This window comes from Tasmannia lanceolata, unplaced genomic scaffold (genome assembly GCF_043159265.1).
Source record: "Tasmannia lanceolata isolate RefF3 unplaced genomic scaffold, GAP_Taslan_0.1 ptg000015l, whole genome shotgun sequence".
Taxonomy (NCBI): domain Eukaryota; kingdom Viridiplantae; phylum Streptophyta; class Magnoliopsida; order Canellales; family Winteraceae; genus Tasmannia; species Tasmannia lanceolata.
In genome coordinates this window covers 33,876,061-34,018,328 of record NW_027518692.1, presented here as the reverse complement: position 1 = coordinate 34,018,328, position 142,268 = coordinate 33,876,061, and the positions used below count along the sequence as shown (strand labels likewise).

The following is a 142,268-nucleotide window of genomic DNA, read 5'->3' as shown; positions in this document are numbered from 1 at the left end:
TAATCTCAAACTAACACAATTGAAAGGATTTGCATTTTAAAAGAGACAACAACGCGAGACTCAAAATCTCGTGCTTAAGAGCATGGAGGTTCGAGTCCTCTTCAAGGCATAATATTGAAAATGCTCATTCAATGAATGAGCATTCTCAATAACAGATCTCGAATCTAATCGATACTGATATACCGAGTCTCTGTGACTAATGACTAATCCACCTTTGAATTTTTATTTTTTTTGAAGTTGTTTAGGAAGGAAAGAGAAAGAAGAAAGAAAAGTGGATTAAACCTCAGCGAAACTCGGGTGTCGGATTCGTCCACATTCTCACACAACGTTCCAAGCGGGGTTGGTATGGAAAATTTTCAGCTTTGGAGGAACAAATGAACAATCCATTTATGCTCAGAGAGAACCTCCCTAATTTGCAGATTGATAATGACCTCCATGCTAAAGGCATGATCTATAAGGGGCAAATGAACAATCCATTTATCAGTCCGGAAAATGGTTAATCCAATACCAATGATCCATCTGCTATGATCTATCCATTTGTCTCTGACCTTGATAGTATTCCTCATTTTTGGACTCAATCTTATGCTCCTAAACCAGATTGTGATCATTATCTTTACCATTGATAGATCTCAAGAACTAACTCTATAGAGAGTAGTTTTCATGAAGTTTGTGGACAGACTTTAACCTGAAAGCAGGCCTCACTCAATTTTGGGGTTGCAGATGCCGCTCCACGCGACCAAGTTTGCTTAGTTCGAAATTCTGACTGCCCTCATAAAAAATTGGCCAAGAGGCTATTGATTCTTTTGATAACAGTTTTGGGTGGGTTCAAGAGGGAAAGAGTGTATATAGGCATACTTGGTAGCAATGGTTTATGAGGTTGAGCTTATGATGCAGTCGAAAAACCCAGAGGTTCCTCTTGCCTGGCAACGGAGGCAAAAGGATGAAATAAAGAACAATATGTGCTCTTTGATCACGGTCGTAGGGAATACAATAGTTCGATCACTGTCGAACGGATGATATTTCAATCCTATTGAAGTCGAGTTTCTTAGGAAAATACACTTGGAAAGGCTAATCCTAGCAACCCAAAAGTTCTCAAAGAACACCAAAAGCTCCAAGGCAAATTTTCATTCAATAATTCAAAGAAGTCCATTACAATGCTTTGATAATATCTATTTATAAGAAAAATGAAACCCTAAAAGCTAACTTAAGACTTACGCAATTAATCTCAGCAGTCCATCTCCAAGAACTTAAATAAATAGCTAAAATGACTAAAGTAACCCTAAAATAGAAATCTTGTAAACAAACATGTAACACTTTCGGCAATTATCTGTAACTTCCTCAAATCATGCCAAATCGTGTGATCTTGGACGCATTATATGCATGATAGAAAAACCTTTCTAATAATACCAAAATCATGCCAGACGAACAATATTTAACGCCTAAAAAGTAGGTTACAAATAAGATAACAAAAATAACACTTGAAGAACAAATGACTTATTCCATTCTTTGTAATTAACAACAATCTGCACGCTTTTTTTCTTTTCTCCTGCATTAGCTTGCCCTCACTAGATAGGAGTTAATCTTTCCAACTCTCCTCCACCTTGCTCCGAATTTTACAGATCAAATTTTCAAAATAGATAATCTTCATTCTTCCTCCGAATATTGGAGCTCCCAGATAATAGATAGGGCCTAACTTAGGTGACAAACTGGTGACTGCGCAAATAATTCTTTGATCTTTGTCTAGCTGATTAGGCATTATGTGAGTATAGAAAACAGCCTTGCTAATTTTTTGGCCAGAATCTTTTTCATATCTGCCCAGAAACTTCTTGATCGTGCTAAGAGAAAACTTATATCCATTAGCCAAAGTTATAGTATCATTAGCATATAGGCAGTGAATTACTCAAGGTTGCTGGTACCCCATCTTGATAAGTTGCTTCCAATAATGTGCAATCTCTGCAGGCCCATTGCACTCACAGATATACACCAAGTTGAGAATGTTCTTTTCGTAAGCAAGATCCACTAAACCCAAAACTTAGATTAAGCCATTGGGAAACTTAGGCCTAATCCTTGAGCCATTCCCAATGGACTGAAAATTAAGAAACAACACAAATTGAGACGGGCATACGGTAACACATACTGCAATATGTTCGAATTTGACAATTTGTCAAGCTCCAAAGCTACCCATTGAGAAGAGAATCACAAGTTTCTAGGACTCGGATCCTAGTCAACTTGAAACTCATTCAAGCACTCGATATAGTTCCAAGTTTATATCTTATGGCATAATTTGATCCAAGCTTCCAAGTACTCAAATGATTTCTTTCAAAATTTTCAGTCCCGCCATCAATGAAAAGGATCTAGCGACCAAAACGTCTGACTATGTATAAAGTATAAACATTAAAGATTCAATAAAAAGGAATCCTACCATCCAACTCAGGTAATTGACAGACCCTATAAAACTCAAAACTGAATTTAATACCATAGAAAAAGAAAATCAAATGATTCAAGTGGAGTGAAAGGGGATCAATAAAAAAAATCAAGGCGAAATCTCAAATCAACAGAATACACCAATCATTTGTAACTGCAGTGAAGAAGAATCTAACAATCCACTTTGATGGAGAGAAGTTATTTATATATTTATTTTATTTGTGGTAGGTTATACAGACAATTTGCATAAAATGATAACTCATTCTTTAGAAATAAGACACGGTAGGATGGAAACATTCATACTACACATGAAAAATAGCATTTTTTTTTGGATATCAGAGAAATAGCACAACATGAAAATGAAAGTAATATGGAACATCGAAGGTGCATTTGGATGTACACCCAAATTGCCATTTGGGGCTTTTCAGATTGCTGTTTATTCATAATCCTGTAATCTACAGAAGGTCCACATCGCAATTCGGGTGTATATCCAAACACACATATGGAATATATCATAAGTATGCTAACAAACAGCTCCTCCATTTGGAAATAAAGCTTGTCAAGTCTACTACAAAAACTATGTGCATCGACTTTTCACCAATACCAGCTCAATGCTTCAAATTGATGATATTAGTAGACTCTGACACCAGTAAGTAGAATGATAATGTCAAACCCAAAGGATCATTAAAGTAAAGGTCAATTCAAAACAGAAACCTTCACAATTGATTTAGATGATAGGTAGTGGGTTGATTTCGACTAAACTTGACCTTTAACTCTTAATAAGAGTGCTTTCAAAACCTATAAAACTATTGGTTGTTGGGAAGTTATGCCAAATATAAAGAGGATCCTATGATATGGTAGATAAGGAGTTGGTAAAGTGATACAATGTTGCTAGCATTAGTAGCAAAGCTTCTTCTACAACAATCTACTTCATCATATTATGAACGAAATTGAAACACTTTTGCATATATTTACTTCTTATGTGGAATAAGATGACACCTGCAAGATTAGAAGATTGTAGTCGTGTGGTCTAGTATTTGCCTTGTACTAACGCAAAAAGGTGATTGCAAGATAAACCCTCTGCGACGTTGGGGTACTCGAAAGTATAGTAGTTGAAGGAGATTTTAGTATCCAAAATGCCTAACTATACTTGGATGAGTGTGGTCTAAATCCCTCATTATTTGATGATGAAATTAAGAGAGTTTGAGGCATGGCCTGTTCTTTTGCTTTTGTAATAAAAAGGGTCTACATATATATATATATATATATATATTAGTAAATGACTACAACCATCTAATCCAATCCGAATTTTCATGATTCACGATTTACATTGAATTCAACTAGGGTGAGTCAGCTCACCTTGTTAATCATGTACACTCAAGGAGATTGAATCCGTCCATCCAATAAGCCACCACAAGACAGGTCTGTTGTTGCTAATCCCACCTTGATCAGGAGACTTTAACCTCTTAATCATCCTATGACTTAAAAATATAGCTTCTTATCACCCAATCACAGTGGGATGAAAAAATCATCTTCCTTTTCTCAAAATAGCTCTTACAGTCTTACTTTATCTTAATCTCAAATTACTTGCATTTGTGGAGAGAGAGGGAGAGAGAGAGAGAGAGAGAGAGAGAGAGAGAGAGAGAGAGAGAGAGAGAGAGAGAGAGAGAGAGAGAGAGAGAGGAAAACATGGTTTGTCCCAACTTCTCCCCAAAAATGCAACTAAACCAATACACATTTGAGAATTGAATATCATGCCAGAAATTTCACAAGAACAACAGACAAGGAAGAAAAGTGTGTTGGTTTATAGTTGCATTTCACAGGAACAACAGAAATTTCACAAGAACAACACATTTGAGAATATAGCTTCTTATCATGCCAGATATTCAATTCTCAAATGTGTGTTGGTTTAGTTGCATTTTTGGGGAGAAGTTGGGACAAACCATGTTTTCCTCTCTCTCTCTCTCTCTCTCTCTCTCTCTCTCTCTCTCTCTCTCTCTCTCTCTCTCTCTCTCTCTCTCTCTCTCTCCCTCTCTCCTTCTCTATGCCATGGTAGACATGTCTGTCAACCATGGGTCCAGAGGCTTTCCTATCGAGTAGACTTTGAATCCAATCTTCCTTAACTTCTCCGCATTGACGATGTTGCGCCCATCAAACACGAATGCTGGCTTCTGCATACTCTCGTAGATTTTCTGATAATCAAGAGATCTGAACTCTTCCCATTCAGTCAAAATGCAAATCCCATGAGCATCCTTTGTAGCTTCATATGCATCCCAAACCACTCTCACTTGCTTTACCGCAGTAGGACTCATGGGCTGGAGGTGAATTGGGTGATCCCAATCAAACTTGTTCATGGACAGATCCCTTTGGATCTGATCTTCGGTCACTTGTGGATCGTAGATGCTGACATTGGCCTTGTCTCCTAATAACCCCTTGCACACATCAATTGCCGGTGTGTCTCTCGTGTCTCCTGTGTCCTTCTTGAATGCAAATCCAAGAACAGCAATTTTCTTGCCCGAGACCGTGTTAAACATCGAAGAAACCACACGGTTCACAAACCGGTTCTTTTGATAGTCGTTGATCTTAATGACTTGCTTCCAGTAGTGTGCAACCTCTGGAAGCCCATTGCACTCGCAGATATAGACCAAATTGAGAATGTCTTTTTGGAAGCAAGACCCACCAAAGCCAACACTGGCATTGAGAAACTTAGGCCCAATTCTCAAGTCCTTACCAACAACATAGGCAACTTCTGTCACATCAGCACCTGTTGCCTCACAAAGTGCTGACATGGCATTGACAGATGAGATCCTTTGAGCTAAGATCGCATTGGCAGCGAGCTTCGAGAGCTCTGCAGACCAGAGATTGGTCGATAAGATCCGATCCTCTGATACCCAATGAGCATAAACATCCCTCAACGCTTTAATGGCCTTCTGACCTTCAGGTGTCTCCCGGCCTCCAATTAAAACCCGATCAGGCTTGAAAAGATCTTGAATTGCAGTACCCTCAGCAAGGAATTCTGGGTTTGAGAGGATTTGAAATTTTACACCTTTGCTATTATGGGTAAGGATCTTTTCTATTGCCTCAGCTGTCTTCACTGGGACAGTAGATTTCTCAACCACAATCTTATCAGATTTGGAAACATCAGCAATCATTCGTGCGGCACTCTCCCAGTAAGTCAAATCAGCAGCTTTACCAGCTCCAAGGCCCCGGGTTTTAGTTGGTGTGTTAACTGAAACAAAGATTATATCTGCTTCGGATATGTGTTTCTCTAAGTTGGTACTAAAGAAGAGATTCCTCCCTCTGCATTCCTTCACCACATCATCAAGGCCTGGCTCATAGATTGGAAGCTGATCACTGTTCCAAGCTGAAATTCGAGCTGTGGATATATCAACAACAACCACTTCAATGGATGGGCATTTGAGTGCAATTACGGCCATGGTTGGGCCTCCAACATATCCAGCACCGAGGCAGCATATCTTCACCATTGTTTTCCAATTCTTTTTTACGTATACCTGAAAGAAGAAAGAAATGGCATAAAGTGAGAAGAGAAAATGGTAGTACATTTGCAATAAAATTAGTCATGTTCCAAAGTCACCCATTAGACATTCTAGAATCTCTTGTCTATTTAGTTCAATTTGATGAGTTCGCGGTTGCAGAAAATCTCAGAAGATTGTATAACTATATGCAACATTTAGAATCTAGAATGACATGATCTGATTCTGAGCTTCCAAGTACTCAAAAACTTTTTAAGTAATGTTTTTGAGATTTTTTAGTACTCAATCCAGTTTTGTGTTTTTAGAATACTTGATCAAATCTTTTCAGGTTAATCCATTTGAAAATATGATCCTGGTAAAGGTGGCAAATAAATTGAAGAAACTCCAACGGGATTTCTTGGGAGAAGGAGAAGAATCTAATAAGAGAATAAAGCAACTCATGAAATGGAAGAAGGTTTGCAGATGAAAGAACAAGGTGGCATTGAATTAAGAAAGTTAAGGTTGGGAAATAAAGCTCCAAATGGAAAATGGTTGCGGAGAACTGGAGCTATGGAGAGGAAAAGAAGCATTTTGGCATAAAAACATTGGGGATAAGTATTAGTAGGGATGGCGGGATTTGGAGTGTAGGAACCAACCAGTAGGTAAATGTTCGAATGCATGACGGTCAATTTGTGGTACTAGAAGTAGTTCAGTTTGCTCTTTCTTTGTTGTAATTTTATTATTGCAATGAGGTTTCTGTTATCTTCAAAAAAAAAAAAAAACAAATTGACTTGACTGGGGGTGTTTTCCAAGCACTCTACTGAGGTTTTCGATACTGAATATATCATATACTAAAATAAAAAGTGATACAAATGAGAGAAGAGAACCACATTTTTAGATCTATAATGCGCCAGAACATCAAGGATCAAAGAATAGAAGGGCAGAATCTAGCAGATTAAGGATATAAGATCATAAATCTAAATCACTGAAAAAACATTTCCGAGAGAAAGGAAAAAAAATACCACGTTGAAATTACTACCATAGGAAAATAAATTCAAATGAATCAAGTGGATCAAAAGGGATTCAAGGAAAAAAACCAATGCAAAGATCTGAAATGAACACAATATGCTAGTCTTATTAACTACAAGGGAAATGATATACCAATTCATGCTGATTCAGAGAAGTTGCAAAAAATATGGCAACTTGGTCTTCGAAGAAAAGATGCTATTATCAGAACCATCATCTTACACATGAACAAAAGCATTTTGTGTAGATGGGAATCAGAAAACCAGCAAAATAATTGAAACACTATAAGTGCATTTTTTATGCACACCCAAATTGAAATTGGGCCTATTTCAGATTTCAGTTTATGCGTAAACCTGAAATCTATAGAAGGACCAAGTTGCAATTTGGCCATATTTCTAGAATTTAAATGTATTATAAGCCTGTTAATATCCCGGACTTATGAAAAATGAAGTCAAGCATCTAACAAACAGCCTCATTTGGAAATGAACCATAAAAACTTCAATCTTTTGTTCATGTTGATTGACAAGACAATTTGGGCTGAGATATTAGAACTCATGAATCATTAAATTAAGTAGAATGATATTACTGGACCCTGAATGAAGTAATGGTCATATGCATCAGATACAAAAATTTTAAAAAAAAATCAAAAACTACAACAGATCTAGCTGTTTGTAAACAGATCCCATCAATACATGACAGTCACAATTCAGATGATAAAAAAATCAATGGACACAATTTGGAGTCAATCACATAAAAAGAATACCCAAATTCTTCAAAAATCAATTCATAACAGGAGAGAGCCAAAAAACAAAAAAAATGAATAGACAAGAACCCAATTGTACTCTTGCCAATATGAACAATTCACATTACAGAATAGAAAAGGCAAAAACATAAAGTGACCACAAATGCACACAGATCATGATAATTAATGTATCAGAACTTGAGCATTACCTTCTGGATTCCTTCCTTTCTCTCTTCTCTACCAAATGATAAGGAGAAAAAATAAGTACAAAAAAGAGAGAGAAAAATGGCGGGTCTACATATTAACTACTACGTGACCTCACCCTCCTTAAATGCCGAACTAACTAATTAGCAAAGTCAGATTTTCTCATGCAGCAAAACTAGGAATATTTTGGACGTTTTCAAGCAAGCCTTTCCCCACTAACAGGCGGGGAAAAAACGACTATTCCAATGATACCCCGTCATAAAAGGTGATAAATAGGGAAATGATATATTCGACCCCTTTTCTTCCCTGGGCAACCCCCACTAGTGTATTTATGATTTTATGACAGCTCTTTTTACACTACGACTACCAGGGGTCCAACTTGGGTCGGGCTCAAACCGAATCCGATGGGTTTAACCCGATTTTGGCTCGGGTTGGGTTGGGTTAGGGTTCGGAAAAGCCAAGCCAACCCGATTTAATTTCGGGTTGAGCTAGGGTTGAAGCCTTCGTAACCCAACCCGAACCCAACCTCCATCCTCTAATTTTAACTTGGTGTAAATATTTTTTTTGAAACTACACTGAATCCTACCTTGTACGAAGATCCAAATCATTCAATTGTTGGGCCCTATGTAAATAAACCGTGTCCCAAATTTGTTTCCGTAGTATGATCCTAACCCTCTTATATGTTGATAAACTACACCATATAGAAATCTCTACAGATTGAGGATGGTTTTTTTGAAGCTATAAAGATGATTTTGGAGGTACGACTTAATTATGTTGGGGGCCCAATAGCTGAATGGTTTTGATCTTTGATCGAGGTGGGTCCCACTCGTGCACTACATATGCACACCATACAACTGAATGGTTTTGATCTTTGATCAAGGTGGGTCCCACTCGCGGGACACCATATATATGTATATAACACGCATTTATTAGAAAATTCATTGGGGCCCACTTTGTTCAAAGATCCAACGTGTTCATTTGTTGCAGAAAGGCCCTTCCATCAACATAAAAGAAAATTCAAAGTGGTCTGAGTGTTTCTTTGCATGTATATTAGGGTTTTATAACACGAGATTTTTAATATTTTGATATGGGTAGCCCTCCATTTATTTACATTTTTCTCATTTGCTGATAGGACAGCCAATCAGATTCGCAGGCGTCCCAATTGCTTCTTATTCTTCAATTTAATGTAAACCCAGACATAACACTCTTCTTCTACTGCTAGTGCTAGATGAATATGGGGAATGATATTTCCACCCCCTTTTGTTTGTCCATCCATTTTCACCTGCATTTTAAACTCTTCATAAATGTAAACTTTGTTCTCTACAAGTACCAAGTAAGTCAAATACTGGAAACTGAACAAATTTCTTTTTCTACAAAGACTTGCATTGTCATTTTTTGGATTGCAGGATTTTCTGAAAAAGTCTGGAGAAAAACTTTTCCAAAATCTCTCGCTTTTCCATTGTTTAATTACATATAAAAATGTCAATTAAGCAAAAGCAGTTCAATTTTTATATAGAGAGAGCTTCAATTTATAATAATATTCCTCTAAAAAGGAATAAGTATTATCATTTCTTTCTAAAATGTAGAAATGAAAAATAATCCTGAGAATTTTTTTGAAAGAAATGCTTTTCTTGCAATGCAAACAGAGCCCAAAGTAAAAACATTGGCAGCAAAAGTACATGTGGAGTCCACATGTTTAAGCCTCCTGAGCGACTGTTTACCTAGGCACGTAGAACCCTCTGCAACTCCATTTTGAATAAGAAAATCAGACCGTTGCTTCCTATGCAGACACCCACATTCAAAAAGCTCCATTGAATGCAAGAAAGAAAAACCCACATCTAAATCCCCTTCTATTTCAACAAATGAAGAAAACTGTAGACAAAAGACCATCCCCAACCTCAGGAAATCTCAATGGAGAAACACATATCCATGACCCCCACCACAACCCATGTCCAACGCCAATCACTGACCCCTTTCTGGAGGTTCAGCCACTGGCGCGGAGGTAGAACGCTCTATGATTCGATTCATAAGAGCGCAAGGCCCTCAACCAACAGTTCAATCAGACTAGAAGCTACACAATGAGTCAAATGTCCTTACCCAAGCTACCTGCCATCCCCCTTATAATCTTATCAAAGCGAGTTATGTGCCCGTGTGTGACTCCCAAGCTCCTCAATACCAAGATGACAAATAAGTAACAACAGAGGATTCGTACAGAGGCTAGGGAAGAAGCTCAAGCGAAACCAAATTCCTATGGGTCTATTTGGTTGCACAATTTCTGGGGTTTACTAGGTCTTTTGGTTGGTTTTGAGGCGCTACCCCATCTACTAGTGGTGTTTGGTTGCATGTTTTGATTCAAATGACTTGGAGATTACTTGCCTTGTCTCTCCCCTGTCAACCCATTTCGCATCAACCCATTTCGCATTACTTTTGTCCCCCACCAAACTACTTCAAAAAAAAAAAGGGATTTTTGCTAGAGAGTACTAGGATTTAGTACTCTTCTCTCATTCTCTCTCTTCTCTCTATATATATTGGAAATGATACCCCTACAGCCCTCTTATTTTCATAATGACACTCTGTACCAGCTACTTACTACTACTCTACGAAGAGACTACTTCACTGCTATTACACTTGTTGACTACTACAGTAATAATTCACCACTCTGTACAAGGCATAAAGGAGTAACCAGGCATGAAGCTAAATGATTGCAGAGACTTGATGTAACAATCACTCTAGTGCAGGTTTTCCTGGGTTCATTCAAATGGTACATGTGATAAGTTGTCAAAACACATGTGTGTATGCATGTGTGTATGCATGCATGGAGCATGAATATGTGTTTCAAACCCCTTTTTTTTTAATGGTAAAATATCATTAATAAGGGGAAGACCGAGATAGTCCACCCAAGAAGATTACAAACAAGAAAAAAATACAAGAGAAGCAACAGAGAAAAAACACAAATAAAACACCGTCACGGGGGCAAAGAGTCTAACATCTCAAGATCCAATCTTGCTTGACACCCCGACCCTCGCTAATATGTGTTTCAAACCTTGAACCATCTTTAACTACCAATGAAACTTAACACAGATGCTAGGAACCATGAATCAAAAGGTGAGACATTATGAAATGGTATTGACAAAGAACTCTCTTAAAGATAATATGCACCTGAACAAAATTTACTGTGGTGATGATTACAAATGCCAACCAAACAGGCAGACCAGAAGGGGAAAGGGGGCGTCTAGGATAGCTTGAGGGCCATTTCCTGAAGGAGAGCCCGCTTTTGAGAGGCAGTGATGATGTGGTTGGTTTCCGCATTCTCAAGAACATCAGTGATAATGGCAGCTGCATGGCCAAGAGGCTCTTCTACTGCCCTTTTCAACATGAATGCCTTTGGAATCAAAAATAAATAAATTCAATTACCAAACTTACTTCAGAATCCTCGAGTGATGATCATGATGTGGTTGCAAGCATAAAAAACTTCATGCATACATCATGCGTTGGTCTATAATAATATTTTACCAAGTAATTGACAAGAAGTAATTAGTATAAAAGAGAACAAGCATTATGAAGAAGATGATGAGATGATAGAGCACAAATAGAACCAGCTATGGAGCAGTTTTTGCCAAATTCCACTTACCCAAATGAGATATAGCAAATTAAATTGCTAAATTGATCACCTAAGGGACGTTGGTGATCTGTTGGCAATGAGAGTCCTGGTTCTATATGTGGAAAGTGAAAAGGAAACTGTGGAGAGCATTTGGTTTGCCAAATAGTTTCCTTCTTTTTCAGTGCTTGAAAATCTAGTGAAAATGATGCTTATTTTCAGCAGTTGAAAAACAAAAAACAAGTTTAAGAAATCAAAGCATGGAAAAAGGAAAGGGGGTGTATTAAGAGAATAGCCTATAGTAAAAGTGATAGCCACATGATGATGTGTAATGGTCCATCTAATCATCCATATAAATAAATATCCTCTAGCCCTGTTTTGATAACGACACCCCTCACTTATTGAACACCTTTGGTTGGCTGTTACTTTTTGGGAATTGCAAAAGGATAGCATCCTTTAACAGCAAATTAAAAAAGTGTAAAACAAAGAGAGGAGCGCTGTTATTAAGAGAAGGCACACATTCACTAAAGTGTGTGGAGAGAGAGAGAGAGAGAGAGAGAGAGAGAGAGAGAGAGAGAGAGAGAGAGAGAGAGAGAGAACCTGGCCATGATGCGATATTCCTAAAGTGCATGGTTCTTGAAACCAAGGTTCTCCATCTACCTGAACTGGCAAACTAACAAAAAGATGGATCTTGATGGATTGCCCTTGTGCCAGCCTCCTAGCTCGAGACAATCCCACCTGTCCCCACACATATTGCAATTGTCAGTAAACATTTTCAGACAGCACTCAATTCTACTACAAACTGGCAAATTGTTAAAGAGGCTATAGTCGTCTGTGTCCAACAATCCCTTGTTTTTAAAACTATTCCCAATGATGCATCTAATTCACTAATTAATGGAGGATGCTTAAGCATTTAAGGCACGTAGTCGACAGCCCATGTACTGACAATAACTTCAATAACAGTGTCATGTACCAAAAGTTTATTACAGATCAAGGCTTTAAATCTAATTACTAGGTCGTTCCCCATTTCTAAATTTTGGGGGAAGATTCCGGTTCGAACTACTAAAATCTCAACTACAATTCACACTTTACATAAGCTTTCTAAATTCTACTATTATGTAAAATAAAACAATGAAAGAACAGGAATTACAATATTTAGGACCTTAAAAAAAGGGAATGATCAATAATAAAGGAGAAGATTGAAGACATAACTGGATGAGTCCTGTCGACTATAACTCTGTGTTTTCAGAATCTTACAATGATTTAAATAACTGGAAGACACCTAACCTCCTTGAAGTGGATTCCAACAAAAAAAAATGAAACCAAATGCAAAATCCCCATTTTATGTATTTTTTCAAACCAGATTGAAGAAGAAGATTATGACGAAGAAGTGACTACCTTAATATTTATGTGAAATGGCCTGTTCTGTTTTTGTATGTCTTAGAGTAGAACTAATCAGATGATTCATATCAGTGTTTCAAAACTCATAATTTAATGACAACTCGGCCAAACATAAAAGGGAGTCGATTCAGGCGAGTCAATGGTTAATGCAATCAATTTTTAATTAACTTGGGCAATCCACAGAAGATTGAGGGTCAAAATTGTCATAATGTTCACATACACTGACAACCTACATATCAATGACAACTACCACAAATTACCTGAAGCTTTCCAAGGTGCCACGTTCCAGATATACTAACAACCTCCAATATCTTATCGTGCATAGATTGAGGGTCAAAATTGTCATAATTTTCATCCTCATTTTGCCACAGATCTACTCCTCCCATGTAGCTTCCAACGTTAGCAACAAGCACACCTTCAGCATCCTGCAACAATTTGAGACACTTCATTAGAGAAATGATAATTTCCAGTACATGATTCTAAACCCTTGCAAACGCACCTCGGGAACCTCTATTTCCACCCCATCCACCTCTAGTCTTATTTGCCATGGAAAGTCTGCAAATGTTCTATCCATGATGCACTTTGCACCTTCCCTCGCATAGAGCATTTTATTCAGAAACTGCAGAAAAATTGCAAACTTTTCAGCTAGACGAAACTGGATAACTGCAGCCAAAAGTCAAAACACTATCTTGGCTTGGACAGAGACATATAAACAATATTTGCAGAATGAGAAATGCTAAAGACGGTGACCCCATTAGTCTACTTCCTAAAGATCATTTTTTTTGGACCGGATGTACCAAGTGGATGTGATTCGGTCCATTGATCCCAGCAAACACAAGTTTGTCCCATAGCCATTGGCCCCACCTTGATCGAATGACTCTAGCCTTCGATTTATTAGGCTTTGTTTAGGGCTCCCCCAAGAAAATCTGAAGGGCTGGTTTTTGTAGCACTAAATCTTATAGATAGGGTGTCCGTTTGGCATGGGACGAAGACCATGTGGGTTGCCTTATGATTGCCCACTAGATCAACAGTCTCAATCACCCCTGCATGTCCGTGTGGGACCCAATGTTGATCGCTAGGATTGATCCTATTGGTGATTGTCCACATAGTCGGACTCTTGCAGCATGACTAAAGAGGTTTACTTATAATGTAATCAAGTTACCCTATGAAACAAGCTAGAAAAATGAGGGTTGATTCAGGAGTCGCCAAGTCAAATTAGTGTTTTGGAAGCCATAAAAAGTAGACATGTTCTCTGAAAGAGAAAAACTCGGCCTCATATCACCAGGTTCAAAAGATACTCTAAATGAATACTTTGATGACAATTTTCCCAAATCATGGTTGGGTCATTCATTTCTAAGGAGAAAACATTTACAAAATAGAGAATAATCCACATCCACTATATTAGCGGAGTTTGGGAAATAATCATATCTCCCATAATTTTATGGTATCTTTTCTTAATTTCCCTGTCGTTTTTTTTATATTGTTATTAATTCTAGACCAGCAAGTCAAACGAATCAGTGCTGCATCCCGAACAAGAATCGAAGTTACATTATCTAAGCCTCAGTGGTTATTTGGTCTCAGGATGCGAAGGGAATTTTAGAAACTTAGTGGGCAATGGATAGACATCTTTTGCCTTCTTATAATGCAAACAAAACAAGATCCAGGGGGGGCTGAGATGTCTATTTCTGACTTGCAATTTCTTGTACAAGGGAAACTTTAGCAAAAGCACCTTAATACCTTACTTGTTTTGGAGGGAATTAGTATTTGTTAAAGTATAAAAGATTAAATAACACCATCTCCAACAGCTTAAGCTTTTGGAGTAACTGTTTGTTTCACATGGCATCAGAGCAAAGGTCCTGAGTTCAAACCTCCTGGATAGTAAAAATCCACATGCGATGGCCAAACCCAAAAAAGGGGCCACATGTGCCACGTGTAGGCCAACCCAAAGAAAGAGGGGCTACACGTGAGGGGGAATGTTAAAGTATAAAAGAATAAATAACGCCATCTCCAACAGCTTAAGCTTTTGGAGTAACTGGTTGTTTCGCAGTATTGTTCCCCCTCCCCATTATTGCTAGTTCTTAAGTGAAATCTGTGAAACGACCAGTTACTCCAAAAGCTTAAGCTGTTGGAGAAGGCGTTATTTATTCTTTTATACTTTAACACTCCCCCTCACGTGTGGCCCCTCTTTCTTTGGGTTGGCCTACACGTGTCACATGTGTCCCCACTTTTGGGTTGACCATTGCATGTGGATTTTTGACATCAAGGAGGCTTGAACTCAAGACCTTTGCTTTGATACCATGTGAAACGACCCGTTACTCCAAAAGCTGAGAAGGCGTTATTTATTCTTTTATACCTTAACAAAATCTCCACATTGCAGATGCTTTTACATTTTTCCTTCTCCCTTTTTCCTAATCTTGCATGTATCATCTAGTATCAGAGTGGATTTCTAGCAAGACAAGCTCTCGGAAATTGTAAGTTGAGAACGACAAAGGCCGGTAGAGATGCTAGTGTTGCTGCTCAAGGAGCCAGTAGAGAGGCAATATGAGAATTGAAAGAAGAATAAATCAACTGATATGCTGCAGGAAGCACAGGATCTAGTAAGGGGTGGTAGAAGCATTGCAAAATCTCACAAAAATGAATATGAGGTGCATGCCATGAAATTGAGGTGGAAGCCTCAAATTGGTGGGAAATAAAGGGAGAACAAAGCTTAAAACCGGGTTATTCCCAATAACTTCGGAACCTATCAAAGAGAACAAACTATGCAAGAATACATTGGAAGAGTTCTATCAACTCTATCAATGATGAATTGATGATATATAAGAGAACAATGAACAGTAACTGGATATGTCAACGGCCTAGGGGTTCAAATACAAGATGAAATCTATATGAATAAGATGCAAAAGGATAGTTACCAACTCACATTAAACGACGAAGAGAACAAAAATACAGGGAAGAGTACAATTGGGCTAGTTTTAGCATGAAAAGCAAGTTGGATAAGAAGACGAACGTATTGACTAATTGGGTAATAGTAGGTTAGCACCTAAGCTTCAAGTTCAAGAATGCCAGATGCCAACAATGTGGTTTAATTGTTTTAAATATTGAGAACAGGACCGTATTCCTTTCAGATACCCAAATGCAAATTTGACGCTCAAAACTCACAACATTGAGCATAATGAAGATGAAATTAGTGAAGATAGTATAAGGGAGAGATAGAGGATCAGTTTATGACACAACAGTGGAGATGGAGCCCATAACTGTTTTGGGAAATTTGAAAAGATGGTGTCTAGAAAGATGGTGGATAAACTCAATTTGAAGATAAAAAACCAGCGAAGCTCATAACTGTTTTGGGAAATGAACAAAGTAACCGTCGATTCGTGCTGTCTTGTTCCACTATTGGCAGAAAATATAAGGATTCTATTAGGTGACATTGTGACACATAATGATTATGTACACTTCCCATCTATTACTTGGGCGTTCATGGGAATACAACCAACAAATTGTTCATAGTGACGAGAAAAATACTTTTTGGAAGGGTATTATTAAGATGAATCTGCTATATTAACATAAGAATCCATTCCAATGTTTAAGAAAGGGTGTAAATCTCTTGCTGATGTCAAAGGCCATAGAAAAAAGTACCTGGTTATAGAACTTCTCTGGGTTTTCTTCCCGTAGATTATGAATGTCCAGAGCAACCTTTGCATCACATCCTATACCTGTTGAAATAATTAACGAAGTCATTTTAAATTTCTCATATACAATTAAGTAACTCAAGAAATTTTTACATAACACACCAAGATAATTGTTCATAAACTTAGGCCGTTGATCATGCTTAGCCTGTAGATTTCCTATAGTTATTTTCCATCGATCAAGAATGGTAACTGCTGCATGCTCTATATGGTGCAAGACTGTGCACAAGCCTCCTTGTCTCTCCACGGCACCAAGACCACCTCCCCAAGACAAAACCCGAGCCAGATCATTACCAGTCCCAGCTGGAAGGATTGCAACTGGGGGAGGAGATTCAAAATTTTGCTTGTCGATCACATCTAGAACCCAACCAACTGTGCCATCTCCACCACATACAAGAATTCTAAAGTGCGGCACGGTTCTAAATAAAAAGAGACCGGCCTCTGGTCCCTGCGCAGAGCTCAACTCGAAGACCTAAAAGGAGCACCTAGTAGATTAAACTTTAAGATAATTAAGTACAAATGATACAATTACCTGCAAATTAGAAAAGAAAGCAATATAAAGTTAACTTCAAGCCAGATCTGCATATTCTGATAAGGTTTATGCAGCGATCAATACCCAAAGCCAGTTAACTTCAAGCCGGATCTTGAACTGCATATTAGAAAATTTCGGCGAAATGGTCTGATCAGCCAGTTAAATTCAAGCCAGATCTTGCACTGCATATTTTGGTTTCAGTTTGGAACATTGAATCAGAAAAGTACAGAATTTCGCAGAAAATTGCGAAATTCTGAAATTTCGCCAAAATTTCAACTGAAATTTTGCCCTTATTTACAAAATTTCCACCAAAATAGCAACGATTGCCAACAAAATTTAAAGATTTCTGCCAAAAATTTTCGGTTTCAGTGGTGGCCGAAACTGACATTTAAATCCTTGGATCTGAAACCTTATCAGAATATGCAGTGCAAGAAAGATGATGAATATCCATCATCAGTGAGAATCACGTACTAGCTCGTGCAGTGTTTTCTAAAACTCAGAGAAATGCAAAATTGTGATACAGTGAAAGATGGTAATTAAAAAAAAATTGGAAACGCAAGCTAAGATATTCAATACACAGAAATTGGCTCTATGACTTCCCACCAACAATCCCTCAGCAGTTAGGAGCTTCCACACCATTTTTTAATAATGAAATACTGAGATAAGTTCATGGTCATCAATACAGACCTGCACGGGATTCAGAAGAATGTTTAGACGATGCCTAAGTGAGTCCCCACGCTGGGCGCCACTTTTCTTGTTGATGAAAACTAGGAGTGGCCTTGCATCAGGAGGTAAATCCATCAATTCATATTTTTGCTTCATTTCTAAAATTCGATACTCATTACTACGGGGGATTGACACACTCCTTTTTGGGGTTGACTTCTCTTCCGCCTTTATATCCATTTCACCATTACTATGCAAATTCCCCACATTGGTCCCAGCATTACAATTTTCATCATTTCTATGAGAACCAATCAATGACTGGGAAGTCTCAGTAGTGCTCTCCGTAGATGAGACCGCAGTACTAAAGCTATTAGCTGAGTCAGCAGACATTTCAGTGCCATTCTTGTGCTTTTTACTAGGAATCCTAATACACTCACGTACAGACGATGCCAGCTCATTTGCACCGTGCGTGATTGAGCTCAAAAATCCACTCGAGCCCGTCCTGTTCAATTCCTTAACAAAGAGAGGAGATAAAATTAGCCTCCCATATGGCCCCAAATCACAAACATCACCAGTTTCATTATTCATATTTGCGTGGCACTCAACGTGAACTAGTCTCTGACACCACAAACAACGCCAAATGGGAGACCCACCAAGAAAAGACCCACTGCATGGCTCTTCACAATAAGTACAACAAGGGGTTTCTTCAGGTCTATCCGCAACCTCCGTCCATCTCACAGCCCATTGGTGGATCACATGCTTAGACCCAATCATAGATACACATTTGCAATCCTTTTGTGCGCTTGAAGAGCAGCTCAAATGTGCGGCAGCACCGCAAACATTACAACGGTGAATGAAATAATCTGAAGCCATCATTTGTCCTAATGGTTGAGGTGGTGAAATAGACTCCATGCATACACAACAATTTAAACTTTTCCCGCGGGACCCGGATTCTAAGTTCCATGTATGAGATGCACCATGAACCTTATGCTTTGCCTTTGGGTTCTTCTTTGATCTTGCCACAGCTTTCATCCAACTTAGACTAATATTTCGCCTCCATTGAAAAACGGTGTATGATATAGTCAATATTCCAACGAAGACAGCCGTAAGACAACCGAAGAAGAACATATGGGATTCCTCCATATCATATGGCTTGTTACTCCACCCAGGGAGCAGCATTCAAATTTTTTCTCTATGATTATCCATTCTTCAGTGTGAATTTCTCAGTATTGTGCTCCTCATTTGAAACAGATTTAGAAAACCATTCAAATCCTAGAAATTATCAAGGAGTTTAGGCGCCAACCAATCACAATACTGAAACATGGAAATATAAGGATAGAATTGAAAATTAAGGCAACTAGCATAAAATGCATCTTAAATCTGCTTTAACCATAAATGACATGCCAATATTACATATGAACCATGAAAGAGACTTGCAATATGGTTATAGTTAAGAGACTTGTAAACAGTCCTCGATCTTATTGAGGAATTTATTAGCCGACCACATTCCTCTTTGGGTGCGTTTGGATCGCCGGAATCAGGAAATGGTAACGGTATATGATACTGACTTACGCGATTCTAGCGTTTGGTTGCAATTTGCAAATGGAATTCATCAAGGATGGCTTTTACTATGAAATCAACATAACCACTTTGATGGAGTCTCATCAGAAACCGGTATGCATTATAAATTCCACATTCAGCGACATGGCAAAGCAAATAGCATTTGTTTCGGCAATGATGTTAATAAATGACAGAAATGTTTACCAGTTATCTAATCCAGATATTTTCTATTTTACGTCAACAGGGGAAACCAAATCTCAATGCACAAGATCATAAATGCCTGTAGATCAATCCTGGGTGTTACTGGAAAATCCAACAGACATATTTATATACGAAAAGTTAATCCTCTAGATATTCATAAGGATTGGAGACAGAAAACATAATAGGAATTCAACCCATTTTGCAGTCAATGATTGAAAATAAGAAGTGGGAACAGATTGTGGAAGTCAATTCCTTCGATCACCGAAGAGTCCATCTGTCTGAAAAATACAATGATAAAAAATTTAGTGAAATTTTTTCAGATACAAGAGATTCAAGAAACATCAACCTTTAATTTCCAGAATAGACAACCACATTATGGACTTTCATGCTTCAACAAGAATCAAACTGAAAATCAAGGTTTTAAATTTCGGTTTTGGTCGCCGCGGAAATGAAAACGCTTTGATTTTAGATGGAAATTTCGGTGGAAATCCTGTAAAATCACAGAAACACGTGGAAACATATGCAAATGACAGAATTTAAAAGTGAAACTTCAAGAAATGCTAGAATAAGCAGAAATACACACTTAGAAACCATCACATAAACAAGACAACCATCCATAGCGTAAGTTTGGTTGCACAAACGCTCGGCATTCATTGGAATTTCAAACGTCAATGCATGCAGATTCCTTGTTTGGTTGCCAATATTGCATTGAAGTTCTATTTGACTCCCCAACATGTTCTAGAGATCAGCATTGCTTTTTTGCACATGTGACGCCTATGTGGCACTAATGTCCCCTCTATTCATCTTCCAAGCAAATTCTACCAAAATGTTAAATTATTGGTAGAAGAATAGTGGAAAAGGTCTTGTCTTTTCTTTCTCTCTTTCTCCCTCTTCACTATCTCTCTCTCTCTCTTCACTCTCATTTTTTGCTAATGACACCCCTACTTTTTCCACTACTCTCCGAGAGAACTGCCGCGCAACCAAACTCTACTTACCACTATTCCACTATTCTTCTAGAGAGACTAAATGCTTGTCTCTTCCCTTTTGACTTCTTATTCTACTACTCTCCCACCACCCCGGTGCAACCAAACATACCCTAATAGTTTAAAAACATCGAACACCTAGTGACATCCACTGTCACGATCACGTAGTGACATGCATCAAAGTCACGCATGCCAGATAATTTAGTACGTACCAAATTTCACATGTAATTCATATAAATATTTATACATAATACATGCACCATGTTTTGCATGCAATTCATATAATTAATAATAATGTGATACATACAATCATAAATATAGTGTGCCACTATTACATTTACGATTTTGTTTTATGCATTACGGTCATTTTGATAGGGATGGAATAGAAACATTTCGGCCATTTCATGTCAATTTCGGTGGAAATTTAAAACCATGCTGAAAACGACATATAAAAAATCAAAAATTTAAGTGCTACAAAAATTCAATGAAATTTGCAAGAAGAAATGGCCAGGTGAACTTCAGGGGCAGAATTTTTAGGCTGAAAGTAGGCCAAAATTTCAAATAGCAATATGGTGATGATGATAACAGAAAAGAAACAACAAAAACAATAGAAGAGTAATAAAACTGTAAGAACATTCATATAATAACCTAAAGATCCTTCTAAGATTCCAATCTTTAATCACCCAAATAAAGGATAGAAAAAATAAAAAATTACTTAAGCAGAGCATTTTTTTTCCACAAGTGACATTACATTCATGATTATATCAACTTAAGGCAATACATATAAAAGAAGAAACCATGATACAAAAGAACACAACAAACTAAAACACAAAAGGCAAATTTAATGGGAAAAAAAAAACCCAGAAAAACCCATCAAAAATTCAACAAGGTGCATCGATTATATTGCAAAAAAATCGATGGAAATCAACAAAATCAAAGATGATTCCCGCAAAAGTACCACGAGAGAAGAACAGGGTAAAGATCGTAAAACTTACAACAACTTTTTGTGATGAATGTGGTCGATTTGGAGAGAGATCTCATTCGAATTTGAGAATCAAAAAGGTTATTTTGGTTAGTGTTCTTATGAGAAAAAACCAGCTGATTCGAAAATGAGAACTTTAGAAAGGAGAAAAGGACCTGCCTCGAAGGGGTTTATGTATCACTGTTTTGGGCGAAAGATATATTCGACCCCTTTTCTTACCTGGGCCACCCTCATGACTCCCTCGAGTGTAAAAAGAGTATTCATAATCATATGCAAAGGAAGTAGTCCGGGGAAGAAAAGAAGGGGAAGATATTATTTACCTTTGTTTATTCTATGAAGCGAGGTGCGTGTACACGTGGAAGAGAGAAGCTTCGATGAAATTACTGAGGGTCCCACCTCTCTCCTGTCGGTAAAGTTATCTGACCGTTCATCTTATGGGCCACCACATGACACGTGGAATCTGTTCTCACCTAAATTAGACCTGGCAAACGGGTAACCCGAGCGGGTACGGGTAAGAAATACCGGTGCGGGTACGGATAGCCTTTCATGAACCCGGAACTCACCCGGGCGGGTACAGGTATACCCGCGGGTAACCCGGCAAATTTAAAGAAGAAATTATATGATGAATGGGTGTATGAACACATAAAGGTGGTACGATGAATGTACAAGCCTTGATATTTAATACAACAGCAGTTTCTTAACAAGTCAACTGCTGTTGGATCAAATATCAAATGATGAGTACATGTTTATATGCCCATTCATCATACAATTTTTCATCTACATTAACAAATGTTTGTTTTGGTACAACCAAGATACCAGTTACAGGGTCTGGTTGCTTTGACTTGTTTTGTTGGCCCACCCACATAGTCTATTTTTTAGTATTTAGAGTTTAGGCCTTAAGAATAAAAACTTGAAAACCGAATGGCGGGTAACCCGCAGGCACCCGCGGGCACCAACGCCCGACCCAGACCCACCCGCGGGTCACGGGTACGGGTTGGGTGCCGGTATTTTTTTTCACGGGTATTGAAATTGTTACCCATACCCCTGCGGACCGCGTGTACCCGCGGGTACAGGTCCCATTTTGCCAGGTCTAACCTAAATGGATGAGCCTAACATTTCAACTACTATCATAGGCGCAAATGATACTAGGATTCCTCATAATTTATTGCTTAAACTATCAGAATGCTAGCAAACCGATACCCTCAAAGATCAATGCTAATAATCAATTTTGGGTCTCATATGAGGTATGTATATGTAATCGAGACCGTTGATCTCATAGTTCATCATGAGAAGACCGTTTCAATGGTTTAGATTTTCTTGGAAAAACCTTGGACATGGCGAGAGGATAAGATCGTTCGATCAAGTACCCCGCAAAATCGGAGATCTAAACAATTGGGTATTTTTGGGTTGCTTTTTGGCATAATCTTTTCGAAGCCAAAAGAAATTGGCAAAAACCAAATTTCCAGTCTTTTAAATAAAGCTACTGATACTGGCACTACCATGTTTTAACCCTTGCAAAAAACTGAGTTTGTCTTTTCTTTTTCTTTTTTAAAGGGAAGTGATGTTTCTTGTGATCAAAAGGGGCGGATATATCATTTCCCTCTTTTAATTGGTTTTGGGGAACTCTAATACTTTAGTTTTGACAGCTGTTTAAATACTAAAAAAACAAGATGAGATAGTTCAGATATCAAAACATAGTGGTGCAAATATCAGTAGCCTTCAATAACCCTAAAAATTTCGTATGTTTGGGTTGATCTGGACTGTCCATCTAATAGCCCATATGTTGTATCTATAATAGCCCAATAACTAATCAAAAAATATAATAGCCCAATAACAACAGCAATTAGACAAGAAAATTTTCAAAAAGAAGACTACCACTATTAAGTCCAACAATCACTCCACGTGTACGAGATGGATGCGATCGGATCCGTTGATTCAAACAGAGATTATTAGTCTAATCCAATTGCCACCGTCCCTGCCTGATTGGATGACCCCATCCCCTTAGTCTATGCGGAAATGTTCCACTAAGAGAAGCTTATGCGGAAATGTTCATTTGGCATGGGATCGGGGCCTTGTTGGATGCCTCATTATCACCCACCAGATCGAGGGTTGTGATTATATGCACATTTGGCTGTGTGGGACCCAAAATTTGGTGGTTAGGACGATTGATCATCCACGTGTTCATAGTGTCATACCATAAGACAATCTTCTCAACTAGTCTTGCGTAAGTGCCGCATGTCAAATGGACGGTATGGATCAATCTAAAGTGTCCCCTTAATGTAGCAGTGGACCTCCTAAAACATTTACATTTACCAATAGCACCATGGAGAATGGTTGTAAGGCTCCGTCTGGTTGCACCACTTCACCTGGAAAGTTGGTGGAAATCGGTTTGCTTCTCCCTGGTCAACTTGGACTTCTTTGTTAGGTTGGTGTTTCAACTCTCTTTTCAACTCTCTCTCTCTCTCTCTCTCTCTCTCTCTCTCTCTCTCTGGTAGTGGGCACTTGATTTAAGGATGTGGCTCATTTCAAGATCTATGAAAGGTTGTAATGTTGCAGTACTAGGTGGTGGCCTGCCTAGTGTCACGGGGTCATTTCATCCAGCATTGTTCGCATGGCCTATGGCCCGTGACTTGTCTATCAATGTAATATGTAGTAATAGTGTTAATGTATATATTGTGGTGGGATGTAGTCGGTATTAAATCCCGATCCCAATCTCGTTGTACGTTTGAGCCTTCAACCTTTGCTTGGCTGACTTATTTTGCCTAGGGGCAACGCAAGTGTCGCACGGACCTAGTCGCTAGATTGAAGACCCGTGACACTGGGTATGGGACTAGGTGTCTGGTATGGAATACGATTAACCAGCAACTCTGCTTCTTTGCATAGTGGTGGCCTGCCTAGGTATGGGACTAAGTGGGAACCAGCCTGGTATGGAATAGGTTTAAAGAGATTAATCTAATGTGTTCAATGTTCTTTGGACAGTGGTCTGCCTAGTTATGAGACTAACCCTAGGTATAAGACTAACCCAACCTAGTATGGAATAGGTTTGAAGGCCTTAATCTAACACGTTCTATCAACGTTGGTTTTTGCGCGGTGGTTGTGCACCTAACATGTAACAATACAAACACCTACAAATTTGCGAGGGAGAACGAGAAGACAGACTTATGGTATAGGCATTTTGCTTCGAAGAAATTCCTCAACGAAACATTGTCACCTTCCATCCCCATGTCCACAACTCCTCTTGGCTTGATCCTCTTCCTCTGCAAAGTAATGGATTTTCGGATGCTCGAAATTTTCTCTCTTATTAGTGGTATTTATTGTTGCTATCTCTTGCAGAGACCCAGTCTTCATTTATCTTTTCACATTTTTTTCGGGATTTAAGTTGGGATTGAACCTCCACCTCTAGGTTGAAGGACAGTCTTTACTAACTGAGCTAGAGGGGTTGGAGAACATATTCTTTCTAATCTTTCCGCTCATTCAAACACGCCTTCATTTAAACCCACCCCCCCCCCGCAAAAAAAAAAAAAAAACATCCACACACACACACACACACACACAGTTTCCTTTCCTTAAATATTTTTGTAACCAAACACGCCTATATTTACTAGTTTTAAGTTTCAATCTACTTTCACTCCACAAGGATGCCATTTTACTTCACTTTCCAATGCGGAGAATGGTCAGTCTGAGGGTATTTTAGTCATTTGGATGACTTGGGCCTTCCAAATAAAGGATCCGTAAATATCGTAAAATTAATCTGAAATTAGGGGTATTTGGTTAATATTATAAGATATAAGCGAATCAAAATAGACCGTTAGCATTAATTAAATAAGCACCCCTTGCCTCATACCTCAAGATTAAGACAATCCAACGGCTATAAACAATCAGAATTCAAAAACAAAATCCAATTCTCCTAAAAAACTAGCCGTTACAGAGCGTCCCACGCCCAACGTCTACTTTCCCCCTCCTCCTCCTCTTCTTTCTCATTCATTCATTCATTTTCAACACAAAGAGAAAAAAAAAAAGCATACTTCATTTGCTCCCCCTTTATTGCCACCAAGATCACTCCATCGCCATTGAAACAAAACCCATTTCTTTAGATTTCTCGTCGTGAAATCCTTCAACCATGACCCCCATGAAAGACCCAAATCCATCTCGTTCTCAAGTTTCAGAAACCCTAAAAGTTTCAGAGAACTTAAACCCTAATTTTTCTACTGTCAGCCCTTCTTTGAAAAAATTTGCTAATTCCCCTGCAATTGGTTCTGCAAAATCCAAAAAATCGGCCTCTAAAAACCCAGATAAAATCCCTTATTTTCGAAATACCATTCAAGAGAGAAAGTTCGTTGTAGCCAAGAAGAATTCGAAAAGACCAAAATGCCCCCAGATCGCATACGAGAACCTCCGTGCTTCGCAAGAGGAGTTCTTTCAAAAAAGAACAGAATCTGATGAATCAAAGAATGAAGAAAGATCTGAAAATAAAAAAGAAGAGAAAGATCTAAAGATTGAAAATGAGGGATTTGGGTTTTTGACAAATGAATTGAAAATCCCAAAGAACGAAGAAAGAGGTGAAATCAAAGAAGAAGATAAAGATCAGGAGGCCAAAACGATTGGCGGGTTAGAAGAAAAATCCGAGGAGGGAATTGGGTTTTTGAGAAATGAATTAAAAATCCCAGAGCAAGAGGAGTTTGAATTATCAGATGAAGGGGGTGGTGATTCTAAGGTGAGGAAAATGAGGCATAGATTGCTCGAAGAAGCGCGGAATAGCATTCCAGAATCTGGGTCTGGAAGGGTCATGTTTTTGGTTAAGACTTTCGAGCGTGTTCTTTCGATTCCAAATTCGAAGGAAAAAGAAGATGAAGAAACCCAACAAAGGAATAAGGCTATGAAATGGGCATTGCCTGGCTTGCAATCAAAGGTATCAGAGACTGACGGCTCGTCTTGTTCTTTATCATCGGCGGATCTTTTCTTTGGATCGAAGAATTTCGATATGGATTCGAGGGTTGACTCTTCAATGGATAGTAGCAATGGAAGGTTAGTAAGCATCAGCCATGTTGATGAGATGATTAAAATAAACATCATAGGCAAATCTACAAAAATAAAATAACCAGTCATTTCTTTGTTTTTAGTTTCAATTTATTGATTTTTTTTCCATTCTTGATTGGTTTTACGTTTCCTTTATTTGTTGGAGATACAGCATCAGTAGCAGAACTTCGGGTGGAGGGCGTAGAAGCCGACGAAATGTGAGGAATTTCATCAAATTTTCTGTTTGGTATTTGTGGAGATGAATAATGAGTTTGTAGAATTGGTAGTTATTTTAGTTATTTCCTTTCTAAAAATTGAATTTTTGGGATTTTCAGAGCTCTGAGTCCTCAGGAAGACATGGAGGAAAAAAATGGGAGAAGAAATTGAAGGTGACGACCAGCCAACAGCCGTTCAAGCTAAGAACAGAGGTATCTCATTGTCTAGAAATGGCTTAAACTTCATCCTGTTATATATGACTTCATTTCATTTAACTGGATTTTTTTGGAAAGTAAGCTGAGGTTAGGCAGACCCTTATTAGATTCATTAATAAAATTAAAGGGATTTGCAATCTTTCATAGGATAATACTGAAAAGTCCAAAGAAACAATGTCCTACCAGATTCATTAATAAAATTTGAAGCATCAGTGTTCAATTTGAACTGGTCTTCTTTTGGTTTGGCCCAATTTCAAAATTTTGGAATCCTTTGCTTTAGCCTGATGTGGCCGCCAAAATGGAGAGTGATCTGTCTAGTTCTATGATTAATTTCATCTTCTAAGCAAAGGTATCTAACCCGGTCCCGATGTTTTCTGGGATAATGTTTAGCACTGTAGCCTTATATCTTTCTTTCTTCTCGTGGTTCCTCATGTTCTGCTTGTTCCAAATGTGATAGACAGCCACCCTAAAGGCCAGTGTTTCCATACATGTGGCTTGTCCCTTACCTTTGAAACCAATTCTAAGACACCCCTCTTCATCTATGAGTCACTTTCTTGACTTGCGTCTGTGCGTAAGCCTCTACAGGATAGAAGGCCGGATCCAAGAGGAAAAGGCACAGGCGAAGAAGAGATGATCAATATCATCCTTCTTCTGTTTTGCATAGGGGACAGGTAGGATCCACTAAATTTCCCAAAAAGGTCAGCCGATCTGCTGTACTTAGCTTCCCGTGAAGGGCTATCCTAGTTGTGACTTGTGAGAGATTGCTTGGGAACATGGCCTTTGAACCAAAGGGATTTTGTCCACTGGATGGACTGGCTTTTCTTTCTTAGCTTCCCGTGAAGGGCTATCCCATGCACTTTTGGTGGTGAAGCAAGCCATCTGGGTTAGGCTTCCCAAAGTTGGTTATTATTTGTTTTTCAAGAGAAGGTATGTTGGTCTTGTTTCCTTGGAACACTGAAGGATGTTTTTCTTTTAGTCCTTGGTAATTATATGGCTTACAAGTTTTTCTCATATAAGGGTATTATAGATTCAACTCAAATCAGTAGGTAATCTTCTTTAGTTATCGTGGATCTGAATTCTAAGAATATATACAAAGAATAGTAATATTTTCAACTCAATTCAGTTGGCATCTTCAGAATAGTAATATTTCAAATCATTTTTCCTGGAATAAGGGAAATTTGGGAATTTAACTAGAACATATGTGTTGAATGGAATCTATGAGAACTTACAGTTCTCTTTTTCTTTCTCGGTCTTCCAATTAATGTGCAGTAAAATTAAATCCCTCATTTGCAAATTTTCAGGTTTTTTCTTGTGTTTTCTTAGTGGGACAATAACAAAATTCAATTAATTTATTTTCTTTTCAGCAAAGAGGGAGATTTAAGAAAGAAGAGTTTCATAAGAAAGTGGAGGAGATGGTCATGGAAGAGAAGAAACAACGGATACCAATTGCGCAAGGCCTCCCATGGACAACAGATGAACCAGAGGTGAAGGCTTAATTCTTTATAAAGATTTCACTCATATCAATTTAACATGTATCCTATGTTATTTCAAGATAAATAATATCAATGATAAAATGTTGTGGAAGTTCTTAGGTATCATTTAAATCACTTTATGTCTACAAATTTCCAAAGGCAAGAAATCAAATTCAGGAAAGTGTTAAATTCCTTCTCTCAAACTTAATGGGTATTTGATATGAGGAAGCAAATGATTCTAATAAGTCAATTTTTAGTTTCTTTTTCGTACTTCTCTGCCAAAAAAACAATTATGGGATTTGCTAGGGACAAAGATGGCATTTCACAGACCAGCTGTTGCATGAAAAAGCAGCCACATCAGATGAATTAAATGAATAAGACAAAATCTGTTGAAAAGTGAGACTGATGTGGCTGCTCTATCATGCAACAGCCGGTCCGCGAAATGAATTAAATGAATAAGACAAAATCTGTTGAAAATTGAGACTAATGTGGCTGCTCTCTCATGCAACAGCTGGTCCGCGAAATGCCTTCTGTGATGGTCCCTAGCATATCCCAAAGGTTAATTTACTAATATAACTGTCATTAAATTGGTAATTGCGAAAGGTATTTTGTGCACCATTCTCTCAAATAGTTTTCCCAATTACATTTATTAAACCCCATTTTGAATTGAGTTTTAAACATGGGATTTTACTTTTTTTTCTATCTTTTTATATCAACAAGCTTGCACCAATGCAGGTATTTAGTGTGTGGAAGACCAAAAATGAAAAAACTTGTCCAATTTGGGTACTGGTAGGAATTCACATAATTATTCAGGGTATTTTCTGTAACTCATTAATGGGCATTTTGTCCCATCTTGGACTTCGACTCACTTAAACTAATTTGAAGTTTGCTTATGCATTAATCGTAAACATGTGTACTCTCTCTCTCTCTCTCTCTCTCTCTCTCTCTCTCTCTCTCTCTCTCTCTCTCTCTCTCTCTCTCTCTCTCTCTCTCTCTCTCTCTCTCTCTCTCTCTACATTCCCATGTTTTTATAATGGAACTCTTCTCTTTTTACTAATTTGAAGTTTGCTTATATAGCTACATATAACATTGTATGTTTGCTAAGTAATTACTCGTTCCTAATCTTCTAATTTGTTCTGATTTTGTACAATCTAACAGTGCTTGGTGAAGCCTCCTGTTAAAGAAAGCACAAGGCCAGTTGATCTGATACTTCACAGCGATATGCGTGCAGTTGAACGAGCTGAATTTGATCATCATGTAAGATTCTAATAATTTCGTAAATTAAACCAATAAAATATAACTGTTTACATGTTGCTATTTTCAGGAGCTTTATATTTTCACCCCCTTGTTTTTTTTTATATCTTCCACCGCTCTCAGCAGTTCATATGGCGTGTGGGTAGTTATAACAAGCGATGAAAATTTCTAAAATAAATACAGGGAAAGAGGTGGAAGACATCGAAACGAATGGCTGGAAATATCAGCTCTTGTTTTGAAATGGTGAGGACAGAATACCATTCAAAAATAAAAAGGAATAAAGTATTTTTTTATATATATTTTTTCAGGTTGCTGAGAAGTTATCATTAATGGAGCAGTACAGATTGGAGAGGGGAAGGCAGCAAAGGGTATGTTAAATTTACTGTGGTGAATTTATTTCATACTTGATCTTTGAAAACTAAAATATGTTCGTTTTTCTCTCCAGCAAGAAGAAGAGGAAGAGATAAGAAGACTTAGAAGAGAGCTTGTACCAAAAGCACAACCAATGCCTTATTTTGATAGGCCTTTCATCCCAAAAAGGTAAATTTATATTTGACTTACATATGTAAGTATATGCATACTTACATATGGGCTACTGATGTTGTCACTATCATGTTTGATAATTGCACTAACTCGTTTTGTTATTATTTAAACAGCTGTCAAAGGTTATTACAGTTTCGGAAAAAGTCTCAGAAGGCAATTAAAAAAGAAAAGACAAGCTGATCTTATGCGATTATTAAAATATGGTAGTGCCAAAATCAGTAGTCGTATACAGTATATGTTTACTTGAATGTATCTTTTATGTCTATGGGAAATGATATCAGCACAACCATGTTTTAATAACTGCACAAACCCGGCTTGTCTTTTTTTAATTGCCTTGTGAGAGCTTTTTGGGAACTGCAATAACCTTTGACATCTCTTAAAATACTAAAAGACAAGACGAGTTAGTGAAAAGTATCAAAACACGGTTGTGCTGATCTCATTTCCCATGCCAGGAGCAAATCCTAACTAATATATAGTGCATTATAAGGTGGAGTTTGTTGATTTGTGCACCCTTTAATTTTTAGGCTAGCAACTCCTCTATACTTCAAAGGCTTGCTCCACTATACTTTAGTAATAGATTTTTTCCCTCATTTTCTATTAAATTCACGTCTTTATAATTGGATTTTTTTTAAAAACAGAGTACATAAATAAGTCCAATATTTAGGAACTTCTTTTTGTTACTGTTGTACTTTGTATTTGGATTTTTAGTTTTTTTTTTAAAAAGAGAAGATACATAAATCTAATATTTGAGATCTTATTTTTGTTACTGTTGTATTTTTATTGAAGGTCATATAAACATCCTACCATCCCAAAAGAGCCCAAATTCCACATTCCTCCGCATCCCAAGAAGATGAAATGCTTGTCTTTGAGTGACTTTAGCTTCTACCAGCAGCAGCAGTGACAGAGAAGATATACATTGTAAAAGAGCAGTGTTAGAGAAGATCAAATGCTAAAAGGGAGAGAAAAGAGGGAGAAAGGAGTATTGTTGTGGGTTGAGGATTGCAACAATAAAGAAAAATAAAAACAACAATATGTTTCTTTCTTCATTGGATCATGAAGATTTTCTTTCCTTTTCTTTTTGTTTCATTTTTTCTGTTGTAGACTCTTTTTCTTTCATTTTTTATGTGAAGCAATCAATTTAGTTGCTTTTGGTGGGGAATAAGCAATGCAAATTAGTACAATATTTCTGATTTCTGGTAGTATCAATAGCCTTACATCTTATGCAAAGTAAAAAGAAAATGAAATAGGGGAAATGGAAGAAGCATAAGAGGTGAAAACCCCCCAAAAAAAGGTCATTCTCATCTTTTCACGTGGACATTTGGTCTTTTTTAAGAGTAAAAAAAACTACCATTTTGGGTATTTTGGTCACAAATTTATGGCATGACCCAATTTGCAAAATTCCTTCACTCTATTTGCAAATTGTCAAACTAGAAGACTTTTTTTTTCAAATAAAGCAAAGTAGAAGACTTCTTTTGCAAAAACCCCTTAGTAAATAGCTCAATTGGCCAAGGCTTTGTTCTTTTCAACCTAGGGTCAGAGGTTCAATCCCAGCTTAGCCCTACGAAAAACAAAGGTTGTGGATGCAAAGAAACTGAATGATGTTTGTAGACTTATTTTCTATCATAGATGTTTGGATGCAACACAGAAATGTATAATAGGGGAGAGAGAGAGAGAGACAGAGAGAGAGAGAGAGTTTTGAAGCATTTTATTGGGAGAGGGGAAATGGGGTGGATTTATCTGTGGATCATCTACACACATAGATGCTATTATCCTCTTGTCATTAATCAAACAGATAGGGCTTACAAAAATGAATAATCAAACCCTCATACTTTTTTATCTACATCTTCTCCCCTCAACAGAATCTTACAACCAGAGTAAGAGGGTCATGGATAAAGACAGTTCTTCATCAACTAGCTTTTAAACTTAATGAAAGCGATGATGGGCTTACCAAAAAGAGGGAGTGATGAGAAAGAACTGAGTTTTCTTCATCAAGAATGTACGAAGTAAAAACACCATTAAAAAGGGTAATGTTGGTGTTGATAAAATCAGGCTAAGGAACATCTCAAATCCCTTTTTCATTTGTTCGAAGTCAAAATTTCAAGGAACCAAGGACAGGGTAGGTTAGGGATGAATCAAGAATTGTCAAGAAACATTGATTCATCTATTCTCCGGAACATCAAACAACCTTCTTTTAAATGCAAACAATAAGAGACAATGGATTCACAATCCTTGCGGAAATTTATTTATTTTATGCTAAAGATAATATTGTCATCCCCAAATATGGATGATATGTTTGTAGCTTGAGGGTGATCACAACTCAAAGCTTACGAAAACATAAACATTCAACAGTATCATATCAAGTTGTTCTATGCTATCATAGTATCATCTATATGCAACTTCAACAGCTCAACAACCGCTTCACGATATGATCACTGAGTTGCTTCTTTGTGGGGGCATGGCTAAATCCATGTGATTCATTCTCTATTTTCCAAAAGAGAGAGTTGATTTGTTTCACTCAATTTTACCTGGCTGAATTTTTTTATAGTAGATCTCATGGTGCCACACAGTCACCTTAAGACTTAGATTATTGTTATGCTCTCCAACAATGAGATTTCAGAGTTGGACGGGATTGTAGCTCTTGTGGAAAAAACTTTCCTTGAAATTTTAGGCTCTGTTTCTTTCAACTCAGAACAGATCTCACTAATGGAATCATTGCAATGATTTTTTTTTTCGCCCTTGGGGGCATATTTCCATTGTACAGATTTTACTATATATGTACCTATTAGAGACGGTCTGAACATTTTAGGCCTCACCCCTTTTGTTCCTTTGCCTCCGATCGTGAGAGATGATAAATCACCATCACAAAAATATAGTATCTACTTGCTAACTTCCTATGAATACAGGTGCTATGAAAGAGTTTCAAAAACAAACTTCATCATGTGTTGTGCTCAGCACTATGCTATGAAAGGGTCTCAAAACTCAATTTTGATGGTAATACAAGAGGAAAACGGGGGCCAGCAGGAGTTGGAGGGCTAATAAGCAACTCCAATTGCATGGTTTTATAGGGAAATTTACGTCGGGCTCTGTTTCTTATGATCAACTTAAAATGAGCATAAAACAAATTTCAAAACCATTTTTGTGTGGGACATAAAATTTGTTTTACACCCTTGTTACGTCATAGCCTTTGTAAATTTTACTGTCCATTTTACGTAGAACAAATGTACAGACAGTAATCAGGCCATCCTTTTTCCTTTTTCCTTTCTAAACATTAGTATCGTTTCTCACTGAACAATAAGAATCAACTAAGAAAAATCTATTCAACTTTATAAAAGCGTGCCCTTATATACTTGAATAATAAGCTGAGATAAATCTATTCAAATTTGTTTAACAACTCATTGATCTATTGCTCAACTCACAAGCAAGGGTGTTGACCATTATAAGTTTCAATAATAACTAAAATCTCAATTCAAAAAGTCATGCTTTAAGTAACAGGCAGAAAATAAAAACTTGATAGTATTTTCGATAAACATCCAAACTAAAAAGAACCTACAAAAATCGCAAAACAAATAACAGTAGCAGACACCCACAACTCATTCATGGAGCAACAACAATGCGGCCTGCAACTTGATCAAGATCTCGCTGTCCACTGGATGTAATTTTTCTCCCACTACAATAACACCCACAAAAAAAATTAGTAATTGCTACAGTTATTTCTTCAGACTTGCTATGAAGAATGGAAGAGCCAACATAAATATTTTCAGAAATCTTTCATTTTACTAAAAAAAATGCAAGATAGGTCAAATAGACATTCAAATTTGAGATAGATGGTATAATTTATGAAATAAAACCATGGGATTTGCTAGCGTCCATAGCAGAAGGCATTTCATGTATGGTCTGTTGCGTCTGACAGCAGCCACCTCGTGAATGAAGACAAAATCTGCCGTTCTTCCATAATGAACTGTTGGCACCGACTTGTCTTTGTGGACCTCATCTTTCTTTTCTGTTTCGTTTGTTTCGAGAAAAAGATCAATTCCAACCAAGGTTTTAAATTTCGGTTTCGGATGAAATTTTGGGGGTAATCGAAACCAGAATTTTAGTAGCAAGAAAGAAAGAGAAACCAAATGAGAGGAGGGGGAGGGGGGGACAGTAATAATAATAGGAAGGTAAAATTGGTCTTGCTTCAACAAATCATGAGTAGGGTTGTGAGTTGGAAAAGAAATAAAGAGCAGGGTTCAATTTCCCTACGGAAATAGAGGACCTGCCATTAGAGACTAATTTAACGGCAGGAATAGTTGAACGACCAATTTAAGAAAAAAATATAAGTAAAAAGCACAGACTTCACTTTGAAAATCATAAAGATGAAAGTATCTTCCGAAGGGAAGAAACAAGGGTTGTGGCTGTTTGTTGAAAACAAAATTGAGAAGTTCACTTGAATAGGAGAGCAAATGCATAGGATTGAAAAGCAGTAGGGGAAAAGATGACCTAGATTGAAAAAAGATTCATATGAGAGATTGCAAATTCTTCTTTTTCTTTTCTTGAAATTTTAAGCATGATTTATTTAGTGGGAGAGATAGCAAAATTTTAAGCATGATTTATTTAGACTTTAGACAGAATTCATTGTAACTGGTAAGTCAGAAACCAATTACATAAGATCAGTAGAATATGAACTATTTGTGCAGAACTGCAGTTATATCTTGTTCTTTCCAAGGCATAGCAAAGATACAACACTGCACCAATTAGGAGAAAAGGAATAGAGTCTAAAGCCCTCCAGTTATTGGTCATTTAAAAATTCCTGGGTCCATTTTTATTTTCCAAAGTTAATGGTTATAATGGTCATTTGGTATCACAGTATTTCTTGAAGCATCTAAGGTTTTAGTAATATTCAAGTGTGTGTTGTTGAATGAGGAAGAGAACTAGATAACCACATACAACCATGAAGAATTAAATGCTTTTAATGACGAGGAAGATAACTAGATAAACATCTATAACCATGAAGAATTAAATGCTTTCAATGACTCTCAATCAAGTAGAAGTAAAATCATAATGCCAAACTTACCCCTTCGCGTCAATGTCAATTATGTTAATCTTCTGCAGTTGTTGGAGGATGTGACGAGCTATGGAACCACTGCTCTTGCAGAAATGTGGTGGGCGACTACCATTTCTCTTACGCCCACCATAGATCTTCTGAAAGCCACCTACTCCAATACCTTGTCTCAGGTAGATTTTTCTTGCCATAGAAGCTGGAAAGAAAAATAAAGAAATAGATAAATACATGTTACATGGACATTTTTAATGGACTGAATCAATAAACAGATAATAGCAATGAAAAGTTATGCATAAAGAAAAATCATCAAAGGGAGGAGTCAGTACCAGCTCTGACATAGTACCAATCCGGGTCATAGGGAGCAAGCTCCTTGAATTTGCCAGTCTTCACTATATCGGTCCAGTGAGGTAGCTCAACCTATTCACCAGACCAAAGTCAAGAAGAACTCACCACAGCACCCAAAAAAAGACTAAACAAAATATAAAAAAAGAAGATGTACCCCTATGTAATGATTTATCATTGGTAATAAAATTCTGTTACTTTAAAAAAAAACTAAAACATGTCATCAAACCCAATTCATGATAGCTTCATTTCTGACTTGTCTCAAGTTGTTGAAAGATTGGCAAAATAAAATATATGATAGTTCTTCAGTCTTTATCAGCAATTGGATACTTTCCATTGGCAAAGTCACGGGATTTAGTTCTCAGGTAGACATACAACATTGATCCTATGTCCTACGTGTTAAAGCTCTTCCAATTGTTCGCGCATGAGATTCAAGAGATAATTTACAAACAATTATCATTAAGAATTGAATGAAATATAAGAACTTTTTCCATGATCCCCCCCCCCCCCCTAACGTTGTTTGTTAAGCTTAAAGAATGTCATCTCCCATGAAAAATCATCTAATGGCCACACAAAAAATGTCATACGCAAAATTTCTTACTTCTATGGCATAATTTGTATTATCCTTAATATGCACGTCTTGTTAATATAACTATAAATTTTCTTCCAACATCAACATATATAACTGGGCGGGCAGCTAGTCGGCTTTATTGAGAAGTGAGGTTGCCACGTTGAACACATCATTCTCCGTGCCTGACTAAGGCATGCTAGTCTCCAAGTGGCCATGTGCCAATGAGTTTTTAAAAACCCTTACTTGAACAATAACTTAGCCAAGGTAAAACCAAGTCACCTTGGCGAGTCAACGTTTAACACGGCCAGTTTTCAAACTCAGGTGAGTGGGAATTTTTAAGGACCCATAGAGACAAAAGCAAGTTAACTAAAGCAAGTCAAGAGTTTCTAAACAGTGCTGCCTATTCACTTGTTTGAGTGTCTCTCATTTCCTTTGCCGACAGGATGCCTATTCCTTTCATCTGTTGATCTTGGCCCACAAGGGCCACAACCACGTCGAGATGGAGATCATTTGACAAATAGTCTGGCTACTAACAATTTGACCCTTTTGGTGTTAGCTGGAATAGGTATCCACTATGGAAAGGTACCACATATGTTGGTTGGTTTGATGATATTTTGGGGTCCTTACTGTATATAATTAGGTGGATTACTGTTCTGTACTTTCAAGGAGTTATTCCTATGTTCACTTTCATTGAAAGGCATATCACATGGAGCTTAATAAGTTAACTTGAAGCTTTTTAAAACCAATTTCTATTACTCTGCTTCATTTTCTGCATTGAATCTACCATATAAATTTAAACTCCCGACCCTCTTCTCCATTTTTCTGCAGGAAAATGATACTAGGTTTTGAGGTTTCTGATTATTACCTACAATCTAGAAAATCCTATACTTTTCACGATCAACTAACTATGTTTTCTTTTAGGAATTTTGGGTTTAATTCATAGTGCAAGAAGAAAGTGTTTTCTTTCCCAAGCGAGACTGAATTTTGAGTTTTGCTACACACAATGCCTCCAAATCCTCAATTGTTTGCCAATGGGTGTGTAGGTGGGTTTCTCTCTCTTTGGAAGATGGTGTACGCATGTAGCTTTATAATTTTATCTTCCTTTTTACATTTAATGATTTTTAATAAAAAATTATTGGAATTTGTGGGTTAGATTTAATCATCAACGGGATGTGTGTTCCTTTCATATGTTGGACTCGGCCCACAACGGTGTTGAGTTGGAAATCGTCAAGTCGCCTTGGCAAGTCAATGTTTGACACAGCCAGTTTTCAAACTCAGGTGAGTGACGAGAATTTTTATTGACCCATTTCCTAGGAGAATTTTGAGTCTCTCATTTTTCCTAGGAGAGTCCCTTTATGTACAAAGGTGCCTATTCACTTGTTTGTCATTCCTGAAAAAAATTGAGCAGGCTCTAGTGATGATAAATCTTGTGGCCCCACCGTTGATGAGATTAACTTATTTTATTTTTTTAATGGTCAAATTACCTTCTTTTATCAAATCAATTTTCAAAGATAATTACTTACAATCTTAGCCACGCAGTGTTATTAAAATGCAGATATAGATCAAACGAAACCAAAGCAACGATGTGTCAGAAGAAAGATTGATACAAACAAGCCCTAATTGGCAGAGCTTAAACCCTAATAAACCTGTAACATAACCTAGAAAAAACAGTACGTATTCAAGATCATGCAACTAACCCAGATCATAAAATCACTGCCACAAAACTTAGCCCTGAGAGACAAATAACAAAACCCAGAAAAATGAAGAGCTACATTCGTTCAAGAAAAGTATCAGCGGACATACAACTCAAACTGAGATCAAAATAACCTTAATCAAATCAATTTTCAAAGAGACTTACCTAAAATCTTAGCCATCCAATGTTATTAAAATGCAGATATAGAAAAAACGAAATCAACACAGTGACACGAGAAGAACAATCTATATAAACATATCCTAACTCACCGAGCTTAAACGCTAAGAAACCTATAATGTGACCTAGAAAAAAGTCACAATTTAAAGATCATGAAAATCAACCAGATCATAAAATCACAGCCACAAAACCCAACCCTAAAAGACAAATAAAAAAACCCACAAAAAATGAAGAGCTACATTTATTCAAGAAGAACATCATCATAGGACATAAACTCAAATTGAGATCAAAATAACCACTAAGTATCAATGACACAAGAAGAACAATCAATAGAAACAAACCCTAATTCGCATAACTTAAACCCTAATAAATCTGTAACATAACCTAGAAATACATCACTTATTCATGAACATCCAAATCAACCAGATCATAACATCACAGCCAAAAACCCTAACCCTAAAAGAAAAATGAAAAAATCTACAAAAATAAATAGCTCCATTCATTTAAGAAGAGTATCAGAGGACATTCAACTCGAATGGATATCAAACTAAGTAAACTCTAATTACAGTGCAAGATATTTGGATAAGCTTAATAAAATCAAATAATGAAGAGCTAGAGATGAAGAAATAGATAAATCAATCGAGAGAATGGTAGGGCATGTGCTTTCTTTTTTTTACCTTTCCGGATCTCTTGAGATGAGCTGAGTAGGCCTTCACGAACTCATGTGGCGAAACATCCTTCACAGTTCTTGCCGCTTCCATGGCAGCAAGAGCTCAAATGGAGAAACTAGGGTTAGGGTTTCTTCTCGGAAGGGAGAACTAGGGTTAGGGTTTCTTTTAAGAACGGAAGCGATTGAATATATATTGTGTTGGAAGAGCAGAATTACGATAATGCCCTGTGCTTCTTATTGTTTGACAAAAGTTATCACTGATACGGGTGTTTTTATATGGTGTGAGCCCGTATGGACAATTATTTTTCAAAAAGTACTGTACGACTTTCGCTATAGGATGATCCAAACCGTTCATTTAATGGGCCACGATGCAAAATAGGTTGTGCCCACAAAATCATTTTCACAGGGTGATCCTAGCCCTCCGGTCTAGAGGGTGTAAGTCGTACAAGCTATTTACATAGAGTGATGCTAGCCCTCTTCGTCCATCGATTGGCGTTGCGGCCCATTAAATGAACGGTTTGGATCATCTCATTCATGCTGTAAGTTGTACAGTACCTTTTGAAAAATAACGGTTCATTAAGGCCTACGCCGGGGATTTGAACGGGCATAAATGGAGAGCTTACCCATGACTTCAAGCCAAAGAGCCACACCCGTCAGGGTCTCAAAACTTTACCCTTATTTATTTATGTTTAATTGAATCCTACTGGCGTAAAGTACATCAGCCCCTCTTCAGTCATTGATACACTGATGCTAAGTGTCCCAAGTAATAAAAAGGGGCGGATATATCACTTCCCTTTTACGCCGTTGCCTTGTTTTTATATGATGTGAGACGTGAAGACCAGTATTTTTTCTAAAAGTACTGTCGGCCCACTTCACAGTATGATAGAAACCGTTCATGTGTGTGGGCCGGAATGTAAATAAGGTGTACTCCTATATCATCTCCACGGGATGATCTTAACCCTTCGATCAATGGAGGTTTCTATAATGTGACATCCCTCTGTTGATCGGAGGGTTGGAATCATCCTGCGGTAATAAGTTTTAGGATGCAAGCTATTCAAATTATGACCCAGTAAAGGAAATATTTGGATTTGGACTAGTGGAGTTGATATGTATGGAATAAACTAGTGTATAATGAACAGAACTAGTGTAGAATGTAAAGTTGCAACTTGGGTCGGGCGGGTCGGGTTTTCCAGAACCCTACCCTACCGGAGAAATTATATTGGTAGGTAGGGTCGAGCAGATTCATAAACCCGACCCCACCCGGGATAATTTCCCTGGTCAAGCGGGGTTTTTAATGTTTAGCTTAAGACAATCACTAATTTTCATAATCATAGAACACAACAAATCGTCAGAGACAATAGATAACTTAATTTTAAGTCGTTGAGTGCATAAATTTTAGAAGGAAACTAGTTTTTTCACATAACAGACTTTACCACCTGTTTTAGAAGGTTCACAAATTTTATGCAATGTAGAGAGTTTTCAGTGTTTAGATCAATGTTTTCGGGTGTCATCATCCCACCCTCCAACCCGCGATCCGGGGTCACATGATCCCAAACGTGTGTCATTTGGCACCCATATCACAAAAAATGGCAACCCAAAGCTTTGGTCGTTATTACATAAAAATATGATGAACACCATCCTCACATGCTTCAATGTCGGCTTCGTGGTCTAGGGAAAGAGAGCCGCACAATAATTTATTAGTTCGATCATTTATCATGTTTTTATATTTGATTTCAGATCCGGGTAGTTATTCTTTGCTTGCTTTCATTTAAGACTTTGAGTGTGAGGGCTCAAGCCTCTTGCTCAATGGTCAAGACATTGCTCTTCAACCTAGAGGTTGGGGGTTCAATCCTAGCTTACTGATTAAAAAAAGACCGAAAATACAATTAACGTCGGTACTTAATTTAGTGATATTCGTAGATGTTCAAATTTTGAAATATTTTAGATTGGATTGTAATTGGAATTTTTTATTTGAATAGATACGAATGGCATACCTAAGGTTTTTTTATTTTATTTATCAAATGTATTTAGTATATACTGTGGAATGATATTCTTGAAATATATATATATATATATATATATATATATATATATATATATATATGAGAAAACGGTTCCTACACATATGTGTAGAGAGTTCTCTACACACTAGCTTAAAATACAGTGGAGGCTCACATTGTTTGGGTGATCTAAGCCATCCATTTTGAAGGCCCTCACATAGATAGGGTGTCTACAAAAAATCAGATCCATAGGATCATCCCAACCCTACGATTTGTGGAGGTAAAATGGATGTCTTTAAACCTTCACAAATTAGTCCATTTTTTGCCTCCACTTTTCGAATGGTTAGGATGATCCTATGGATCTGATTTTTTGTGGACACCCTATCTATGTGAGAGCCTTAAAAATGAATGGTTTGGATCACCCAAATAATGTGGCCCCCACTGTATTTTAAGCTAGTGTGTAGAGAACTTATCTACACATATGTGTAGGAACCGTTTTCTCTATATATATATATATATATATATATATATATATATATATAGAGAGAGAGAGAGAGAGAGAGAGAGAGAGAGAGAGAGAGAGAGAGAGAGAGAGAGAGAGAGAGCACTAGAGCAACCCTAATTAGCGCTCCAAACTGATGCGTGACTCCAAATAGCAAACCGACTTAGCCCAACCTCATCCTACCACACACAAGGCTACCATCGTATCCTGTACCCATTCCCGTACCACATATCGGAACGAACCATGCTCCAAGTAACATCGGTTTAGATTCATACATTTCTAGTGATAGGATAGCGGGTTGCAACCAGCCCCGACCCCTACAAATAAAAATCTATGAATGATAGAATGACGGGCACCCTTGAAAAAATCAGCTACAAGGTTGCTCCTATTGGTTGGTTTCACCAAAGGGCATTCATGGAAAAGCTGATTCCGTAGTTTTCCGCGCCATCATAAATGTTGTTTGCCGAAACCTACCAATAGGAGCGCCCTTGTAGCTGATTTTTGCGAGGGCGCCCTTGATTCTATCATTCCTAAAGAATCAGTTCATTGGACAGGCTTACCATTTTATACATCCGTGAAAATGATATATCCAGGCCTTTATTTTACCGGGTGGTCCGGGAGAGCCCCCTCTGGTGGTAAAGAGTAGTGAAAACTGAAAAGACTCAGAACTCATAAATAATATTAGAGTACTGTCCCAAGTAAAGTCTCAAGCAAAGAAACGGGATGTATGACAGGGTGGGTCCTACCAACTCAGTTGTAAATTAGGAAAGTGATATATTGGCAGCCTTCCTTACTTAGGACAACCCCTTCTAATGTATTCACGAGTCACGAGTCACGAGTCACGAGTCACGAGTTACGAGTCACGACTCAGTTGTAAATTAGGAAAGTGATATACTGGCAGCCTTCCTTAGTTTGGACAACCCCTTCTAATGTATTCACGAGTCACGACTACGTTTTCTACACTAGAAGGGGCGGTCCCAAGCTAAAAATGGCAAAGGTATTTGCTAGGGACCATCGCAAAAGGCAAAAAACATTGGATGAATTAAATGAGTAAGAACAAAAGTTAGTCTTTGTGGCTGCTCTTTCATGAATTAAATTAAAATGAGTATGTTAAGTAAAATGCCTTTCCAGATGGTCCAGATTCTAACTTACGCCGCGACATGAAGTACGCCCGCTCCCCTTAATTAGAAAATTTCGCCCCCTTCCTCTATTCATTTTTCTCAGTTCCTCATCTTCTCAGCCCTCACCACTCTATAAACTCTCTCTCTCTCTCTCTCTCTCTCTCTCTCCAACTCCCCAAACCCTAACCCTAAAAATGACAATCAAACACCTCCTAACCCTAGCTCGTAGATCTCACAAACCCTCCACCTCCCTCCTCCGATCATTCTCCACCTCCTCCGCCATCTCCACACCCGATCCATCCCTCCCCTCCTCTCCTCCCGTCATGATCTACGACAAACTCGCCGAATCAGTAAAATTCAAGCTCAAAAAACTCCAAAACCCTAACCCCCTTTTCCTCCAACACGCCTCTCCTCACCCAACCCTAACAGACCACACAAAAATCCTCTCCGCCCCACAAACTCGAATCACAACTCTCCCGAACGGCCTCCGAGTCGCCACCGAGTCAACTCTCTCCTCTCGCACGGCCACCGTCGGGGTCTGGATCGATGCCGGGAGCCGATTCGAGACCGATGAGACTAATGGCACTGCGCATTTTCTGGAACATATGTTTTTTAAGGGGACTGAGAAAAGGTCTGTTAGGGTTTTGGAAGAGGAGATTGAGAACATGGGAGGGCATTTGAATGCGTATACTTCGAGGGAGCAGACTACGTATTATGCTAAGGTTATGGAGAAGGATGTTAATAAGGCGCTTGATATTCTTGCTGATATATTGCAGAATTCGTGCTTTAGTGAGGAGAAGATCGAGCGTGAGCGCCAGGTCATTCTCCGCGAGATGGAAGAAGTATGTGATTTGTTTTTTCTTCTTCTTTTGGGTATTGTTTAATTGGTATTTTTTGCTATGCAGAGAGAAAAATGGGATTTTTTGGTTATTTATGTGAATCATGGCATGATAATATGATCTGTATTCTGTAATTAGGTTTTGCTCTATTTTTTGGAAGATGTAATTTGTTCTTTTGTTCTTTTGGGTATTTTTTAAATTGGCATATGCGGGAGGAGAATGGAATTTTGTGGATATCTATTTGATTCAAATCATGATAGTATGTTTTGTATTCTGCAATTAGGTTTTACTCTATTTTTGGAAGAAGTATGTAATTTGTTTTTTTCTTTTGCGAATTTTTAGATTGGCATTTTTTTTATATGCGGCGAGAAAAATGAGTTTTTTTTTTTTTGGTTATTTATGTGAATCACGGCATGATAGTACGTTTTGTACTCTGTAAAAAAACATTTGTTTGGTAGGTAAGTTGGGGTTAGGAAGGGACCCATTCCGTTGTATTAAGATAAAAAGATATTACAATCAAGAGTACAAAGCACCAACACTATCCAGACACTAAATTATCCAAATTCTTCTAACTATCCATAGAAAACAATAGCTAATAGATATGGGGTGAAACGATGGATTCCTAATGATCCAAATCCTTCAATTCGTGATCTGGAAGAATTCAGCCTTGCTGTAGATGTAACTCAATACTCATCCAATGAGTGTTGAGTTACATAATGGGCTTGCTTGTCTACAGCTTGGGATATTCAGGAGCGTCTTCGGCAGGGAGTACATGGATGTTTGTTCTTTGGAACCTTCTCCCATGACTCACATCCGGAGTCATTGTGATTCGCCAACAATTCGTTTTCTGGGGCATTCTTTTCCCTCCTTTGTGTGGTTTGTGCCTTCACATAGTCTGTCCCTTTTTTCCCTTTTTTTTTTTTTTTTGAATAATCCCTTTCTTCCAGCTCTTGACCTTCTCTTTCATTGTCTTCAAGAATTGTGAAACTATAAAAAACATCTCTTGCAAAACACAATTAATCGATTTCAATCCAAAATGTTCCTTGCTTTCCTATCTCGTTACCTATCGATTTAGAGCAGTCAACACTCAATGAAAGGTTCGAGTATCCTCTTTTTTCTGTACTTGCATATTTTTAAAATTGGAAAATTTTATTGCTTCACGTTGAGTATCCCCTTCTTCTTTTTTTCTATTGCATATCACCGTTTTTTAGTTGTATTACTCTATAATGACAATCATGAGTATCCTCTTCTTTTTTATGTACATGCATATTTTTTAAATTGGAAAATTCTATTGCTTTACGTTGAGTATCCCCTTCTTTTTTTCTCTGTTGCGTATCACCGTTTTATAGTTTTTTTAGTCTATAATGATACTCATTTCAAGTAAAATCTCTAATTAAATGCTCAACTGATGAAGTTATCTAAAAATTGAACCAGTTTTACTTGTGAGAAATAGAATCCTTCATTATGAAACTATATATGTTTATCAAATCTTTGTCGAGGAAAAATTTCAAATAATTTATGAAAAATTTCAAATAATTTATTGTGAGGTTGTTTCTACATTTGCTTTCTGCAGAGGTAATGCCTTGAGCTAGAGATATGCCATTACCCTGGTTGCCTTGTTCTTTATTGCTTTTACTAGAACTTCTACTGAATACACAATTCAATGTGACACGAATGGTTGTTTATTTATTTTCATATTTTTAAAATTTTTGAATCTTCCAAATTTGTGATATGTATACTTTCTGTCCATCTTGTTTAATTTGTAATAAATTTGCAACTGGGCCTCTTTTTTTGTGGTCCTATTTATAGTAGCTAAAGTGGAATTTTTTTCTTGGGTATTTTAAGATTTATTTGTTTTGCTATGGTTTCCAGTGGCTGAGCTGTTCTCCTTGTTTCAGAATTATGGTTGAGTTCGATGTATAAAAAATCACAAGACAATGCTATGTTCTGTATCTTGTAGGTGGAGGGACAGACTGAAGAAGTTATTTTCGATCATTTGCATGCAACTGCATTCCAGTACACTCCCTTGGGGAGAACCATTCTTGGACCGGCTCAGAATATTAAGACGATATCTAAGGCGCATCTGAAGAATTACATTTCAACTCATTACACAGCTCCTAGAATGGTGTGGCCCTTTACTTGACTAACGTTGATGAGGTCCTTCTGTCTAGTCTTCTGTCAGCCTGAATTTTTTATATGATGTTTGCTATTTTATGTTGTATTTCACTAGGATAATTAAATGTGGGTTATGGAGTCATATTGACAGGTGTTTCCTTGGGACCCACATTATTTTCTTCAGGTAATTTCTGCTGCTGGTGCAGTTAAGCATGAGGATATAGTTGAGCAAGTGAAAAAGCTGTTTACAAAGCTGTCAACCGAACCCACCACTGCCTCTCAGTTGGTTGCGAAAGAGCCAGCCGTTTTTACTGGTTCCGAGGTATGGATACTCTATATCGATGCTGTATGTCATCTATGTCACAAATATCGTTCTTGGGAATTTCTTGGGAAGGGAAAATCTTGGGATATTTGAAATTTTATAAAAAAATTTGGGTTTATATAAAAAAAATGGTAAAAATAAAATAATTCAAAAATGTAAAATATCAAATATATACACTTTTTAACCCAAAAATTAGGGTTAGATTGAAGGTTTTAGGATGTTTGGGAGATTTTAGAGTAAATGAGAAGATTAAGATATTTTTTTAAAGTCAAGCCCCCAATTTGCAATAAATTTAATTTCTTCTGAGTTTCTTGTATATTTATCGTTTAGTCAAAATCTCATGAATTTTCCGCAAGAAATTCAATTTCTCGTCGCTATTTTGTTGTTGTATGTCATGACCTTTTAAATTTTTTCTGCCACAGATACTGCTTCTGTCTTTCTTTATCTGTTTTTTTCTATCACGACAATTCAGGTTCGAATAATTGATGATGATATCCCACTTGCACAATTTGCGGTTGCATTCAATGGAGCATCTTGGACAGATCCGGATTCGATTGCTTTAATGGTCATGCAGGCCATGTTAGGTTCTTGGAACAAGAATGTTGGAGGGGGCCAGCACATGGGGTTAGTTTTCATGGCATCTATTTTGGGTGTATTTACTCATGCACTCATCCGTACATATCTTTATTTTCTGTCAATATGCTTTACCTTTTGGGATCATTGATTCTATTTTGCTTGCTTTTGATTGTTTTTGTTAATTTCCAAATAGGTCTGAACTTGCGCAGAGGGTTGGGATTAATGGAATAGCTGAGAGCATGATGGCTTTTAATACCAACTACAAAGATACTGGCCTCTTTGGTGTCTATGCTGTTGCGAAGGTTAGTTCGATTTCAGATTTTTCTACTCAATTCAACGTTGAAAGGATTTTCTGCCTGTTACATACATACCTACAGTTAATTTGGATATAGTTTGGATACAACCCCAGTTACATACATACCTACAGTTAATTTGGATATAATTTGGATACAACCCCAGTTACATACATACCTAAAGGATTTTCTGCCTGTTACATACATACCTACAGTTAATTTGGATATAATTTGGATACAACCCCAGTTACATACATACCTACATACGGACACACAAACAAACACATATATATGTTTGAATGACATGGTTTCTATCCCAGAACTAGTCTGCCCTCAATTTGGTTGATGTTTCAATTATACACGCGCATGCACAGACACAATGCGCGCGTACACACATACACACACATGCATATATACATATGCGTGTATGTATTTGTTTGAGCTTGCACATTTATCCTAAAAAGTCGAGGAGCACATTCAAAATTTTTGTTGGGTTAAACTTATCCTCAAAAGTCAAGAATATTTCCATCCCTGGGACAGACCAACTTTGTGCGTAAAAGTTGTGACAAACACTGGGTAAGAGTTATCTTGGAAAAATTCTGTCCTGGGCAGACCTATCCTCCATCCAAATAGGCCTCTTGTACCTTTCCTTTTTGTTATAATACTAATACTTTCATCTTTTAATACAGGCATGCAGCTAAAGTATATTGGGCTCATCTGCTTTGAGACTTACTTAACAATCATTTACACTTTACAAGGCTATTTCTATCGATTCTTCCAAATGAAGCTTCAAACTTCAGTTATAATTTTCTGTAGGACATTATAACAGCTTTCAATCAATCTCTACGCACAGCTTGCACTCCCTATTTCTATGCAACACTTAGTTTATTCTTAATTTCTGTTTGTGTCCTCCATGAATGTATTTACCCAGTGAGGATTTTAATTGCTCCTTTTATTTGTTTACCTATTCCGTGATCAGCCGGACTGCTTGGATGATTTGTCATATGCGATTATGTACGAGATTAGCAAGTTATCCTACCGGGTTTCGGAAGCTGATGTTACTCGTGCTCGCAATCAGGTACTTTGTTTGCACTTGTTACTTGCTGTTGACATTATTAGTTTTCTTCTTGTTAGGTCTCATCTTCTCATAACTTGGATTGGTGTATGAACATAATCACAGTTTCTTACCCATTGTGAGCAGTACATATGATATTTGATTTTTACGCTTTGGTGTTATATTAACAACAAAATCATTTCAATTATGATATAGACACAAATATTCAATGTTAAACGACCAGGACTAATTTAATTTGAAACTTTGTGTAGAATATTGCCAACTTTTCAGTTTGCTGACTGTAGATTGAATCATTTGTATTATACTCTTCTGGTAGTTCTTTATGCACTCTTATACATGCTTGCCCTTGTTATTGTGCTATGAGTAAAATAGCTGTATGTGCTGGCTTTTGTGGTAATATGTATGTTTTTATTGGTAGTTGATTCTTGAACCTGTATTTGTGTTTCAGTCCTCGTGAATCTTACTTTTCTAGTAATTGTGACCCTAACAGTTTAATTATAACTAATTCTTTCACCATTCAAAAAGAAAAAAATATAACTAATTCGTTCCGACTTGGATAGCATAGTGCTGCCACTATGCTATGTGAATCACATGATCATTAGTCTTGCCTTTTCTTTCTTTCTTTTTTAAAATTTAAATCATGATCATTAGTCTTGAATTCAAGGATTATTTGAAATAACCCTAAGATAATCTAATAAAGCTGATTTTTGGTACACACCCTATCTATGACAAGGTCCATCAAATGAATGCTTTGGATTCCCCCAAAAATGTGGGCCCACCCTTGTTTTCTGCACTCGAGTGCAGAAACAGATTTCCGTATATATATATATATATATATATGAGGAAAGTGAAGCTACACCGCCGGTGTAGCTAACTTAGCTACACCGCCGGTGTAGCTAACTTAGCTACACCGCCGGCTTAAAATACAATGGGCCCACATTGTTTTGGTGATCCAAACCATTCATTTGATTGGCCCTCACATAGATAGGGTGTCCACCAAAAATCACCTCCATAGGATCATCCCAACCCTTCAAACTGTGGAGGCAAAAATGGACAAATTTGTGAAGGTTTTTACACGTTCATTTTTGCCTCCACAAATCGTAGGGTTGGGATGATCCTATGGAGCTGATTTTTGATGGACACCCTATCTATGTGAGGGCCAATCAAATGAATGGTTTGGATCACCAAAACAATGTGGGCCCATTGTATTTTAAGCCGGCGGTGTAGCTTCACTTTCCTATATATATATATATATATATATATATATAGAGAGAGAGAGAGAGAGAGAGAGCATTTCCTACACACTTGTGTAGGTAAGTTACCTACACACTACCTTAAAATACAGTGGGGGCCCACATTATTTGGGTGATCCAAACAATTCATTTGAATGGTCCTCACATAGATAGGGTGTCCACAAAAAATCAGATCCATAGGATCATACTAACCATTCAAACTATGGAGGCAAAAAATGGACTAATTTGTGAAGGTTTATACACGTCCATTTTACCTCCACAAATCGTAGGGTTGGGATGATCCTATGGATCTGATTTTTTGTGGACACCCTATCTATGTGAGGACCATTCAAATGAATTGTTTGGATCACCCAAACAATGTGGGCCCCCACTGTATATATATATATATATATATATATATATATATATATATATATATATATATATATATATGAGAAAACGGTTCCTACACATATGTGTAGATAAGTTATCTACACACTAGCTTAAAATACAGTGGGGGCCACATTATTTGGGTGATCCAAACCATTCATATTTAAGGCCCTCACATAGATAGGGTGTCCACAAAAAATCAGATCCATAGGATCATCCTAACCATTCGAATTGTGGAGGCAAAAAATGGCCTAATTTGTGAAGGTTTAAAGACATCCATTTTACCTCCACAAATCGTAGGGTTGGGATGATCCTATGGATCTGATTTTTTGTAGACACCCTATCTATGTGAGGGCCTTTAAAATGGATGGCTTGGATCACCCAAACAATGTGGGCCCCCACTGTATTTTAAGCTAGTGTGTAGAGAACTCTCTACACATATGTGTAGGAACCGTTTTCTCTCTCTCTCTCTCTCTCTATATATATATATATATATATATATATATATATATATATAGAGGAAAATGATTGTGAGCTTGAAGCTCATATAGCTTATATGAGCTTGAGGGCCCAAACACATGTGGGCCCACATTGTTAGGATGATCCAAAGCATTCATTTGAAAGGCCCTTACATAGATAGGGTGTGTACAAAAAATCAGTTCCATAGAATCATCCTAACCCATGCAAAAGTGGAGGGCAAAATGGATAGACACCGTTTGCCACAAATCTGCCCATTTTTGCCCTCCTCTTTTGGAGGGGTTAGGATGATCCAATGGAGCTGATTTTTGGTACACACCCTTTCTATGATGGGGCCTTGCAAATGAATGGTTTGGATCACCACAAAAAATGTGGGACCCATGTGTTTGGGTCCTCAAGCTCATATAAGCTATATGAGCTTCAAGCTCACAATCATTTTCCTCATATATATATATATATATATATATATATATATATATATATATATATATATATATATGAGAAAAGGGTTCCTGCGCTCGAGCGCGGATAGCTTATCTGCTCTCGAGTGCTGGAAACAGGGAAGGGGGGGGGGTGATCCAAACCATTCATTTGGAAGGCCCATCATGGATGGGGGGCCAACCCAAAATCAGCTCCATCGGATCACCATAGGGTCTCCATTTGTGGGGCAAAAAATGGACAGATACTGTTTGTCCACAAATCTGTCCATTTTTGGCCCCACAAGTGGACACCCTAAGGTGATCCAATGGAGCTGATTTTTGGTGGACACCCTATGCATGAAAGGGCCCATCAAATGAATGCTTTGGATCCCATAAAAAATGTGGCCCCACCCTGTTTCTGTGCTCGAGCGCAGAAACCATTTCCTCTCTCTCTCTCTCTCTCTCTCTCTCTATATATATATATATATATATATATATATATATATATATAGAGAGAGAGAGAGAGAGAGAGAGAGAGAGAGAGAGAGAGAGAGAGAGAAAACGGTTCCTACACATATGTGTAGATAAGTTATCTACACACTAGCTTAAAATACAGTGGGGGCCACATTATTTGGGTGATCCAAACCATTCATTTTTAAGGCCCTCACTTGGATAGGGTGTCCACAAAAAATCAGATCCATAGGATCATCCTAACCATTCGAACTGTGGAGGCAAAAACTGGACTAATTTGTGAAGGTTTAAAGACATCCATTTTACCTCCACAAATCGTAGGGTTGGGATGATCCTATGGATCTGATTTTTTGTAGACACCCTATCTATGCGAGGGCCTTTAAAATGGATGGCTTGGATCACCCAAACAATGTGGGCCCCTACTGTATTTTAAGCTAGTGTGTAGAGAACTCTCTACACATATGTGTAGGAACCTTTTTCTCATATATATATATATATATATATATATATATATATATATATATATGGGGGAGACCTTGGATAGCTTATCTGAGCTATATATGCATACACACTACACTCATGTGCACATGATTGTATGTATGCATTATGCATGTATAAATGAATGTTAGAACTTTTTTTTTGAATGGCAGAAGATTTAATAAGAGATGAAAAGAGATGGTCGATAGAAGAGGAAATATCACGGGAGAAACGATACAATTAAATGAAAACTCAAGGGGGAAGTATATAAAAATCTCTAATGATGCCCTATTAACTCCAATTTGAGTGAGTCTATTCGCTTCACTATTGGCCAACCTCCTAACATGCTGGTAGGCTATGGAGTTTTCCCGCTGCCCTGGCATGAATCTCATCCAGCCACTTATCAAACCTTCACGGATGAGGATGACTGCCATTCAACCATCTGATGACGTTGAGGGAGTTGTCTTCAACGATTAATCTATCAATGTCTGTAACCTCTAGTATCTTGATGCAGTGGATCAGGGCTCTCATCTCCACTTTGTTGGCATCCGTTATCCTAATAGGTTCTGAGAAAACCCACTTTTTTAATTGCTTTTTAAGGTTGTAGCTGACCTCTTGTCTCCCACGGTCACTATTGATTTTGGGCCTTTTATGAGCTGGGCACCCTACGCTTCATGATCTTTTCATATTCCCAATCTCTTCATAGTCCTGCATGATTTCCATGCCTTTGTCCTTGGCTGTTGGTGTGGTGATATATGTTGGGAACTTGGATATGAATGGAAGATGGTTCAGAATTAGTTTGGATAGGATTGGGCATGAGTGGTGGAATGATGGCAGTGACTTGGATCGAAACAAATTGGTCTATTAGGGGTTGGATCGGATTCACAATGATTGTTGGAGTGGCAACTAGCTTTGGCTCCTTTCTCTTGGACGGCAGTTATGGAATGAATATGGAATTGCTTTAAGGTTGGCTGGTGGTTACGCAAAGGAGGTTTGCTTAGATGATGGAAGGGTGAAAGGGTTGTCTGCCATGTGAAGTGGTTGTGGGAGTGGAACCTGATTAGATGGCAATTGTAGACATGCCCCCCATTTTGCAGATTGTGTCCATGCCCATTTTATTTTACAGAATATAAGTAACCCTAATAAATGATGGGCCCCATCATAATTTTTCTCCGAAGAGCGTATACATGTCATTCGTGTGGAAGACTCACAGAAGGATAGGTAAAGACAATGGAGTGTATGTGGAATGACTATTGATGAAATTGTGCCTCCATGAGCCCAAATATGTGTTTTTGGAGGATCAAAACTCAAAAGCACAATAAAGTCAAATTGCACTTAGCAAACCACCCCTTTGCTTTCTCCCTCAGAAAATCATTTCCCAGATGAATTCATCTGTGATAGAAGAAGAGATGATTCATCACAGCCGCTCCCCCTGAAATCACTTGGATTGGGTCCAATGGACCCATAACACTCCGATCAGGCATTTAAAGCATCGAACGTGCCACCCACCCTTTGCCTTCTCCCTTAGAAACTCATTTCCCAGATGAACTTGTTTGCGGTAGAAGAGGAGATTCATCTCAATCGCTCCCCCTGAAATCACTTGGATTGGGTCAAATGAGCCCCATAACACTCTGATCAGGCATTTAAAGCTTCGAACACGCCAATATCATTGATGAATCGACTAAGCACACACATATCCGTTAGTCAATTGGGTCTATTTGGGTCCCAAATCAATAAACCAACCACAAGATTGGTGCAGATCATTGGGATGTACTCTGATGCGCTAGATGAGCCTCACTGGCCATCCGACCAAACAAGCGACAGCCGAGAATATGTCCAACACATGCTTATGCAAGTCTCCACCGCACTCAAAATACTTGGAGAACCTTTATTCCCCCCTAATTTATAAAATTGTCATGGAACCTCTCTTTATCCTGCTCTTAATCTTCTATTTGAATCTTAAGTTGACTACCTCATTATTGCTAGCCCCATGCGACCTCTCCTTTAGCCCATGCAGTTCTTCATTGTCTTGTGGATGTGCATGGAGTGCCTTGGCACTCAAGCCGTATGCAAAGATTTCTTTTAAGAAGATAAGATTGCATGCAAGCATGCTAAAAGTGACTTTATGTCAAAAGCACATGAGGGTGTAAAGCCTACACCCTATGGATCGACGGTATTTAGAATGAACTCAGCCATTTTAGAAGCTAATCCAGTGGCTAAGAGAAGTTCTAGCCAAAGAACACACTTTGCCCTCTCATGCTTGCACTATGTATTGTGACATCACCATTTCCATTTTTATCCCTAAAATTAACCTCATCTATTTAAAGCCTTAAACTTTCATATTTTACCATTTATTCTCTATCCCAATCATGCTACTTCCCTCTAGGTCTCTAGACGCTTCTTTCTCACAATCCCTTAGATTTTAGCCTTAGCACCTCTCTTTAGCCTATAGTTAGTACCCCTGTCGTTAGCCTATGGTTAGTACCCCACCCTCCCTTCTTTAACCTTTAAGGTATATTACTTTTTTTCCAACCTATCCTTTCCTCCTCTAATGGGTGGGTCCATGGGGCTACTACTTAAAGAAGATCAACGGAAAAGGATGAATGGGAAATGCTCAATAGGAAAGGATTCTGACTTGGTTAGTACCCCACCCTCCCTTCTTTAACCTTTAAGGTATATTACTTTTTTTCCAACCTATCCTTTCCTCCTCTAATGGGTGGGTCCATGGGGCTACTACTTAAAGAAGATCAACGGAAAAGGATGAATGGGAAATGCTCAATAGGAAAGGATTCTGACTTGCATTTTGCAAGTAGGTGTGTTTTATGTATCAAGGGGACAATGGATCAATCTCTTTATTGCTAATCGACTTACCTGATTTGCCTGAACATATTAAAGGTTTTCAGCATTGTGTGTGCGGTCCTAGATTCAGTGATGTGGTCAAGACTCAAAAGGTGCATTTAATTATAATGTAAGATACCTTGCATTTGTCCCAATATTCTGTCTTATGAGGTCCCAATATATGAAAGGGTTCCTCAACCAGTCAGATTGTTAACTTATATCAAGTTATCCATTATTCACCGGCCTGTGTTGAGGACAACTTTTGTGGTCCATTGGTTGGAGTTATGTTCATGAATGGAGATTGATCACTTGGAGAACTAGTGGAACAGATAGATATTAAGGTGATGCTCAACAACCATTCTCCATCCTCATTCTTCCATGTGGTGAATCAGAACTCTTGAAAATCTCTGAAGATAAAAGTTCGGCAACTGGGCCTGTTCGGCACGTTTCTATTGTTTCCACTTTTTTTGCGGCTAAATGATGTGGATTAATGAGATTTTCCGAAGCGACTCCGAACCACTTCGGAAGATTCTCCTTATCCCGTTTCCGCCCGATTATTCAGGCGAGAATGAGAAACCTTGCCGAACACGCCTGAAGTTACCTAATTCGCTATTGTGGTGGCAAATTATGAACTGTTACTTGACAAACCACTTCACAATGGGGCTGTTTGGCACGGGGATGCGATCAGCGATTGCCAGTTTCTGTGCTGCGCAAAGAGGGCAGAGAGGAAAACGAATGGGGAGGAGGTAGGCATGGATGCAGACTCTCGTCGATTTCCTAAAGCCAGTTCCCCTTTTGTTCTGATTTTCTGACAATCAAAGTTGAAACCATGTAGCTGCTGAGGCCGAGTTAGGGCGGCATTCCAAGGAATTAAACTATTGGAGGGTGTGGACCTTAATAAGGTAGTGGTGGAGGTAGACTCTAGTAATGTTGTTATTCGATAGTTAAGTGGTTATAAAAACTATCCTTGGTGCTTTGCTCAGTTCTTTGAGGAAATCCAGGACATAGTTGGCTCCTCTTCTATTAGTTTTCATCACGTTAGAAGATCGACAAACGGAGAGGCAGATCGTTTAGCTAGAAGGGGAGTTCAGCTGGAAGCTCTTGAGCAATATGATTTTCTTCCTCCTTGATTTTATTTTGTATTGGTCGGATAAGTATCCGGCAGTTTCTTTTTGTATCTTTTGTATTTGACCATTTTGGTCTACATTCTTTAATGAAATTTTCACCATTAAAAAAAAGGTTGAAACCATGTAGAAATTGAACAAACTGACCAGGAGAAATGGGCGACCGTGGCTCCACGGATAAATTTCCTGTGCCGAACAGCCCCAATGTGATTGAGGATAATTTGGAAAAATGTTTGAATTTTGAATCCATCAGAGAATTTCATTTCAAATAATTTTCACTCGCTTTCGAGTTAAGAGACTAAGAGATCTTTTTGGGATAATTTTCACTTGCCATTTAAAAGAAAAGAAAAGAAAGAGACTAAGAGATCTTATAGGGAGAGTTGATTCCATCATTTTGGACACATTCTTAGGGGTGCAAACAACATAGTAAACAATTTGGCTAGAGAAGGAAGCGACTAAGTTGGAGCTGCGGATTGGAGATGCCTTTCTCTTGCATGGAGGGTATTTCTTTTTTACCGTTTCACTGTGTGTATGTGATGCAGATAATAGGCCAATAAGTGGCATACTTTTGCCCATTAGGATTTATATTTCCATGTTATTTAGTTTAGGAATTTATTTCCCGTATTGTTTAGTTTCTAGTATTTTTATTTCCATGTTTTAGTTTTAGGGATTTTATTTCCCATGGAATTTTATTTCCATCCCATTGCCTATATATAGGCCTCTCTTGTATTAGGGATTTTAACTTTGATGATTAATTGAATTGATTGAGAGCTTCTTCCCCTGATTTCTACTCTTCCCTCTCTTCATCTACTTCTCTTCTCCTATTCTTCCCTCTCTTCTCCTATTATTCTTCTACTTCTCCATAATTCCATCTCTTCTTCTCTACTTATTCTTCTCCTCTCTTCTTCTTCTTTTTCCCTTATTCATCTTCTATTCTTCTCTTGTTTTCTCATCTATTCTCTTCTTCTCCTCTTTTATCCCCTTTCTTCTATTTCTCTTCCCTATCCTACATCAGTATGTTTGTTTGTAGGTTCTGTTTGTTCTGCAATATTTGAGGTAGGGTCATCTCGGCCATGGGCCTTCTCATTAATCATCAATAAAATCTTCTTTATCATCTTTTTAAACTAGAATAAATCATGATGGGACTTGGGAGTCATAATTATTTCTGCTTTTAAAGAAAATCTTTGTTATTGATAATAAATGAAAAAATGATAGTCAAGGTGCTTCAATACTGTATGTTGATCAGTCCTTTGATCTGGTGGGTGATTAACATGGGTTTGCTCCATTGCCTCTGGTCCCTTTGGATCGAATAAAACAAGCCCCCTGATTGAGGAGGGTGATAAAAGTGTCATCTGTTTGGGGAAAAGTTCAACCGTTGATTGTCTGCTGCCTTGATCCAATGGACCTGATCTACATTTGGCATGGTACTAGGACCATCGCATTGCCAAATTTACAGTGGGAAGAGGTTGGGTTATACATCCATATAAAAAATGCGAGGCTGATGCATATATGCTTCATGGCCAACATTTTTAACAAAAGTCCCTTAAAAACTCAGTAAATCTGCCTAAACGTCATACCTGGCTAGAAATATCGATCCATGTGCATATTGATTGGATGAAGGAGAATATGAGCATGTTGTGGATAGTTTTTTGTATCATTGTTAGTAAAACGTATGATGACAGACATGCACTTGGACAGAGGGGCCTTAACTTCGGCTTTTCACTACCTCAGACTGACATGAACCGTATTTTTGTACTTCTTATGGTGCAATTGGAGCTTATCGGCATATAATCGAGTTAAATTATTTATAAGCAGACATGCTTTTAAAAGACATTTCTTTTGCGTGGTGGGCCATGTTGCAACACACACGCAATGTAGGGGCAGTGGGTTATAGGGCACTAAAGGCGCATAATGGTACTTTTCTGCACAGAAGCTTTACTTCACAGGATCGCAAACAGACACATTGGGATCAATTCAAATATTTTTATCCTCAATTTTAGAGGAGCATTAAAGAAAATCATCAATTAGTAAAAATAAGAAGACTACCATCCAAGAAATAAATAAAAAGACACTAGTTTGGATATTGTGACAATACATTTTTATGCATTAACACTAGCTTTCTGTTCAACTCATCGTAGATTTCACCAAAGACTTAATGCTGAGTTTGAAAAGCCCTTATTTCACTCTATCTTAATGAATTTTATCAACGGGAAGAGCTCAATTGAAGGAAAACGAGAAATTAAAAGGGAAAGAACAAATAGGGAATGAGAAAACAAATCTTGAAGGGAGAGATACCCATCCACTCCGAAGTTTTTTTTAATTTCTTCCTTGTGAAGTTTTATTTAAGAAATCGTCAATAATACATTTCTAACAAAACGAGTTTAAATTGTATACTTGAAAAAATGCGAAATTTTGCTAACATAAGTTGGTATCATTCCCGATAGTTTACACACGTCTGTTTGGTGGATTTTCTGATTCTTCTGATGTTGTCTTTTGGTTGCCTTAGCCAATCCCAATTGATGGTGCTCTGACCACATGAAAGTAAAATTTTGTCTTTTTAGGATAATCATGTGATCAGTTTCTTTTATCTAATATCTTTCAAAAAAAAAAGTTTCTTTTATCTAACAGCTTAGTTGAAATCTTGCTCTCAGAGCCAAAAAATAAAGTACTTTTTTCAGACATCTTGCTGTAAATGCATATCGTTATGACTGACGTGCTGTTTCACAGCTGAAATCTTCTCTGCTACTCCACATTGATGGAACCAGTCCTATTGCTGAAGATATAGGTCGCCAGGTAAATGTTTATTGGGAACATCTTGTCTACGTTCAGAACGGTTCTTTCTCTTTATATTTCAAAAAAAAAAACAAAAAAACTGAAATCTCTCTCTCTCTCTCTCTCTCTCTCTCTCTCACACACACACACACACACACACACACCTATATTAAACCTGCTTTCCTTGTTCTTGCAGCTACTTACATATGGCCGTAGGATCCCTTTTGCCGAACTTTTTGCAAGGATTGATGCTGTGGATGCAAGCACCATCAAGCGTGTTGCAAATCGGTTTATATTTGACAGGGTAAGGACTAATCTATTGCAAATATCTGCATAATAGTATGAATTTTGAACCATGTGCGCGCGCGCATGTAATAAATATAATATGTGCCTTTTAATTTCAATCAATAGGGTTAATGCATCTAATGGTTAATGTAAACTTCTAGACAAAAATGGCCCCGATAAGCCAAGGACCCAAAAATACTATCTTCCAGAGGAATGCTAGGAGCCCTCACACCTTTCTAGACCTGTGCCTTTTAATTTCAATCAACTGGGTTAATGGGTCTAATGGTTAATGCAAACTTTTTTTTTTATGACATAGCGTATCCCCACCTAATTTTAGGGTGGGACTAATCCCTATGGATGCGCGCAATCACCCGAATGGTTAATGTAAACTTGTAGACAAAAATGCCCCTGGCTTACAAGGCAGTCCATGGTTAGGTTTTGTGCAGACTGGCTTTTGAAAATAGTCTTTTTGTCCAAGTTTCTCAAATCCTCTCTCCCGTTCTTCTTTTCACCCGAATGGTTAATGTAAACTTGTAGACAAAAATGCCTCTGGCTTACAAGGTAGTTCATGGTTAGGTTTTATGCATACTGGCTTTTGAAAATAGTCTTTTTGTCTAAGTTTCTCATCTCCCCTCAAATCCTCTCGCCCTTTCTGCTTTTGAAAATAGTCTTTCTGCTCAATCAAACTTGCATAACAAAGCATTGGGGCTTTCTTGACATACTGAAATTTCATGAAGTAGCTTGTTAGCAAACCTGGTTATCACTAAAGTAACCCTCATATGAACTATTCAATGACAACACAGGCAAGTTCATTTTAGTATTTATCATTTTGGGGTACTTTTGCATAGGTCTATCAACTATTTGTGCCGTCCGGAGGGGTCTCAGCACATTGATTTTCCCATGCATTTTTGTTATTGTTTTCCATGAGTCTCCTGCTTGAAACTTACTGATCTTGAGAACTAGATACTTGTCCTTGCAACTTTGAGGACTCAGTTCTTCAAGGAGGAATTCGATAATGATTCCAGACATGCCTTTCTTGAGATTTTTTTGTTTTTGCAGGATGTTGCAATCGCTGCAATGGGACCAATCCAGGGCCTCCCCGATTACAACTGGTTCAGGCGCCGGACCTACTGGCTCCGCTATTAGGTTAATTATTCTATTATTTATTTGCCACCATCACAAGCTCTCATAAACAAGGGTTCAATGGTGTTATGTACTCATTTTCTTCTTGAGAATTCTTTTATGGCTGCTGTTTTTGTTTTGATGTTTGTTCAGTAACATCCAAATTCCAGTCAAATAATTAAAGCTTTCAATAACAGGCAATGGCTATGTTTAGCCAACCAAAAGTCTCTCTCTCTCTCTCTCTCTCTCTCTCTCTCTCTCTATCTATCTATCTATATATATATATATATATATAGAGGAAAGCGAAGCTACACCGCCGGCTTAAAATACAATGGGCCCACATTGTTTTGGTGATCCAAAGAATTCATTTGATTGGCCCTCACATAGATAGGGTGTCCACAAAAAATCAGCTCCATAGGATCATCCTAACCCTACGATTTGTGAAGGCAAAAATGAACGTGTAAAAACCTTCACAAATTTGTCCATTTTTGCCTCCATAGTTTGAAGGGTTGGGATGATTCTATGGAGCTGATTTTTGGTGGACACCCTATCTATGTGAGGGCCAATTAAATGAATGGTTTGGATCACCAAAACAATGTGGGCCCATTGTATTTTAAGCCGGCGGTGTAGCTAAGTTAGCTACACCGGCGGTGTAGCTTCACTTTCCTCGTATATATAGAGGAATAAGATTGTGCTGTCGACCGCACCGCACCTAAGCTTGGTGCGGTCGAGGGCCCCAAACTCATGTGGGCACACTTTGTTAGGATGATCCAAAGCATTCATTTGAAAGGCCCTTACATAGATGGGGTATGTACAAAAAATTAGCTCCATAGGATCATCCTAACCCATCCATTTGTGGAGGTCAAAATGGATAGACACCGTTTGCTACAAATCTGTCCATTTTTACCCTCCACTTTTGGAGGGGTTAGGATGATCCAATGGACCTGATTTTTTGTACACACCCTATCTATGATGGGGCCTTGCAAATGAATGGTTTTGATCAGCACAAAAAATGTGGGACCCATGTGTTTGGGCCCTTGACCGCTCGACTGCACACTCTTTTTCCTTATATATATATATATATATATTCTTGGTTTTGTTCTCTTGGATTAGATTGGGCAATAATTGAAGGGCAGTGATAAATCGACTCCCCATGTGTCTATCTCTCTCTAACCTAGAGGAGAGAGAAAGACACATGGGGAGTCGATTTATCAGTCCCCTAATTGAATGGTCTATATTAAAGAATGTGGGGAAGGAGCTAAAGTTTCATGGAGGTGGAAATCTCGTTATGAAAGATTTTTTCTCTAGAAATGATATCTAGACACCATTGTTTTGTTATTAGAACTCCTCACTCTGTTACACACCTTTTGGATTGGCTGTGAATAGATTTATGAGTCTTTAGCAATTAATTGGGTAAGTGTACAATGAAGAGATGTGTGTCATGACATCTTTTCAAATACAATCTTTAGGCCATGAGAGGGGGAAGTGGATGGTTACGATTAAGAGTACAAATAACAAAAAAGGAACAACGGTCTTGATTCATTGTTGAAAAGATCATTTCAGCTCTTTCAAGTGGTGGCCCACTAAAAGCAATGGCTCTGATCATCCCTACAACAATACAAAGTATGACAATATCTGAATGTATTGTCATGGGCCAACCACCCAGAGAAGAAAAGGAGGGTGCAAAAAAAGTTTTTTATAAATAGCCGAATAGGCAGTTGAACATGTCTGCCAATGGTGGTCTTTGAAGTGTAGCTACCACCACGGTGGGTCCCATATTAAAACTCCTCTTCATCTGTATCTCCTTTAAGATGTATTTTAAGCCGTTGATATTTCCCATGAGATAGTTCATCAAAATCAGATCGATCTCCAAAAATATTGATCGGACGGTTTAAATTGGTTCGATGGATGCAAATTCTCAACGAGGGGCCCACTGAGTGGGCTGCATGAATGATGCCTGTGCCGAGACTTTGGTATCTCACGATAAATTTGTTGTAGTGCTAGTGTATGTATGCTATAAATACCGGGCGATAATTTTTGCGTTTGGCTTCTCTCGTTTCTATCGAAGCCAAATCGGAGTTTCTTCTTCCCGCTTTGATTTCTTCGTCACCTCCGCCTATAACTTCTTCTTCGCCCCTTTCATTTCGGGAACTTTAGATCCCACCTTTCTCATTTCACTTCTCTCTCTCTCTCTCTCTCTCTCTCTCTCTCTCTCATCAAAACTTTCTGATTTTATCATTTTTTGATCTGTCTTTTTCCTGTTCTGATTAGATTTTTCTTCTCTGATTTATTCGGTTTGTTGCTCTAATTCCAAAAATTTCTTCTATTTGCCTTCGTCTTCGATCCGCTTTGTTTCTCAACAATCCTTTGCATTTATTTCGTTTCGTACAATTTTGCAAAAATCGAAGTTTTTAATGAAGCTGTTTTCGCCTTGAATCCAATGCATCTTGTTTTAATCTGATTTTCGTGCAAATTGAAGCTTTTAATTGTGATCTCTCTCTTTTCCCCTTATATCCTATGCATTTGTTCCGGAATTTGCCCTTTTTTATGTGTTGCATCTAATCTTCGTGCAAAATAAAGTTCCTACATTTACCTCTCTTTTGCTGTTGTAATTCCTCTGCTTCTGCTTTGTTTCATTTTAAAATCGACATTTTTTTTTTGCTTATTATCCGTGATCTGTGCATTTTTTGTTTCTTTGATCATCCATGGCTTCCTTCTCTGTCCCGTGCCCCAAATCCTCTGCATTGGCTTCATACGCCTTGCAAAAGCAGAATCCACAGAAACAACAGCGAGCAAAGATCTCGTTATTTTCATCTCCGAAGCCTAGGTCTTCACTGCTAGCCAGATCATTGCTAGATCAACCTTTGTTTCCAAGGTTCCAGGTAAGCTTCTTTTCCCTTATTAAATTTGACTTTGATGGATTTGGAGTTGCTTCTGTCGTTTTTTCTTTTGTTATTTGTGGTAGAAAACAAAGCCATGGATGATAACAGAAACAGTGAGGAAAGACTTGAGGGCTAGGAACATAACAGAGAACATGATCTTGGATAGGATAGAATGGAAGAAAATGATACATGCAGACGAACCCAACTAGTGTTAGGATTAGACTTAGGTAGATCCTTTCACCTTCTTCATAAATTTTTTCTAAAGGATTCATTAGCGACCCCAACTAGTTTGGGTCAAAGGCTTAGTTGAGTTGAGTTGAGTTTATGTGTAAGAGAGGGTTTAAGGAATAAGAAGGGAAATGTAGAGATGAGAGGAGAAAAGGCTAGGGCAAGGCCAGAGGGTTTTCTCTTGGGGCCCTAGGATGGCTTTTGTGGTGGAGCAAAAGCAAGGTTCTTCTTGAGGAGCAAGTTAGGGCAAGGCAAGAGAGGTTTTCTCTTGGGGGCTCTAAGAGGGCTTTTGTGGTGAAGCAAAAGCAAGGTTTTCTACTTAAGGTTGAGGAGAAATTAAGAGCAGGAAGAGGGTTTTCTCTTGGGCTCTTGGAAGGTTTTTTGTGGTGAAACAAAAAGGGTTTCTCCTCCTCTTCTTGTTTATCAAGGTGCATTCTTCTTCCATTGGATTTTGTCTATTGTAGCACAAGCATTGTGTTGGATGTTTTTCCAGCTACTTCTCAAAGGAGGGTTTTTCCATGTGCACGGTGTAGAGACTTGGAAGTTATTTTGTGGCTACATAGAAGGTTGGGAAGAAGGGTTATCAGTGGATTTTACTGGTAGAGGTAACATTGTACTATTGGTTCTAAATAGTGGATTTTTGTGTTGCCTTGTCCATGGAGTAGCCCATTGTGGTGAACCATGTATATTCTTGTCTTCTTGTGGTTGCTTATGATTTGCTCCCTTTTGTTGTTGTGGTTTGTTGGCATGATTTTCTCCATCTTGTAGTGCAAGATCTTGGGTATTTTCCGCGTGTTTGCCGGTGGTCGATCGGCGGATGTTATTGACAGTGGTATTTTGCCCCCCAACAAATACCTTCTCGAACAAAGATCAAACACAAACATGATTTGCAGAAAGCATCAAGAAACGATGGAAAGAAACACATCCACACTAGAAAACACATGATTTACGTGGTTCAACAATTTACGGGATAAGATTTTTCACCATTTCGGTCTTAGGGTCACAAACTCTTCTTATTCGCCTTGAAAACACAAAGGAAATCTCTTATCCCTTAACCCTAACATGTCGCTTATATATCAATTCCACTATATGAAGAAATTTACTAGAATGCCCCTTTAGTGAAACAAGAAAACTAAAATTTCCTTCCGGGACGCGCTGTCCCCTGCACCCGATCGAGCGTTGCACACATTAGTCCATTAGGGTCCTGTATATTGTCAAAATACAAGACATCTGCATAACATTTTGTCCATTGAATTTTAGTTTGCAGAGGAGCATATTACAATTAATATCACGAATATATTGTCCTCTTTAGTTGTTAGTTTTTTTTTTATTTTTTTAATTTAAGTTGTTGGTTTGTACACGCCATGTTCTTGGAGAAGCCAAATTTTGGATGGAACCAATTCATGCATGTGACATGGCCTTGGCTAACTATGTTGATCTGCTCTAGCACTTCACTCTATACGTGTTAGATTTTTGGCCATCTAGGTGTAGTAGTAGTTTCTTAAATTACATGATTTCTCCTTGTAAGTAGTTCACTTGGGAATTTTTAGCTGTCTGTGGTTGATCAACACATTTCTACATAAGTGCTCTAGTTAATGATTTGCTAGCTATGATGGTGAAATGAGCTGTTGAGAAAAAAGAAGCTGTTCCATATTTGATACTTCTATTCCTTCACAAAGGTACATAATGATTTCTTCTTGTTCTTTCTATCTGTTCTTTATGTTTTAAATTCATTGAAGCTCTTTCAATTATCACATTGTAGTTTAGAACATTAGGATGCTGGTAGCTGGATTTTGTTATATGAACTTGGTGCAACAACTAAAGATAGATAAGAGGCGCTATCCTTTAGCCGTACGAGTAAGTGGCACTAATAGGGTAGTTGAATCCGGTAGAAAAATGTTAGGAGCATTTCTTATGAGTATCCACAATTGCAGATGACAAACACAGAGCTGAACACAACATATGATGAAGAGTGGTTTGAGGCTCTTTCATAGCACCTGTATCCATTTTGATACGGAAGTTAGCAAGTAAATACTATTTATCTTTTTCGAGATGATGATTTATCAGGGCAAGTCGGAGGCAAAGGAACAAAGGGGGTGCAGGCAGCCTAAAATATGATGACTGTCTCTAATAGCGACATACATAGTAAAATCTGTACAATGGAAATATTAGTAAGATTTTGACTGTCTCCAAGGCCAAAAAATACACATTCCAATGATTCCATTAGTAAGATGTGTTGCACAGATTCACCCAAATATCTTGAGGAATATGCATGGAAAAGACTAGATGATGCAAGAGTAGAAGTAGCCTAAGTAGGTGGCTCTAGAGTAGACTTAGAAGGGGATTTAAAGTAAGAAAGTAGGTCATCGTGGGCGAGGGCGGGGGTTACAACAAGAATGGTACGGCGAGGGGCATTCTCATATGCTATTAACCAAAGACTTGACCGCACAATGAGAAACTGTCCAAAATACTATCATAATACCATTCATGGCAATTTTCATAGCATGGTAAATGACATTGTTCATAATGCTTAATGGTAAATGGGTTGGGGTATGACATTGATAAGTTTAGGGTTCACTAGAAGCGATAGATGGACTGAGTAATCCATGAGAATAGAAGTGGTGGATATTCTATAGAGGTTTTTAGGTGAATCACTATGACCGATTCCGTATAGATTTAAGGTCAATCATGATGATGGATTCCACGAAATTTCTTGATGGAGTGGAGGGAAGAGCAACCATAGGGATTGACATTGCTTTGATACCATTTTAGGTAGAGACAATGATGTAAAACTTATGACCGAATTAAGCAAATGAGAGGCTAATCTCCTTTATTTTTGCCAAAAATTATGAAATCCTTCGAGTGCAATTATTTGGGAAAAATAAAGATAGAAAAAACATACTCGAGGGTTTATAGTAATACGAGTTTTTATATGGGGAACTTCACATACATTCCTGTAGAAAAAAAAAAAACTAATGAGGCCCACATTATTGGGTAATCTAACTCACTCACATGTGAGTGTAGAAAAAAAAAAAACTAGTGAGGCCCACATCATTGGATGATCTAACCCATTCAAAAGCTACATAGATAGATTGTGCCCTAAAATTTTATCCATTGGTGATTCTTAGTGTCCAACCCTCTGGATCTGAGGAACTTTAAAATGGATGGCACGGTATACAAACCTCCACAGATCGGGGGGTTAGGATCATATTATGGAGAAGATTTTTGGGGCACGACCTATTTAACTTTTGATTTGTTTAGATCACCTAATAATACGGGCCCCACCTTTTTTTTTGACATTTGCATGTATACGAGTTTACCATCTAGTAATACATACAACATTTTCTAGACTAGGTGATTTATCTCTAGTTAGTGGCAATTTGATGGGAATGTGGGCTTTATAAATTTGGGAGGGAGATAGGGAGACACTTAACAACCGTCCCTATTTTCCTTTGACTAAATAGGAAGCTTGATAGAGGCAAGTATGTAAAACCTTTTCTAAACTTTAATAATTCTAAGCCTTAAAGTAAATAGCAAGTATGCACTGTGAGTTCATACGTATGTTTTTATGTGCTCAGGCATAACTTTAGCCTATGTGACTCAAAGTCTCAAACACATGCAAGGTTTTAAATTTCGGTTTAGATGTCGGTTTTGGCTACCACCGAAATCAAAATATTTTGGTTTTGGTGGAAACTTTGGCCGAAATCTTGTAAAATTAAGTGAAAAAATTCAATGGGAAATCCAAAATTTTTGGTGGAAGCCCATAAAATTTTGTTGGAAATCTTGAAAAAAGGCGAGAAAATGAAATTTAGAGATTTTGCTGAAATCTGGTAAAAAACGATTCTACGTGAATTTCGTTTCGGCCTTGGTCGAAACCGAAAGATCCGAAATGACGCGTTTCGGCTGAAATTTAAAACCTTGAACAAATGTCAAATGGTTTACTATGTTCCTGTTGTAAGGCAAAAACACGAGGTGCCAAATATTAGCTCTTTCACTGGGGTGATGCTAAACTACTTTTTGAGTTGGAACTGTGTTCAAATCCGTTGCCTTTGGCAAGTATTGAGCTATAAAATTTAGAAAAGGAGATCCATATTTAATTGAAATACAATAAAAAGAACAAATAATATATATACGATATGTTTAACTTAAGAAAGGAAAGGTAATTAAAGTTTTATTAAAATGAAAAATAAAGTTTTATTTGAATAGCTGTGCACCTTATTTCTTCTTTTTTTTCTATTTTTTTGTTAAGAAAAAAAATGCCTGACACAGCAATCTTTTAATGACGGTATGCTTGTTAGATGGTTTATAACATGTAAGGGATCGAGTTTCTTGTTGTTAATAATTGTTGATTGGGTTGCACAAGTTGTGCCTTTCTTTAAATATTAAAATGCTCGCTAATCCTGGCTCCTATATATTAAGAAAAAGCCTATTTATTTCTAATGAGTGCTTGAGCTGAGGAGTGTAGGGTTGTCTCCTATAGTTTTTATTTTTTATTTCATTTATCTTTTTAAAAGAGTTTTGTAGTTTTAGCTTCTCTTAGAGACATGCTGTTACTTCATATACTGGGGAGAGTTAAAATGAAACCTTGTTTTTGTTACTCTTCAAAAACCGTGCTTTCTTATTCGCTGCATTTTGGTGTGGAGAACACTAATTTAACTTTATTCAGCATCCAATTTACAACTGTTCTGCCTTGTGTAGGGACCCAGTCGGAACCGATCTACTGTTTTGAAGGCCCAGGTTAATGAGGTAAGATTCCCATCACTATTTCATAATTTCTTATATAACTGTTGCTTTGATCTGGGATTGAGCCTCAGTTGAAGGTGCTGTATGCCACAATCCTTAGGTCACGAGTTTCACTCCCGGGGATTACATATTAAAGAAAATATGTTACTTTTGGCTTCTATTGAACTCATTTTGTACGTCTAAGGTTGCTGTCGAGAAACCTCCAACCAAGTTGGAAGTGCCATCATCTGATGGTAAGGATGTTCATCCAGCAAATGAACCAGATCTCCAAGCTGCTGTTTCAGATGGCTCTATCTCTGCTTTCATGGCTGAAGTTGCAGATCTTGTTAAGTAAGTTTTATTAATTGTATTGATTTAAGGAAAATCACAGAAAAAATAGTGATTTACCGAACTTAAATTTTTTTTTGAAAAGTTAAATGTTTTATTGATTACACAAAAGAAAACAGCCCAAGAGAAAACATTATAAAGAAAAAAATGATAGTTCATGACTCACAATTGCAAGAGTTGCTCAGTTGCAATCTAGTCCATTCCAACTCCATCCTCTTCGCAAGGGAGTTGGTAACATTGTTAGCCTTCCTTAATACATCGAAAAAAGGAGATTTCAATCTCATTGCATATTTCAAATATCTCTTTGAGAATGTGAGCAAATGTCCACAGCCCAAGTCCCTGTCTCACTGCCCGGCCAATCTTATTTAGAGATTCACCTTTGTTCAAAAAGGACCGCCCAGCTTTCTTTCAAATGCACAGAGCCCACCCAATAGTGTTGAAATCTCTACCTTGGACGAGTAAACATTCTCTAGATGCTCAGAAAAGCTAGGATGGTCTCCTCACTCATTATGAAACATTCCTCCAATTCAAACCAGACCTTGCTTTCTGATGGAGCAACCATCAAAGTTAAGCTTAGTGACGCTGGTAGGAGGGGCCAACCACTTCTCGATTTTATTCTTTTTTTTTTGGTCTTCAGTTTTACAATCTTTTTCCATTTTCTCATGAGATCAAGAGTGATATCCCCCATAATTTCTTCCTAATCAATTTGCTAACGAGGTGCATTGGAAATGATATTTTACACATGTTTTGATAAAAAAATCTCAGAACATGTGTAAAATGATTGTAAAATATCATTTCCAATGCACCTTAATGAGTGCCCTAAAGTCTATTCCACTATTCTCCGAGAGGTAATTCTAGATAAATCCAATGCTTGTATCCTCCCTTTTAACTTCTTATTCCACTACTCTCCGAGCCTATGCCGCACATCCAAACATACCGTTAAGGCACTCGTTAGCAAAACCCTTGGGACTTCGTCCTTGGATAATTTAATAACCTCCTATCCAAGGAGCCATACCGATGCTTACATCATTTTTGGAAAACACTTCCAAAACAGGATTTCGTTTGGAAGATAAAGATCAAATCGCATGTTGTGACACATGCGCAAAAGACAAGGAAGTGAGGTCGTATCCCCACGAAATTAAAAAAAAGAAGCTGTGGAATTGACCAAATCGACCAAATCGTCTGCAATTCTACTCTCGCCTTTATTTCCAAATGAAATCCCATTTTGCTAGCATCCCTCCATTATTTATAAGAAGACATCTCTCAATTGAAACCTTACCTTACATAAGTTCTTTAAGTAGTAATCCTTCTATATATTTTTTAATATATAAAAGTGTTGGAACCATGCAAATATTTGACAAATATAATTAAATAATAACTTTTAGAGGTTAAAGTTAGATTGAAGTCTGGTCTGGTGATTTTCTATTAAGATAAAGAGGTTATTAACTATCCATTATCAACTTAGGTTCTACTGTAATGGGATTTTCCTACCAGTTGTGTGTCATGCGTTTCCGGCATGTGTAACATAGGAATCTTTTAACAATTGGTACCCTCATGACATAGATGTGGGCGCATCATTAGATTTTTAGTATGCAGTACTAAATTGATGTGAATGTTAGAACACTGTTAATTTGGGTTTCAAAAAATTGATTCAAAATTTCAATTACATTTTTAGAGCTTGCTTTAATCTGTCCCTCTTATGATTTCCTGATTAGATTTTCAGAACGTTTGTTAATATGTTAAAGTTAATATTGTTTCCATCGGACAGGCTTGTGGATTCAAGAGATATAATGGAGCTGCAGCTAAAGCAAAAGGACTGTGAGCTTATAATAAGGAAAAAGGAAGCATTGCCTCAGCCTCCTGCAGCCCCTGTTTATATGATACAGCCTCCTCCTGCACAAGCTATGCTTCCTTCTCAACAGTCACCGGCACAATTTTCCTCTCCTCCTGTGGCCTCTGGTCCTTCTCTGTCAGCTTCATCGTCGGCTCCAGCACTACCTGCTCCATCTGGGTCGAGCAAGTCATCTCATCCACCTCTTAAATGCCCCATGGCTGGAACATTTTACCAATGTCCTGCTCCTGGGGAGCCACCGTTTGTAAAGGTAATCCACTTTCAAAATCTCTTGATTTCCATCCCATATTAAGCTTGCAGATATTAAGATAGTGCAGGTTTATTGCAACAGATGCTAGCGAGCAAACCCTACATACTTGTGCATCTATGTATGTATGTGTGTATGCATGCATGCATGCATGTATAAATGAGTGGATATAGGTGTATGCATGCTTGTGTATATGCAGTTGGATGCATGTATCGGTGTATATGCATATTTGCCTATGATTTAACCGACGCTTTAAGTTTATTGCTGATACATGTGTCATGTCGACACACGTTTTTGTACCTTTTCAGGTATCAGGTTCTCTTCTAGTATTGAATATTATATTGTGTTTATCTTGTCTATTGCTAACTCTTCTTTTATTATAAACTATTCTCTTAGCTCTTCTTTAGCTCATATTTGTTGTTATATACCTTCTCCTAAACCTAATACCCTAAATAAACTCTTATTCCAATATTATATTCATTGTCTCCTATTGTGTAACAACAACAACAACATACTTTCTCTTTTATCTGTGTTCTCATTTCTAAATTTTGGGGTATTGTTGTGTCCGACACTCAAGTTCCCCCTCAAGGGGAGTTATTAATCATTCGTAATAAAAGGCCCTTTATTAGTAAGGCGGTCCAGTAAAAATGAGTACCTTCACCCCCCTTGTCACTTGAAAGGTCAGAATGGGCATACTCCATTATGGGTGTAACGGAGAGAGGCTCTTTCCAGAAGATGGATTGGTAGTCAAAGTTTTCCCAAAAGATTAGGAAACTTAATCAGGGCTCCTTGTCCATATCGACACGCGACACTCGTGTCCATGACCCGTGCATACATGTTTTTTTTTTATGATAAATCGTTGCCTCCAAGTCGTGAGAGAGGGGTAGGGCAGTGGGAGGAGGAGAGAGATTTGAGAGGGCACGATTGAGATGAGCTCGAGAAGTGGCTAAAAATCAGGAAAAAGTCTATCCTATTTTGAGTATAGTTTTTGGTTTCCTAATTTTTAGCCACTTCTCATCACTTGGAGACACTAGTTTCCTATTTTTTGTTTCATGATTTTTAGCTACTTCACCCTCATCTCCACTCAGAGACACCAATTTATCATGAAAAAAAAATTCATAGTAGCCAAACGCGCCCTAAGGCTCTTTGTTTTTACCATGGTTTTAAATTTCGACCAAAATTTCGGATTTTGGTGGGGACCGAAACCGAAATTTGGCGAAATTTCAAATTTCGCCCTTTTTCGAGAAAATGCCATTTTTATTTTTATTTTAGAGTGTTACAAAAATTCGGCCGAAATTTCGGAATTTCGGTCCAGAAATTCGAACTGAAATACCAAATTTCGGCCTGAAATTTCGGATTCGGTGGCGTCCGAAATCGGTACCAAAACCAAAATTTAAAACCTTGGTTTTGACGTAAAATGGGCTTAAAAAAATTTACACCCATTTTTATGTGAAAAAATGAACGTAAATTTTTCTATGCCCATTTTACGTCGAAAAAATGGAGCTTGGGGGGTTAAGCCTCTAGCTTAATTGGTTAAGGCTTTGTTATTCAACCTTGAGGTTGGAGGTTCAATCCCAGCTTACCTGTTCCAAAAAAAAAGAAAGAAATGGACCCTTATACTTATGGTCGTAAAATATGGGTCTCACTAAATGCACAACTACTTTCTTTTCTATCGGAGACACAAAATGCAATATATTATGTTGAATAATATTGCATAAACAGATTTATTATGCATATTTGCAGTGTGAAAATATATTGTATTGAAATTCTGTTCTCTATTGCAATGTATAATCTGTTCCATTTAAGGCATAAAAATCACAATGATTTTATTGATTTTATTTTTAAATTATGTATTGTAAAAGGCCTTGCCATATTTTGTTGCTACTCCTGCTTGCATCACATCTCTTGCTTCCTGTCACTTTCATTACATATGTGTGTATGCATTTTGTTCATTTATGCCCTTTTTGTGGTTTAGGTTGGAGATAAGGTTAAAAAAGGGCAAGTCATCTGCATCATTGAGGCCATGAAACTGATGAATGAGATCGAAGTAAGTAACTCTCTCTCTCTCTCTCTCTCTCTCTCTCTCTCTCTCTCTCTCTGTTGTTTGTATGATCCTTCCGCGAAAAAATAATGACAACATTGCAGTTTTGGGGCCTCTTTGGATTCCCCACCAAAATTGGCTTGGATCATTTTTGGAATTGAAAAGTTCTGATAAAGAAGGAATATATAACTGAAATATCCAACAACAAAAAAAATATTTGGCCAACTTTCCAATTTTACCCTCGCTATATTTTGTAAGGATGATGATATATTCGCACCCCTTTAAAGGAGGGTATGTGGCAGACTATAATGTTTTTTATGTCAATTCACATTAAAGGGGTGCGAATTATGCTACAGGGGTGCGAATTTATAGCGCCCTTTTGTAAATAACAATACTTTAAACATATTAAATGCATTTTTTCGTGATTTCGTTTGTGTTTTAACCAATACCTATTAAACCTGAATTTTTCCCGTCCCATTTTGCCTTGTCATGTTTTTGCTAACTATGATCAGGAAAGCACGATTTCCATTGATTCTGAAAATTAACTTAGGCTGAGATTTGATTCTTTGGTCTGTACAATTTTTTCAGGCAGATCAGTCTGGAACAGTAGTGGAAGTAATTGCCAAGGATGGAAAACCAGTTAGTGTTGACACGGTAAGCCTTTTTTAATCTATTTACATTTTCTCTTTGACTCTGATTCTTGTGACGTAAAATTTGTTTTATGTTCAAATTTTTATGAACATAAAACAAATTTTACATCCAAAGAAACGGAGCCTTCACAAACTATCTCCTCTGGTGAATTCTGGTACTTAAAAACTTTCATCAGATTAAGATTAGAACCTCTCTTCTTTGTATTCCTCTCAGACCCTTTTCTCTTTAATAATTGCAGCCTCTGTTCATCATCGAGCCATGAAAGAAGGTAGAATCATCTCTCTGAGCACAAAAGGCAAATCATCCTCCTCTTAATAATGCCACCTCAAACCGTGGCGTTAATTTGCACTATGGAATTTAGCGGTATCATTTTTTTTTTCATCTTGTTTTTTTAGGTTACTGTAGGGAGAGATTAAACTGTTGTAGCAGTTATTCATAACTTCTGCAATTAAAAAAACAATTTTCCCATGCCATTGTGAGGATTTTATTATAGAAATAAAGTAGCTTTTCTTTGAATACTATAGGGTTTGTTTGGATTGTCGCAATCAGAGCTGGAATCGGTAACCTATTCTGATTCCAGTTTTTTGTTCAAAAAATGAAAGGAATGGAGGGGTGGAAATGACATCGAGGTGGGATTAAATGGGGAAAAAAAAAATGCTGGAATCTGTTTCCTGCCCCAATGTACTATGATTCTCACTCAGTTGGAATGGAATTTTTTTAATTAAATTTCTATTTTAATTTATCCCTTCTTTTTCCAAGATTATAAGATTGCTCATCAGATTAGGATACTGATTCCGTTCATCTTTCTTGAGAAGTATTGTTTTGGAGTTATTGGATTTAATATTTATGGGTAAGCTGGGATCGAACCTGAGACGTCAAGGTTGGGAACAAAGCCTCACCTGTTGAAAGGGTTGCCATAAAATTGAGTAGTCGTAATGTTTATGAAGAGATAGTAATCGGATATTTGGAATTTCTACACTTTAATATCATATCATTCAAGTTGAGTTCAAGAAATTTTTGAACCATTGGACTGAATCCTTGGGGTATCTCTTAAGCTTGTCTTTATAGTCCACGAAATAGAGGCCAAATCTAGAAGTGTATCCCGCTGCCCATTCCCAGTTATCAAGAAGAGACCATACGAAATACCCTCTCACATCACACCCATCATCCCTGCATTAAAAGGAACACCATGCATATTCACATACATCCAAAGATTCACGGGGAAGGAGGAATAAGGTTCCACCCCCTTAAAGAACAGGTTTTATTAAATACATGAATATGGGTTATCTCTGTACCTTATATCTATACCTTGGGGTTTGCAAGGGAGCATCACAAAAGGCATCTCACGGACCGTCTGTTGCATGAGAGAGCAGCCACATTGCCTCAATTTTTGTCTTATTCATTTAACTCATCCTATGCTCTCTCATGCAACAAGAAGTCCGCGGAGTGCCTTCTGTGATGGTCCCTAGCAAATCCCATCTGCATTATATGTGTGTGTTCAAATATCAAGGCACTGGCCTTGATATTTGATCCAACGACAACCGACTTTTTAAGAGGATGTCATTGGATCAAATATCAAGGGCGTCGACTGTGTTGATCTCATATCACGCACCAACGGACGGCCGCTATATAATTTCACAGCATATAGATGAGGAATGCAAAAGTGAAGGGCGCCCTTGCAAAAACCAGCTACAAGGTTGCCCCCATTAGACAATCTCACCAAGTGCATTTGTAGTTTGGTGAGATGGTCCAATGGGGGCACCCTTGTAGCTGGGTTTTTTGCAAGGGCTCCCTTCAGTGTAGCATTCCTCTATTAATATATAGATACATTATATGTGTGTTATTTTTGTAAGGTTACATCAATAATCTAAAAATTACCTGATAGAGGACAACAAGTTGGAGAGGTAGTCGTTATGATATTTGATCCTTTTTTCATCCTTCAGAGCATCCTTAACAGAAATGAATGGGTTGTTCGAATCATCCATTCCTATAAACCATAAATAAATGAATTCCTCATGCTTCAACTTGTGGGTTGTGCTTTAAAAAATGAGTGACTTAGAGAAGAAAACAGTGCAGACTGTCATCACATCTCTCCAAATAAGAGCATGTATTACCATTTTCTGTGATGAAAACTGGTGGGTTTCCATACTTTTGCTTAATGTAATTCATTAAGCTTTTAATCCCTTGAGGCACAATGTACATCCATATGGAAGATGCCTGAAATTCAACAATCTATCTCCAATCATACTGAACAAACAAGAAACTAAACATATATGGTAATATCCTTGACTTTTATTAGTTTTGCAGTGTCATGAAATCCTCCTTAAATGATGATAGTCTAGTAAAAGAAGTTGTTACATGTAGAGGGTTATGATATTTGCAATCACTTAATTTAATAATGGCACCCCTTTCCTCTATTTACACACAACTAATTGGCCCTAATGGTTCCTATTCCCAAAAGTTATCCCATCAGAAAATTGTAAAGAAAGGAGTGCCTTTATCAAAGAACGGGAGTGTGAATATAAATGTTTTCTTCATCTGCTTACCTTGTCTCCTATTGCTTTTCCATCTTTGAAGGCTGCCAAGAATACAAAAAATAGTACTTAGTAGAGAGAGTTGGGTCGTTTGGATACAAGAATTTTATAATCCAGGATTGTAAAATAATGGATTTTACAAGCTAAAACCTGGATTTTACAATCATCCAATGGATAGATCAGATTATCATTTATCGAATAATAAAGGTAAACTTACGAAGTGTAATGGCGCCAGAATCTGCAAAGGTATCGTTAAGTAAAACATCAATTATATTAGTCAAATTGCTCCTTGCATAATAAGTGGTGTAATGATTTACACCCACAAAATCCAAGGATCCTTTAACCAGAGCAGCCTCAGCTTTAGAAAATTCCGGCAATCGGCTCCCAACCCTTTTTCTCATTGAACTTGGATAATCCCCAAAGAACAAGGGATCCATGAACCTGTGGTTTAATTGCAAAACAAGTAGCAAAAATCACAGGGTTAGCTCTATCTTTCTAATACCAAGCAAATAGGAATCACGCTCAATGTTTCAAAATGTGGCTAGAACAAATCCTAGTCAACTCGGCATGGCACGATCGAGTAATTGGTTGATGCGGGGATGTTTTGAAACTATGTTTGCACTGTTTACAAATTCTCCAAGTCAATCCACGACTCACCCAAGTCAACTCCCTTTTACCTTGTCTCAGTCTGAGTAAGGGTTGGGTAAGTACAAATGATTAAATAACACCAACTCTAACAGTTTAAGCTTTTGGAGTAATTGATTGTTTTTACATGGTACCAGAGCTATTGCCTCACGGCAGGTCTTGGGTTCAAAATGCAACAAGTCTTTGATATTAAAAATCCACGTGTAAGGCCAACCCAAAAGAGGTGCCATGTGTATGGCCGACCCAAAAAAGAGGGGCCACACATGAGCTACGGGAGTGTTGGAAGTATAAATGAGCTTTTGGAGTAATTGGTTGTTTCATAAGTCATGCTTCCTCTCCCACTAATACCTCTCTAGCTATGCTTACTAATAGGGCCCCTATTATAGTAAGGCCCTTTCTTTCCATCCCTCCCTACCAAATCGATCAAAACTCTTTCGACTTATCTGGGTTAAAGAAAATTTGACTGCGACCAATTCGACTCCCTTAAACCTAGTCGAGTTCTTGCCCGAGCCCTGGTTCTGAAACACCGGGTATTGAGGTCCATAGAGAAAGTTGGATTGGGTAAGTGTCTCATCATTTCTATTGTATAGAATGGTAGACATGAAGATAATTATCCAACCCAATTATAAAAGGTAAATGATAGATTGGCCCCCTTTTCTTCCCTAGGCCAGCACCCTCTAGTGTATCTATGACTACCTTCTCCTATGCCTAATAACATGTTAAACAGAAGCCTATCAAAATAGGCAGTCAGTAACTATGAAGTTAGGATTTCAAATACAAAGAGTATTGAGAGAAAAGAAATTAAATAAAGATCAAAAGGTTGTAGAATAGCTCTACCATCCAAACTGAAAATCTTGAGCTCTCTGTGCCGCTTCAATGTCCTCTTGAGAGTTTGACATGGGTTCGTACCACATTACATCGAATGATATCCCCACTGTTCCATGTTGTTTTGCCTTCATGGCCACCATACTAAGTTAATATCCAGAACCAACGTAAATTACATACACACTTATCCATAATTTCCCCCCTTTTTTTTACTTAGGACAGCACCCTCTAGTGTAAATGAGTACACATAAATACACTAGACAGGGCTCCCCCAGGTAAAAAAAGGGGGTGAATATGTCATCACTCCCCATATATTATATGGGAAATGATACTTTCAATCCTCTGTGTCCTTTCTTAGAAATAACTGAATTTTCAACCCTTTTGTTTGTTTTTCTTTCCCTAAAATGATGTCATTTTCAAAGGACAAACAAAAGGTGTGGAAATATGCTAGGAAAATGCCAAGCATGGAAAGAAAATAATAAATTTTCATAGAAAAATATTTCTTGAAAAAAAAAAAATTCCATGGGTCCAGTAGTTTACAGGTTTCCATGAAAAACAAGTTAATTTTTTTCTGGGAAAAAATTCTATAGGGAATGAGTTTACCAAACACAGAAAAAATTATTTTCCATGGAAAAAAATTGTTTTTTTTAACCTACATTGAAACACCCCCTAAAAGTTATTCCAGCTCTCAACAAGCTATCAACAGCTAATAATAAAAGTGAGAAGTGTTTAGTAAAGTGTGGGGTGTCATTATCAAAATACAAAAAAAAAATTACCTATGCATGCATGTGCTTATAAGCATTTATACATGCATATATACACTCATGCAAATATATTTTGACGTATGAACACATAATATTTCTTTTTTAAGGGTTTTAAATCACAATATCAGTTTAGTTTACCTTGTATTTTCTTCGATAAATGTCGGCCACGGTCGCATGAGAGAGGAGAACGTTGTGGGCAACTGTGTAAGGTTCAGTTCCTGAATTTCCGCCACTACAGAAAAGGCGAAGAAGAATGGAGCAGCGTCCCGGCGCTTGAAGGCCGACGTCGTAGCCTTGAATTGCAAATGTATGAGGCTCATTGAAGGTTATCCAGTGCTTGACCCTGTCCCCGAATTTTTGGAAGCATGTCTCTGCGTAATTCGCGAAGTCCTTTCTGTATAAGATGGAGGGTATTTTAGTCATTTAAGTCATTAAATAAAATTATGCCCAAATAAGAAGAAAAATGATCTAATGGGTCCAAGAATGGTCTGGAGTCTAATAGGGGGCCGTTTGGACTTTACAAGCTAAAACCTAAATTTTATAGCTTAAAACTTGGACGGTACATTTTCATGATTGTAAAATCCAGGTTTTAGTGTATAAAATCCAATTATATCTAGGTTTTAGCTTGGAAAATCCACGACTTTACAATCCTGGATTACAAAATCAATAATCGGGTCGATCCGAAATTTGGACCGGCCGACTTCAAGAAAACTCTTGGGTCCGTCAATATTGTTGGCCATCACAATATCAACGACCGGATCATTATACACTTGGCGGTGGGTCCATGCCGCACGAATTGAATGAAAAAAAATAATCCTCTTGAAAAATATTTTCTTCCCAAATATATTTCTTTCACATAGTATATATTTGGGAGAGAAAATTGCAGAGTGTTACATGATTTGGGGGCTGAGCCATCCCTTGTACAGGTCTTCTAGGGCTTGAGGAAGGTCCCAGTGATAAAGGGTCACATAGGGTTGGATTCCTGCAAATAAAAATTCAAATAAAATGTGCATTTCTTATTTTATTAAATAATTGATATAGTTTTAAATAACATTTGAGTGCTTTTTGTTTTAACTTTTTACTTTTTTACCTTTGGCCAGTAGGGCGTTGATGAGATTATTGTAATGGTCAATCCCGGCTTGGTTTATTTGCCCACTTCCATCTAAGATCATTGAAGAGAATATTAACATTGAAATTTATAAGAAAAATAAAGGGAGCTTTTTTGCTATCCCACTTGTTTTTGTCATGGTTTTTTACTTTTTACAATCCATTGCAACATAAAATTAGGGAAATGATATTCATACTCACTTGTTAAACACTTTTTAATTTTTCTTTTAATAAGCCAATATAGATAACAATTCCATAAAATTATAAATAAAAGAGATTGTGAGAATACGAGATTTTATACTGCGTAAGCCCTTATAGTCCCTTATTTTTTCAAAAAGTACTGTACGGACCACCACACTATAGGATGATCCAAACCGTCCATATGATTGGCCATAACCTAAATAGGTTGTGCCCAAAAAATCATTTTCATAGGATGATCCTAGCCCCCAAATCTATAGAGGTTTCCATAATATGCAGTTCATCCAATGGGAGCACAACATATTTACGTTATGGCCCATCATATGGACGGTTTGGATCGTCCTATAGTTTGGTCCGTACCGTACTTTTTGAAAAATAATGGACTATAAGAGCTTTCACCGTGTAAAGTCTCGGGAGAATACAAGCAAAGCAAGTGGGTGGGTGGACTAATTTTTTTTATGGGCAAACTGGGGTGGCAATAACTTTTCCATACATAAAAATTCTTGCTAAATGAAGGAAGCAGATATTGGCACTAGCTAATTTTTATAATTGCACAGCCAACTTTGTTTTACACTTTTATGATTGGATTGGATTGGATTGGATTGGACGTTGAAAGCATCTGGAGTAATGGAGCTACGCTAAAAGCTAGTTTAAAAAGTACAAAACAAAGTAAATAGTGCCGTTACAAAGAAATGTCGGCATAATAGTAAGGGGTCTGCACTACGATATTTTAATAATGACACTACTCATTTTGAAAACAGTCTGATAAAAAAATTGTAAAACAAAGTGAGTAGCGCCCTTATAAAAAAAAATGGTAGTGCGGACATCACTCCCGCAAATTGAGTTCTTACTAGGAAAAATACGAGACCACGCAATTGAAAATCTATAGGCATCCATTCCCATGTCTGCCATAAGCTCTACATCTTCCTGTGACAAACAAGCAAAATTACACAATAATAATTTAGTAATGTAGATACTGTAGAGGCTGTTCTCAAGGGTGGGGCCAGATTTGGATTATCAGCACCGTCCATATTGGGTGGGCCCCAGTGGATTAGCAATATCCAAAAATTAATCCAGATCTCAGATCGATGCTTACAGTGTAACGATGATATTGATCGACGGCAACATCAGCATTGCTAAAATCAAGCACCTTACCTGCAGCAAAAGTTTCAATTCAAAGATTGGGTAGATAATTTTATGAATTTCCAATAAAAAAAATAAAATCAGAGGGGGCCCATTCGAACAGTTTTTCAATGGCCAGGATCAAAAGAAGGCAGGTTAGAGGGTTGTGGGGACCTAAAAAGAAACTCATAATTTATGGTAATTTAAGGGGTGTTTGGTATAGGGAAAAAAATCTATGAAAAGGGTGGGAATTATATGAAAAACAAAGTTTACCAAATGCTGGAAAATTATATGATTAGCCTGATTTTCGGACCAAAGGTTATCCAAACCAAAGCCTATACACGTGGCGATATTAGGAAGGCTACTTGGGAGAGCCCTAACACAAGTGTGTCCTCAAAAGCCAGGGTCACAAGAACGACTAACGATTGTAAAAAGACATAAATATTTACCGAAGGAATGGGCAAAAGTGTCCCAAACAGTGTTTCCTCTTCCATCTTCTTTCACAGCTCCTTCGTACTGTAAAAAAAAAAACACGACAACAGAAGAACAATAATGCCTTATCATTAGCCTGTTTGGATTGCAAGAAAAACAGTTCTGATGGAAAGGTTTTTCTTGGGAAAATTTTCTATTTCCACAATTTATGGGATAATGATGTGAATATAGTTAATTTAGAGGGATATTATCATAAATTTAAGGTTACTCTAAATAGAAATTGAATAGGTTTGATTCAAGTTACCTTCTTTCAAGTGCAAAAAATAAGAAAAGCCCAAGATGAAAATCAATGGAAAACATAACAATGATTTTTGAAACATGTAAACAGACATATCAAAAAATAAATAAAATAAAAAAATACCCACCTGGTAAGATGAAGAAGCTGTACCAAAAACAAATCCCTTAGGGAAATTTCCCCTATTAATCCCCTGATTTTCTGAAAAACAACTTTGAAACTCAAAGCCAATAATAATAAGAAACAAAGCAAAAATGCAGTTTCTATACAACATGTCTTCTTTATATTGAGATGGATTTTAAAAAAAAACCCAGATCCCAGAAAGGAAAAGTAATAGAAATCAAGCCTTAGAGTTGAATACTCATCAAAGATTTATATATAGAGAAGAGAAAGGAAGGAAGGAAGGAAGTATGAAATGGGTATTTGGAAAAGCCAAAGGAGGCGACGAAATGCTACTCCCACTTTCACACGTTTTCATACCTTACAAATTTGCATTCATCCACCCATTCCTATTTTTTAGTATTGAATGAACTTTTCCAGAATATTTCCTATCTTGATATTTTTTCGATGGATTTGCTAGGAACAATCGTAGAAAGTATTTCTGGCTTGGCTGTTGCATTTGAGAGCAGCCACAGCTCACTTTTCAGCACATTTTGTCTTATTCATTTAATTCATCTGAGGTGGCTGCACTTACTTGCGGCATACTAGCCGTGAAATGCCTCCTGCAATCGTCCCTAGCAAATAACTTATTTGGAATTTGTGTTATCTTTTATTGAATTCCAACAGATCGATTGGATAACGACAATCTCTCCAGTTCTAGGAAGTCATCCATAATAAATTTAGGCGTGCAACTTGGGTTCGGGCTCAACCCGAACCCGATTTTGGCTGAGGTTGGGATGGTTTGGGGTTCGGAAAAGCCAACCCGATTTAATTTCATGTTATTGGGCTTCGATTTTATTTTTATTTTTTTTTAATTGTGATTTCTTATGGGTATGTTTTTTTTTATATAGATTTTTCTGACTTGCCTTTCTTTGCCCAAGGCTGAAGGGAATTTAACCAGGTAGAACTCATCCTTAAAAGCTAGCTGTTGGAGGGAGGGTGCTCATTCCCTTATAACCCATCCCCATTAATTTCACTTATCCGTTGTGGGACCCCAACAATCTCCCCCTCCACGTGGAAGCAACGTGGACGATCTCACCGCTCCGCATGGCGGCAACATGAGAACCACGAGATACTATATTGGGGTTTTCGAGATCTTCCCCGAGGGACATTTCCCCGCCCTCGGAGGCAAACCAGGATTTACCATGCCTCGAGCTCTGATACCATTTGTTAGGGAATTAAACCAGGTAGAATTGACCCCTAAAAGCTAGAATTTAGAGGGAGGGTGCACATTCCCTTATAACCCATCCCCATTCGTTTCACTTATCCGTTGTGAGACTATTTGCTTTTGCGTGGAACCCCAACAAACATGAACCCAACTGGACTCGTCCTGACCTGATTTGCAAGAAAAAAGGTTAGATGGGTTGGGTTAGGGTTGAGAGATTTAGAGGCGGTTTGGGTTAGGGTTGACCATCCTCGAACCAAGGATCACATTGGTCTAGTTAGGGTTTAGGAAATGCTATCTCGGGCTGGGCTAGGGTAGGCTTTGACCCGAGCAGAGGAGAAACGATATATATCACAGAGGGGAGCGAATATATCACTTCCCAATGGCAAGATATAATGTATCTCTTTCTGAGCTGTGATTTTCTCATTTCAAGCGATATCACAAAGGAGAAACGATATATTCGCTCCCTTTTCTCCCCTGAGAGTATCACAAGATGTAACATATCTCTTGCTTAACGTGTGACTCTGATTTATTTCTTTTTCCGTTTTGATGGTTTTTTTCCTTCCTCAATTCGGTTTGAATCGCGTGTGGCTAAGGTGATTCCCTTTCAAGTTTAGAACTATCCAGCTTGAGTGAGTCTAAAACTTTGATGCATTATAATGTTGGGAGTCCGATGATAGTAGTTAGGATCTCTAACACTCAATAGTGGGTCCCACATGGAGCATGTGGGTGTAATCTGAGGCAACCCAGATGTCAATGGCCCATGTGAATTCAACGGTTCAGATTTTCTTGGCAAACCACTTTCTTCATCCCCCTTGATCAACGGTCCAAGATCATTCATTTAGGGTGGGGCCATAGTAATGGGGTGACTCGTGACCGTCGAACACATTTTGTACGCTCGGGTTGGTATCTGGAGACTACCGAAGTTAGTGGTCTGCCCTAATCCATTACAGTAACACTCATATCTAGTGGATGGCTACGATCCGATGTTCTTATTGAATAGACGATCTAAACCATTCAATCGATGATAGTTAATCCAAAAGAGGCCAACCATTCACATTGAAGGAGAAACAGTCAAATGATCCAGTTCTCAGTACATCTAACTCATGTATGATGAGAATGATCCACCAACAATGGGTCCCACTTTTGATAATTTGTTACAACAGCCCTCTAAATTTCACATGCACCCTAGATTAGGGTATCCTTCGAAGATAGGAAGGTTTTGGAAGACGTTTTCTCTATTTTGTTACTATGTTCATTAATTTAATAGCTTCTGTGGGATAACGCTTATCTCGTGTTTTAAAGATACGAAATTTAAAAAACGGAATTGTTAAAGCTAATGGGGATATTACTCTCCTCCCTATTCGACATGTTGTAGATAATATATTTTATTTGTGTGCAATGAAAAAGAAAATGTTTGCATGTGAAGCATATCAGGAACGGTTAGAACACTTGCATCAATGGTACCAATACCCGTTAATATGTGACACATGAGATACGCCACATTATGATGCCCCCACGGCTGGGAAATAAAAATGAATTACTAAAATTTATTCGCAAATTAAATAGGGGTGCAACTCGGGTAGGTTGGGTCCAACCCGAACCCAACTTGAGGAGCCATTTACTCAACCCGAACCCGATCCGACCCGACGAGTTTCAACCAGATGCAATCCAAGGAACCATTTTTCACCCCAACCCAACATGAGGAACCATGTTTTTCATCCTGAACCTGACCCTACCCAACATGAGTTTTTCAGCGTTAAATGCACAAACTAAAAGCTAAAAAAAGCAAGAGAGAGAGAGAGAGAGAGATGTCGGGTTTCACTCGGTCGGATTGTCCAATCAGTTGCATGTTGAGTCTATATTCATCCAGTGTCTCTGTCGCATGTCAAACCACCCACCTCGTGAATGGAGACAAAAGTTGTTGTCTCCATTCACAAGGTGGCTGGTCTGACATGAGACAGACCAGGTGCAAAATGCCTTTTGCGATGGACCCTAGCAAATCTCATTGTAGATAGATGAAAAAACATAAATTTCTCTATAGTTATTAGTTACTTTATATTAGAAAACTTCCGGAAGAGATGGTCTAATTTCTCTTGGGAAGTCTACACGTCTCTATCATTTGAAGAGCAATTGAGACGCTCAAATACCGAAAGAAACGTGAGGAAAATGACACGATACTCTTCAGTCTTGATAACACAAGATGGAAACAAAAGGTCTGCCTACGAAAACAAAACCCTAATTCCAAGAATGTGTAAGGTTTGGATGTCATGGGAACACAAAAGTGTCTTTTGTCTATGTCACTTATGAGGAAATTTTAGGAAATTAGATTAGAATTTAGAAGACCCCAATATGCCTTGGTATTGTTACCCTTAAATTTAGGGACTTCCACCCATGTAAGTCCATTAAAACTAGTTAAAACAAATGGTAGGAGTAGAAAAGTTGATACGGTTTGGATCCTCGAGAAAAAATTATTGGAAAAAATTTTCCTTGGAAATGTAATGTGTTTTCTAGTGGCTGCGTTTTATTTTCCCATAGAATTCTTTTCTAGAATAAATTTTTTTTCCCTCTTTTCTAAGAACATTTCAATCTTACTGGACCCTATAATTTCTCTATTTATAGAATCTTTTTATAGATTTTTTTCAAAATTGATTTGCAATTTTCCTTGAAAACAAAAAAAAAATGGATATTGGGAAAAAATTTCCATGGAAAAAAGTTCACCAAACAGTGTAAAAATCATTTTCTAGAGGAAAAAATCCAATAAAATTTTTCCATGCATCCATATAGCCCCTTAACCTTCATACGGGTTTAAGCACATTTTATTTTCCAAGGAAAAAATCCAACCAAACATTTCCATGCATCCAAACCAAAATTTTCCATCGATCCAAATAGCCTCCCCCAAGTATTTAAGCACGACTCCATTGTGTTATTCCTTCATCACTTGGATTATATTATGCAAAGTGAATGTGAACAGAATAATCACTTTTGAGTGAATGTGAACAGAATAATCACTTATACAGCAGACAAGTCAACCAGCCAACTAGGGTTTGAACCACTTAAACACAACCACCAAAATGCCGGATTTTCTTGTTGTCGGTGGGTCAAATCATGTTTGTGGATAACATGGACGAGAATTCTCTTACAACCAATCTTACTTTTATATGGGATTTGTTCCACAATTTCGCCCAAAGCCATTTCGCAGTTCACCTTTGCAGGAGAGATTTTGTCTGATTCATTAAAATAAGACTTCTGAAGAGGTGTTTAGCCAGAAGATGATAGACCTCTTGGATCACAGTAGACATGGCTTCACCTCAGTATGGGGATCGGCTCTAGACATCACGTGTCTCCCAATCTCCACTAATTGCACAAATCCAACTCGTGTATTTTCTTTTGCATAAAGTTTGCCCTTGCATCTATCGTTCCACCTAAATTCCTAAGTTCGAGATAAGGGGAGTTTTACCCTTAACTTTTCAAACGGACTCTTAAACTGCCCTCCACTTTGAATGCAAACTACTCAAGTAACATTTCCTTCACATCTATACAAAAATTCAAATTTGATGCAGTCCTATCAACCTTAATTGATCTGAGTCGTCCACATATATATTTTTAAAGGGAATGATTACATATAGGGAAAAGAAAATTATGGAAAATAATATTCCATAAAAAATAAAATTCCAAGATCTAAGATAGGCTTGCAGTTTTCCTTGGAAAGTAAAGTTTATTTTTATTTTGGAAAAAATTCCAAAGAAAATTAGTTTACCGAGGCCATGTTTGGCAGCTATGAAAGTTGTTTTTCATCCGATATTGGATTACCAAGTGGTGGGAGAGCGGCAAGAAGGGTGGGAGAGGGAGAGAAATAATGAAGAGGGATGTGTGAGGGGGAGAGGAGGGGTGAGAAGTGGCTGAGATTAAGGAAAAGAAAACTAAACTCTTTTCAAAATAGAGTTTGATTTTAATTTTTTTTAATTTCCCTCCCACTTCACATCACCTCCTCACTCATGCCCTCTCAATTCTCTCCCTGCCCCTCTCTAAACACTCAGTGAGCTAATATTCCATGAAAATTTTTTCAGGCTTGCCAAACATGGCCTAACTCGCTCTCAAATGATGCTGAGGTGAGGACGGTTCTTCAAGCTCCATTTCTTTAGACGTAAAAATGGCCATAAATTTTGTTTTATGTTCATTTTTACAACATAAAATAAATTTTATGTCGAAAGAAACGGAGCCTCCAGGAATTACAATGATTGAGAGTATAGAATTAGATAGTTTAATTGTGGAGGGTGATTCTCTTAGCTAATCTTCTTTGAAGGAAAAACTTGCCAGGTACTTAGGGTCTAAGGAGCTCTAAGCCCCAAGGCTTCCCCTAGTAACTCTTGTTGGAGAAATTTGTCAAGAAATCTATTTAGAAATTTTTTGATAATATTAACTCTATAAATCTAATCATAATTATAATAATCAAATTAGTAAAATAAATTAATCAGGAGAAAGGGATAGAAGTAGCCCGTGTGTAATGGATCGAGGCATGTAAAAAATGACGCTCTCTTTAGAGTCAAAATGCTCACATCTGCACTGGGTTCACCGGCGTTTGGCTCCCAAGATTCAACCATCCTTCAGGGTCTCTTTCGTGCAGGAAATTGATCCCACAAACTCGCCAATCGCCCGTATCGCAAACACAATAAAAGATTAAAAAAATATGAAATCAATAACAACCTGTAGGGGGTTTTTCTATGAAAACTAGTTAGTTTTTGGAGAAGTGAGTTGTATCTCTTTTAAAGATTACATTTTGCGTTTTCTTAGAGAGAGAGACGTTACAAAGATTTAAGGGGTGAGACGTTTCATAGGTTTCACACCCCAAAAATCTCTCCTACATCCCCAAAATATCTCTTAACCTATAATGCCTTCTAACTTTCCTAATAAATAGGAAAAGATATAACAAACTTGATTTATTAAATTTTAAATCACCAAAAATTCTAACAACTCTAACTACTATGCTAAAACAAGGGAAACAAATTGAATGAAATAAGCAAAATAAACAAGAAGAGTACCTAGAGAATGAGAATTCCATTAACACTCCACCGCGGATGGGGGAGCCCGCTCCAACTACTCAGCGCTCCGGCCTCTCAAAAGCTCTTTCAAGACCCAAACATGGTTAATGGGCAAGGTCTAGCCCCAATTAAGCACACTTGGGGGCCCAAGATGACTTGTTTTGAATGCCTCGCCCACCTACTCTTTTATTGGATTGGGAAATGAGGGAAGTTGGCACACTTTTTGATGTGGGACTAAAAAATAGACTTTTTTACGATTTTGCCACGTTGGTTTACAATCGTAACCATTTTCACTTACAATTATCGTAATCTTAACCACCAATACTTCCGATTAGTGAACTGGTTTACGATTATAAGCCAGGTCAGATGATTGAAAACTGGGAATGTTCTGGGTATCCGCTTGTTTGTGGATTTGATATCGGAGATCTTTGATTGGCTAGCTCGAGGCTTGGTTTGCAATCTAGTTCTGACAAGTTTGGGTTGATATTGGACATGCTTTTAGGTCATAAGGTTTTGGGAATCTTTCCATTTCCCCCACCCATAGAAGGGGTAAGTGGCCGGTCCAGGCAAGAACCCGGAACGTTGGGGATCATCATTGGAGTCATCATCGCAGCAACCGATCTTGAATAATGTGGTGTCTACGAAAACCCTTGAGCCATCCCGGCTTTTGTAAGGGTTTTACTTGGGTTTCGGATGCTACATCATTAAAAATATCTGTTTGGTTGCCATTAAACAAATAAGTGATTTTTTTGCTTGGATTTCTTACGAACAATGTTTTCTCTCCTTTTTTTCTTATCTCTCTATTGTTAGTAACATCCCCTGCCACAAGGTTCACACCACACACTACATACTACTATTCTACGGGATAAGTAAATCCAAGGCTCATATCCACCCTGTTGACTGCTTGCACCTCTAATAGCATTACTGTAACGAAAATTCATTATTTTTTTTTGAAGAAAACGAAAATTCATTATTCATTCATCAAGAAAGGTGAAAAATTGAAGAAGAGGGAGTGCCAATGTGAAATAAGCAGTTCAGTTCCTTGGCAGACAAGGGCTTCATAGTAGGGCTGGCAATTTCACCCGAAAAAGCGGGGATCCGCCCCGCCCCGCCCCGTTTGGGGAGGGGATTCCCCGATTTGAGAGGGGAAGGGGATGGAGTTGTCCCCGCCCCGCCCCGCTAATCAAATAATCAATGCCATTTTTTTTAAAAAAATTTTAAGTTTTTTTTTTAAGGAAAACTACTAGAAACTCTGTGGATCGGCTACAAGATTCCCCCAAACATAAACTTAGCTTGTCTTTTCCTTTTAATTAGCTTCTGAGAGCATTTTGGGAACTATAACAACCTTTTCACAGACGTTGAAATAATAAAGACAAGCTGAGACGCTGAGTGTATGCAATTATCAAAAAATCGTAGTGCCAACAGGCCCAATATCGGTGGCGAAAATAAAATAATAAATTGCATTTTTATTTTGGTTAGGGACTTAGGGAGTTAGGGTTTCCTTAATTCCTTCCCACGAAAGAAACGGCTTAAAACTGATCTGAACGATCCTAGCCCCACAATAAAAATGTACAATTTATTTGTGGGAGATGATTTTTCGCCCCCTAGTTGTGGATCAGCTAATCTCAAATCTAGCAGGCGGTGGCCAAAGGCCCAAAGTGCCAATTGCCAAACCATACCAACAGCTCGGATCACCTTGCGTGTGTGCCACGTACCACATTACTACATTAGATCACAAAAAACAACAACCCAGAACATGACTCGCTTCGGATGATCTGGATTGTTCATTTGCTAGTCCCTAATTTGGTATGGTATTGAACGGCCAAAAATCATCCCAAATTAGATGGTTCTATCATTTCCCCAGTAATTAGATTGAGATGTATCATTTCCCCACTCCCCAGTAAATCAGTAATTAGATGGTATGACTATGGTATTGAACGGCCTTCACAGAGACTGAGAGACACAACACATAGAATATCAAATGGACACTAAAATAATAGGGATAATTACATTTACACCCCCTCTAGTTTCTGACACATCCACTTCCACCCCTATAGTTTAAAATGTGACAAATACACCCCTGTAGTTTCAATTTGTTTAAGGTAGGCCCCCTCAGCTGAACTGCTGAAGGTTCGTCCAAAGATTGAAGGGTTAGGATGATCCGATGGAGCTGATTTTTTGGGCACACCCTATCTATGTCAGGGCCCATCAAATGAACGCTTTGGATCATCCAAACAATGTGGGCCCACATTATTTGGATGATTTTTTGGTAGTGTTTGGATTCGGGTATGGGCCCACATTATTTGGATGATCCAAAGCGTTCATTTGATAGGTCCTGACATAGATAGGGTGTGCCCAAAAAACCAGCTCCATCGGATCATCCTAACCCTTCAAGACTTCATACACTTGATATGTCTAACAATTTCTTCACTGGCGAAATTCCCTCTTCTTTAAGCCACCTGAAAAGCCTTGAATACTTGTAAGTACCTTGTTGATGAAGAGAAAAGTGATCCTGAAGTTCGATTGTTTTAGTTCTTGAACAGAAACCCATAAAGAAAAATATATCAATTTTTTGAACCATTGAATTATTTCAAGTTCTTTGACTTCTTTCTCTGAATTGACAAGTAAAAACATAGATGATTTTGTATTTGCAATTGTGTTCTTGGCCTGATTTTGAATTGGATATTTGATTTGAAAGTTGAAACATCAGGAGGCTTAACAATAACAGTCTTTCAGGAGAATTCCCTTTGTTTCCGAAGGATGCGGGGAGGGGAAGGGGAAGGGGAAGGGGATTAGATATTCCCCGCGGGGAGGGGAGGGGGATTCCCCACCATCCCCGCAAAGGGGAAGGGGAAGGGGAGGGGGAAAATTCCCCGCAGAGGGGAAGGGTTAGGGGACCCCAACATCCGGCCCCGACCCGCCCCGTTGCCAGCCCTACTTCATAGGCAACTACCCTGTGGTGGTGGGCCATGGGTCGAAAATCAAAAGGACCACAGAGAGACCCACAAGTCAACGGTCAAGATTTCATTTGCTCAACTGAAATCAAAGGCACGAGATCCCTTCAACTAACTACCCAAAATCCCGCTCATCAATCAAAATTTCCCAAACAACCCTCTCTAATTTTAAAAATTCCCAACCCCCCTCGTCTGATAACTCCACCCTAGCCCTAACCCCTTTCCAAAAACCCCCCATTTCCCCTCACCCTATCCAAAAACCCCAAACCCTAAATGCAGAAACAGAAACAGATCACAACTTTCTAAACCTCAACAATGGCGCTGAAACTGGTATTCCTATCAAGATCGAACCAAATTTCCAAAACCCTAAACCCTAACACCTTCCGAAAGATCTCCACCTTCCCTTTCCTCTCCCAAGAACCCCAGCTCGAAGATCCACCTTCCATCTCCTCAACACCTCTCCCCCCAAACCCTTCATCCGGAAGCCCACTCTACCAAGAAAACTGGAGAAACCCTAACCCTAATCTGAACTCATTCCTCTCCCAATCCCTCGTCCCATTAGGGTTACCCTCTTTATTACCTTCCCCTAAGTTACAGGCCTTCTCTCAAACCCTAGATGCTGTCAGTCTTATGAATGTTTTTGCTGATTGGACTACTTCACAAAGATGGGCTGATATGAAACAGCTTTTTGAGTTTTGGATCCGATCTCTTGATAAGAATGGGAAACCTAATAAGCCTGATGTGAATTTGTATAATCACTATCTTAGGGCCAATCTTATGATTGGGGGGTCTGCTGGGGAGCTTTTAGATTTGGTTGCACTGATGGATGATTATGAGATTTCGCCTAATACGGCGTCTTTTAATCTTGTTCTCAAGGCCATGTACCAGGCGAGGGAGGACGAGGCCGCTGAGAAATTGCTGGATAGGTGAGTTTTTTTTTTAATGTTTATTTAAGTATTTTATGTTCATTTTTAGGGTTTGAATTCAGTAGTTTTCTCTCTCTTTATTTAAGTTTCTTATGATTATTCTTAGGGTTTTAATTTAGTTTCATTTGCATTTTGCCGAGAAATTGCTCAATTGGTGATAATGTTTATTTTTGTTATTTAAGTATTTTATGATCATTTTTAGGGTTTAAATTCAGTATCAAAGTGTTTTTTTTTTTTTTTTTTAATGAAGTATTTTATTATCATTTTTAGGGTTTGAATTTAGTTTCATTTGCATTTTTTTTTTTTTGAATAGTAACTGATTTCATTAAAAAAGGGAAGACCGAGAGAGCCCCCCCCCCCCCCCCCCCCCACACCACATTACAAACACGCCCAGACAGAGAAAAATACAAAAATGAACTTAAGGAGGAAGACAGTCGAAGAGCTCCAAAGCCTGCTTCACAGCCCCATCTTTAGCCAGCTTATCCGCTACTTCATTAGCAGATCTTCTTACGTGTTAATACACCGTAGCGCATCCCACCGTAATATCCTTTATTTCATCAAAGAAGCGAAGAAATCTCCAAGGAGGAACCAAAGAACCCTTAAGCCACCTAATAACATTTAACGAGTCACCTTCCACAATAGTGCTAGCCATCCTTGCTCTCCCTAAGAGTAACACACCGTTATGAGTTGCTCTAACTTCAACTTCGTTTCAATCTGCTACTCCGAGAGGCCCGGAATAAGGCTTCACAACTTCCCCTGAGGACATCCTCAAAACACCCCCGATTCCGGCTAGACCAGGGTTACCCAAGCTAGACCCATCAAAATTCAATTTGGAGAAGCTGACAAGTGAATTGACCTCACTTCTGAACAATTACATGATTGCGAACCTGACTGTTACAGACCACCCCCCACCCCTCCCACAAGTCGTATACCGAAACAAATTTGAACATTGTCAGCGACCTAGCCCAGGAAATCGATAACGCAACAACCTTAATATATAGGAAGAAAGAGGACTTTTCACGACTTTCGAAAATCCTGTTGTTTCTTTCCGTCCATAGAACCCACAATGTGGCCAGTAAAGCAATCGACCACAAAACCTTCCCTTTTTTCCTCCAGGGCACAAAAGACCAACCTTCAAAGAGATCCGTAATATTGGAAGGAAACACCCACGCCATGCCGAATCTCGACAAAACCCCTCCCCAAACCTCCCGAGCTACTTTGCAATGAATAAATAAATGATCTACCGACTCCCCAGCTTCAACACACAAGGCGCAATGATCTACTATAAGCATATTCCTAGCCCTAAAAAATCAACCGTTTGGATGCGGCCTCGAATCACCGTCCACCCAAATAAGCAAATTCTAGGGGGGACCTTAATATTCCACACCTTTGCAACATGAAGATCTTCTTGGATTGGATTAAGACCCCTGAAGAAAGATTTTACCTAGAAGAAACCGGAAGAATCCCAAACCCATAACCTCTTGTCCACACCTGAAGAGCTGATGTAAGTATCTTCCAATATCTGAAGTAACGATACCAACGAGGGCAATTCCCTATCGAAAAAGCTTCTACGGAATAGAGGCTTCCAGATGACTTTACTGGTCCCTTCTCTCAAAACAATCTTTGACTAAAGCTTGCTTATCTGCTGCCACAATATAAAGATCAGGATATAAATCTCTTAAAGGAATGACGGAACACCATAACATGTTCCAAAAAGATATCCTATCCCCCGAATAAACTCTATATCTGACTCCTTGATCGAAACTGGAACTCAAACGCATAATATCCCTCCACACAGATACCCCTGGTTTGCTGAAACTGTTGAGAGATTTCCAATTACCTAAATCTACCCCGTATTTACCTCGAATGACTTTCGCCCACAATTGCGACTGCTCCTCCCCAAACCTCCACAGCCATTTCCCCAACAGAGAAACGTTAACCTGTTTTATCTTTTTGATCCCTAGACCCCCTCCTTTCACAGGTTTACAAACATCTTCCCACGAGACCAAGGAAAGACTCCTCTTATCCTTTGATCCACCCCATAAAAACCTCCTCTGAATCGGTTCGATATGCTTCACCACGCTCATAGGACACTTGAACAGAGATAGCTGGTAAATAGGAATATTGGACAAAACAGCCTTAATCAAAGTCAATATTCCTCCTTTTGATACCAAATTCATTTTCCAAGTGTCTAGTCTCTTTTCAATTCTTTCCACCATGGGAGTCCACGCACCTAACTTAGGCCCCCCCCCTCCCAAAGGGAGCCCAAGATAAGAAGAGGGAAAACTATCCAAAAGGCAGCCCATTAGATTAGCCAAGCTCTTTGCTTCATCCTCTCCCACATTCACCACATATAATCGAGACTTAGAAAAATTAGATCTTTGACCGGTAACAATTTCATAACACCTCAGCACTGCCTTCAGATTTAAAATTTGCAATACCTGGGGTGAACTAAATAATAGAGTATCATCCGCGAATTGCAAATGCGACACCTCGACCCCATTTTGGCCACATTTTATCCCTTTTACTAGCCCCGCTGACTTTCCTTTCTCCATTAAAAGACTCAAAGCTTCAGCGACAATCACAAACAGGAAAGGGGATAACGGATCCCCTTGACACAAACCTCTAGACGATTTGAAAAACCTTTTGGAGACCCATTAATTAGAATGGAAAACCAAGCCGACGATAAACAACTCTTTATTCACCCCCGCCACCTGTTTCCGAAACCCATTTTCCGGAGGAAAAAATCCAAACAATGCCATTCCACTCGATCATAAGCTTTTTCCATGTCGAGTTTGCATACAGCACCTGCAGTGCCCGTTTTAACCAACTAATCCACCGTTTCATTTGCTACCAAAGAACAATCCAAAATCTGCTGCTGACTCACAAAAGCACACTGATTTTTCGAAATAATAAGGGGAAGAACCACTTTCATCTTGTCCGTCAGAACCTTTGAGAGGACTTTATATAGGCATCCAACCAGACTGATAGGCCTAAAATCGGAGATCTTCACTGCACCTTTAATTTTGGGCACCAGCGCGAAGAAAGACGCACAGGTGCCTCTATCCAGCTCCATTCCTTCGAAGAAATCCTTGAAGAATTTTAGGATGTCCCCTTTCACAAATTCTCAGCAAGATTGAAAGAAAGCAAGGCAAAAGCCTTCTGGCCCCGGTGCTTTATCACGGTCCATCAAAAAAACCCCTTGCTCCACCTCCTCTTTCGAGAAAGGCCTTTCCAGAGCCAACCTATTATTCTCATCTAGCACTTTAAAATGAACATCCTCCAACTCAGGCCTCAACATGTCTTCCGAAGAGTATAAGAACCTATAAAAATCCAGAATTTCCTTGGTGATAACTTCCCTACTGTATGATAATGCATCGTCGACCACGAGAGCCTCTATACGATTGTTTCTTCTCCTAGCACTTGCTATGCTATGAAAGTAAGCCGTATTTTTGTCCCCCTCCTTCAGCCACAAAGCTCTTGATTTCTGCCTCCAAGATATTTCATCCTGCAATAAAAGACACCTATGTTCTTCCTTAGCTCTACCCAATTCATACAGCTCTTCCTCTAAAGCAGTCCCCTCCTCGTCAGCCAAAGAGATAGCTCTAATTCTATCAAGAAGACACGACTTTCTTTCAGGTTCGCATTCCACACTTTGAGTTTCTTTTTTACGGCTCGGAGCTTTTCTCCAATTACGTAATCAGCCGCCCCTTCAACCTTGTGTGATACCCACCATCCTCCAACATCTCCTTGAACTTTGGAATTTCAAGCCAAGCCAAATCAAATATGAAAGGAGAAGAACCCCAAGAATCCAATCTCGGATTAAGCATTATCGGGCAATGATCAGAGACCGAATGAATAAGAGCCTTTTGATATAATGCCGGAAAGATGGATAACCACTCTGCACTAAACAAAAACCGATCAATGCGACTTTTCCTGTTGTTTCTAGACCAAGTAAATTTGGCCCCCGACAAAGGAATGTCAATCAAAAACCGATCAATGCGACTTTTCCTGTTGTTTCTAGACCAAGTAAATTTGGCCCCCGACAAAGGAATGTCAATCAATTCATTAATAGCAATGAACTCGGAAAAATCACGGATGTCCTGATTGGATCTGTTACAACCCATACGATCTTCAACCCATCTAATTTCGTTAAAATCTCCTCCCACGCACCACGGGTGTTCCCACTTATTTCGAACTGTAGAGAGTTCTTCCCATAAATAAACCTTCTCGTTGCGCACTGTGGGACCATATATACCTGTAAAAGTAACCAAAACTGGTTCCCCCACCTTCCTCAAAACAATAGAAATGGAAAATCTACCTATCCATGAATCTTGTACTTCCCATCTTGATTGATCCCACATAACTAGGATGCCTCCTGCGGCACCAATGGCATCCAGAGATAAAAAAATCCCAATTCGCATTCGCTCCTAAACTCTTGATTAAAGACCGATTCACCGACCCCATCTTTGTTTCTACCTTAGGTTTATTATGGTGTACCACTTCTTTTACTTGAGCCTTTTTTCCAAAGACCCCAACCTATTCACATTCCAAGCAATTATCTTCATGGATCAACTGATTTGAGATCTTTAAGCCCCCTGGAACCTCTTCTTTTACTACTACTTTTTGAAACGCTGAACTTGCTACCAGAATACCCATCATAATTAACATCTGATTTGAGCTTGGCTAATTCCCTGAGCATCTTCTTGATTCCCTCCACACTGGAATGATCGGAATAACTCCTCTGATCCATTTATCTTCCCTCCGCCACCCTAAACATATTCATTAACTGATCCTCCGCCCCTGAATAAGACAAACCCAAAGCCCTGCTAGTGGAAATAATGTGGTTCACAAACACCTCCAAAAGCTCAGCTTTAGGGTCAACCCAGGAGATGGGATTAGGAATTTCCTCCTGAGAAATAACCATATCTAGATTATTGCATAACTCATCATTCCAGGAGGATGATTCGTAACCCCGGCATGCTTCCCCACCGATACCATCCCAACTATACATCTGCGGATTTCTGTCTAATGGTACATTGGATGGAGGGAGATCGGCAATTACCTCCACATTTTGCAAAGGGAACTGACACATATCTCCTTCAACCCTTTGATCCCCCCAGACATGGTGCTTGAAGTAACAGAAAAAACTGGGCTTGCACAGATAGACTTAACGAGCGAGAAGAAGAACACTTCCCAACAGCTTTGAATCTGCTAGAAGAGCCTTCCCCGCCACACACTTCCCTTAGATGTGAGAAAGGAAGCCCATTTAACATATTGTCCATATATTCCACCACTACAAGTGGGCTATGGGCCTCTAAGAAGCTTAGATTAAAAGGGTCCATCAACTGAGGTAAGTCCAAAGAAGAAGATTCTCTTAATGAGATGAAACAATTAGATCTAGAGATCCTAGAGATTGGAGAAAACATGGTAGACGAAACAGGGCCCATCTGAAGAATATTGAAATCCAACGGTGGGGAATCATTCATTCTTATCAGAGGGGACAAAGACTCCACCAACTTCAAGGAACCTACTTCTGATGACTGCCGAACAGGAGACCCGTATAAGCTTTCCACGTAACCCCCCTGCATGTCAATCAAATCTTTGATGACATCGCCGCAAGCTACACCCTTAGCATGCAGACTACTTCCATGAGAAAAAGACACATCACGAGGCTGAAAAGACGAAGAAGCGTACGCCAGCTTTAAACCCTCTTGAAAGCTATTATGCGCATCCCTCTTCTCCGGCACGATTCCTCCATTGATCGAACCAGACCAAGGTTGCGCAAATAGTGCCGCTGTCTCCTTCGACTCACGCACTGCAGAAAGCGAAGGTCGAAGAGAACATCTTGAAACCACCGCCCAAAATACTGATTCATCTATACAAACCGGAAGTTTGATAATATCGGGAGCTGAATCAGACACCATTAACAATATCGAAGCTGACTCGTATCCACTACCCTCTTCGCATGAACCATCTGTTGCTAGAACTCTCCCGATTCTGCAACCTATCTTTCTGAAGTTGGTCACTGACCATGCATGGGGAGGCAAACCTTTAATTAACCACCAAGTGGACAGGAAGTTCCCTGGAAACCTATCCTTCCACCCATTAATCATTTCGAAAGGACTATCATTTGTGCTTACCCATTGATCCTTATATGAGTCCAGCAAAGAAACTTGGGAAGAGGCAATAGCAAACTCCTGAGGAGCCACCTGCAAAACCTTTAAACTTCCGGTGTCACCTGACAACATTTCCAACCACCTTTGCAACTCTATTGCCTCAAGAGTAATTCCAATTTTAGTTTTTCCCCATAGCATTCTCTTAATACAGAACAAAGGAGTCAATGCTTGGATTCCGCCCATAATTCTTCATGACATATAACAGTATCCACAAACAATCTTGGTTCAGCAATAGAGCCTTCCAACTCCTCTTCCCTAACAGCATCTTCTGTAAATACCCCTGTATCTTTTTCCGCCTCCCCATTAACAACCTCCTTAGGTTTCTGGACTTTCATCTTCTCCTTATGAGATATACCTAGTGCCTTCTGAGGAAAATTGCAGGAAATATTCATATCAAAGTCCAACCATACTTTCCAACACCTGAAACATTCCACCTTTCTTCTAAAGTTAACAAACTTACATTTAGAGCATCTCCAATCCCATAAATTGCCTTCTTTCCTTCTGTTCACCACCCTGATCAATCTCTCATCCCTTTTACTGCGTTTTACTTTCCATTCCGCTTGAGATCTTGTTCTCCCTGAGTAGTACTCTATAGACTAGAACCCCTGATATTGTTCCATACACGGGACTGGAAGACATTCCTATTTATATTCCTCTCCTGCCCATAGGATTTCATGTTCTTCACATATTCCTCCATCGAGCAAAAGAGAGGCTAGGTCACTAATACCTCCAAAAGTTTCGAAAAACTCCGATCAATCTGAAAACCTCACAATGTGCAGACCAAGCTTCGCACCTCTCACTACTACCACCGGCTCTGATTCGGAAACAGAAGAAGAGACGGAGATGACAAACGACTCAGACTCAGAAACAGAATATGATGAGCCAGAAATATACGAAATAGAGGATTCTGAAACCGATACCGAGAGTTCAAACCCTGAATCCGAAGAAGAAGAAGAAGAAGAAGAAGAGGAAGACCCAGAACTAGGAGAAGAAGAAAGAGCAAGAGAAGATGCAGATCCTACAGAAACCGGGGACAATATTCCAAGTATCACAGAGAGACCCCTCACCGAAACGATAGGGACTCGCCGGAGGAGACCAACCTCACCAGAAGCAACCAACTCGGAGGCTTTTCGAGCAGCCTATCAGAACCCACCTCCGCACTGATCCTCGCCGGAGGTAGAACATGCTTCTCAATACCGCTATGCTCTGACAATATTTCAAAATATTATTTGGCAAGAGAAATTAATATTTCAGCAGCGTCCCTTCAACTCCAAATCATTTGCATTTTTCTGAGGAATTGCTCGATCGGTGAGCTTTTTTTTTGTGTGTGTGTTTATTTTAAGTATTTTATTGTCATTTTTAGGGTTTGAATTAAGTATCAAAGCTGTTCTTTTGTTTATTTAAGTATTTTATGATCATTTTTAGGGTTTGAATTTAGTTTCACTTGCATTTTTCCTAGGAATTGCTCGATCGATAAGCTCTTTTTTTTTGTTTATTTAATTATTTTATGGTCATTTTTAGGGTTTGAATTAAGTATCAAAGCTTGTCTTTTGTTTCTTTAATTATTTTATGTTCATTTTTAGGGTTTGAATTCAGTATCAAAGTTAAAATAATTTTTAGGGCTTGAAATCAGTATCAAAGTTTTTTTTGTCTACTTAATTATTCTATGATCATTTTTAGGGGTTGAATTTAGTTTCACTTGCATTTTTTCTATTTTTTTTTATGTAGGGTGGTATGTTAATGTAGGGTTTAAAGATGTTGGGATGGTTTAATCTTCTATTTTATTTACTAATTACATGTTTTCCTTTGTTTACAATTAATAGGTAGTTACAGTGACACTGTCATGTTCAATTTTTTGGGTTGGAGATTATTTATTTGTTTTAATTTTATAATTTTTATGAGCTGTTACATTTTTTTTTTATAGGATTCATTTCATAGACCGAAAAAAACTTGGGTAGAAACATTGAGGTAAGACATGATAGCTAGAAACATAACAGAGAACATGACCTTGGATAGGATAGAATGGAAGAAAATGATCCACGTAGAAGAACCTAACTAGAACCAGGATTAGAGCCGGGTAGATTCCTTTTACCTTCTTCATGAATTTTTTCTAAAGGATTCATTTAGCCGACCCCAACCAGTTTGGGACAAAGGCTTTGTTGAGTTGAGTTGAGCTGTTACATTTTTTTTCTTTACTGTTAAAGATGTCGGGTTAGATCCTTATCTATATGTTGCAGTTGAAGAGGAAATATGACATGATTAGAATTGAGATATTAGTTCTACTACTTGGGCAGGCAATACAAACTATCTTCGAAGAAATATTACATGAGCAGAATTGAGATATTAGTGGTATTCTTGAGTATGCGCTACAGACTATCATCAAGTCAAATACTAACTGCTCAAAGACTCCGTAGGTTCCAACTTGATGCACACCACCTTTATAAGACCCCTACTAAGTGGCAAGTAGCAATTATTTAACTGGGATGGTCAAAGGAATAGCTGCTACATATGTACAAGAAGCATGTCAAGCAACTTGCGGGTTTGACTATCCAAGTGAAGAGTTGCAACAATTCCTTCCAATTTGCGTGGACATATATGGCTCTACCAAGTCGTATGGATTTAATAATTACCCAACTGGATAGAATTTGCATGGACTTATGGCCCTCATACCAAAGAAATGTGGGGCAAGGGAAGTTAAAAATTTCAGACCGATAAGCCTTGTGGGAAGCTTATACAAAATCATTGTCAAAACTTTAGTCAGGAGGTTTCTGAAAGTAATGGGGGAAATTATTTCATTTTTTTTCCAAGGAGCATTTGTTTAAGGTAGACAGATTTTAGATGGAGCATTCGTTTAAGGTAGACAGATTTTAGATGGGATCTTATTGCTAATGAATGCATTGACTGCTGCAAAAACGAGGGACATCTAGGGCTTGTTTGCAAGCTTGATCTGGAGAAGGCCTATGACTACGTGGAATGGGATTTCATCTATTATTGTCTTGGCAGGGTGGGTTTTGGCTCTAGATGGCTATTGTGGATGAACGTGTGTTTTGAAACCCCCTTTTTCTCTATTATAATTAATGACAGCACGTAGGGATGTTTATAGAGTTCAAGAGGCCTAAGAAAAGGTGAAGAGATATTATTCCTATTCCTTTTCACGGTGGTGGGCGAAGGTATAAGTAGAATGTTAATTGAGGTTGGGGAAATGGGTCTTATAGAAGGAGTCAGGATAAATGGTATTGGGTCCATCTCACACCTTCAGTTTGGAGATGATACTTTGATCTTTTATGGAGTGGAAGACAGGAAAATCGGCAATCTAAAATGATTTAGGTGGGTGGAAATAGTATCAGGCCTAAAGATTAATGCGTGCAGGAACACTATTGTGGGACGTATGGTGGATGATAAATTAGACAGGCTGGTTATCATGGGTTGTGAAAAGTAAAATTTTCTAATAACTTATCTTGGTCTTCCTCTTGGGTGGGGAGTTCCTTCTATGAAACTTTCAACCCGGATTATTGAAAGAGTGGAACTGATGTGAATCCACGGCAGCCAAGAGAAAAATAGAGAAAGAATAGATAATCAGGACCTAGATCAAGGATGAAGGGTAATATGGGTAGAAAGGGGATGCTGTTTATGAACCCAGTCGAAAATGGCGAAGAAGGAAAGAGAAAAAGGAAAAAGAGAAAGAGACCGAAGAAAGAGAGAAGAGAAGAGAAAAGAAGAAAGTGAAAGAAGAGTTAGAGGATAGAAAACGAAAATTGACCTAATATGAAGGTCAAATCTTCATCCATTCCATCATTGCAGTGCATCTCAGAAAAGTGCCCTGTGTGTGTGTGTGTGAGAAAAGAGTTCCTACACACTAGTGTAGATAACTTATCTACACCCTAGCTTAAAATACAGTGGGGGCCGCATTGTTTGGGTGATCCAAAGCATTCATTTGATGGGCCCTCACATAGATAGGGTGTGCCCAAAAAATCAGCTCCACAGGATCATCCTAACCCTTCGAACTATGGAGGCAAAAAATTGACAGATCCATTTTTACCTCCACAAATCGTAGGGTTGGGATGACCCAATGGGATATATATATATATATATATATATATATATATATATATATATATATATATATATAGAGAGAGAGAGAGAGAGAGAGAGAGAGAGATAGAGAGAGAGAGAAAGAGAGAAGAGGAAACTGTTGGTTCGCTCGAGTGCCCAATCACATGTGGGCTCACTTTGTTAGGATGATCCAAAGCATTCATTTGAAAGGCCCTTACATAGATGAGGTGTGTACCAAAAATCAGCTCCATAGAATCATCCTAACCCATCCATTTGTGGAGGTCAACATGGACAGACACTATTCGGAGCAATTATGGGGGGGGGGGGGGGGGAAAGAGTGAGTTTTGCGGAAGATGTGTGGATGGGCTTGAGTCCATTCTATCAATCTTTTTTGAGCCTCTATAGGCTGGTGATGAGGAAAAGAGCGGCAATTCTTCTAATGAGAGGAAGGGTTGGCAGGTTGGGAGTGGGAGTTCTGCTGTAATGTAAAGAAATTTGATGATTTTGTTGGTTTATGTCTATGTTGAAGTCTATTACAACAAAGGATACGCTGAAGCTCAAATCAAATCGAGGGTTGAACGAAAGGCCAAACCATCTCATCACACGCTGAAGCTCAATATGGTCTTGTCCAGGTTGATTCCAATTCATTTTTTAGCAAAAGCTCAGCCCGACCCGACCCGACCCAAGTTGCGCCCCTATTGGATGGAGATGCAGACATTTGGGATATTCGGGCAGAATGCTATAATTGCCTGCTATCCTTAATCTAATCATTCATCAGAGGGATGTGAAATCTGCCTTCCTAAACTGTGATTTGAAAGATCCTCCTTATCATAAAAGGATATCTAGAAAGGATAATCTTTTTGTTAATTGGGGAACACAACATGGCAAATGGCTTTTTTCGCAGTTTTATTGAGCATTATGGAGAGGGAGAGAGATGAGATGATTTTTAGGGATAAAGTATTCTCATTCAATGTGCTGATTTGAAAGATCAAACTGTGGATTATCTGTCGGGCGCATGCTAGAAAAAAAAATCTTTGGGTTATTTTTTTCAAGACCTCAAAAAAATGGAATGTTATCCTAAGGAGAAACATTCCTAAAAGGAGGAAATCAATTGTGTGGAGAGATCCCCCAATCAATGCAATCAAGTTGAATTTTGACTGAGGTTTATTTGCAATTAGGGAGTGGTGAGAGTTGGAGAATATTTTAGAGACCATGATGGGAATCTTGTTTGCTCGTACTCTGGTCCGATTGGGAGAATCTATTCAAATGAAGCTTTATTACTTTCTCTTCTATCTAGGCTTAGGATCTTCACTAGACAAATGCAAGGAGTTGTGTACATCGAAGGAGACTCTTCCAACGCTTCTCTTGGGCAAATGGCAGTACCATGGATCCTTGGTGACTGGATTGATACATTGATAGAGTTAGGGACTTATGTAGAAATTACCCTTTCTCATTTTACTTGTGTTCCTAGATGTTCAAATGATTTAGCTGACCCACCCCCACGCCCCCACCCTCTCTCTCTCTCTCTCTCTCTCTCTCTCTCTCTCTCTCTCTCTCCCCGATTTCATTGATTTTTTTTCTTTCCAAAAAAATAAATAAATAATTGTTTATCAATCAAACAGAAAAATCTACTATTTCAGTAAGAGTATGGAACCGGTATGGGCCCTATAGAAGTACCATGACATTGGTATGGACCCCAGAAGTCCAAAATCCAATCCATGGGACTGCTAATGTTGTAATCTATGTTGGAAATTGTACAATTCATGAATTGAGTCATATGACTCAAATCGAATCGAGGTTTGAACGATTTAAATCGGAAGGACGAATTGTTTTTTGTAAAAATCGTACAATACAAGTACGATTCAATTTTGGCTGATGCCATTTTTATTTTTATTTTTACGATTCTTTTTGCTCACTTATTTTTTTGTTGTGGGCCCTTTACTATTAGAAATAAATTGTATATAACCCTCTGCCCCCAACTTATAACCTAAAAACCAGTAATGAAGACCCTAACTCTATTCTTCTCCTCCTTCCTTCTTCTCCCTCCTCATCCTTCCTACTTTACCAATACCAGCAACAAGTTTGGATTGCTACATTGTGAGTGGTCATGGGTTCGAGTCACGGAAACAGCCTCTCTGCAAAGCAGGGGTAAGGCTGCGTATTCTAGCCCTCCCCAGACCCCGCAATGGCGGGAGTCTCGTGCACTGGGCCGCCCTTTTTCGAATGAAAAAAATAGATAATTACCCATGTATTCTTATTTTTTTGGATTTTTTTTATTTTTTTAATATTTTTCTCATTTTTTTATATCAATCTGAAACGAAAAAAAAATTATGATTTACGATTCGAACCCTATTACGATTTACAATTCGATTCCAATTTTCAGAACCTTGGCTGTAAATTGTAATATCTTAAGTAGTATACATTGTGCCGGTGTGTGTGGGTTCATGGGTGCTCATTTTTCTTATGAGTCTAGCCTATGTTAAGTTACTCGGATGTCATTGTTAACAAGATTATTTATGTGAATACATCTTTTATCTTTATGATGGATCTATTGTTGATTGACACCAGGATGCTGCAGACAGGAAAGGATTCATTGCCAGATGATGAATCATATGACTTGGTTATCAGCTTGCTATTTTCAGTCAACCAGATCGATTCTGCCTTGAAATATTTAGATATGACCCTCAAATCTGGTTATATGGTATCAATGAAGGTGTTTACTGACTGTGTACGAAGTTGTGTAAATGCGGGAAGATTGGATACTTTGGCATCGATCATAGAGAGGTGTAAGGTACCATCAAATTTGAATTTGTTACACTTATCTAAGTTTCATTTGGATTTTTTGTGTCTCACAAATGACTTTCCTATTGTTGTTTTCTCAGGCTATGGATCAAAACAAAGCCTTGTGTCCAAGCTGGAATTTATCTAATTTCATTGCAGATGTTGCACTTCAAGCAGATAATAGCAAGTTGGCTTTCTATGCCTTAGAATTCTTGGCCCGATGGATTGCTCGTGGTGAGACTGTTAGACCACCTGTTCTTCTCTCTGTCGATGAAGGATTGGTTGTGTCAGCTTTAGGAATGGCGGCTAGGACATACAACTCAACTCTTTTGGACGCTTCATGGGTGATCCTACGGCGTTCATTGCGCAAGAAAAATGTTCCGAACCCAGAGTCTTACCTTGGAAAAATATATGCCTATGCATCATTGGGGAGTTTGCAACGGGCTTTTAGTACTCTGCATGAATTTGAAACTGCATATGGTAATTCTACTGAAGTAGAAGATGAGCTGTTTTCTCCATTTAGCTCTCTGTATCCATTGGTCATAGCATGCACCAAGGATGGCTTTGCAACTTTGGATTCGGTATGTCTCCTGTCATCTTTTCTTTTTCTTTTCCTTCAAAATAGCAATTACATTCTCACAAATTATCTTTTAGTCTGTTTCATTGCAGATTACCTTCTCTGTTTTGTCACAGATTATCTTTTACTCTGTTTTGTTTGTGCAGTTTTGGTGTTTCTAATCAATCTCACAAATTATCTTTTACTCTGTTTCATTGCAGATTATCTTCTCTGTTTTGTCACAGATTATCTTTTACTCTGTTTTGTTGATGCAGTTTTGGTGTTTCTAATCAAGTTTCTGTTTCTCTAGTGGTATACAAGTTAGTGGGTTATGCATTTACTCATGTTTTTCGCATACTTCTCAAAGAAAACTAACAATACAATGGATTAGTCTAGAAACCAGAAGAATATAAAAAAATTTAAGACAACGGTAAAAGGCCCACCTTGAGGTCGGAGGTTCGATCGCAGCTTACCTATCAAAATATATATATATGAGAATAGAGTTCCTAAGGTGTCACCTCATATAGCTTATATCAGGTGGCGCTTAAAAACATAAGGGGCCCACTTTGTTTGGATGATCCAAAGCATTTATTTGATAGGCCCTCACATAGATAGGGTGTGCCCAAAAAATCAACTTCATAGGATCATCCTAACCCTTCCATTTGTGGTGGTTGAAATGGATGGGTATAAACCTCCAAAAATCTGCCCATTTTTAACCTCCATAAATGGAAGGATTAGGATGATCCTATGGACCTGATTTTTTGTAGGCACCATATCCATCTAAGGGCCTTTCAAATGAGTGGTTTCGATCACCCCAAAAATGTGGGCCCCTTATGTTTTGTGAGCGCCACCTCATATAAGCTATATGAGGTGACACCTTAGGAACTCTCTCTCTCTCTCTCTCTCTCTCTCTCTCTATATATATATATATATATATATATATATATATATATATATATATATATATATATATAAATTTTTAAGACAAACAATGATGTTCTCTTCTCTTCTGTAATTTTTGTGAAAACAGAATCATAACATAGTAGAAAATCAGATTTGAGTTGATACATGCTCGTCTAGCATTTATAATGGCTGTGTGTGTGCGCACATGATCATACATACGTATATTCATGTTTCTGAGTAGGAACACGTGCATTGTTTTTATATAACTCATTTTTTCCGTTGTCTTATTGCTACTTTTTTCTGTTAAAATTTCCTAGGTATATTTTCAATTGGAGAATTTGAGCCGCGCAGATCCTCCTTACAAGTCCGTTGCTGCTCTGAACTGTATAATATTAGGTTGTGCAAACATATGGGACCTCGACCGGGCTTACCAGACTTTTGAGGCCATTAATGGCACTTTTGGATTGACTGCTGATATTCATTCATATAATGCTCTGATGAGTGCATTTGGGAAGCTCAAGAAGGTGGTCATTTCTGGGATTTTTATGATAAAATGCATGTTGATAAACTATTTGGTTGTGAAAATATTTCCTTTACCCTTACATGCACACACATCTGCACGCTGTAACAAATCGGAAAAGATGTCTTGAAATATTTTTATCTGAAAAATTGCAACTGCAATTATTTATGGCAGACATTTGAAGCTTCAAGGGTGTTTGAGCATTTAACAAGCTTGGGTGTGAAACCAAATGCGATGTCATATTCGTTGCTTGTTGACGCGCATCTCATCAACCGGGACCCAAAGGCTGCTCTATCTGTCATTGATGAGATGGTATGTACCTCTGATCTATGAGCCCATTTATGTGATCCAGGCGTTGGATCATTGTTTCTTTACTTGACATTGCTTATTTTGTTTTATTTGAGGATTATTGGTGTGTCGGATCATTGTTTCTTTACTCGGCACATTGCTTATTTGGTTTTATTTGAGGATTATTGGTTGCTGTCAGCATTATTTTGGACCGAGATGTGGGTGATGTCGACATCATCTAGGGCCCACTCGTGTGCACACACCACCCATTTTACGCGCCGACACATATTAGTGACACAAGCTAACATGTAGGATGGTGACTCATTGAGCAGGTGAATGTGGGTTTTACTCCTTCCAAAGAGACTCTCAAAAAGGTCAGGAGGCGATGCGTCCGAGAATTCGATTATGAAAGTGATCAACAGGTGCATTCCGTCGCTCAGAAGTTCAAGTACCGAATGGGCACTGAAACTCGCAGAGACATGCTTTTCGGACTTGATTATAGCTCTGAATATTCATAAGAGGTAATTATTTTCTCCTCCCAATGCATTTTATTTCAATGACTTTGTCTATTGTCAAACATAGAGAACAGCAGAAAGTATCTACTGAGCAGGTAGCTGTTTTTTCTTATGTCAGTTCTTGGGTGCAATTGCAGAGAGGCCTTCGGATTATTGTACACTTGGATTTGCCTTTCATTAGGGAATTTCGTTGATATGATAATTTTGTTCACCAAGTAAGCTTCTCATTCCCATTACCTAAACTGCAGCAAATCCAACTCCACTACTTGTAAATTGCCTCATTGTACTCAATTTTGAGTTCAAAGGGGGAAAAATTAGGATTTTAAGCCTCTTGTAGCTTCAGATTTTTCCTTCCTTTTCTATATGTTTTCTTTTCTGGTGCTGCCTTGAGGTTTTCATGAGGTTGGGAACTGCTAATTCTGAACATTGTCTTAGATATCCAAGAATGCATGGATAGTGAGAAAACATGTCAGGCTTGCTAATAAATGAAGAAGTCTGGAGTAGAATCATTTACTCATTTTTTCTCCTTAGGTTGTTACTGTTATCGATGTTGTTTAAAGTTAAAACTAATATTTTATTGATCGTGGATGTTATTGACTAGCAAAATGCATTTTGGGAATTTTTTTAGTGGTTGCATTTTGGGATTTTTGTTCTACAAATTATTTATAAGATACAGGATTGGAGAACAATTGCATACAGGATTAGAGAACAATTGCATTGAAACTTGAAACTACTTAGCTGGCATTTACAAGTATCAAGAGTTGGAAATAGTCATGTACGGGTGGCATCTGATATGGCTAAAGGATTCTTTAGTGTTTTATAGTATTTATGTTTTTAACTAAAAGATTCCTTATGGTGTCTGTCTTATTGTATTACGTTTGACACATGTTCATCAGACTCTTTGGCATGGATTTGGTTGTATTTTCTGATCGTTTATTACTAAGTGTAAGAGCCATTTATCTGCACTCTAGCAGTTTAACATAAGATAAAGAGTAGTCCCAACTCATCTTTTGCATGAAGTTGCGGATGACAGGAGGTCGAGCCTCATGCTATGCTATGTAGCAGTTGGAATGTTGGCTACAAGCATGTGTCGAAGCTGGAGCAGGAGACACTCCAGAAAGTAGAATGGATGCTTTTTTGTTTTGTTTTGATGTTAGATGATTTCATTCCATGATTTAAAAGACGGAGAAGGTCTATACAAGGAATGAAGAGAAAAAACAGAGAAAGTACAAAGACAATCCCGCATGGGGCAAGAGAAGATAAAGGAACAGAAAAAGGGTAATCAAGTGGGGGCGGAAATCAAACAACTCCACCTCCTCCCTCGACAACCCATCTCTCTGGCTAGTGAATTAGCCACCGCATTGGTCGATCGACGGACATGACGGAATGATAAATTGGCTCCACACACTCTATACAAACTCTATCCTGGATCTTATCAAAGAAGTAGCAAATCGCCAAGGATTCGAGTGGGAACCCTTAAGCCATCTTATCACATTAAGAGAGCCCCCTTCAATCACCACTTTGTTAAGGTCAACTTTTAAAGGAATTTAATTTCTTGGTGAACCCGCTCACACTTCAGCTTCATTCGCATCTGCCACACCTATAGGTCTTGAAAAAGCGCATCTAACATATCCCCGGGCATCCTAAGGAGTAAGGACGCCCCTAAATACCAGAATTCCAGAAGGGAAGCTAATTTTAAGCTTCAAAGCAGGAGCATTATTACCCTAAGTTGAAGATTTATTCAACTGCGGTTAAGAACATAAGGGTTGCAACATTGAGGCTGCAGTGCTAACATCCTAACTAACCGTCTATTCGTTTTAGTCATGCATGGGATGTTTTTGCTACTCATGACCCTGATGCGTACACTATATGACATAAAATACCTCTTTAATCCATATATAGTACTCGTTTGATTGTTTCAAACACAATTCTTTTGATTTATTTCACTGCCATGTTCATATGTGAAATAATCTTGAGGAAATCGATAGCTACACTGAGTAGGGATTCGTTTGCCTAACTAGGAAGGGACTAGGGGACACATCAGCAGACATTGAATGATTAATCAGGCCAAATCCCTAGTAGTCCTCATGGGATGTCAATGCTACAGTGGCAACCAAACAAGGGGTTCTGCTGACATGGCACCCGAACGCAAAGCAAAACCCCTAAGCTATCCAGGCTTTTGTGTAACCAAATGCACCTGAGGCTCTGTTTCTTTCGACGTAAAGTGAGAGTAAAACAAGTTCTATGCCCATTTTATGTTGTAAGAAATGGAGCTTAAGTAGAAGAAGAAGGGAAGTAAAATGAAATTATTTAAAAAAGTAGAAGTTAAAAAAAAAAAAAAAAAAAAACCTCTGTTTACTTACTCTCCCTTTTCTCTTGATTTAGGAGAAAACTCAAGAAAGTAGAATGAACGGTGCACGGCAACCAAACATTCCTTCTCATGAAGAACATTTTTTTATTTTTTTTATAAAGAAGTCTAAGTGGTTGGGTATGTTTCCTACTTCCCTCTTCTTCTTTTCCTTGAAATTTCTCATTTTTTTTTTTCCAATTCGTATATGAAATTCATTAAGATGAAGGCAAATATTTTCAACATGTGAAATCTAAAATGTCTTTGGATGTAGAAAAGTGTTAAAATGTTTGGACTACTGTTGTCTTTTAAATAAACTAATAAGCTCATTTTTGCCATCAAAGTTGTTCATTTTTAGGTTATGGCTAGTCCGATTAAAGATTTTACAGTATTGGATTATAAAATCATTGTATCCAGACGACCCCTTATTTACTTTGTTTCGGGAATTCAGAAGAGACTCTGCTATAAGCAATGCCCTCCTGGATCAATCATGGTCTGCCCAGAACATCTAGATTAAAACTAGGAAGCATGGTAATACAATGCATCTAGGAGCCGTGAGACCTTTCATTGAAAAAATGTTTGTGAATCAGTGATTTATAGGCAAAATCCCGTTCGGATTGCAAGAATCACATTCCTCGTGAAAAAAAAATCTCGGGAATTTTTTTTCTTTCTTTTCTCTATTTTGAGGGAAATAATATGATTCTTTTCTCTAGCTAAAAATTGAATAGGGTTGGGTTGGTTCACGTTATGTATTTTCATGCTAAAAGACAAGATACACGAGCGTGATGTATCAAAACATAGTTGTGCTGAAATCATTTCCCTTATAAGAAAGGCCCCATTTTAATTGCAGGAAAAGAAAGGCATATAATTATAAATCGATAATCTCTCTAGATAAAACTTGATCTGTGGTGGTTCAAGTTACATTTTTTCTGTGTGTAAACAAACATTAGAAAAGTAGAACATTCTGTAAAATAATTCTTTTGCAAACTCTTCATGCCTGAGTCCCTGTTTGGACTGCATGAATTTTCTCAGAAATATTTTTCTTGCAATCCAGAGAAGGCCTCTGGAGTCTGGAGTTTGGTTCTCACATTGTACGATCATGATTGGGGGATGATAAGAAATGGACCCCACCTCTTACCTTTTGTAGGCCATTTATTATGGATACTCCTTTTTCCTAAAATTCCATGCAGGAGGAGTTTCTTCTCACCATGCAAGAGTTTATGAAAACACGTGGGACCCAACTGATCATTCATTGCTTTATACTTTCTTCAGCTCGTGATTGGATAATTTATTATCATCGTTCATCTTTGATCGGACGGTGATAAGAATTTCACGGTGGCCCATCCGACCAATTCTGACCATTGATCTTTACCCCGGGCTTGGTGGGGCCTCTCCTTGGCTAGACGATCCTAACCGTTCATATGTAGGTTGTAAAATGAGGAGTTAAGAAAGTTCAAAACACCAGTAAAACATCTCCATAATTGGACGGTTTTGTGGGGTAGATTTTTTTAAGTCAATGAAGGGCCAAGAAAATGAATGGTTTTGAAAAGTAATAAATAGAAACAATTCCGATCTAATTTAACGAACGGGGATGTAGCTCAAATGGTAGAGCGCCCGCTTTGCATGCGGGAGGTACAGGGTTCGATCCCCTGCATCTCCAACTTTCAATTTTTTTATACCATATTTATATTGGGAGCACCGTGTCTTAATTAATAACCGCACAAACTCAGCTTGTCTTTGTCTTCTTTCAGTGGCTTTTGAAAGATTTTTGGGGGGTTTAGTCGTGCGGACTTCTCCATATTGTCCATGATATTGGGAGCACCGTGTCTTAATTAATAACCGCACAAACTCAGCTTGTCTGTCTTCTTTCAGTGGCTTTTGAAAGCTTTTTGGGGGGGTTAGTCGTGCGGACTTCTCCATATTGTCCATGACTCTTTGGGGACTTGGACTTTAATGTGCGGACATTTTGGACTTTTTAGAGTCATCCCGTTAGTATTCAACAATACATGAATTTGAAGTCCTTGACTTTTAATAATATACTTTTACGATCCCATAGATTTGTGGGCCCCACTAAAATATTTAAGTAATATTATGCATTAGTGGGTCCTACAAAGTGCAAGGTCAAAGTAGTCATTTCACTTTGGACAGGGTCATAGGCTCACCTGTCTAAGCCAGTAATAAGTTAGTTGTTAGATTGATCTGAGCCGTCCACTTGATAAGGCTTGGTTTGGATCTCCTATAGCCCCAAAATCTGGCCAACTATACCGTCGATCTAAACCGCCCAATTAATAGGGCTTGCTCTGGATCTCCAATGGAGGCCACAAGAGACCCAAAGCAAGACTTATCAAATGGATAGCTGGATCATTCCAAGGTCGGATCTGAACCGCCCATTTAGGTAAGCATTTCTCCAAGATTTATGATTGAATGGTTAGAACATTTTTATTGAAATAGTTGGTGGCACATTTACTTAGAAGTAACGATTACAACGCAATTGCACATAATTCGTCTGCATGAATAAATTGAAGAACAATATCCGATAAACAAAAAAATAAGTATCTTTTACCACATTTAATTCAACTCAACTCAACAAAAAAAATAAGTATCTTTTACCACATTTAACATGTAACAAAATTAAGAAAAATCACACTATCAATCCATAAAATCCAAAGCATCTTTTACCACATAATAATATTAAAAAAAGAAGAAGCAAATAAATTGTCATATAAATCCAAAATATCCAATAAGTAACTTTCATCTCCACAAAACCGTAAAAAGATATCAGTCTAAATTAGTATCTTTCATCCCCGCAAAATCTCAAAAATATGTCAGTCTAAATAAGTAGCTTTCATCCCCACAATATCACAATACCACAAAAACAAATCAGTCTAGATAACCAATTTTCAACCCCACAATACCACAAAAAGATATCAATCTAAATTAGTAACTTTCATCCCCACAAAACCACAAAAAGATGTCAGTCTAAACAAGCAACTTTCTCCTCATGCTCCCAATTACTAGCTTCTATTTTCGCACTTCTAGAACAAAAAATCCCTGCGAGCCTCCACATCCATATCTACAAATTGCTCTTTGAATTCTGGGATATTCAAGAACTCAGGGGCCCTATAACGAAGGTCGCGCTCTAGGTTTGGAATCTCATTCAGTGCCTTTAGCCAACTGGCATTTTTGGGATTAAGGTCCTTCATTTCTCTAACTAGCTCAGTAAATGATTCTACAAGCCCTTCATTGAGGTCTGTACCAAGTCGTGCCCTCTGATGAGATGAAGTGACCCCCTCATGGCTACGCTTTTGCTGCATTGAGGATGAGGTAGAATGGCTAGGCGGCACATGTGAAGGTGCATCATCAGCAAAGGCATCTACCCCATTGCCTATATCATCATCCAACATAACATTAAAAAAGTCATCTCCCTCATTACCTATATTTATGCCAATCTCTGAAACCTGTGCAGCGTATGAACCAACAACGAATCCTTGGCCAATGATTGTCTTCAAGTCCTCAAACTCTTCAATTGTCTTTATTCTGTAGATGGCAGCCTCTGGGTGGGCCTACATCAAAGAAAGACAAAATTTGTTCTAGTTACAATTTCCAGTAAAAAAAATACAACAATTATAAAATAAATTATTTTCTTACTGCAATATAGGCATCCCAAACTTCCTCTGGGGCCGTAATTTTTTTACTAAATGGATCCCAACCAAATCCTGAATTGGACGCCATTAACTCTGCAATCGGTTGGTAAGTTCTTTTCCATACTCTGAGCTTACTCCTAACATGGTCATATGTTTTGTTACATCGAAGTTTTGAATTCAACATTGGCAAGACTTTAGTCGTGATGTGATTCTTGGAAAAAGACCCATCGGTCTGCCTTGCTCCATTATTGGCTTCATCCACCAATATCCTTAGTAGTTCTCGAGATTCCTGAACACTCCATTGCTCGTATGCACCCTTGGCTCTTCCTGGCTTTGACATCTACAAACAAATTGATATTTGTTAGAATCTTGAGAATATAATCTTTATAACAATTTATAGTTTCAACAAAAAAAGATAAGTTGCCAATGCTGCCACTCTATGGTCAAATGCAGCCCTTATCACATCAAATTAAGACAAACAATCAACTGCCCAGTACAGAATCTGATTGCGTGAACATTGGTGTGGTAGCTTTTATCTCTCTTTTCCTAGTGAAAGCTCATTGGTAATTAAATTCACAAACATAATGTCTTCTCTCTAGCTCATAGGGAGATGTTGTCTTCTCACTTGCAACTAACAAAATGAAAAAGCATTCATAATTGGCATGCCAATAGAGACAAACAAATTAATGTTTATTAGAATCTTGATAATTTGAAATTAGGAGGTTGCAAGAAACACATTCTACATGAGATAGAATTGACATGAGAAACTCATACTTGAGCTAATATGATGAGAAACACATTGCTAGAAATACATTCTACAAGAGATAGCATTGACATGAGAAACTCATATTTGAGCTAATATGATGAGAAACACATTCTACTTGAGAAACTCAGAGTAGAGCTAATATGATCAACATATTGAAAAAAACACATTCTACAAGAGATAGCATTGACATGAGAAACTCATTTGAGCTAATATGATGAGATACTAGGCATTGCAGCTTGCAACAAATACTCAAATGTTGTTAATCTAATTAGATACTCAAGTGACAGAAGTAATTGTGGCACAAATGCATATTCACAAAAAGATCTTGCAAAGAAAATCATGGGGATGTTTTTGAGGATGTGCACATACGCGTATATTGAGCTATATACCATCTTACATCTGAGTGAAGACATGAGCAATAAGCTATATACCAAAACTCAAAGTAATAAACCATCTCTACATCTATGCACGCACCATGTTAAATAGTCCAACGGATGGATCAATGGTCACTTCTTGCATACATGATAGCCTTAAAACCATCACAAACAATCAAGTGGTCCTAACCATCTCATCAACAGACCCTTTATTTATCTTTGCCCATTACCATGTTCATCAGTTCTTGCATACAGGTCGGGTTATGACCCATCCAAGAAGTGGCCCATCAATTAGCATGTGCAGCTATTGGGTGATAGAGATGGTTCATATACTAAGTTTCCATGATAAGAAGTTATTCCCCATTTTATTGACATTTAAATGCAATAAAATGCTGTAAACATTGGAGAAATCACAAGCTAGCAGTTGTAGTGACAGAAGTAAATGCTGCAAAATGCACACTAAAAAACACATATATGTCTGCTTGCAGTCCGAACTTAAAACATGTGTTTGCTAGTGTATATAGGAATTGATGACTACTTTGAAGTCCTAGAGTTTTGATAATCAATTTTTACTATGATCAATAGATTTGTGGGCCCTACTAAAATATCCAAATAATATTTTGCATTTGTGGGACCTGCTAGGGCTTGCTTTGGATCTGCCGTGGAGGCCACAAGAGATCCAAAGCAAGACTTATCAAATGGACAGCGAGATCATTCCAAGGTGTGATCCAAGGTAGGATATGAACCGCCCATCTGGGTAAGCATTTCTCCAAGATTTATGATTGAATGGTTGGAAATTTTTCATTGAAAAAACCGGGGGTCGTCGGATGAAGGATCCAAATTCATTGTGTGGATGGGACCAAATCAAGCTTCCCATTGGGATTCTGAATGGATGGGATTAGAGATAAGCTGGGTCCCCCTGTTTCTCAACTGAGTTCTCCTACTAGGAGACATCTGTCTTTTGTACAAACAATACTCAATAACGGAAATTGAGCTTATTAATATAAATCTCCATGTAGATTTGGAGTTCTTAAGAAGACAGCAGCATACAATTTTCATAGAAATCGAGAATAACCTCTGCTAATCTGTTGAAATGATAATGTTCTCAACATGATTTGATCATATCCAAAAGATCTCGTTGAAGAGATAACTATGTCATACCACACTAAAGGCAAATCGAAGATAGGAATTTCGTTACCCCTTCTATGTAATTTATGGAATTCAATGAATTGAGGGAAAGATGCACTCAATAACGCAGAATTGAAATTTGCTATCAGAGGATTCTTCTAAAAAAATGGGTAAGGTTTTACTTCAGCACCATTATCTTCTCTTTCAAAAAGATACTCAAATAAAAGGATTTAAAAAATGAAAATAAATAAAAGGGGGTTTTCAAAAAACGGTGCTGTAATTTTCAAGAAAATAGAGATGGTTTTAAAACCCTAGGTTTGGGAGAATAGAAATGGGTTTTAAAATCTGCACATGATTCTTCAAAAAAAAAAAAAAAAAACAGAGGATGAATCCAAATAGCAATTTTTGAAGAACAATGCTCAGAAAACCCTTGCCCGGAGACCTTTCTGGTTTGTCTTTGATGAAGAAAGATGAAAGGGAGATGGTTAGGCATTGATGGAGGAAAAAACGACAGGAAAAAAGCGCGAGAGAGAGAGAGAGAGAGAGAGAGAGAGAGAGAGAGAGAGAGACCTTTGTTGCAATGGAGTTTTCTTTTTTTCTCGGAGAGGGATTGCACGAACTAGGGCCGCGTGATAATAACCACGATAATAAGCACGGACTTGAAGTTTCACCTGGGTAGGGTGAACATTCAAAGCGGAGTTTTTACTTATAGCGCGCGGCTTCGAGTTCGCGCCTCGTAAAAAGGTCATGACTTTGGCAAATTTTGACTAACGGTGTATTTTATAGTTCCCGTAAAAAGACCCGTCCCACTAACGGTGGATTTATTAAATCCGCCAAAGACCCTCTAAATCTGCTACGACTAAGCCCCCCTTAGAGAACTTAAATAACCTTTGAAAGTTGCTTAAATAGCAAGAGAGATGAGTAGAGATGAAATAATAAAAGACAAGATGAGTTAGGGCATTTATCAAAACATGGGTAAGTACCAACATTTTTAGCCTATTTTTTAAATGAAAATTGATTACTTAAAAATAACCTCTCCGTTTTTATATAAAAGGGAGCTGACAGATTCGCCCCTTTTCATTACATGGGACACCTGCTTTAGCTTTTAAAACCGGCTAAGACAGATAACCAGTATCCAATAAAAGGGAGTTTTTTCCAAAATTACTTAAAATGGAGAAGGTGGAGGTAGAAAGAAGAAGACAACGATTTTAAAAGGAGAATATTCGAAAAACAAAGTTACTTTCATGCTCCTTTCTGAAAGGTACTCATTTTGGCCCTCAATTTTGCCTATTTATTTATGTGATAGCTGATAAGATTTGTTGAGCTAGACCTGTTTGGATTGCAAGAAAATCATTTCTCGTGATTTTTTTCTTGAAAAAGTTTTTCTTTTTTATATTTAGAGGGAGATAATATGATTGTGATTAATTCATAAGGATATCATCGTAAATTGAATGTCTCTCTAACTAAAGATTGAACAGGGTTGGTTTAAGTTATGTTTTTTCATGTGCAAAAAAGTAGGAAATTTAAGAAACATTTTTCTTTCTATACTTTTTAAGAATTTTCTTGCAATCCAAACTAATGGAACTCAGAGGGACTGCACTCAGCAATTGTTGGGAGCCTTCCAATTTTTCCAGATCAACTTCATTCTCAATCCTTGCTACCTTTATACATATAGCTACACAGAGATATCATCATCATTTTGTTGCCTATTGCCATGTCCCTCTCTTGTATATCCCGCCAATTGGTTCCCATCCAACCTTATGAGGCCATGTGGCCACTGCCCAGCATCTCGCACTTGGCCATATTGGCCTAGTGAGTTTTTTTTTCTTTTCTTTCAAGTTTCGCGCAGGCTATTTCTCCCGAACACGTTTCCTTGACTGATATATTTCTCCGAAACACATTTCCTCGACTCGGACATTTTCTAAGTCTCACCGAGCTAACTTGCTCGATGAATTTCGCGCCATGGCTATTTCTCTCAAGCACATTTCCTTGACTTAGATATTTCCAACTCCCGTCAGGCTAGTTTGCTTGATAAAATTTCCGCACGAACTCCTTTTATCCAAGGATCGGTAGTGCTACACAAAATATTTTCGTGGGTCCCTCACCCGAGAGGGACCTCACCTCGCTTCTTTAGTAGGTATAGGTGTCATTTGTTGTTAAAAGAGCGGTCGGCTAAGCCTCCCTTTCCGTCTAGGTTATTCTCCCAAACAATTCTCTTTTGACTCAAATATACCTGAATCACATCAAGCCATATGCTTAATGAAGTTTTGCACAAATTCTTTTTAACCAAGGATCGACAGTATTCCATTTGGGATATTCTCTCAAAAAATTATCCTTGATTAAGACATCCTTGAGTTCCATCAAGCTTAATGCTCGATAAAAGTATATGATCGGGAATTATACTGTCTGTGATATTCTCCTAAACAATTTTTCTTTGAGTTAGAAACTTCTCACTCACATCAAGCCCACATCCTTGATAAAAGTTTTAGCACGAACTCCTTTCGTCAAATGATTACCAATCATATCGCAGGTAGTTATATAACTTTCCTTCAATTTCTGTTTTTTCCATTATAATTCTAAGATACTCCACGGGTATATGTTTTCCTTTAGTGCTATTTGCTCCACTGTATATCAGGCTTATCGCCGCACGATTGTTACAATATATTTCTATTGGTCCATCAACAAACCAAGATTCAAATTGACCAAAAATTGTCTAATCCATGCGGCATGGGTAGTCTCCATATTACAGGCTATGTGCTCAACTTCCCGTGTGTATTTAGCCGTACAACCCCGTTTCTTACTAGAACATGAAACAGTTGCACCTCCAAATAAGAACACATGTCTAGCAATGGATTTATCGTCATCTGTCGCTTGCAAAATTTGCATCAGAGTACCCCAGAACTTCAAGATCTTCCACTTGAAAAACACAATTTGAAGTGCTTTGAACCTTTGATACAGTTGAATATTCTTTTCATTGCTTCCCAATGAGCATAACCGGGATTACTTTGATATCTACTTACTAGGCTCACTGGATAGGCTAAATCCAGCTAAGTCCACATCCACAACATCGCATACGTAGCATACGGAGTACTGAGTCTTTCACCTGGACACAGAGGCAGAGCCAGGAATTTACACTTAGCCGTTTGGGGGGGGGGGGGGGGGGGGGGGCACGCCTTCGCCCTGTCTGGACATTGACTCAAAGATAGGTATTCCATAACGTTTAAGCATTGGAATGATGTTTTCGGGACGGACATATTTATGTTGTGGCCCAACAAATGAACGGTTTGGATCATCCTGTGAAGCTGGCCGTATAATACTTTTTGAAAAATACTGGACTTTTACGGCCACACACACCCTATAAATTCTCTCTTCTGACTTATCACGAGACTCCTTCCTTTTCTTCTCCCTCGTGTGACCGCCTCGATTTCCAAACCGTTCGAGGACTAGGGTTTGTAAAAGGTATCTCTCTCTCTCTCTTTCTCTCGCTATCTCTGTATTTTTTGTCTCTCGTTATTCGGTTTCTATCTATTTCAAGGATTAGGGTTTGTAAAAGGGTGTCAACGCTAGGGTTTGTAAAAGCTGTTTTTTTTTTTTTTTTTTTTGAAGCCTTGTTTTTTAAAGCTGAAATTATTACGACTTAGGGTTTTAATCTTGGGTTATTTTTTTTCAAACTTTGCTGTGATCCGTGTTTTTTACCATATTTTTTAGGTTTTTTTTTCCTTTTTGAATGGCAAAAAAAAAAAAAAAAAAAAAAAAACTTTTTTTACGGTTTTTGGGGTCTTTCTTAGGTTTTTAATCCTGGGTTTTTTGCAAAGCTCTGCTGTAACCTGTGTTTATTTTTCAAGCTGTGTTTTTTAAAGTATATATTGCATCAATTTAGGGTTTTTAATCTGTGTTATTTTTTTAATCTTTGCTCTAACATGTGTTATTTTTCGCTTCTCAAACATGTTTGAAAAGTTTTTTTTTTTTTTTTTTTTTTCATGATTCCCTTTCAATTCACCTTCAAAACAAGTTTTCTGATGAGCACATTTTCTCCCCTATGTGGGGATCTGTTGAATGCCCTAATTTGTGCCACATGATGTTCTTGGCAGTGGATTTGTTAGTTTGACTGTAAAGATGGTTATTTTAAGTTTCTGTATGTTTTGCATTGAACTGGCCTGTGTTATATTATCTACTAGTTCGAATTCATATGCAAATTATTGAATTAAATGGATAAATGTACGCCTACCTATATTTTCTGCTAGTTTTTTTTTTGGGGCTTTGTTATATTCTCTACTAGATTCTTGCCTCGACACTTTTATTTTCTTTTATATATTTTCATTTTCTAATCTCTCTATCCCTCTCTGTCTCTGAAGTGTTCTGTCCAACTCTCTCTGGCTCGAGTCTTCTGACCCTTCCATGTCGACAGAGGAGAGAGAGAACCATGTCTACGTGGCGAAGCTCGCCAAACAAACCGAAAGATGTGAAGGTGAGGTGTCTATCCATGCTTCCTTATTTTGGCATTTTAGCACTCAATTCCGGGTTTTTTTCCGCTTTTTAGCGACTGAAAGTTTCTCTAGATTGGAGCTTTCGATTTAGCAATGGTGTATTTAGCTGTTGTGGTATATCTGCATTTACTTGCTTCAATGCATCTCAGTTATGTGTTTGCTTGCATTGTTTGCTCTAATGTTGCCCAACGTTGGATTTCTTTCTTCGTATATACCGGGTTGTTTATGCTTTGATTGAGTCCATTTTTGTTATTGAGATGCTTCTCGGGAATGATATGATCACTTAAATATAGTTCTTTCTCTACATTGTTTAAGGTTTCTGATTATTTCATGTGAGTTTCTTTTTTAAAGTAACATTTTTCTCCTCATTTCATGTCTCTGGTCGGCATTTCCGTTTACTCAATTACATGTCTTATTTTATTTTTATTTTTTAGAAAATTGTCAAAACGGCTTTTCCCTGTCTCTGGTTGGCAGAAAACGAGGTTTGGTTTGAGGTTTTCACATTCGCATGATCTTAAAAATGGAGCAAACGAGTAATTCCAAGGTATGCGATTTTTGCCTCGTCGGACTAATCATGCTTTGAATTGTTTCAGCTATAGATTTTTTGTGGTAGGAAATCATGGATTGATGGGATTTCACTATTTTTAAGTTGGATTTGAAGATGATAGTTAATTCCATGTTAGAGGATTGCTCTGTTGTTTCAGTTGCACAAACCATTTCATGAATGCTAAAATTGTACTTAATAGAATTCTCTTTATCCGAACATTCGTATTTTGCAGATTACCCAATTTGAGTTCTAGTTGGAGGATACTATTAAAAAGAACAGAAATTTGGACTCAATGATCCCACATGTGATTTATGGAAATGTTGGTTTAAAAATTGCTCCCAAGTTCTCAGTGGCGAAAATTGCATTTTTCTGTTTGCCTTTAACTCGGTGTTTAAAAACTCGTTGACTCGACTCGGAACTCGACTGAGTTGAGTCCATTTTACCTTGGCCGCGTTCCTCATTGCATCGCATCCGCATTTTGCCCTACAGAGTCAATAAAAACCCCTTTGACTCTCCCAAGTTATGACTGCGTCAACCTCGTCCACGTCGAGTTGACAAGGATTTTTCTTGGCCGCGTTCCGCGTCACATCCCCCTTTTTAAACATTGCAGTTTAACTTGGCAGCTGAAACAGTAAAGTGATTAATTTTATAATTTTCACTCGATCTTTTTATTGAAAAAATGAAAATTATTTTAATAAAGTGAATATATATTCATAATATGTTCAATGCCATCAATTTATTATCGAGTAAGCCTATTTTTCATGCCTTAAAAATTCCAAAGTTTATTTTAATTAATCAATTTGTCAACTATATTGTTTGAGATATTTCCCAGTAATGCATGGAAAATTATCCCTGTTGTTTGTTAGTTTATATGCCTACTATTATTCTAAAGGTAAAGTAAAGTTTGAACTTGAAGTTTTTTCAAAGCTTAAAGTGATTGTGTCTTTTTCACCATTTAAAAAAAAATTGGTTATTTCTTGTAGTACTTGAAGTTTAGATGTCCTGGGTAATTTTATGGAGTTGGTTTTCTTATGGGTGAGAGCCCATGAGGAAGAGAGATACCTTGTTAGATGTTTCTTTACGTGCGTGCAGAGCTGGGTAGATAGGGACATGGTATGTGCATGTCTGAGTGCATGCATGCCACTGCCTGTGCTTGGGCCCATTTTAATTGATTTGCCACCATTTGATACCCATTTTAATCCATTTAAGACTTTTAATGGCTTAGCGTCACCTTTTTAGTGAAAATTCCCTAGAGGCAGATATTCTCATTGATTGTCTGAAAATTTACTGGTCAATGTGCTAAAATTGAAGCAGTTTTAATGGACATAAAACCACCCAAGCTGCCCGTGAACTTTAATGTCAGAAATTCCCATTATTTTCACAATCACAGATTCACATGTACCTTGAAAGTAACTTAAATTCAATTTTCATTATATGTGACTGCTCTCCATGCCCCCTTCCACCATAGCCATATATCCCCTCCCCGGTTATATGTTCCATTGGAATTCCCACCATTTCCAATTCCACGGCTACTACGGGCCCAATGATAACTTTGCTGGAGATCACCAAAAGTCTCTTTATCGAGATTCATTCTTGTGGAGAAGTTAGTCCGTCTGTTCCAATCCCTACAGCTGAGCACATTACAAGATAGTGTGCCAAAGAACTCATCCTTTATGGTTTGGTTTCAATCTTAGATGCATGGTCACAACACTCTTCATCCTCCACATTGTAGTCAAATTGAAAATCTCTTGTCTGATCTCCCATTTTATCCCTTAATATTGCGTTACGAAGATGCCCCCATACTTCATTCTTTTTTTAAACTTCTCATTCATAGCTAAAAATCAAATTCTTCAGCGAACTGAGTTTCAAAGTGTTGGGAAGCAACACTTTTTATTTCATTTTCAAAGTGTTGGGATGCATGACCACGATCCAGTTCATGCTGCAGTTCTGTGTGAAAAGGTGGGGAGGACATCACTCGCAGACGCTTGATGTCACTGCCTCGAAACAAGATGTATTCATATACATCATAACTTGGGCGAATCTGTGGCCTGTCTTTCTTCCACCATTTAGTACCATAAGACCTCACATTGGCAAATACTGCAACTCTTGGAAGCAGGAACCTTCTCTCGGGGTGCCGCTCCCACCTCGATTCGACGCTCCTTAGGAAGGAGCTTACAGGGAGCATGGCTCCAGAGAGACGGGAACCGCTCTAATGACACTCCCAGCCTGCTTCTATTACTCTATAAGTCCCACCATCACGAACTTCCTTACATCAAACTCCTCCAACTCTTCAAAGTACTTCATTGGAGCAAGCACAAAGGCTTGCGCATGTTCAGTAGGCACGAGGAACGAGTGCACACAAATGAAGATGGTGAAGATAGTTAGAAATTAGCTTTTAGATGTACTTAAAATTTGAAAGATACATATTAAAATGGTTAAAAACTATTATTTTTTGATGTACTTGAATTTTGAAAGATATATAAAGAAAATATTACATACACGCTTCCACGGCGCTCCCAAACTTAGACTCTTCTAGACCCCCACGCTTCCCCGCCTCCACCCCCTCCCCCGAACCCTCATCGTGCTTCTAAGCTGCAACTCAGTGTTGGATTCTTTGGTGTTTATGCTGAAAACGTTTCCCTCGTGGCGAATGCCGCATTTGGAAGTGAAGCTGATGAGACTACCAATGTAGGAATAAGCCAAACCCGGACCGGAAGCCGAAGCTTTGTCAGATTCTGCCATGCACTTGCTATTCCAATTACTTGTCCATTTCAAGAATTAGATCAGGGTTTTCTTTCTTTTCAAGTTTTGAGGTTTTGCGGAGGAGCGTCTCTCTCTCTTTCTCTCTCCTCTTCATCTTCTTTTCTATTTAATGTTAAACAATGTTTTATTAGTTTCGATTTGTTGGCTTAACCTCAACTTTCTCTACTCTACCTTGCGTAAGGGGAATTGGTTACGAAACATATTTAGGAGATTATGTTAATGAGTCTTCAGAGGAGAAAGGTAAAAGAAAACAAACATCTTTTGTAACCTTGTTTGCTTCAGTTGCGTATTTTCTTCTTCTTGCTATTATTTTCTGTGTTCCTCTTACATCTGGGCAGATTGAGTATGGTTCAATCCATTTGCATTTTATTTCATTAATTAATGTAGAGAGTGATATTTGGTAGGCAACATCATTGAACTTTACGACAAAGTAACCATATCTTATGCATGAGATGTCAGATCGGCAAGGGACCAACAATACCTTGTAACTCTATGTGGTATTGACAGAGTTCGGGTCCTTGGAGGGGAGGCTGGTCATTGTACTTTCTTATACTTCATTACATTGAATTTCTTTATTGACTTTACTGTTCCAAACATGTGCATCAACATATGTCACTAGCTGTTAATTGTGATTAAGTCATTATGGATGGCTTTCTTGCTTCCGTAATGGTTTCTAAATATGTATTTGTGCTTATTCTAGCATTTCCCAAAGTTTCATCATAAAATTTCATCATTTGCATATATTTCCATACGTTTCCATGATTTTACAAGATTTACACTGAAACTAAAATGTTCCATTGCCATTTTCGTGCTGGCCGAAACCGAAATTTAAAACCTTTCTCCTCAATGATAGGGAGAGCATTAAAGTCTTCCCCAACCAACCATTAGAGTGTATAGTGCTGCTGCATTTAACTAGATATTCCGAAAGAGCTCTACATTCTATAATGGAACAGCTTGCTCTTACCACCGTTAATTTTTTTTGATGACATAGGGTATCCACACCCAATTTTAGGGTGGAACTAATCCCTATGGATTCGTTCAATTAGGACTGCAACAGGGTCGGGTCGGGCTGTGTTTTTCAAAACCCAAGCCCAACCCTTGATCCCATTATCTTAGCCGAGGCCCGCCCTGACCCTGAGTCAGGGCCTAAGAAACCTTAACCCAGGCCTGCCCTGCCGTTCTCAGCCCAGCCCAGGCCTGCCCTGATTGGCCGTGATTGGGCTGGCCCATGCCGAGCTGGCCCCAATTGACCCTAAGCCTGATGCTGTTCCTAATTGTCTCTCACCATGTTTTGCCATTCTTGGTCGGTTGCCAACAAATGCAGTAAAACCAGAGATTTGAAGAAGTCTGCCTACCTTAATGCAGTAAAATAGAATTTGCACTAGTGAACAGAATGTTTGAATGAGTTTGCCTAAAGCATGGTGTAAAATGTTATTCAGCCGAAATTTTATTCATTATCTAATATTTTCCCGAAATTTCAGCCGAAATTACTGAGAAATTTCTGAAATTTCGGCCAAAATTCTGTACGAGATAAAATATTATTTTATTCGATTTCGTTGGATTTTGTCCGAAATTTCGGTTTCAGTGAGGACCGAAATGCATTCCGAAACGAAAATTTGAAACCATGCTCTCTGTAACACTTTTCTAGTGACACCGTTTGATTCTTATGAAGTGGGTTGGTTTCTTAAATGGATGTTTTTAACTAGATGATGAATCCTCTTTTATTCAATCATGCGATTGTTGGTTACTGATAGTTATTGCTATGGCCCAATAATCCGTGCCGTATATCAATTGAAAGTATGAATTAAAAATTAATTAAATTGTGCTTTTCGGTTGTTGAATGCTCAATGGAAATGTATTGTGCATCATGGTGACATTCTGCATTAAATCAGCATGCAATAATTTTGTCTCCACAATAAAACAGTGGAATGTCAAATTCTCCGTATAGGGTATAGGATAAGGTTATCAGGACTTATTGGTATATCGTGATAATCTCCTACAATTAGCTTATCAAACTTCAGCAAAGATGTATCCTGTATGTCATTGATGATTGATTGAATTGGTGCAATTAATTTGCTATTTCTTTACCAGACTTTTGTCTGTCCTTTAAGCCATTTTTATAAGTTATAACATTTTTTTATATGCTTTAATTATTTTTATTGGTCTGTACTTAAACAGGTTCTGGTATTTGGCTCATTCAGTGAAGATGAAACCAGGTTATTCCAAAGGCAGTCAATGGAAGGTGCTATGAGGCCCTTGGAAGAGAAAGAACTGCAATTTGGCTCTTTGGACTTTGCAGCTATATGTTCACTGGGGGGCTTAAATGTTGAAGCCAAAAAGAAGGATTTGTCACAGGGGTCAAAAGTTCACCAACAATCAAAGCTGGTTGAGGCAGAAACTATAGGGGGTTTAAATGTTGAACCCAAACAGCAGGATTTGTCACAAGGGTCAAAGGTTCACCAACAATCAAAGCTGGCTAAGGCGGAAACACCTCCGAAAGAAAAAACATCTGATGATATACAAGGGATTTCAGTAAATGTTAAAGAAAATGGAAGTGCCAAGGGTTTGTCTTATTGCGTTAATGGAGATTTGAGCTTTATGTCTACACCTCTAAATAAAAATGGCTCTCCAAAGCTGCCTACTAGCCCAAAACTGCCTGTTCTCGAGGAAAGAAATTCATCAGATATAAATTCAATTGTGAAAGGAAACTCTATCTCGAATAATATTTCGGTTGATTCATCGGCAGCTGTGCCTTCCAAAATGTCCCGGAAAACTTTGGATGAACGAGGAGCTGCTGTTAAAATCCTACTGCCGCGAGGCTTAATCAACTCAGGGAATTTATGCTTTCTTAATTCAACATTGCAGGCTCTTCTCTCCTGTTCTCCATTTGTTCAGCTTCTTCAGGATTTAAGAACTCGTAATATTCCCAAGGTTTTGATCTTTTGAAATACTATTGAAATGGTTGTTATTTTCTATTTATCTGCATAAATTCTGTATCATTTACATCTTACCCGATCCTTATTATGAACTTTTATTTCTTTTTTAGACGGGCTATCCCACATTACAAGCGTTTGTTGAGTTTATCTCTGACTTTGACATGCCCTCTGATTTGAGCTTGAAAAAGAATGAGATGGCAGTTCTTGAGACTGGGAGGCCTTTCACCCCCTTCATGTTTGAACCTGTTTTGAGAAACTTCACTCCAGACCTACCAACTTGTATATCGGGCAGGCCCAGGTTTGTCCCTTTTTTTAGATTATCTGCTTGTTATTTGAAGCCATTGTTATCAACCTTGTAGTGAAGTAGTCAGCATTGAATATGTCTGGTTAAAATTTTTTTATTGCTCCAAGGGAAATGTTATCAGCAGAACCATATTTTGATATTTGCACAAACCCATATTTAAAATCCTTAAATACTGACAGACAAGATGGTTTGTGAAAATATCAAAATAAGGTGGTGCTGATATCATCTCCCTTGCGCTAAATATAGCCTGTTTTGTGGTTTTCCGTAATATTTGGTTATCAGTTCCCAATACATTTCTTGATGTACTCTCTCTCTTCGTCTTCTGAACACATGTTTGAAGCTGCTCTGATCATACAAGTGTATTTTTTTCAAGTCACTTAAACAGCCTCTCTACAAAGTAGGGGTAAGGCTGCGTAAGCGCTCCCCAGACCGCGCAATGGCGGGAGCCTCATGCGCTGGGCCACCCTTTATAGCGCGACCACCTTTCTTTAATCAGTCATACCTCTCTCTGCCAGCCCTTGCATCTTCTCTTTGTTTATCTGGGATTGGGACGGCTTTTACTATTTTCAATTCTCTGTCTTCTACTTTACCTATTATCTGTTTGTGCCAAGACTCCTTTTTCATTGTATGTTTTGTTGAACTTCCACTCTTTTTAAAGTCGGCATCTGAATATTGTAACCTTTTGCAGGCAAGAAGATGCTCAGGAATTTCTAAGTTTTGTGATGGATCAAATTCATGATGAGTTGCTAAAGCTTGATGGCAATTTTTCATGTCTAAATGGGGGCAAAATATCATTAGTATCATCTGTCGAAGATGAGGATTGGGAGACTGTTGGGCCAAAGAACAAATCTGCAGTGACAAGAACACAGAGCTTCATGCCATCAGAATTGAGTGCCATATTTGGAGGCCAACTAAGAAGTGTTGTGAAGGCAAGAGGTGAGCCGATACACGTATACATATATTAACACACAGAATGCTTAATCAGCTGTTACAATTCCCAAAAAGCTGTCAGCAAATGCATATGTGACAAATTGAGTTCGTGCCTATTATCAAAACTTAAACACCTTTGTGCTTCTGTGTGTGTATGGAAATGATATATTCCCCGCTCTAGTGTTATATCCCTCCCCCCCTTTTTTTTTTCTTAGGACAACCCTCTCTAGTGTAAAAGAGTAGTCATAAATACACTGCAGGGGGCTGTTCCAAGTTAAAAAAGGGGCGAATATATCATTTCCACACACAAGTTAAAAAAGAGTAGCCCCCCCCCCCCTTTTTCCCTGGGACGACCCTCTCTAGTGTAAAAGAGTAGTCATAAATACACTACAGGGGGCTGATCCAAGTTAAAAAAGGGGTGAATATATCATTTCCACACACAAGTTAAAAAAGAGTAGTCATAAATACACTACATTATTGTTGAGAAAATCCTCCACGCATATCCAGAAAATCCTCCAGGCATATCCGATCCTATCGTGCACAAATAAACAGACAAGTAAATAATAAAATAAAGCCAGAAGATGACACTGAGATTTTACGTGGTTCGGCCAATGCATACATCCATGTTGAGAAAAACATATGCAAGGATTACAATGGATTAACACAAACTCACAGACACGCTACCCTTTCCTTGCCCTCTCACCCTAGATCATACAAGAGAGTAACCCGAGAAGAAAAGCCCAAGAGAAACACCAATAGGAACCCAACAGAAAATTCCATAAGAAGCACTCTCTCTCTCTCTCTCTCTCTCTCTCTCTCCATGTTTTGCAGCCGCCACCTACACGATGGTCGTGCGAAGAGGTGAGTTATTTATACCTACGTTTTCCAAAACCTAAAAAGTTTCCATATTTGTTTCTCAGCCAATTACGTGTCTTGGGAAACAAGGCAACAACATACATGTGTGTGTAGGTTTTATATGGTGTGTGCGCGTGAAGTCCAGTATTTTTCAAAACCTCTCATTCTTTGTCTGTGACATCCCATGTGATGTTCGTCGGTATCAGCAGATTCTTTAAACTGTGCCTGCTGTTTTTTTTAAGTTCTTAGTTGCTGACTTGCTGGTACTCTTTCTGTTGTGTTGTGCATGTGCAAAGCCCAACATTCTGAAGCTTGCCATAAAAATTGAAATTTTTTGAAATGTTGTTGTGAGTTAACTCACGAGTTGAGCCATTAAAAAAAAAAAAAAAAACCTAATGAGTTGATCAATAAATCGGTGTATTGTATGAGTTTCTTAAATATCATTCTTGCTGAACTACTTTGCTGATGATTTCTCTAGAACAATGTATTGCTCTCTATCTGCTTATTGAGTATTATTGTTGATTGATAAACTTTTTTTTCTTTTTCTGTGGCTTGATAAACTTATTGCTTTATAGGTTACAGGGCTTCAGCGACAGTTCAACCCTTCCTTCTGCTCCACCTTGATATTTTTCCAGAAGCCGTCCATACTATTGAGGATGCACTTCGTCTCTTTTCTGCACCAGAAACTCTTGAAGGATACAGAACATCAGCTGGGAAGGTACACTCCCTCTTTAGTCTTTACTATTATCTAGCACTTTTTTTGTATTTGGCGAATGCTATCTCTTGGGTCCGTGGAGAAGCGCGAGCTATCCTGCATCAACATGGGTACGAGTGCCAGAATTCGACACGGGTATCAAGTGCCAGATTTGGCAAACCTCAAAAAGAAAGATCGTGGGTTCGCCAAAAATATTTTGATCAATATCCAAATTTTTTTTTTACAGAATAGTATAGCTATAACATATAATATAAAATTTAATAGGTTAAGTAAATGCAATGTTTTGTTTTCATATAAAAATGTTAGGTTAAGTAAATGCAATGTTGTGCCCATGCTCCCCAATGATGCTCTATTGTATTTTCTTTTCTTTAATAAGTTCTTATTATCTTTGACAAAAAAATTATTTGTTTTTTTGTATTCTCTTATGTTATAGCAGGTAGTGAGATTAGAATCAACACCGACCCAATGCACCTAAGCGGCTTTAGGGGCGTTCTCAAGGTTAATCCTGAGAACTTTAGGAGCTCAACGTGTCAATGTCAATATTCAATCAAAAGTAGCAAAGCCATTCCTAAATTCATATTAGCATTTGAAAAGTTAATCAATTTGTCTTAGGAAGATTAGTTTAACCTCTGAAAAAATATTTAACAATAAGCCTAAGAATCTGTCCAAACATTCATTGCATTAATAGATCACACTATAACTATGGCAGCAAAAATTGTAGGGTCTGAACGCAATACAAAAATAAAGAAAATGATAGATCTAGGGTCCAATATCAACTACCTAACTATGTCAAGTGGTCCCAAGGATTAGGCTAATGATAAAATGGCTCACCAAGGGATGTGAATGGAAAAATCAAGACTAGTAAGGGTAGTGAGTCAGTGACTGTAACAAGGAGGCACTGTAACAAGGAGGCTCTCACCCGTAAGAAAAGCACATCACCCTTGGATCTCGAGTGTAAGAGGCCCAAGACGTGCGGTAGGGAAACCGGGACGCCTGATCGCCACCAATCGATCAAGCCAGAGTGGGGAAGATGATAGAAAGATGCTCGTACATAGCCCCGGATAGAAAAACAGTTTCCCGCTAGAGATAAGATGCAGTGGGAATGGATATGGGAGGTGAAATGGGATATGGAAGGTTGCAACCAGAAAGGTTGTCAACTGATCGATGGGAAAGGGATAGAAGAGGTGGACTTTTGAATGCAATATAAGTGCTTGGAGAATAATCCACCATTTCATGGTGAGAAGGGGTGTCAAAAAGTGCAATGGGAGAGAAAGAAGGGGTTGTTGGCTAAGGCCTATGGTCTGTTGCGGGGCCCAACAGTCCCTGAACTACATCTATTGCAGGAAACAACAAAGAAGGGGCAGAAAAGTAGACTGTCATATGACTGCACAGGTTGGGGAAACCATGGGAAATAGGAGACGGGGGTGGATAGAAGGAGAAAATTAGGGAGAAAGAGAAAAGATGGAAAAGGAAGGTGTGAAGGAGAAAGGAGGCCTAGGGAGAAGATAGAGTGGGGAAAGGAAGAGAGGGGAAGGATTGTTCGTGTAGTCTAGGACTGCTAGACTGCAAAAAGGCATTCCACTTATCGAGGTTTTCTTGGACTGGTGGGGGAGAAGGAAGAGGGAAAAGTAAGAAGGGGAGAAGAATAAAGAGGAGGAAAGAGGAGAAAGGGGAGGGAAAGGATATCTTATGCAAAAGATGAGGCCTTGGAGAATTGCCTTGACCCTATTGGTACTATCAAAAATGGTTTTGGGTCAATGAATGAGGTCGCTTGCGGTTCGGCATATAATACTAAATTAGCAAAAAATTTGTCATTTCTAATATATAATGAAGACGACCAACAAAGTTGGTGGGAGAGTCGGTTATACACAAAAAATTACGTTAGTAACATCCAAATCTATCAAACTTTGCTCGTAGCATCGAATGTTCACAATTGAGTAATCCTTTTGTCAATTCCAATCAAGACAACCAATGACCACGTGATGTGGTTGGACTCTAGCAATAAAGTCGAGGTTGAAGCCGAAGCCACTACGTGGCAACAAATATGAACATCATATACTCGATGATGGATTTAGAAGATCTTTTAGGCACCAATTTAGGAAGAAGAAGCTCCTAAAAGACGCTCCCATGCACTTATCTCAACTGCATGCGAAGTCTTATCAACGGCTCGAGTTTGTGAGTGACACTGCTCTTGACTTGGTTGTCACAAACCACATATCTCTCGTATCCGGACCTTGAACCCAACAATCTCCCTTCCATCTATTCTGTCAATTTCAACACTGAGAAGATCGCTTGTGTTGCTGTTCGTTACGACCTCAAAGACTATCTGCAGCGCATTGCCCCTCTCCTTAATGAATGGGTCTTAGAACTCTTTCATTCAATTATGAGAATCTCTTGAATCATTCTCTACTCTAATTTTTATTCTTGTTTTGATTATTTTTTTGAATGTTTTCAGGCAATGAATTTCACTATTGCAAACACAAGCGAAAGTGACAATGTTCACCTATGCTGATGATGTTTAAGCGTCGAAGGTTTGGAGGATAGCCTTCTGTGTTGATTATTCTTTGTAGATTCTTTGGATGGTATAGTTTGAAGGTTCTTTTTCTTCTCTTGTTGGCAATTATCTTTTGGTAAGCATTTTCGAATCCATAGCCCCTGCTTTGCCCCTTTTTTTTGGGTTTTTAAAGGCTTCTATTGCATATCTTATGAAAGACAGCTTTCAATTACTACCGTAGATGATGTTGTATGCGTTTGGCTAGAAGCAGGGGAAGCACTTAGACATCCGAAGAGTGGAAGAAAGGTTCTACGAGTATTGTCAGTATATATGTTAATAGAAAGATGGTCATTAACTCTTCCTCAAAATAGGAGATCACAAAGCTGAATGCGACCACCTTTTTTTTTTGCAGAAGTTGCTGAGTTCCCAATCACCAGACATTAAGATGTATGCTGTGCCAGAGTAAAAATTATTAAACCAAGGCTAAATGTTTCATGCAACGAAAACCTATAGTCCAAATTTTTATACTCGTACTCTGTGTTTACATTAAGTTTTTCAAGAAAGAATAATGTTGAAAAAAGTACTAGTGGATCCCATTTACTCAATAACCCAACCATTTATATGCAAGGCTCTATTAGGGAAGGACCATGCTCCAACAAAATCCCCATGTTTGGAATACCATAACACTTCAAAATATGAAGGTTTTTGAGATGAATGTTGGAAAATTTGCTTCTATCCGATCACAACTCAATAACCCATAAGTGTTTCTTCATTACATAGTTATGCAAGTTGCAAAAATAGGAAGCCACCATTTTGGGTATGTGTTTGTTTCAAAAACCATAGGTATAAAAGCAAAGTAGATTCTTACAATGATGGAAAGTATTACTGCTACAGAAAATGGAACCCCAGAAACACATGAACAGACATAAAATAATTGATTTTTGTTTGCTTCACATTACCCATGTCCAAGGTACTATGGAGCATACAAACACAGAAGCCAAGTTTCCAACATTCGTCCCGAAAATCTTTATATTTTGAAGTGTTAAAAATATTCCAAGGATGTGGATTTTGTTGAGGCATGTTCTAACCATTGTAGAGCCTTGCAAATGAGCAAGTGGGCACCACTTACTTTTCGCAACAATATACATCTTTTTAGAACTTTTTCTGGACACAGAGAGGAATTTTTGTGTGTAACAACTTGGATCGATTATTCTTTTTGCAAAGCTTATTTATCCTATATTTAGTAACTTCTTTTTCCTCTAGCATAACATTTGTCTCCATGTCAAACGTTTGGGAACTCAACAACTCTGCAAAGATTCCATGGTCGGATTCAACTTTGTAATCTTTTTCTATTCCAAGGAATAAATGATGACCATCTTTCTATTAACATATATACTCACAATAATATTAAAACGTTTCTTCTACTCCAGGATGTCCGCGCGCTTCCCCTGCTTCTATCAGAACTTATATAACGCTATCGGAGGTTGAAGGTTTCTTTCATAAAGATTGGCTCAAGAAGCCCTCGAAAAACCTAAAAATAGACAAAGTAAGGCAATGGATTCGGCAATGTCTGCTAGAAGATAATTTCCATCAAGAAAAATAAGAGGAAAATGAAACCTTCATACCCTACCATCTAGAAAAATTTTGGATATGAAATTATTATCAACATAGACATGGTGGCATTTGATTCAACAATGCCTGGCAGAACCTTTAAAATAGCGTCGTAGGTGACATCAGTGGCTTTCATCTTGATTCAATAGTGAACTTCATCACCTGAAAACATTCATAAAGAAATAATTAAAGTAAGGAATCAAAGCAGAAAAAGATTAGAGAGATTCTCATAATTGAATGAAAATATTCGGAGGTCCTTTTGTCAAAGGGATGGGATATTAAGTCAGGGATAGTCTCAGGGATGTAGCAAATGGGGAAACAAGCGAGCTTCTTAGTGGTGATATTGGTAGAATAGAGGATAAAGTAATCTTCGAGTTCAAGGTCTAAGTACAAGAGATATGTGGTTTTTGACCACCAAGCCAAAAGTGGTGCCGCCAAAAATTTAAGCTGGTAATAAGACTCCACCTTCGGGTTTGACTTATGTGTGATAGCATCGTGTTTTTTAATTGGTACCCTAAGAGCTCTTCTACATCCATCACTGAGCCTTTCATGTGCATGTCCACGACCTTTGCTTTCTTGACAGGGTTCAACGACATCACGTAGTCCTCAGTCGTCTTCATCGGCATTGACAAGAGAGCTTTTTTAAATGTGGGATATTCAGTGCTACAATCAATGTTTGATAGAATTGGATGGAACCGTTCTTTTTCTTCATTGTAATGCTACTATAAAAACAATATTAAATTAATCTAATTAGGCATGAGTAATGTGACCATAATATATTACATATCGGAATAACAATATATTACATCATATGACATAAATAAAAGGGGATGCATGAGCAGGCCTTCATCTCACAAAGAGGAAGGCATGATGGAGTTCTTTTATTTTGATTTCAATCGTGGGAGTTGCTTGGCTTGTAATTATTTGTGTAAGGTTATGTCTTAATGGTTGTTGCATTTGTCGTGGAGACCATTTCATTTTTAAATTATAAAGGTCTTGCCATTGAAAAACTGTTATAAAGTTGGAGACAATTATTGCACTTTATCACTTTAGTTATAAAAGCGGGGACCATATTGCTCTCTATAACTTAAACTCGCCTATGAAGGCATGTGGCCTATCACTTAAAAGAAATTTAATCAACTATTATTTTTATTTAAAGGGCTGATAGTAGAAGATAATGAAGGATTGTCATCAATTTTAAGGGTGTGGACTACAAAGGGAGAATTGCTTGTAATCATGGAAAACAGATTAGAAACTAAAAATTTTCGTGGGTCTTCTCCCCCAAACAGCTCGAGCAGCATAAACTGCCTGTATTGTCGATTTTTGCCCTACTTTGCTTAATTTATCTTCATATGTTCGTTTATATTCCTATTTTTGTCAGATGTCAGATCTTGGGCTTCTTGGTTGCGTAAAATTGATATCAGAGCTAAAACAAACCTCGACTGCCCATGTGAGAGGACGTGTTGGTGACGTGTTGGTCGAATCAAGCCCAACAAGTAGAAATGCAAGAGTTGCAAAGAACCGTTACCGTTGCAAAGCGCAAGCCTGGGTGGAGATACCGGGACGCAATCGTAGTGACATAGATCCCATGGACCGTCCTGTAGGCAGCAATGGAGAGGGTAGCAATAACTGTAGGGAAAACCCTTTCACGTGCCTGCATATCGTGCATATACTGATTGTGAAGGCCTTGAGGAGTGGTTGGCTAGGGCCTTGGACCCGAATTTCAGGTTCAGATAGAGGTACCAAATTTTAATGGAAGGATCAGTGTTTCAAAACGCTGATGCTGGTAAAAATGCGGCCGGAGATAATCTTAGTCGACTCAGCACGACGCAACTAAGTACTCGGTTGACGCGGTCATAACTCGGGAGAGTCAAAGGACTTTTTATTGACTCTGTATGGCAAAATGCGGAACGTGGTGGCAAAATGTGGAATGCAGCCAAGGTAAAAGGGAGTCGACTCGGGGGAGTCCACATTGACGTGGGGGAGTTTTAAAACTATGGGAAGGATGCATACGAAAGGATTTTTGGATTGGGAGGTTAGTAGACAGTATGGTGCCACGAATTATGAATAGAAGAAATCCACCTGATTGCGTAGGAGCAACAGGAACTATATGAAGTTTTGGTGCTGCTAGGAATTCCAGGATTGAAGAAGATGGGTTGGAGAGGGGTTCTTTTGTGGTTAGGGTTTCTTTAAGGTTTCTCCAATAAAGAAGATGCCAAAGAGATATGTTTTAATGAGTGACAAGGAGTTTTTCCGCCAACCCTTGATTTTAGCCGAACTTAGTGCTATAGTCATTCTTAAAAACAATAAGAAACAGGCTAAGAAGGTAATCCGGTTGCGTAAAAGGATGTGTAACCAAATGGGGGTGCGCCCTTGCGGCTGATTTTTGCGAGGGCGCCCTTCAGTTTATCATTCCTTCATTTTATTTTGGCAACTGTTTCTCTCCGATTATGATTCGATTTTAACTTGGAATAGGAACTTGACATTAAGTGCATTCAGAAGCTCTATCTACCTGGCTCTGTAGGGATAAATTTGAGTATTGAAAAATGAAGAAATTTCTTACATCTTTGGTTCTCTCTCTATTTCTTTTGGTTTTTGCTTGCTGTACAAAGTACAAACTGGTATGCTCTGTTCTTTCCCATCTTTTTCTTTTCTCTATTACTATCGGTTGAACTTTTCCCACAATTCTGACAGTTATCCTCCCTACACATGATATCTACAGTTGGTCAGTTCAGGAACTTTACTTTGATCTGGATAACTGTCACATAGTGACTTCATTTCGGAAAAAAATGTCACAGTGACTGAAGCATCCAGCGGCACACAATGCTTACACAAATTTACTTTTATGTTCAGATCTTTTCTATAAATGTTAGACTGAATTTTATCTGTTTTGTTGTTCGGGGCTTTCTTTCTCTCTACAGGGTGGTTTTTGGGGAAAATAATGTTATATATATATGAGGAAAGTGAAGCTACACCACCGGCTTAAAATACAATGGGCCCACATTGTTTTGGTGATCCAAAGAATTCATTTGATTGGCCCTCACATAGATAGGGTGTCCACCAAAAATCAGCTCCATAGGATCATCCCAACCCTACGATTTGTGGAGGCAAAAATGAACGTGTAAAAACCTTCACAAATTTGTCCATTTTTGCCTCCACAGTTTGAAGGGTTAGGATGATCCTATGGAGCTGATTTTTGGTGGGCACCCTATCTATGTGAGGGCCAATCAAATGAATGGTTTGGATCACCAAAACAATGTGGGCCCATTGTATTTTAAGCCGGCGGTGTAGCTAAGTTAGCTACACCGGCGGTGTAGCTTCACTTTCCTTTATATATATATATATATATGACGAGTGTTTCTAAGCACTTGCTTAGGGAGCTCCCTAAGCACAAGTGGCTTAAAAAGCCACCGATTGGTTTATATGGCGGGTCCACCTCTGCGGGGTCCACAAAACGCGACCAATCGGTGGCTTTTTAAGCCACTTGTGCTTAGGGAGCTCCCTAAGCACGTGCTTAGAAACACTCTTCTCATATATATATATATATAGTTGCAGACCCGTGCAATGCACGGGGCGGGCCAAAAAAGAATGCTTCATAGCTTATTTGTTTTAAAAAAAAATGCCAAATTAGGTAGAAATTAACAATAAAAATAAAGCCAAGCTTCTTTAATTTATAAGATTTGGTGGAGGATACGCTCAGTTTTATAACAATAAGAAAGTAAAGGAAAATAACAATATTCAGAAGATCTATTTTTCCATAGAACTCACCATCCACATGACAGAGCGGAAAAACTGCTGGATGCCTTGAGTGAAGAAGATACAGCTTCTACAATCCGGCCTTCATCAACAAACTTTTGTAGGGTCGGATGGGAGTTTTGGAGAGCCAAATAGCTTTTAAAGATTATGTTGAGAGAGAGAGAGAGAGAGAGAGAGAGAGAGAGAGAGAGAGAGAGAGAGAGATTGCCTTATTAAAAGCGTATTAAGAAAGGGAGGATGGACTGTACCAAATCTTTTGATTGTTGTTCGGCAGAATCATTGCCATTTGAAGTTGTGATTTTCGTTTATCGTTAGAGAATTGAGCAATATTTTCACAGAAATTTTCTCTTTATCCAAATCGAGTAGAACTTTATTGAGATCCCTATATTATCGGCACATACTGTTTGTAAGGTTTTTTTAGCCGTTTTTTAATGAGAAACCATAAAATCGATTTAGAAGGATGCCTTTATAGATAGAGATGAGAGATTCTATGATTACCGGTTTTCTTGCTGATTTTTCTCCCAAATAGTCATAAAAACGTATACGGTGGAAAGAGGAATTCCTTTCTATACACAGAAGTGCGGTGTATATTACCCTTTCTATTAAAAGGGGCTATACGCAGCATGTATAGGAGGGATGCCACGTGGCAGCACCACATTGTGCGACATTCAGCTTTACTTATATATAATTAGATATATATACGTGGTTGTTGCAGGCTGGAGTAGTAAGTGCTAGCAAATCTGTAAAGATACAGACACTTTCGAAGATGATTATACTGCACTTGATGCGATTTGGCTATGGAAGCAAAGGAAGCACCAAACTCCATAAGCCTGTCTGTTTTCCTCTTGAATTGATTCTTGGGCGTGAGTTACTTGTCTCTCCATCTGCAGAGGTGAGGTCCTATTTGATTTTCTCCTTTCTCTTTTGTGCTAGGAAATTGAGTGCTGTAAGCAATGTTTGATTCCATTTAAGCCCTATTTGGATGCCACCAAAACCAATGTTTGATTCCATTTAGGAGGTCCTTGAATGCCCCCGAAATTGGTTCTTATTAGCAAATAAGATTATTTTAATATAATCTTATTTGCCAATGGGATGTGATGGCCTATTTGGAAGCCATTGACTATTTTATTTCTATTACTATCATAACTATCATTTACCAATGGTCATATTTAACTTCAAAACCGTTTCATGTAAGATTTTTTATTTTTGAAGGGCATTACTCTCTTCCAGTACCAGTCCCGAGCCCTACACCTCATAGAAACAGAGTACTTATTCCCTCTACCACTAGAGCATGTAGGACATTTCATATAAAGATTAACTCAACTCAGCTAAGCCTTCGTCCCACAGATATAACTTCAAGCCATCTATAGATAATGCGCAGATTTTGAAGCTCCTCACTGCAGTCCTTTGTGTCACGAACTAGCAATTATAGTACTTGTAATTTGAAGTCCCTCTTTATATTTTGCTTATCATTGACGTTAATTTATCTCTTACCATCATGAACTAGGATCAAAATCTGGTTTTTATCTCTTGTGTGTACAGGGTCGGAGGTATGAGCTTGTAGCCACAATCACCCACATTGGAAGGGAACCCTCGAAGGGTCATTACACAGCGGACGCCAGGTATTCTGATGGCCAATGGCTTCGATATGACGATGCATCCGTCACAGCTGTGAGCATCAGCAAGGTGTTGCACGATCAAGCTTACGTTCTTTTCTACAGACAGTTATAGGTTTTTCTGAAGGAATGATTTCTCGAAAGTTCATCATTTACAGATTAAGGGGACATAAGTTTATCAGGGCTATACTTTTCAGCTGTTCCCGATATTATTCACGTGTTGCCGTTTGGGAGGAGGCCTCTCTGCGAAGTGGCCTTACTGGTAATTACATGGATTTTGCTCTGGGTTTCTTCTGGTGAAGAACATCTTACTATTTATGGCCTCCTGAGGCTTACCTGAAGGAGCTTGAAAATCAACTAGAAATGGTCTTTTTTATGTAAAAGAGATATGGTATGCTGTATCTCTTTTTTTGTTCTTGTGTAAGATCTTACTAAAAACATAACTAAAGCCAACATGTTGGTATACAAGCTCAAGGAAGAAAGTTTGTACTTTTTACCATGTCATGTTTGCAGTGCTTATGATGGTTTTCTCCAATGAAAAATCTAATGTGTAACCTGTTGTTGTATGAACACATGTATCCCTATGATAAAACATATACCTATAGGGGAATGGTATTTTTCCATCATTCCACCCCATTCTGTTTTTCTTTTCCTGAAAATGACTTCATGTTCAAGGAACTTGGGTGTAGAAATGTCATTTCTGTAATTTCTGGAATCCAATGGATTGCCTGAATCAGGAATCAGAATCTGCATCCCCATTCTGATTTCAGTCAAAACAGAATATTACCACTTGGGTGGGAAACAGGTAGTTGCATAAATTTCCTCATCTGTTCTGCCTTGATTTCGATTCTGCCCCGTATTCCGGTCATTTATTTGAACCAAGAGTCGGAAAATTGGGCGGAATCGGAATAGAATGTTGATTCTGATTCTTGATTTCGACAGTGCAATCCCTCCCTCGTTATAATTGTGGAATTGCCCAACCAGGTAGGCAGTTACCAATTGGATCAATCCTAACCATCTATTTTTACCTAATTGAGGCCTCTGCACGCCATTTGGGTTCATGGATTTTATAATCCGGGATTGTGAAACCATGGATTGTACAAGCTAAACCTGTATTTTCTAGTCTAAAATCTAGATTTTATAATTTTTTTGTAAAATGTAGGTTTCAGCTTGCAAAATCATGGAAATTATCTATACGGTGGACGCCTGTGCGTGCACGTGGATCCCCAAAATACAATGTGCCCATTGTTTGGGTGATCTACACCATTCATTTGTCTAGCCCTGACATAGCCTGGAAAATCTTCTCCATAGGATGATCCCTAAACCTCCGATTTGCGAAGGTTTAAAATGGACAGCACAATACAGAAAACCTTTGGAAAAGATTTTCGACCTTAGGGCCCAGCAAGTGAATGGTTTAGAACACCCAAACAATGTGGGCCAGTTCTATTTTTGGGTTGTACTTGCATTCAAGACAGAATAATCTGGTCGGCTGACCAGAAACACTTTTTCTGTAATAAATATTGTGCAAAATATCCGTCATATGTGCATACAAGGTTGCTCATCGTCGAGGGGAGAAATATCTCACAAGTCACAAGACGGTCTCAAATTTCGGTTTTAGTATGCGTTTCGGTCCTCACCAAAACTGCAATTTCGGCCGAAATCCGACGAAATAGATTAAAATAATATTTTATCTCGACCATAATTTCCGCCGAAATTACTAAAATTTTGGGAAAATATTAAATAATGAATAAAATCGAGATTTTAGGTTTTAGGATGAAAATCCTTAAGTTTATGGAAAACGACCTAAATTTCGGTTGAAATTTTGTACCGTTTCGGGTATACCTAATTTCAGTCTCGGTCTCGAAATTTCGGATTTAGGTCGAAATTTAAAACCATTCTCACAAGTTACCGTGGATAAGAATTTTCATATGTGGATACAAAAAAGTGAAAAGGCATTTGGCAACCCTTTCACCGGTTGTCTGATTGTCTAAAGTAGTTTACACGTAAGACAAAATTGACAATGAGTAAGAGGTTATTAAAGCGCGAAGATATGAGTATTGGTTTCTTTGGCTCTTCCGTGACAATCACTCTCTGGGCCCGCTTGTGCCATGTCTTTATGATCGGATCCTGTTCGGTTTGAGGTGAGACCAAGACCAAAATACCAAATGGGTTGCCTCGTGATGTTCTCCTATTTAGACATCCTCTCCTAATTAGTAATTATACATCTCCACATGTGGGACCTTATGATTGACTGTCTCTATTGATTTCATGCTATTATCTATCTAATTGGTTTCTACTGTAAACTAAGACCGATTAAGGGTGCGTTCGGACACGATTCTCATTCTCATTCTTCGCAAGGCAAAAATGAGAGAAGTCCTAGGATAATGGTTGCCAAACACATCAAACGTGAAATGAGAGCATGGGTTCTTTGTGTTTTTAGAAAGCGAAATTGTAACATAGACGACGGCTGTTTGGCTAGTTCCTAGCAGACACTTTGTGGGCTCTGCTTTTTTATTGGGTGCGTTTGTTTTCATAGTGAAGACCAACATATTTTTGTAGTCATACGTTGTTCTTTATATTACATACAAGAGAGAGAGATCACCAAGACCATATGGGATGCCTCATGGTGTTCTACAGGATCAAGGGCCTTAGATTGCACGTACGCGTCTTCATGTAGGAAGATAGTCACCATTTAATCCTGACGGATCCATCTTCCTAGCAGTTCTCTTTTAAAAGTCCAAGCATTTGCTGTGTGGCAAAATTTTTGGCTACACATCAGCAAAATACTTCGCTGGGTTTTATGCCTACACTTTCAAATTATACGGAGATTACTTGGCATGTCTCCTTCTTGTCTGCCCATGTGGCATACGAACAAGCTACTAACAAAATAGGGCAAAATATACAAAAAAAGTGTTTTTTTTGCCAGTAGAATCTTGGGATTTATGCTTTTTCTTTCTTTCTTTGTATATTGGTAATGTCACCCCCCTGCCACTACTCTAGGTTGACAAACAAACACTACTTCTACTCTAGAAGGAATGTACCACGAAGACACTACTAATTAGTTTGTCTCCTCGTTGTTGACTACTTAAGTTTTAATTCACCATTATTCTACGAGGTAACTTCATGCAGCCAAACAGATTAGAGAACATGAGAGCCCCCCCTTTGCTTTATCCCTTTGCTTTTTTGTCTGGTCTTTCTTTCACATCCAAACGATCTAAAGAAGTCTTGGGACATTTTGGACACACAGAGAATTCCCAAGGAATTGTAAAGTTATAGGTGCTTTTGCTTGGATCCACACTTGGATTTGTTGATGTAAGTTGTTTTCACTTGGAGGTGCTGTTGTTGGTGGGCCATTCCTTCAAAACCAATCACAATCATTAGATGATCCTAGCCTTCTATTTGATTAGTAATAATTTCCCCTCTTGCAGCCTTTCCATCCCTTTTTGTTTCTCTTTTCTTGAAAAAAGACTGCAGATTCATCCCCTTTCGCTTCACTTTTCTTCCAAAGGATAAATAGAAGGGTGTGAAAATGCTAGAAGTGGGGGTGAAAATATTTTTATTTTCCTTCTTTTGAGTCATTTTTTAGAGATTAGAGAAAGGATAACGTTATTGTACGAGGCACATGTGACGCGTTATCTAGGCCCATCTACGAGAGGCTAAAAATGATCTGAACCCTTCATCTCATGGACCCCACAATGTAGATATCCAGACCTACCAATTCGGTTATAGTACTGCTCAATTTGTTCTTGAGTGTTTGTGGGTGTGCTTCTGATCGAATGGTTACGATGATTATTCGATCAGAGTGATCTTGTTTTCTCAAGGCTATTGATATTTGCTATCCTTAGATGAAGTGTTCTGATCATTCTGATGATCTGCAGGTGGGCCCCAAAAAAGTTTCACACGTGAGAAGCACATGAGAAACTTCTTGTAGTATCACTCACTTCCGTTTATAGGCCAACCGCCAACTACCCTTTCACGATGGTGCCAAATAGATTAACAATCCAGATTACTAGAAGTGAGCTCCAGCCTCACTTTGTGGGCCCAATAAAAAGGGAGGAGAGAGTCTATCTACTAAGGCAACGGTGGGGCCAAATAGATTAATGATACAGATCATTGGATGTGTCCGCATCAATGCTTTGTGAGTCCAGACTCCAGAGAGAGATGATGGGGTCCAAATATATTAACAATTCAGATAACCGGATGTGGAACGTGGGCTGCACCCTCACTTTGTCAGGGGTGTTAACGGATCCACTTCGGATTGGATCCACCTATGTCTCAATCACAATCCATTCAAATCCCTTATCAGCCCGATCGAATTCGGAATGTTATTCGAATTCTACTTCCCATGTCTCGGTCACAATCCATTTCAAATCGGACCCTCCATTGGAGCGTCCTAGTAGGTTTTACTTACATCGTACGAAGTTAGAATTCTCAAAAGAGGGCAAGGGCGGTGAGACGCAACCACAACGACAACGACACAGTGGATTAGGGACTCAGAGTCATTGGTTAGAGAAGGTGACTCGGAGACTAGAGAGATGACTGACAAAATATTGGAACCTAAAAAAATGGCAGTGATAAATCGACTCCCATATGTGTTAAATCGACTCCCTATGTTAATTTAACACTAAAAATAGGACTTATTTATTTATTTATTTTCTAAAATACTCTTGAAATAATACTTTATATTCTAAAAATTGAAGGATATTTTCATAAAATAATATAATAAAATCGGATTTAGGACTGTGATACCGGCTTTTGTTAGTTTTCTAGATCCGATCAATAAATTTCTTGGAACCTATGATTGTGATCCGAAATATGTTCATGGATTCCAGTAGCGTATCTAGATCCAGCTCGTTTAAGTTTGGATTCATATGGTCCATCGAACTGTCAAAATCCATTGACTCTAGGGGTTCAACTCGGGTC

The 142,268-nt window shown here is 38.2% G+C and overlaps 10 protein-coding genes and 1 non-coding gene across 17 annotated transcripts; 6 read left to right on the top strand and 5 right to left on the bottom strand.

Moving 5' to 3' along the window:
- Positions 1-4,208: 4,208 nt before the first annotated feature.
- On the bottom strand, positions 4,209-8,016 carry LOC143845591 (UDP-glucose 6-dehydrogenase 4-like). Its single transcript, XM_077353970.1, has 2 exons — positions 7,875-8,016; positions 4,209-5,936 (listed from the first exon to the last, which is right to left on the bottom strand). The coding sequence occupies exon 2, from the start codon at positions 5,907-5,909 to the stop codon at positions 4,467-4,469; it is 1,443 nt and encodes a 480-aa protein (XP_077210085.1). The 5' UTR covers positions 5,910-5,936; positions 7,875-8,016; the 3' UTR covers positions 4,209-4,466.
- A 2,793-nt stretch (positions 8,017-10,809) lies between these two features.
- On the bottom strand, positions 10,810-21,653 carry LOC143846752 (diacylglycerol kinase 1-like). Of its 3 annotated transcripts, XM_077355305.1 has the most exons (9): positions 21,489-21,653; positions 19,514-19,788; positions 17,774-19,021; positions 16,660-17,026; positions 16,505-16,581; positions 13,368-13,487; positions 13,129-13,293; positions 12,068-12,205; positions 10,810-11,251 (listed from the first exon to the last, which is right to left on the bottom strand). In XM_077355305.1, the coding sequence occupies exons 3-9, from the start codon at positions 18,926-18,928 to the stop codon at positions 11,102-11,104; spliced, it is 2,172 nt and encodes a 723-aa protein (XP_077211420.1). In that variant the 5' UTR covers positions 18,929-19,021; positions 19,514-19,788; positions 21,489-21,653; the 3' UTR covers positions 10,810-11,101. The 3 variants fall into 3 exon arrangements, with proteins under 3 accessions (XP_077211420.1, XP_077211419.1, XP_077211421.1); XM_077355304.1 differs by having other exon boundaries at positions 17,774-19,788; XM_077355306.1 differs by lacking the exon at positions 19,514-19,788 and having other exon boundaries at positions 21,489-21,652.
- Positions 21,654-25,416: 3,763 nt separating this feature from the next.
- On the top strand, positions 25,417-31,381 carry LOC143845780 (microtubule-destabilizing protein 60-like). 2 transcript variants are annotated; one of them, XM_077354194.1, is made up of 9 exons: positions 25,417-26,500; positions 26,664-26,709; positions 26,827-26,919; positions 28,287-28,406; positions 29,553-29,651; positions 29,957-30,016; positions 30,094-30,188; positions 30,305-30,394; positions 30,978-31,102. In XM_077354194.1, exons 1-8 carry the CDS (start codon positions 25,596-25,598, stop codon positions 30,369-30,371), a joined length of 1,485 nt encoding a protein of 494 aa, XP_077210309.1. In that variant the 5' UTR covers positions 25,417-25,595; the 3' UTR covers positions 30,372-30,394; positions 30,978-31,102. The 2 variants fall into 2 exon arrangements, with proteins under 2 accessions (XP_077210309.1, XP_077210308.1); XM_077354193.1 differs by lacking the exon at positions 30,305-30,394 and having other exon boundaries at positions 25,420-26,500; positions 30,978-31,381.
- A 2,231-nt stretch (positions 31,382-33,612) lies between these two features.
- Positions 33,613-38,863, bottom strand: LOC143846750 (small ribosomal subunit protein eS19x). The gene is made up of 4 exons (XM_077355302.1): positions 38,696-38,863; positions 35,562-35,652; positions 35,248-35,431; positions 33,613-33,858 (listed from the first exon to the last, which is right to left on the bottom strand). Exons 1-4 carry the CDS (start codon positions 38,777-38,779, stop codon positions 33,786-33,788), a joined length of 432 nt encoding a protein of 143 aa, XP_077211417.1. The 5' UTR covers positions 38,780-38,863; the 3' UTR covers positions 33,613-33,785.
- Positions 38,864-42,409: 3,546 nt separating this feature from the next.
- On the top strand, positions 42,410-59,362 carry LOC143846749 (putative mitochondrial-processing peptidase subunit beta, mitochondrial). The gene is made up of 9 exons (XM_077355301.1): positions 42,410-43,153; positions 45,111-45,275; positions 45,450-45,587; positions 46,060-46,211; positions 46,357-46,465; positions 47,436-47,534; positions 57,687-57,752; positions 57,928-58,035; positions 59,076-59,362. Exons 1-9 carry the CDS (start codon positions 42,506-42,508, stop codon positions 59,160-59,162), a joined length of 1,572 nt encoding a protein of 523 aa, XP_077211416.1. The 5' UTR covers positions 42,410-42,505; the 3' UTR covers positions 59,163-59,362.
- A 1,812-nt stretch (positions 59,363-61,174) lies between these two features.
- On the top strand, positions 61,175-72,625 carry LOC143846748 (biotin carboxyl carrier protein of acetyl-CoA carboxylase, chloroplastic-like). Of its 2 annotated transcripts, none has more exons than XM_077355299.1 (7): positions 61,175-62,020; positions 66,947-66,994; positions 67,092-67,321; positions 69,087-69,420; positions 71,393-71,464; positions 72,047-72,112; positions 72,348-72,625. In XM_077355299.1, exons 1-7 carry the CDS (start codon positions 61,844-61,846, stop codon positions 72,369-72,371), a joined length of 951 nt encoding a protein of 316 aa, XP_077211414.1. In that variant the 5' UTR covers positions 61,175-61,843; the 3' UTR covers positions 72,372-72,625. The 2 variants fall into 2 exon arrangements, with proteins under 2 accessions (XP_077211414.1, XP_077211415.1); XM_077355300.1 differs by having other exon boundaries at positions 61,180-62,020; positions 67,176-67,321.
- A 365-nt stretch (positions 72,626-72,990) lies between these two features.
- BGLU40 (beta glucosidase 40) lies at positions 72,991-80,517 on the bottom strand. The gene is made up of 13 exons (XM_077355297.1): positions 80,162-80,517; positions 79,754-79,820; positions 79,279-79,337; positions 79,034-79,109; positions 77,968-78,039; positions 77,772-77,859; positions 77,016-77,271; positions 76,126-76,241; positions 74,861-75,084; positions 74,656-74,687; positions 74,224-74,326; positions 73,988-74,096; positions 72,991-73,279 (listed from the first exon to the last, which is right to left on the bottom strand). The coding sequence occupies exons 1-13, from the start codon at positions 80,303-80,305 to the stop codon at positions 73,105-73,107; spliced, it is 1,521 nt and encodes a 506-aa protein (XP_077211412.1). The 5' UTR covers positions 80,306-80,517; the 3' UTR covers positions 72,991-73,104.
- A 9,007-nt stretch (positions 80,518-89,524) lies between these two features.
- On the top strand, positions 89,525-106,678 carry LOC143846744 (Tetratricopeptide repeat (TPR)-like superfamily protein). 2 transcript variants are annotated; one of them, XM_077355290.1, is made up of 7 exons: positions 89,525-90,277; positions 103,078-103,300; positions 103,392-103,871; positions 105,067-105,273; positions 105,444-105,581; positions 105,890-106,078; positions 106,191-106,678. In XM_077355290.1, exons 1-6 carry the CDS (start codon positions 89,667-89,669, stop codon positions 106,073-106,075), a joined length of 1,845 nt encoding a protein of 614 aa, XP_077211405.1. In that variant the 5' UTR covers positions 89,525-89,666; the 3' UTR covers positions 106,076-106,078; positions 106,191-106,678. The 2 variants fall into 2 exon arrangements, with proteins under 2 accessions (XP_077211405.1, XP_077211404.1); XM_077355289.1 differs by having other exon boundaries at positions 89,528-90,277; positions 106,210-106,678.
- A 3,328-nt stretch (positions 106,679-110,006) lies between these two features.
- TRNAA-UGC (transfer RNA alanine (anticodon UGC)) lies at positions 110,007-110,079 on the top strand. The gene has a single exon. It is a non-coding gene; the product is annotated as a tRNA-Ala (tRNA).
- Positions 110,080-111,454: 1,375 nt separating this feature from the next.
- On the bottom strand, positions 111,455-112,403 carry LOC143891956 (uncharacterized protein At2g29880-like). The gene is made up of 2 exons (XM_077396444.1): positions 112,068-112,403; positions 111,455-111,982 (listed from the first exon to the last, which is right to left on the bottom strand). Exons 1-2 carry the CDS (start codon positions 112,401-112,403, stop codon positions 111,455-111,457), a joined length of 864 nt encoding a protein of 287 aa, XP_077252559.1.
- A 5,232-nt stretch (positions 112,404-117,635) lies between these two features.
- Positions 117,636-137,988, top strand: UBP24 (ubiquitin-specific protease 24). 2 transcript variants are annotated; one of them, XM_077355287.1, is made up of 9 exons: positions 117,758-117,790; positions 118,687-118,799; positions 119,293-119,362; positions 124,307-125,059; positions 125,175-125,362; positions 126,057-126,304; positions 127,729-127,871; positions 136,445-136,621; positions 137,272-137,988. In XM_077355287.1, exons 3-9 carry the CDS (start codon positions 119,327-119,329, stop codon positions 137,458-137,460), a joined length of 1,734 nt encoding a protein of 577 aa, XP_077211402.1. In that variant the 5' UTR covers positions 117,758-117,790; positions 118,687-118,799; positions 119,293-119,326; the 3' UTR covers positions 137,461-137,988. The 2 variants fall into 2 exon arrangements, with proteins under 2 accessions (XP_077211401.1, XP_077211402.1); XM_077355286.1 differs by lacking the exon at positions 119,293-119,362 and having other exon boundaries at positions 117,636-117,790.
- Positions 137,989-142,268: the final 4,280 nt, after the last annotated feature.

Bases quoted from the DNA above. Each gene is read 5' to 3' on its own strand.
- UBP24 (XM_077355286.1), top strand. From the start codon at position 118,755: ATGTCTACGTGGCGAAGCTCGCCAAACAAACCGAAAGATGTGAAG. The intron at 125,363-126,056 runs GTTTGTCCCTTT...AACCTTTTGCAG, and splicing joins TGTATATCGGGCAGGCCCAG to GCAAGAAGATGCTCAGGAAT. The intron at 127,872-136,444 runs GTACACTCCCTC...TGGTTGTTGCAG, and splicing joins ACAGAACATCAGCTGGGAAG to GCTGGAGTAGTAAGTGCTAG.
- LOC143845591 (XM_077353970.1), bottom strand. From the start codon at position 5,909: ATGGTGAAGATATGCTGCCTCGGTGCTGGATATGTTGGAGGCCCAACC.
- BGLU40 (XM_077355297.1), bottom strand. From the start codon at position 80,305: ATGTTGTATAGAAACTGCATTTTTGCTTTGTTTCTTATTATTATTGGC. The intron at 79,110-79,278 runs GTAAGCATCGAT...TGTTTGTCACAG, and splicing joins ATCAATATCATCGTTACACT to GAAGATGTAGAGCTTATGGC. The intron at 76,242-77,015 runs GTAAACTAAACT...GTGGCCATGAAG, and splicing joins TTTATCGAAGAAAATACAAG to GCAAAACAACATGGAACAGT.
- LOC143846752 (XM_077355304.1), bottom strand. From the start codon at position 18,928: ATGCTGCTCCCTGGGTGGAGTAACAAGCCATATGATATGGAGGAATCC. The intron at 16,582-16,659 runs GTGTGTTATGTA...TTATTTCAACAG, and splicing joins GTTTATGAACAATTATCTTG to GTATAGGATGTGATGCAAAG. The intron at 13,488-16,504 runs GTACTTTTTTCT...ATTTTTCTGCAG, and splicing joins CAGAGAAGTTCTATAACCAG to TTTCTGAATAAAATGCTCTA.
- LOC143846750 (XM_077355302.1), bottom strand. From the start codon at position 38,779: ATGGAAGCGGCAAGAACTGTGAAGGATGTTTCGCCACATGAGTTCGTG. The intron at 35,432-35,561 runs GTACTGACTCCT...TTTTCTTTCCAG, and splicing joins TTGGTACTATGTCAGAGCTG to CTTCTATGGCAAGAAAAATC. The intron at 33,859-35,247 runs GTAAGTTTGGCA...GTGTTATTGTAG, and splicing joins ATTGACATTGACGCGAAGGG to TGGGAGAAAAATTACATCCA.
- LOC143845780 (XM_077354193.1), top strand. From the start codon at position 25,596: ATGACCCCCATGAAAGACCCAAATCCATCTCGTTCTCAAGTTTCAGAA. The intron at 26,501-26,663 runs GTTAGTAAGCAT...TTGGAGATACAG, and splicing joins ATGGATAGTAGCAATGGAAG to CATCAGTAGCAGAACTTCGG. The intron at 26,920-28,286 runs GTATCTCATTGT...TTTTCTTTTCAG, and splicing joins CGTTCAAGCTAAGAACAGAG to CAAAGAGGGAGATTTAAGAA.
- LOC143846749 (XM_077355301.1), top strand. From the start codon at position 42,506: ATGACAATCAAACACCTCCTAACCCTAGCTCGTAGATCTCACAAACCC. The intron at 46,212-46,356 runs GTTAGTTTTCAT...ATTTCCAAATAG, and splicing joins GGAGGGGGCCAGCACATGGG to GTCTGAACTTGCGCAGAGGG. The intron at 57,753-57,927 runs GTAAATGTTTAT...TTGTTCTTGCAG, and splicing joins CTGAAGATATAGGTCGCCAG to CTACTTACATATGGCCGTAG.
- LOC143891956 (XM_077396444.1), bottom strand. From the start codon at position 112,403: ATGTCAAAGCCAGGAAGAGCCAAGGGTGCATACGAGCAATGGAGTGTT. The intron at 111,983-112,067 runs GTAAGAAAATAA...TCTTTGATGTAG, and splicing joins TTTGGGATGCCTATATTGCA to GCCCACCCAGAGGCTGCCAT.
- LOC143846748 (XM_077355299.1), top strand. From the start codon at position 61,844: ATGGCTTCCTTCTCTGTCCCGTGCCCCAAATCCTCTGCATTGGCTTCA. The intron at 66,995-67,091 runs GTAAGATTCCCA...CACAATCCTTAG, and splicing joins TGAAGGCCCAGGTTAATGAG to GTCACGAGTTTCACTCCCGG. The intron at 69,421-71,392 runs GTAATCCACTTT...TTTGTGGTTTAG, and splicing joins GGGAGCCACCGTTTGTAAAG to GTTGGAGATAAGGTTAAAAA.
- LOC143846744 (XM_077355290.1), top strand. From the start codon at position 89,667: ATGGCGCTGAAACTGGTATTCCTATCAAGATCGAACCAAATTTCCAAA. The intron at 103,301-103,391 runs GTACCATCAAAT...TTGTTTTCTCAG, and splicing joins CGATCATAGAGAGGTGTAAG to GCTATGGATCAAAACAAAGC. The intron at 103,872-105,066 runs GTATGTCTCCTG...AAAATTTCCTAG, and splicing joins GCTTTGCAACTTTGGATTCG to GTATATTTTCAATTGGAGAA.